This window comes from Hemiscyllium ocellatum, chromosome 17 (assembly GCF_020745735.1).
Source record: "Hemiscyllium ocellatum isolate sHemOce1 chromosome 17, sHemOce1.pat.X.cur, whole genome shotgun sequence".
NCBI lineage: Eukaryota > Metazoa > Chordata > Chondrichthyes > Orectolobiformes > Hemiscylliidae > Hemiscyllium > Hemiscyllium ocellatum.
In genome coordinates this window covers 48,429,017-48,573,195 of record NC_083417.1, presented here as the reverse complement: position 1 = coordinate 48,573,195, position 144,179 = coordinate 48,429,017, and the positions used below count along the sequence as shown (strand labels likewise).

At 38.4% G+C, this 144,179-nt stretch overlaps 1 protein-coding gene and 1 long non-coding RNA gene across 2 annotated transcripts; one reads left to right on the top strand and one right to left on the bottom strand.

The window, feature by feature from the left end:
- Positions 1-54,836: 54,836 nt before the first annotated feature.
- Positions 54,837-57,085, bottom strand: irx5a (iroquois homeobox 5a). The gene is made up of 3 exons (XM_060837728.1): positions 56,742-57,085; positions 55,996-56,401; positions 54,837-55,639 (listed from the first exon to the last, which is right to left on the bottom strand). The coding sequence occupies exons 1-3, from the start codon at positions 56,976-56,978 to the stop codon at positions 54,921-54,923; spliced, it is 1,362 nt and encodes a 453-aa protein (XP_060693711.1). The 5' UTR covers positions 56,979-57,085; the 3' UTR covers positions 54,837-54,920.
- An 8,150-nt stretch (positions 57,086-65,235) lies between these two features.
- On the top strand, positions 65,236-136,360 carry LOC132823732 (uncharacterized). The gene is made up of 3 exons (XR_009645580.1): positions 65,236-65,410; positions 67,867-67,922; positions 136,051-136,360. It is a non-coding gene; the product is annotated as an uncharacterized LOC132823732 (long non-coding RNA).
- The last annotated feature ends 7,819 nt before the right edge of the window (positions 136,361-144,179 follow it).

The following is a 144,179-nucleotide window of genomic DNA, read 5'->3' as shown; positions in this document are numbered from 1 at the left end:
ATCTGTATCCCTCTTCAGTGAGTTTCTGCAGCAAAAGGCAGGTACAGGATGAACGTATGGAAACTGTTATGCACAGTCATCTTTCAGTGACACTGCATGCTGTGTTTAATGCCAGAACACAAATCGTCTTTGAACTTGATCTCATCACATGCTGCTGAACCCTCTGCTTAATGGAAGCTTTGCCTTTATGACTCACAGAAAATAACTTTGCCATTTCCTTGCACCTTCACAATGATCTATGGGCTTCTCCAGTGATAGCTTTCCACATCTTTGTCCAAATTTATATACTCCAAAGTTGGATCAAAATACTGATCGCTAGTTGTTGCATTTGTATGTGATGTAAGGCAGTTTCCGGGTCATTCAGTTACATTATTTGAATCAGATAAAAAAAATCCTGAACAATTTGGTTGTTCCTGACAATGCAGTAAAAAAGGACAAAAACAACTCATACAATGCATCAACAGGCGACTCCTCCAGTGAAAACAATTTTAAGCGCAGTGTTTTAACCAATACACAGTAAAAGAACATGTGAGAGAAAAGATAATAAATCTTATGTTCTGTCACTAATTGATTTTTATCTTCTAGTTTGAAGTATAACCTGTTGATACATTACTAATTGAAAACACAATAAACTTTATTGAAAGCTGATATTTAAACAATGCATTCTGAAAGTCCTGCAGCAATTATACTGGATTCTATGACTGCCGGAAATGAGCAAATCCTCTCATTACGAACCAAGAAATTTTTTAAGTATCGACATAGATTTTTAATTATTTTCAGTGAAGTACACTGTAAATCACTGAATATAAAGTCAACTCATAACACTGAGTCTCAGAATAATGGATGACTATCCAGAACTGAAATAAATAAAAATTTGTTCATTCAAAGGTTTATGAATTGTTCAAATTCTGTATCCCAAAGATCACAGATACTGAGTCATTGAATATTTCGAGACAGATACTTCGATTTTTGGATCCTAAATGAATCAGGGTTTTGGCAGAAATGCAGGATCACAGAGTTACCGCAGAAGTTCAGCCGTGACTGTGCTAAATGGTGGAGCAGGTTCGAAGGGCTAAATAACCGATTCCTCATCCTTTTTCTTCTGTTCTTGCTGAATCAGTGTTCCATCAAGATCTCGCTGTCATAGAAAGTCAATGAAAAAAATCAATTAATAAAAATATTTTTTTTTCTTCCACAGGTTGTGGTTGGCACTGGCAAGACCAGCATTTGTTGTCCATCCCTAATTGCCCCTGAAATGAGTAATTTACTCACCCATTGTGAAAGGCAATTAATATCTAATCATGTTGCGGTGGGCCTGGAGTCACATATATGCCACATCAGATAAGAATGGCAGATTTCCTTCATTAAAGCACATGAGAGACACATTTTTTTATTATGAAAACGATTGTTCCATGATATTGTTACAGAGATCTTCCAATGTTTTTATTTCAGCAGCTGCTATGGGTGGGATTTGAGTCCACGCCCCTAGAGCATTAATTTGGGCTGAAAATGTGTTGCTGGAAAAGCGCAGCAGGTCAGGCAGCATCCAAGGAACAGGAGATTCGACATTTTGGGCATAAGCCCTTCTTCAGGAATCTGGGCCTCTGGATTACCCACACAGTGATATTTACCACTTTACCACCATCTCCCCATCTGGATACATCACCAATACAAGTGCAGTTTGAAAAATTACAACATTTCCACTCCCGATCTTAAGAACAAAATTTTAACCTTACCCTCACCAAAATATTTCAACCTCCCACCCCCATCCCTGTCCCCATCAACACACCAACCTTTAGCAGTTCTTTCTGTTCCACACTGGAATACCCAAAATGGGAATTTTGGCCCAGACCATTGCAACTACTCGCAAAGTTTTTTTTCTGACCTGAAAATACAATTCATTTCTCCCAGAAATTCCGGATCCCAGTTGAAGCAAAATGGGCAGTGCGGAGACATCAGGATAAATCCAATCAGCATGGTAAGTGGAGGACAAATCCCCTTTGTGCAGCAATGGCTGCTGAATTTGGGTATCCTTTTAAAGGAGTTAAATATTTGAATGAATGAGTGTAGATTAGTTTGTGGGTGAGAGAGTTAAGTGACTGTGGATAGTTGTGGGAGATTGTTGAATTGGGCAGGTGAGCTGGGGTAATTGGGTCTGATGGGGTTCAAGGTATAGTTGGGTGTTGTGGTCATTCTGGTCAGGAGCTAATCAATTTGGCGGGAGTAGATGGGTGTGTGGAACTTATTCAATTCGTGTTAGGAGTGGGGGTGTAATTGGGGAATTGGGAATAGATTGTGGGGAATCCACTGTAATGCTGAGTTGAGTTATCTCATTATTAGAACAGGTATTAATCTCTCCAACATCTCCAGGTTAGCTCTGTTTCACTAGCCTTGGTCCTTGCTCTGAACTTAATGTGGGAGATATTTGTGGAGGATCCTTGACAGCAGAGATTCAAGCCATTAGAAATTTAAACCTTCTGTGTAATTTTCTCCTTTATCAGGACTTCTGCAGGTTCCTGACACCCATTTCCCATTTTCCCTATTTCTGACAATCCAGAGGCCCAGATAAATTGAACCTTTGTCTTTCAAACCCCAAATAGTTTCATCTTTGGTCTCAGGTCATCTGTAAACCTTTAGCTCTCATACACCTGTTTTCAAACAGTTTTAATGGATAACCAAAACATTTGGTATAGTGTTGAATTATATAGACCAGGAAAGTCCTAAATTCAATTCAAAATCTGTCCAAAACTAACTAATCTCAACCTCCAGAAAGTTGCCCAAATTAGTCTCTGTATTCTTTGAAGTGGGAAGTGGGGTTAGGCGAGAGCTGGATGAATTTCAGCCATTTATTCTACTCCAGGTGACATTCAACGACTAGTATTTTAATATTGAGTAGACGTTTGAAGCTTAGATTGAATGTCCTTCAATGAAAGAAACCATCAAGATTCACAGGAATAATAGTCACTTGGACAAGGTGTAAACAGCAGTCTGTAGATGTATCAATGCATCAGCTCTGCAAGAAGACAAACTGAGAAAATTGTAAATAAGAATATCCAAAATTCTTATTCTAGAGTGCAATCAGACAATAGCTATTATTTTATGTCTAACATGTGTTTTAGCTTTTTGTTGAAGACCAGATAATCTGTGCATGTTACAGGAAGATTTTTAATTGTAAATTATAACAATTATCAAAATAACCATTCAGACAAGGGTTCTTTGAAATCATCTCATCAGTACAAACATAAGTAATTCCAACAGTACAAATTTAATTAAGTCATACAATTTTCATATAAGTCAACTATTTGGACATTGAGGTGCACCAATTACAATTCCCAGAATTCACTGCACCACTTTGCTCATGCAATTTTGTCACAGTAAGTGGAAAGTAGAATGTTTATTAAGTTTTATTCCCATTGCATGCATGCTTTTCCTTGAAAATGCAATCACTAATCAGTTCCAGTTGAACGTGAAACCTAGTTTTTTTTTTCTCTCTGCAGCCAAAATTTCAACCATGAGGCAGGATAAGTTAAAATGTATAAAGTGACAGACAACAGGCATCTCAGCTGGTGACAGCAACCTCCTGTGGAAAATTAACCAAAGGATCAGAGCAAGCAGTTGCCACCTAATCAAAGGGTCTTTGGGGAAGATTGTATCAAATTCTAACAAAAGCGTAGATAAGGTGGAAATACCCTTGAGCTACCTTTAGTGTTCCAGATGTTAAACAAGAGGAAAAGAGTTTGTAAAACTGATTCAGCTTAAAGGATCCTGGCAGACAGATGAGGGTTCAAATTTCTTTACATTTTTCAAAATTAATAGTAAAAGGGATTGCCAATCTGATTACGCAAATCTTCATTTAAGGTGACTGATATATAAGGATTCATTTGTCCTACAATAAAGTCAAGCTGCCAAATTTACATTATCTAACTACATGTGATACACATAGATAGCTTTTTTCTAATGTTGCAGAAAGTGAATTGGTCATGTCAAAAACAGGTTACATTTGTAAAAGTATTGAAATACAACTGCTGGACAGCAAAAAGGCAAGTGTATATCTCCTTTACAAAATAACACTGCCCTGAGCTGTCTTTTCTGGGCCAGCAAATACAGCCATTGCCAAATTAACATTAATTACAGTTTGTATCTGGTTCCATAAAATTATAGTTCTTCTTTGTTTAAAAAGAAGTAAGTCAAAGTAACTGGAAGAGTACACTGTTGATCAAGGCTATTCTTTGTCTACACGTGGCTATATTTAGCGGATCATAAACTTTTAAAAAATGAGAAATGTACTGCACCAGCATTGTTTGTCAGCAATTTGAGACACTGAATGGGGTCCATTTTTGTCTTTGCTGCTGATTTAGTCATCTGGCAGAAATCAATGCAATGAAGATCGGGTGGGTTCTAATAGCAGTGGGTGATCCACTCAAGCAGTGCAGGGAAAAATACACTTCCATGAGTTTCAAAGCAACAGAAAATATCTGAGGTCTAATCACAAAATGATCAAGATCAAGCGATCGGTAAGCAGTGAAAATATTGGGTACTCACTTGCATGCAGCTGTAGGATATTCCAGAGCTTGAATGTAGCCCTTCCTGTTGAACTCAATAGTCACTCTTCTACAATTAGTGTGATGTGGCTGTAATATATATCTGTGGGACTCCAACACCACTGCCATCAGGTCAGACACCATCCTGAATTGGATGTGTACAGTTTTGCTCAATGCTTACGTTCAGCGCCATCACCACAAAGACGGAGCCTTTTCAAGGTGAAGACTTAAGCTCAAATTCTGAGTCTTTTTAAAAATTCATTCATGGATGTGAACATGAATGGTAAGGCTAACACTTACTGCCCATGTCTAACAATCCTTAAGAAGGTGGTGCTGAGCTGCTGTCTTGAACTGTGACAGGTTACACAGTGAAGATACTCTGCGAGGAAGGGACTTCCAGAATTTTGATGCACTGGTGATGAATGAAAGGCACGAAAGCTTCAAGTCATGACTTTAGGAGCAGATCTGCTGCCCTTGCCCTTCTCTTGGCAGAATCTATAAGATTGGCTCTCTCTAGTCTCTCAGCAATTAGAGATGGGCATCAAACTTTGGCTTAGCCAGAGTCACCCAGATCACACAAACAACTTTGTTTTAACTTATACAAAGACAATTGCTTATTGCATATTTGGTGCAGGGGTGAACCTCACTACTTACTTCATAAACGTGTTGCAGCAGCATCTTTTTCTGTCTATCTCATTAATTATCTTTCAGTTCTGAATTGAATGCTGTTTCTCCAACGAAAATACAATGGAAAATCTCAGAGATAGAGTCTTGTGTGATATGCCAGGCTTTATAAATTAAATTGAAGAGCACTGGTGGCAATTTACAGATAATTATCCCTTCCAGCTGTATGTATTAATCTTCTTGGTATTTGCTACTGATCGCTGTAACAGCTAATCTCCTTATGCTTAAGGTGTCAGTTTTCTTTTGATGTTGTAAGACATGTTGACTCTTGTTTCGGTTGGACCCACATTCAAGGTAATACAATTATACTGTTGCATTTTTGAAAACTCCTTTCCCACAATTTATCATTTTTATTTCTGCCACATTCATTAATTAGGCTGGATTTTCCCAGCCCCTGAATGATGTGAACAATGGTGAAACAATTGGGAAAATATGGCAAGATCAGAAAAATGAGATTCTCAACAGTGAGAAAATAAAACCTAATTTTTCCCATATGGTTTGAACAATCAGATGAGAATCTTGCTATTGAGCAGTGAGAGGCCTATTTGCATGCATTTAGATCCTATTGGTTACTAAACTCACCTCAATTATATGCAATTTCCTATTCTCCCATGTAACAGGTAGAAATTAGACTACAACAATTCCTGATATGGAAAGCAGAGCAAAAACCTTATGACTCCTGCCCACTTCATGCTTCTCCAGGACTCCAGCTTGGATAGCAGCCCTTAACATCTCAGGGTACCGTACATGAGTAGCGACTGTTTGTATCTCCCAAGCATGAAGGATGGCATCAAACATGCACCAAATCATCATGGCATATCTCTGACCTATTTACAATACAATTTTGCAGTATAATATTGGACTTTGGAGTACACTGACACCTTGAACTGTAATGCTGCATCAGGTCAGTTTGCATGCAGGGACAGGCAACTACCTCATGGATCAGAGAGCCTGTCATTGGCTCTCTTGGCACTTACTCACTTTGTTACTTACTTGGGCACTCAAAGTATCTCTGTGTTGGGTTGTTTTGCCTTTTCACATTTTGCTGCATCATTTGTGGAATAACACCAGCAAGTCATCCCAAAGTCATGGCTTGAAAATATAGTACCTTTCCTTCATCACCACACAGTCAAAATCCTGAAAGTCCCTTCCGAACAGTGCTGCAACTGTACATTCACTACATGAGCCGCTGCATGACCTACTCACCAGACTTCTGCCTTACCTTGTTTTCGCGCAGACACAAAGTCAGGCAGCTTATCATGTTTGTTGGCAGGGATCAGTCAAGGGACCAGATATGTAGCTGAAAGGCACCGTGATGCATCAATGACATACATGGTGCATGTGCTAGCAGCTTACAAGACCATCAAACTGAATGAACTGCAAATAACAGTCCGTCTCTATGTCACTCAAGAATCCACTCACACATATGTCTCAGCATTTTGAACAGCATTCTTAGGGCTTTGAGAAAAGATCCCCAACCTAAATCTGATCTGCAGATGATGCAAAAAAAATACTTTCCAAGAAATAAATGAGAATGTAATCATGTGTTAGTTGTTTAATTAATCTTCCCATACTGTGAATTAATTAAGATGCAAGGTTATGCTGGAGACAACATGTAAATTTTAGTTACAACCTCCCCAATCCATGTTTATTGAGTTGGCATTTTATATAAACAGGATTTTTTTTCATCTTTTGTTTCTAACTTATACCTGTTGTCTTGTGCCAGTTTAAATACTGTGGTGTCTAGGAAATTAATGCTTTGCTTGTTTATGTTGTGACTTTAAGTTGCATGCAGTGGTAATGATTATTAAAGATGTTGTTGAATTATTCCAATTCTGAGAGCTCAAATATGCTACATATGTCCACACAGCTTCAAATGATAACAGTAGGACTACACCACCTTATAAAGGAGGTACTTTAAGAATAGAAAAGATGCCACTGAAAACCAAAATGTTGTTCCCAGGGTCAAGAAGTAGAACTTAAGAAAATCTCAAGAGGAGCCCTCACAAATGACTTCTGCTTCAGCACAGTTGTAGAAATGATATAACATATTTGATCCACTTCTATTTATCCTTTTTGTGCATGGGAGAAATGGGACAACACAAACGATATAGTTTCCTGCAAAGGGTCTTAAACCGTTTATCTTCTGTGAGGTCAAAATATTCAGATGGGAGTTATACCATCTTTATCTGAAAGTTGTTTGCATTGCTGTAAGAGATAATATAGCTTTCCCTAATTATTCAAATCAATTTTGGTGGGGCAGGTGACGGTGGTGTCCATTGGCCTAGCTCATACTAGCTAATGGTTGAATTCAGTTTTTACATTAGATTCCCTACAGTATGGAAACAGACCATTCGGCCCAACAAGTCCACACCAACCCTCCGAAAAGCAACCCACCCTGACCTATACCCCTACCCGCTATTTACCCCTGACTAATGCACGTAAAACTATGGGCAATTTAGCATGGCCAATTCACTTGACCTGCTCATGTTTGGATTGTGGGAGGAAACCAGAGCACCCAGAGGAAACTCATGCAGACACAGGGAGAATGTGCAAACTCCATGCAGACAGTCACCCAACGGTGGAATCGAACCTGGATCCCTGGCACTGTGAGACAGCAGTGCTAACCACTGAGCTACTGTACTGCCCTTATTTTCCTTTATTTATATTCTGAAGTAAAGCTCCAAAACCTTTGCTGCTTCTATAAATCAATAATCTGAACCAATGAATTCCTGTAATTCCTCTTGATCTCGTAGTCTTTGCACAAATTTTGAGCTTTTCATGCTGAGATCTGAAACCCAAATCCAAACCCAACATGGGACAGTGTGGTATGGTGGCAACATATTGCAGACTAATAGAAAAGTTGTGAATATAGTCAAAGTGGAGATGTACTTTATAACAAAGTAACACTGCAAGTACTTAGCAAACTTCTAATTCTATAAATAATTCCAATAACTTGTTTCAACTGCACAAACCTGTCATTTAACATCCTAACTCTAAAGAATTTGTGTTGTTCCGTTCAGAACCACAAGGTTTATTGAAGTTGTCACTGGTTATCTATTTTAATATCCACTGCTATCCTGTAAGTAGAGTACATAAGGCCAACTGATTAAAAAAAAAAGGTTGCCTCATTATTTTCATTGAATTCCAATTCTAATTTTGATTTTTAAAAAACTTTTTATGCAGACCATTCCTGCTAAGTTAGGAATGGACAACATGGGATGGACATTATCCCTTGAGACAAGGAAGTCATTCTGAGGTTTTAAAACACCCTCACATGTAAGTTATGGTGCATTTTATAGCTACTATTTTCTCTTTGGCATTCTCCTAAATATTTATTAGCCACATTCAACCTTGTCAGCCAAAGGGACTCGGCAAAGTTCATTTGCAATTATTTCCCAGGAAGGAAGACAAATGGCAGAAACAGGCAGTATTTCTAAAGATTGTGAATTGATTTTGGGAATTTAAGAAAAAAAAGATTGTTCTGTTCATTGTTCAGATACTGTCTTCTACTAGCCAAAGGGATCTTCACAAAGTCAATTATACTACTTACCCCTAACTCAAGTAACAGGTCCCACTTTAATATCATTAAGCTATTACAAGGGATTTCTAGGCATCTGTGTTTTAGGAAATGCACTGCTCATAATAAATCAGCAAATCAAGAAATGACATTATATTTTTATGATTGAAACTTCCAAGGTTGATACTAATGCTAGGAAAACAGACTATTTGAGGTAATAACAGAGACCTTGCTCAAACCAATAAGGAATGGTGAAACAAACAGAGTATGCTGGAGGAATTCACAAGTCTGGCAACACCTGTGGAGAGAAAACCTGAGTTAACATTTCTAGTCTGGGATGATATTTCTCGGGAACTGGAAAGCAGTATCAGAAAGTATCAATTTATTTTAATGCAAAACGGTATTTGGTTCACTTGATTGAAATTTTGCATGCAGTAACAGAGGGGTCTAATCAGGGTAATGTAGTTTACATGTATGTGGACATTCAAAAGCTGTTTGACTGAATACCACATGTTAGACCTCTCAGTAAAATTGAAACCCATCAGACCAAAGGAACAGTGACCTCATGGATACAAGATTAGTTGAGAGACAGAAAGCAAAGTGTAGTGATTCGCAATGGTTCTTCATTAGAAGGAACAGTACAATGATTATTGTTTCTGAATTCCAATATCCACAGTTATTCTGCTTTTTTTTTGTTTTGTACAGTGGCGTTCCATTGGGCTCCAAATTAACATAACTGCTTTTATCGATGTGCATTAATGACCTGGACTTGTATGTGTAGTGCATAATTGGAACAGTTTTAGATAATACAAAACTCAAAACAATAATGAAGATTGTAACATAGGTTTATGAAATGGGCAGAAGAAATATAATACAGACAAAAATGAATGCAATATTTCATTTTGATAGGAAGAATGAGGGTAGGTAATGTGAAACTGGTAGAACAATTTTAAAGGCAGTCCGGAAACAGACTTCAGATAAATCTACACAAATCTTTAAATATGGCAAGATCATATTATCAAGTTGTTAAAAAAGGCATCAGGGATCCTTGACTTTATGAACAGTAGCATAGTGTACAAAAGTAAGGAAGATACAACAAACCTTTACAAAATCATAGCTGAAAATGTATTGCTGGAAAAGCACAGCAGGTCAGGCAGCATCCAAGGAGCAGGAGAGTCGACGTTTCAGGCATGAGCCCTTCTTCAGGAATCATAATCATAGTCAGGGTTCAACTAAGATACTAGTTGTCGAGCCAGTTCTAAGCACCACAATTCAGGAAGGATTTCAAAACTTTGAGGAAGTTGAAGAAGAGATTTATTGGATGGTAACAGGGAACAAGACTTCCATTCTGTGGAGACACTGAAGAAGTTGGAATTGTTCTCCTTAGAATACAGAAGGTCCAAAAAAGATTTGCTAAACCTGATCAGAACTATGATAGAGTAACCAAAGAGTAAGATTTACAGGGAGAAAGATTAGTATCTAGACGGCATGTGTTTAACCCAACAGGCAAAAGACCTAGAGGAAATATGAGCAATTTGTTTTTACGTAATGAGTTATGATGACTTGGAATATTGATGGGGTGGTTGAAGCAGATTCAATACCAACATTTGGAGGAGCACTAGATAAACTCTTCAAGTGAAAGACATTATAGAACTATGAGACAAGGTCAGAGGAATGTAATTAGTTAAACAGCTCTACTAAAAAGCAGGCACAGATACAATGGATCAAATGGTCTTTATTTGTCCTGTAAGGGATATGATTCTGTTATTCTAGGACAATACATTACATATTAAAAAAATCTAATTTGTATATATAAATTTTGAGTACCCATTCCATCGTATTACAAACACAAGAGTTCCATTTACATATAAAGTCATACCATTTGCTTGTTTGAAAAAAAGTAAATGGTGTTCTCTCAAGATCAATCCTTAGATGCCAAGATAAATCATCGGTGCTATTTGATCTTCACAACCCTTCCTCTGTTTTAACTGTAATAATTAAAATATAAAAGAAAAAACCCTTGAAGGAAGTTTTCTACTTAGGGAGTCAAAATCTTTTTTCCATAATTTCAGCAAAAACAATTAATGCTACAAATTGGGAAATTTGGTTTGGTACTGAAATTATCAAAGGAATTATTTTACCCTGTGGGTGTCATTAGTTCGTTTTGTTAAAATTGTATTCCAGAGACATCTAGTGGCATATTTTGGGCACTGCACCAATTACAGCGTGTTACAGGTGCAGGTGAATTTTTCATATTCATTGCCATTGCCAGTCAAATGCTTACATCTTTATTAAGAAATTAGTGTTCACGCTGTTCACTCTATACCTTAGCAGTCCAAAAGATGCTGAATAAAAGTTTTGCTTTATTGACTATATATGTGCATTTACGATTAGAAAGAGTATAGATTACGCTTATTTTTTTTTCCCTGAACATATTAACTATTTAGAAATCATATGGATTTATTTGAAAAACATACTCACGCAGCTCTCTTCATGGATTCATTGAAATAATATATTATTGTGGTGCAGAAAGCAGAGAAAAGAACTGAGTTTCAAATGTGTCTAAAAATGCTGTTGCCCGTTGAATACATAAGATTAAATATGAGGGAACTTGATTGTTATTTACATGTAACATATAAATAAAGTTCAGTAAACATCTAATATTTACAAACAGAATTTTACTTGTATGCTATCTGTACTTTCATTTTCTAATTCACATATATATTGTAGAGTATTTCCCTTCAATTTGAAGCTGCAGCTGATCTTAAGATAGTCACCTTACAAAAAAAATGTTGTCATACTAAAATGTTTTGGGGCAGCCATGATCCTGTAATTATTTTCCAGCAGAATTATTATTCCACAGTAGTTTTGGGAGATAATTTTCATTGTCCAAACCGTTCTTTGTAACAGTTTGATATTTAACTAGCAACCAAGTACTAGTGGTAAATACTTCCTTCAAACAGATATATATTTTATTTTAGCTTCACTGAAATACCTCAATCTTATTCTTCTGTTCAGAACACCCTGTTCTTGTGTATTTAGGGTGTATAGGTTGCCACTGACATCTATTCTTCCTGCAACGGGAAAACAATGTCACCTTGGACATACAGTTCTCATGTAATGTCAGCCCTTATTACATCATTCTTGTTTAAATAATGAAATTGTTAAATAGACTTCAGACACAACTGTCACATTATGATTATTCTCATGACCTCCAGTCCTCCTATTTTCAAGAGCTTGACTCTATTTAAAAGGGCAAGATTAATACTCTGGAGCTAAGCCGCACTCATTCAGTCATCATATTTTATCGCCTGATATTCTGCAGATGCAGTTACCCCAACTATTGGCTCTAAACTGCGACAATTTTATGATCTACCCAAGACAGCAGTCACAATATTGCCAATTTGCAATAATCCCAAATTGGGGAAAATATAGATATGTATCTACCTTTAAGTGACGGTTTAGATCTGTGTTCACTGGTTGGTAGAATTCTTTCAAGTTAGTGAATAGCTGACATTCCTGTCAATTAGAAAAATTATCTATATTTTCCTCTTCACTGCGTTTAGCAGAAAAACAGACAAGTGGAAGACAGTCCCTCTACTTTATACAGACCTATCTTTGCTTTAGTTAGTGAACAAATTAAAATAAACACTTTAAAAACTGTTTTTGAAAGTATACTACATTCATTTTCATGACAGTCAAGCTGAAGACATGAGACTACATGACTATTAAGGTTTTAATGGTCAATCTTAAAAATCTCCATGGAAGTTTTGAATGTTAGAGGTTAGCAGATGAGATAGAAATTTGTGCTGGTGTTAGGGACCTTACATAAAATGTTTCATCAACTCAAGACCTCCTTGTGCCTTAGAACAAATTAAGTACTTGTGACATGTAATTACTATTGGAATGTAGAAAAATATCACAATCTTAACCAAGTGTAATGGAAGACAATGAATCTGCATCTAGCATATGTAATTTAATCCAAATAAATGGTATATTGTGCATGCAGCTGAACTAACAGCAATGATTATATGCCATGTTTTGCACAGAATTGAAGTCTGTTGACTAAAAGAAGAACCATGGCACATCACTACATGAGTCTCTGAAGCTGGATGAGCAGTGCTACTGCAGAGGTAAACAGAGCACTGGAATGAACAACCTAACAATACAAAATTTAGCAATTTAGTATGAACCTAAAAGAACCACAGTGACATTGTACAATATATGATTTAGGCCTCATCTAGAATACTTTGTTCAGTTTGGCCCCATCACACAGATAAGATTTAAAGGTGAGTCATTTGAATGATTCCCAGTTTAAACATCTCTAGTTATAACAATTGCTTTAGATAGCTGGGTCAATGTAAGTTAGAAGAGTGTAGACTTTTGGAAAAATTAATTGATTTGTTTAAAATATTAAATGGACAAGACTGTGGACTGACAATTGAACAAGATAGTTTAAGAAAAGTAAGTGGTCATATTTATTTTTATAAGCAATTGTTTAGGTTTGATATCAATAAATGTTTCATGACATAGAGGGCTGTTTACACTTGGAAGAAGTTCCTAGTTCAGAGGCAAGTATGGATTCAATGCAACAAAAACAAAAATAGCTGGACATGTTCATTTCTGTGGATGATAAGACTAACAGTACATGTTTCATGTCCAATTTGATCTCTGCAATTCCTGTGGACTGCCTTCTGGGTGGTGGGGCTGGCAGGGGGTGAGATGTCAAAGAGGGATTTCTACTGTGTTTGTTTTATTCTGAATTGCCACAATACTTTACTAATCTGGATATTTGCCTCTCCTTGGACAAATAAGACCACAGGTAGGAAGATGCACTTGGAATCACAAAGTCCATGAATCAAATATCTTATCTTGCAACATCTAAACTTTGTATCATTGTGTGCTAGGTTCAATGGCATAAAACATATCATGTATACTAAAATTGATATTATTGAGTAGCAACATTACCTCCTTCAACACTGTTCATCTATCACATATGTAAACAAGAATCTACCTTGTATTTAAATCATATTATTAAGGTCAAATTCAAGTTTGTCGGTTCTGTCTTTAGATATATTGGTATTCTGTCCCTTCAACAGAGATTTTCTATTAAAAAGGTAAATCAAAATCAATTTTTTTAATCAATCAAAAGGTCCTCTTACTCTCATCTCCACTGGAGATTAAATCATTTTAAAAATGCAACATCATTTTAATAGTTATATAGAAAAATGTTGTGTTCTTCAATTATTTCTTCCTATGTATTTTCTTATTTTGTTTCAAATTAAAATCAGTAACATTTTATTCTTGAAGATAGAAGTCCGGTTTTTCATCAAATGAAGCACAACTAAATTTACCCTATTTAGTCCCACATGAGATATGAAATAAAGTTATTTTTCCATTTCTCTTCCATGTAGAAAAAGGATGCAAATTGAAATAATACTGATTTTAAAACACTCAAAAACTCAAAAGTCTTCATTGCCTAAAATAGATTTTCTGAAATTTTAAATAGTCTTAAAGATATGCTCCAATTCATAGGGACCATGAAATTTTGCAAAGAGAGAAGTAATTTTTATCTGTGCATCATTGTATTATTTCAGGCTTTCAAACTGAATAAACTACAATTAGTGGTGTTCCAGTGCTATATACTTTACTGAATCATTGTAACCCATTATAATTAACAGTATCATTAAAATCTTTGAGTCACTACAATGTTGCGATTATAATTGCAACTTGTCTAATGTTTTTGTATGTTTCTGAATTCATGATCATTTTCTACAATTCCTCCAGGCAGATAGGACACTGAATATGATTTGGATTTTTGAGCTAAGAACAAAATTGGTTTGCTTGTGATGAAATAAGATTATTAAAAATAGATAAAATAGTGCAATGCAACTCCTTGAGTTTACAGGATTGTACTATACTGCTGAATAATTACAATAATTAGGTTAAGATAAAAAAAATGGTTTCCATAAACATAATCAAATGGGATTTGCTGCAGGTTGTAGATTTTACCTGAGATTCTTGATTTGATTACATTCTGATTTTGGGTTTATCTTGAAGGAGGTGAAGAGATGAAGTTGTTTCTCCACAGAGACAGTGTGGTAATCTCAATTGTTGGCCATACCCATACTCTCATATCAGTGAGTATCCAGTTCTGAAAATCCATTGTCGATATCAAATTTTCATAAAAATGATAGCTGGCACTTCAGACTCAATTAGTGGGAAAAAAAATAAGTTTTAACAAATCACAAATACAGTAAAGAAATCTGCAAATATTAGTGACAAAATATTTGAAAGAAAATATTCCTTTTTGAGGCGATTTGATTCATTGACTGTGTACTGATCCCACAAAGAGCATCCCATCAGACCCACCCCATCAACCTAACCCCACATTTCCTGTGGCTAATCCAGCTAATACAGGGCTATACAGCATGGCCAATCCACCTAATCTGCATATCTTTGGACTGTAGGAGGAAACCATAGTAACCAGGTGAAGCCTATGCAGACATGGGGAAAATGTAGACACTCCACACAGAAAATGACTCAAGGCTAGAATCAAATCCAAGTCCCAGGATTTCATAATCTAATTGAAACTTGCATTTTTAAATGATTTACTTGTAGGACATGACTGTTGCTGGCTGGCCAGCAGTTATTGCCCATCCCCAGCTGCCCTTGAATTGAATGGCTTGCTTGGCCGTTTCAGAGGTCAGTGATAATCAACCCATTGCCGTGGGTCTGGAGTCATTTGTAGGCCAGACCAAGTGAGGGTGGCAGACTTCCTTCCCTAAGAATAATAGCTAGCCAAGTGGGTTTTTCCAATAGTTGGCAATTGTTTCACATGGTTATCAGTAATTTCTTAATCCTAAATATTTTGTCGTATTGAATTCAAATTCCGCTGTATTCAAACCCATATCCCCATAACATTAGCTGACTTTCTGGATTAATTATGTAGCGATAATGCCACGAGGCCATCAATTGTTCAATTACATATTGTCCTACAATATTTATACTGGGGAGGCAGCCTAGTCAATATCCTCTTCCCCAGAATACTATGTACAAAACAACAAATGCTCACCTTTTCACTCTGCAGACACCAAGACTAAACAATTCGCCATACTCCAGGGAATATGTCAACACCCATCTGTTGGATTGCCAAGTAAAATTGATTCATACTGTGCCACTCGAGCATTAGCAAAGAAGTAATCTTCAGTGACGATATCATCAGGAATAAGATGCTCTAGATTAGATTAAGAAACATGTGAAAAATATTCCATGTTACCATGTACCTTCTAATCAAATGACTAAGCCTCAAAAATGACATCGCCACTCATTGCTCAGTATGTAGCAATCTTGCGATACTCAAATTGAGCAACTTTGGGTTCATGCCAAATGCAGCTGACATGGCAAAATTTAGGTCTTATATATTTCTTGCAATAAATATAAATTCCTTGCAACTAACTTCATACTGCCCAATGCAATATAGTGCTATTCAAGACCACATCGGTACTTTTTCTGGTTAAACCTGACTAACAATTGTCCTTAGTTACTGCTTTAGCCAATTACCTGTGAATCTGAAAGCATAGATAAGCAATTAATCCTTGGCTATGCTGTGGATATGGACATTTGCCTACAATTAGGTTTGAGTGGCTCAGGTTTTGCAACAGGAATGATGGATTAACAGGCAGTTTCACTGACACTACTCTTTTGAAACTGACAGCAACTTGGCAAGAACATCTATGTTCAAGAAATTCCAAAGTCAAAACAGGGATTCAATTTTTTTCCATGGGTTGTGATTTTGAAATCCCTCTGTCAAAAGATCATAATTGCAGAGGAATCATTAAACTGACAAAAAAAATTGTCCATTTACATCTGAATGTAATGATTTGGAGGTCCTGGTTTTGGATGGGATGGACAAAGTTAAAAATCACACAACACCAGGTTATAGTCCAACACTAGCTTTAGGGGTGCTGCTCCTTCATCAGGTGGTTGTCCACCTAATGAAGGAGCGATGCTGTCAAAGCTAGGCTTACCAAAGAAACCTGTTGGACTATAACCTGGTGTTATGTGATTTTTAACTTCATCTAAATGCAAAAAATGTTGAACAAGTTGCACATTCTTGAATGAGATGTAACTGAGTTTTTAACAGTGCACTGTTACTGAAAACTTTTCTTTGCACACTAATTTTAGATTTGTGGAATGTCAAAGTTTTCCATTATTTTCAAAACAATTCACGTTTAAATTATTTTAATTTTTTAAGTGCTATTTCAGGTCCAATCATGTGTATCCCATGATGATCCAATTTATATATCTAATCATTTATTTCACGCTGATACATTTTAATTGCAAGTGAGAAACTCACTGTGTGTTACAGCTTTGTTTGCTATCTGTGAGAATACTTCCCTTTGATTGGCTGCCTATCTTGCCTAGTGACAAGATTGTGGCTGAGCATTAGAGATGTTCTTTAATTGGCACAAGACAAAGAACAATATATCTTGGTGATCAGTTTTCTTCGAGATCAGTGGCAAGCACTGTCACCTTCCAATTAATCATGAAATCTGGGCCAATAAATGATCTCTTGATCAGTACATTTTTGTATCAAAAAATGACATGTTTGAGTCTTGAATGTAAATTTATTAACCTTCAGATTTTTTACTTTCATTTGGCACACATATTGTGGTTATGTTGTTCCCAATTGAATACTATATTCTCATAAATTGATTCCAACATTGATCTACGATGCAGCACCAGGAAGAAACAATGAAATAAAAGTTGTTCTTAGAGGACCAGCAATGGTCAAATTCAATCAACTGGGCTCTGTTTTATTTTTTAAGGGTTAAATTAAAATGTAAATAGCAAAGGAGAAATGGATTTTCGGAAGGATGCTAGAACTTTAAGAGAGGAAGTTATTTGTGTAGCATGCTTGTGGTGAGATCAGCTACTCCTACTTTAAACACCCCATGGGCTGCAGACAGCTACTAGTGTGACCTGCACAGTGTTCCTCACTGATACTTTTTAAGCATAATGTGCTGATAATTATACATGATGCTCTTTGCTCCAATAAATCAAGCAAGTCTTCCTTGTGCCACGAGAAATGGAGCTATGTGAACAGGTTTCTCCAGTTTAATGTTTAAATCAGATTGCCAAAAAAGTATTGTTAAATATATATATTTGCATGTTGCTGTTTAATTTATGATTACAATTCCTTTATCACTGGAATATTAAGGTTCTTAACACATAAGTTGAAAACTGAAACTAATTTGATGCATTGGATCGTCTCACTCTCTTATAGTGAACATCAATGTAAATATTGTGAACTGCTCAAATTATGCTTATGTTATTAAATAAAGACTAAGTATTAGAAAGACCACAATTGTACCCTTCTGTACATAACCTATTTCACCATATGTGAGGATAAGCATGTCAAAGGGGCATTTTCTAAGAGCTTTGGGGTGAATCCACACTGATCAGTGTTATCACTTTCATAAAGTCACGTACTTGAACCTTGAAGTAGTGGGGAATGGTTGTTTTTCATGTGGATCTGAACTTGGGTGCAATGCAAAACTTGAAGCTGACACACAAACTCATGAGAGAAAGTGAGCACTGCAGATGCTGGAGATCAGAGTCGAAGAGTGTGATGCTGGAAAAGCACAGCCAGTTGGGCAGCATCCGAGCAGCAGGATGCCTACCTTGAAGAAGTTCTTCTCCTCCCTTTACAAGACCTCCTGCTCCTCAGATGCTACCTGACTGGCTGTGCTTTTCCAGCACCACACACTTCAACTCTGATTTCCAGCATCGGCAGTGCTGGCTTTATCCCATATGATTATAATCTTACTGTGAGACCTCTTCCAAGGACTTGAAGAAGTTCTCCTTCTCCCTGTACAAGTCTATCTATCGCATTCTGAACTACCTTCCCCTCAGCACATACATCCCCCCTTTTATCTTTCAGCCCCCTTGGGCCACCCCATCATTCCTGATGAGGAGCTTATGCTCGAAACATCAATTCTCCTGCTCCTCGGATGCTACCTGACCATCTGTGCTTTTCCAGCATCACACTCTTTGAAACAAGCTCATGAACAGTGAAATGAATGATACTTCAAGAGGATGAACATAACTTGGTGATGTGACAGAGTAGATTTACTGCGATACATTTCAGTAAAAGGGAAAGCAATATAAGCTAAAGGATTGAATTCCAACGGGAGATCAGGGACAGAGTCACTTGAAGATATTTGTGCATAAACTATTGAAAGCGGTGGGGCAGGTTGAGGAAGTGGTGAAAGATGCATAAGGGTTCTTGGGTCTTATAACTAGAGTAAAAGAGCACAGTCATTCTATAAAACCCTCTATAAAACAAAGGCTTGGCCACAGCTGGGATATTCTGTATAATTCTGGGAAGCAAACTTCAGAACAATGTCAAAACTTTCGAGAAGGTGCAGAAAAGAATTACTCGAATTGTTTTGAGAATAAGTTCATTAATTACATGGATAGATTGTAGAAGCTGGGGTTGTTCCCTTCAGGGCAGGGTACAGACTCATTGATAGAGATGGGAGCCTCCTGTGTTCTAACTGCTCTGATATTCTATGATCCTTTGAAGAATGCCTTGCTTGGCAAATTTACTTTTATTGCTGTATGGGAAAATATTTGCTCAACATGAGACATTAGATTTGTGATTTCATTGCTTCACTTAGACACAAAGAAATTCTTAATCACTGCTAGTAATTTAAGCACATTTAATAATAAATAATGTAGCTTTAATAAAAAATTTATAAGTAAGTAAATCCCTAACCTAACAGCCTTTTTTAAAAATCTGATAGTTAATGGATCCTCATTAAAATCTAATATTCAAATGTTCCATATCTTGAATCTAAACTATTCCTCTTTTTGTGTGAACTGTTCTATTGGTAACTCAAGGGAGATGATTGAGATTCATTGCATTGCATTACATTACCAGTAGATTGACCGTACAGTGAACATATATTTGACAATAAAATTGAACGGAAAATGCATGCAGTATTCAGAATTTCAAATATTCTAAGAAAACATTTCAAATGGGGATGCATACTTATCAGAGTGTAAACAAAAAGATGGATAAAGGGTTGAATAGTGATTATGCTGTAGGAATACTAAGGTTCAACTCTGGAATAAAAGACCTTCAGTTAATTATTTTACTAACAATTATTTCCTTATTTCCCACTACAGCAGAGAACTTTGCGCTTTTATCTATTGTATAGACATAAAAAGGAACTTACATTCATATAGTAATTTTTCCATCCAAAGCACTTTGCAACCAATGAAATCTGGTATTGAAATCTAACAGGCTTTTGAGAACTAAGAAACAGGCTAGCCACTTTGTAACTAGCATGGTCACAAAACAGCAGTGAAATAAATAACCAGGTGAGGTGTTGTTTGAGAAATATAGAAACTTCTCATATGGCTAAGAAGTTATATGTCTTGGTCGATGCAGTATTGAATCATATTTATTACATATTAAACCTGTGAGTGGGTCAAAACATCCCATTCCAGAATATAATGAATAATCAGTTTTGAAATGCAGTCAATATGCAGTGGTTTAATGAACAATCCCATTAATCCATAGGCAATTCCCACCCATTGGGAATCAGGAAAGGAATGGGGGAGCATCATAGCCAGGGATACCACAAACTGAAAAGTGTAGAGATGAGAAGATCCTGCTGATAATCATTATAGTTTTCTTCTGCTGCCTCCGGCCTGTAAACCAGCCAGATTAACAGCCTGGCTGGCTGCCAGCTGGACAAGTGAGCAGAAGAAGGCTGCAGTTGGGAGTAAATGTAGGCAGTGCCTGGCAATCAGCGATGGGGATGGTGGGTGGGTGAAACCAAGCTCAACAACTGGGAGGATGGGACTGGTTGGGGAGTGGGGGGTTGCTGATCATGACAGCAAGGAGAAGCTGCATTCGGGAAAAGAGAAAATCAAAGACTTCTTTGATCAGCCAAGAGGAGTACTTCCTTAGCAGTGGCTCTAAACTGTCCTAACCTGTCAGAAATGGTGTCTATAACCTGCCTGTCAGGTTTCCTGAGCCCTGAGAAATCAGCATGTCAGCAATCACCACAAGTTAAATCAGGTTTCAAACTACTGTGAAAGCCAGACTTAAATATGATATAAAGGCGTTTCTCCAAGCAGTGACACATGCACACTACACAACACGCCATTAGTAAATGGCATGTTCATAATGATTTGGAGATGCACTCCCCAATTATTAATATTTAAGTCCTCTCCAAACTCTCTACCACATACTATGGGAATTTTAATATCAAAGCCATTTTAAACCTGTCTGATTTTACCTGTCACAATAGTCATTGATCAAATGATAGGTTTTTTTTTCTTTTAATATTACATATCACATAACGCTGGCAGTCAACCAGCAGTAGCTTAATTGATAATTCATATCAAAATAACTGATGATGTTCTGTTAGGTTCTGGACATTAAGTATAGCAATCTAAGCTTGTATTTGCCAGTAAGCTTGATTAATATAGGCAAGCAAACAAAGTACATTTTCAAGATCACTGGTAAAATGCAAACTTTTCATTAAAAACTTTGTTTCTTGATTATTTGTCTGGAGTTCCTTAAACCTGAGCCCCATATTTCCAATCTTTACCTTAGAATCAGATATTTTTAAAAACTTCTTTCCTGGTTGCCAATGCCAACTGAATGGCTTACCTGGTCATTTCAGAGGGCAGTTATGAGTCAACCCCATTACTATGGATCTGGAATCATTTTAAGGCAGGACTAAGGAAGGATGGTTGATATCATTCCCCATAGAGGATTAGTAAACCAGATGGGTTTTATGATAATGAATGATTATTTCATGGGCAGCATAAATGAAATTTGCTTTCAATTCCAGATTTTATTAAGTAAATTTAAGTTCCACCACTTAGCACTGTGGGATTTGAAGCTGTGTCTTCAGAGCTGGCTCTCTGCAAGAACAACTCAACTAGCTTCAATTGTTTACCTTTTCCTGCAGGCCTATGAACCTTTTTCTTCCTTCAGGTAATTTTCCACTTCTCTTCTGAAGGTCTGGATTGAACCTGTCTAGCAGTGAATTTCTGACCAGAACTCTGACCAGAATTTCTGACCCTGCATTGAAAAGGTCTTCACATCACCGTTACTTCTTTTGCTAATCATTATATCCCAGCATCCTCTAGTTCTCAATCTTTCCAGCAACTGGAATTGCTTTTCCCTCAATACTCCATCTAGACTTCTTGTCATTTTGAATACCTTTTTCAAATCTTCTGTTAATGTTCTCTTCTCCAAGGGGAACAATGCCAGTTTCTCAAATCTATCCTTGCAATTGAAACTCTTATCCCTGGAAATATTCTCATGTATCTTTTTTTGCACCCTCTGTAATGCCTTCACATGCAATCAAGGGCAAGTCAACACAGAGGATTTCCTTGCAGAAGCAACTTTGCAGGCTGCTGTCACCACCCCTTAGTTGCTATAAATTAGATTTTCTTATGAATGCTCATGCATTTAAAGCACTGAATCTGCTCTACATCTTCACTGTGACATGCTCAAATATGCCCCTCCTTATATTGCTAGTTACTGCATCTAAACTACCATAGATTACATTCCTTCATTATATTACCCAAAACAGCTCCAAAAATACTACCTGGGCCAAGCTGGACTGAAGTGAAATGAAATGTTAATATTCTAAAAGTGTTGTGTATGCAGCAAATAGGCTTCCTTTTGCTGTGTAACAGGCATTGATTAGTCCTTCTAAATTAAACATAATGATTACAATTCTGATTAATGTTTCAAAAAAACCTTCTGAAAATGTTGCCCCTTAAGTCTCTCTTAATTTTTTTCCCTCCTACCTTAAAGCTATGCCCACTAGTTTTGGACTTCCTTACCCTGGGGAAAAGACTTTGATTATTCACTCTATCCATGCCTGTCATGATTTTAAAAACTTCTAAAAGGTCACCCCTCACACACCTGCACTCTAGATAAAATAACCACAGCCTATTCAAATCTCCCTATACCTCAAACCCTCCAACCTGAGCAAACTTGTAAATCTTTTCTGAACCCTAAGTTTCACAACATAGAGTCACAGAATCATATAGATGTACAGGAAAAAAAGAGACCCTTTGGTCCAACCCATCCATGCCGACCAGATATCCCAACCCAATCTAGTTCCAACTGCCAGCACCCAGCCCATATCCTTCCAAACCCTTCCTATTCATATACTCATCCAAATGCCTCTTAAATGTTGCAATTTTACCAGCCTCCACCACTTCCTCTGGCAGCTCATTCCATACACGTACCAGTCTCTGTGTGAAAAAGTTGCCCCTTAGTTCTGTTTTATATCTTTTCCCTCTCACCCTAAACCTATGCCCTCTAGTTGTAGACTCCCTGACCTCAGGGAAAAGACTTTGTCTCTTTATCCTATCCATGCCCCTCATGATTTTGGAAACCTCAATATGGTCACCCCTCAGCCTTCATTGCTCCAGGGAAAACAGCCCCAGTCTGTTCAACCTCTCCCTATACCTCAAATCCTCCAACTCTGGCAATATCCTTGTACATCTTTTCTGAACCCTTTCAAGTTTCACAACATCTTTCCGATAGGAAAGAGACCAGAATTGCACACAATATTCCAACTGTGGCCTAACCAATGTCCTGTACAGCCGCAACATGACTTCCCAACTCCTGCACTCAATACTCTCACCAATAAAGGAAAGCATACCAAACGCCTTCTTCACTATCCTATCTACCTGCGACTCCACTTTCAAGGAGCTATGAACCTGCACTCCAAGGTCTCTTTGTTCAGTAATACTCCCTAAGACCTTACCATTAAGTGGATAAATCCTGCTAAGATTTGCTTTCCCAAAACGCAGCACCTCGCATTTATCTGAATTAAACTCCATCTACCACTTCTCAGCCCACTGGCCCATCTGGTCAAGATCCTGTTGTAATCTGAGGTAACCTTCTTCACTGTCCACTACACCTCCAATTTTGGTGTCATCTGCAAACTTACTAACTGTACCTTTTATGGACACATTCAAATCATTTATGTAAATGACAACAAGTAGAGGACCCAGCACCGATCTTTGTGGCACTCCACTGGTCACAGACCTCCAGTCAGAAAAACAACCATCCACCACTATCCTCTGTCTTCTACCTTTGAGCCAGTTCTGTATCCAAATGGCTAGTTCTCCCTGTATTCCGTGAGATCTAACCTTGCTAACCAGTCTCCTATGAGGAACCTTGTCAAACGCCTTACTGAAGTCCATATAGATCACATCTACCGCTCTACCCTCATCAAGCATTTTTGTTACTTCTTCAAAAAACTCAATCAAATTTGTGAGACATGATTTCCAACGCACAAAGCCATGTTGACTATCCCTAATCAGTCCTTGCCTTTCCAAATACATGTACATCCTGTCCCTCAGGATTCCTTCCAACAACTTGGTCTATAGTTCCCTGGCTTGTCATTACCACCCTTCTTAAAAAGTGACACCACGTTAGCCAACCTCCAGTCTTCTGGCACCTCACCCATGACTATCAACGATACAAATATCTCAGCAAGAGGCTCAGCAATCAATTCTCTAGCTTCCCACAGAGTTCAAGGGTACACCTGATCAGGTCCTAGGGATTTATCCACCTTTATGCATTTCAAAATATCCAGCAATTCCTCCTCTGTAATATGGACATTTTGCAAGGTGTCACCATCTATTTCCCTACATTCAATATCTTCCATATCCTTTTCCACAGTAAATATTGATCTTTCCTATAGCAGGGAGACCAGACTTGAATGCAATATTTCAATAGCAGCCTAACCAATGTGCTGTACAGCTGCAACATGGCATCCTAACTCTTATACTGAATGCACTGACCAATAAAGGCAAGTGTACCAAATGCCTTCTTCATTACCCTGTCTACCTGTGACTCCATCTTGAAGGGACTATGAACCTGCAGCTATAGGTTCATTGTTTGGAAACTCTCCCCAGGACCCTACCATTAAACGTATAAGTCCTGTCTTGATTTGCCTTTCCAAATGCAATACCTCTCAGTTATCAAAATTAAACTCCATCTGCCCCTTCTTGGCCCATCTGCCTATCTGATCAAGGTCACTTTGTACTCTGAGTTAACCTTCTTCTCTGTCCACTACACCTCCAATTTTGGTGTCACCTGCAAACCTACTAACCATACTTCCTATATTCACATCCAAATCATTTATCTAAATGACAAAAGCAGTGCACCCAGCACCAATCCTGCAGTACATTGCTGGGCATTGGCTTGCATTCTGAAAAGCAATCATCCACCACCACCCGCTGTCTCCTGCCTTTGAGCCAGTTTTGTATCCCAATGGCTAGTTCTCCCTGTATTCCAAGTGATCCACACTTGCTACATGCAGAACCTTGTTTAACGCCTTACTGAAATCCATATAGACAATGTCCATTGGTCTGCCTTCAATCTTATTTGTCACTTCTTCAAAAACCTCAATCAAGTTAGTGAGACACAATCTCCCATGCACAGAGCTATGTTTGCTGTGCCTAATCAGTCCTTGCCTTTGCAAATACGTGCAAATCTTGTTCTTCAGAATCCCCTGCAACAACTAACCCACCAGTGCTGTCAGGCTCACTGGTCTATAGTTTCCTGTTAACATGAGTTAACACTTGCTTGGTTCCAGGACTCTGAAGAAACCTCCATGCCCAGGCCCAGATATTTTGTTCAGGATCAGAAACCTGATGTTCATCCTAATTGGATGGAATCATTGACACATCTTTAAATTAGCTCTTGCCCTGATTTTCCTGGCGAGGAGACTTCTATTTCGAAGCACCTCAGAAAAATTCAGAAACTGCCACAGAATTTATTAATGCTAAAGCTAATGACAGAACGTAATTGTGCCAGATAAATGTGAGCATAGCCTGCCAGGAAGAGTGCAGGGGGATAGGGTGCCGCCAGGTGGGTGAGGGGTGAGGGTGTCAAATAGATGGATGGGTACATGGGATAGGTTAAGGGTACTGGTCGGGGAAGAATGGTGTTGGGTCCAGGGTGAGATTGTGTTGGTGGTAGGGGACATGGTGGGTCAGGGGTGTTGGGTCCAAAGGGATTGATGGAGAGCTGGGGCATTTGGAAGATGGATCTTAGGTCCAACAGAGTCAGGTCAGTGTCAGAATTGAAGATTGGGAATTGGGAATTATCAGGTCTCACAGAGTCAGGAAGTCGTAATCAGATGATAGGTCCCTTTAATAGTTACAGATGTTGTAGGTTTTAATCCCTTAACCTTTCATGGCTAACTACTAAATTAAGTGAATCAGAAGCTTCCAAATTCTTTGAATCTCCCTTCAACTTTGGGACATTTTTGGAAGGTTTGAGATGCTGGATAATTGCTCTCAGGGAATTCCCTGTGCAATTCCTGCAGAGTTACCTGAGTCAGAATTTCCAATTGTTCCCAATGGTAACTCCAGTCCAGACTGCTGTCCATGACTGTCTCTCTCTTGGAGTGTCTCTGCCATTGTCTATCCTCAGAGATCTGGGTGCCTAAACTGCAGCACCATTTGAGGCAGAATTAAGCATGCCTCAAAGCAAAGATATTTTTATTTGTGGGAGGAAGTGAGGACTGCGGATGCTGGAGATCACTGTCGAGAGTGTGGTACTGGAAAAGCACAGTAGGTCAGGCAGCGTCTGAGGAGCAGGAGAATTGGCGTTTTGGGCATAAGCCCTTCTTCAGAAATTTGTAAAAACTGAAAGAACTGCATCTACTGTAAATCAGAAACAAAACCAGAAATTGCTGGAAAAGCTCAGCAGGTCTGGCAGCACCTGTGAGGCAAAATCAGAATTAACATTTCGGGTGTGGTTACCCTTCCTTATTTGTCCCTGGGTCAGGCGATGCATATCCTGACAATCGTATGGATCCAACTTTCAACAGCAGTTTATACCCTTAGAGGCAGTTGATGTTGTGAAGGATCCTCTGAGAGCCACAGAATGACCATGAAAGAGGATCTGCTCTGGGAGCACAAGGGAACACTGGCAGTGTTCACCTGGCAGTCTCCACACACATCGGCAGAGTCACCCAACACTAGTAATACGGCTGCACAGACAGGAGCTGGTCTCTACTGACCACATTGTTAATATAATTGGGCACAACAGTACTACTCTGACTCCCATCACTGGTATTATCCAGTGGCAGCAGTGAAATATCAGGCTTCCATCCCTTATGTTCACCAGCCTTCCAACCTCTCAGTCTGTTGACAAAGGGTCGTAAAATTCAGTTCTATCTTGGTAAAGCACAGGAAAATTGTTTAAGTGGTTTTTCAGTTTTAATTCCTTTATTGTTGAAGTTCTCTGTTGCATAAAGCATGGCATTTATCATCTTGGTGCAGTTATGAAGAGGAATAAGGGGGTAAGCATATCTTTATTAATAGAACTCTCTGAATAAACTGAGTATCACAGATATGCTGCTGAAGGCAATATTGCGTTCATTCATTCATATGCAAATGTTACACTTTTCACATTCTTTGCAATAAAAGCACATTCATTTGAAATGCTTGTAGTATTGCTTATCCACTCATGGCTTAATCAACTACATTAGACAACCCCTCTACCATAACTTAAACTCAATTAAGGTTTTATACCAGGCTGCATCATTCTCATTTGGCCTCTAAAGGCTCTTTCATAAAATAAGACTATCCACTGGTGTCTGGTTTAACATGCTAATCTTAGAAAATACATTCATTTTTCTTTAGAATTCACTTTTTCAACATCTACATATTTTTCTATAGAAACTGGACAAAAGCATACGCGACGTAGCCAAGAGCTGCTCTACATCTGTGTCAGCCTCACTGATAACAGTCGTCTGCAGAAATGAACATCGTGCAGTTTCTTTTATGGATAGCTGATTCACAGCAGTTTTGGAGCTGGACAGCAGATTACGATTCTACCTTGAGCATGTCTCTTCACATAATGTTGCTTCAGTTTTCCAAAAACACCAAATGAAATCTGAAGCTAGCGAGCTGTTTCACCTGTGTTTTGCTGACAGTTACAAAATGTCAGTGCTGAAGGCTTACACAGGTAGGACAGAAATTCTAATTTCACACACTTATGACGCTGAAGGGAGACAACAGGTCGAGACATGGAGAGAGAAAGAGAGAAAAAAGGAGAGGCAGGCAATGGAGTGGGGGGACATGAGGTAGGAAAAGGGTTTCTAAGAAATACGTTTTGCCTTCGATTCTTCACAAAATGCCGTCTGCTGTGAATGATGGCTCTTTATTCTACCCACCTTACCTACCAAATTAAAATAAGAGAATAAAGAGCAGAAAGACAAACATATAAAAAGAGCATTTGCCAAAAAACATTATTCTCATCCATGTAGAGTCTTTCACATCATTGGGATACTGTGAAATACTTTGCAGCCAAGACCTCTTTCTGAAGTGTAGTCACTGTAGTAATGCAGAGAAACAGTTCACAAGCAGTAATGAGATAGAGGACTGGGTCATTTGCATTCAATATGCAAACTGTCATATGTTCCAAAGGTTTGACACAACATCATTCCTTTTCTTTGATTATTGCCTATGTCTTGATTGGAGTAATGCAAATAATTTCAATAATCAGTTCTAAAACAAAGCAATGCAGATGCTGGTAATTTAAAGCAAAAACAGAAAATGCTGCATCTGTGGAGTAAGAAACAAACATCAGGAGGATGGCTTGATGGAACGTTTTTCTTTCATATTCAGTATCATTGTGGGATAATAACAGAAGCATCACTTAATGAAAAATCTTAATATTCTTTACTATTTAACAAATTAATTTGTCTGCAATCCCACAAAAATAATAAATTTTTTTTGCTTAATTGTACGACCCAATATTGAATTCTCAATTGTTATTTGCTGGTGAGGTTGGAATCATTTTTTCAGTTGCAGAACATCAGTGTGTTTACCACTATTCATCTGTACCATCATAACTCAGAACATTGAATTGTGAATCAAATTATATGAGTTGAAAATGATCCAACAAAGATATTCTGTTCATGTCTTGCCTTTATGGCTAACTTTATAAACCTTCCATCAAGCCATCAACCTGACATTTGTTTCTCACTCCACAGATGCTGCGTAGCTTGCTGCATATTTTCAACATATTCTGCTTTTACTTTAGATTGCCAGTGTCTGCATTGTTTTCTTTTGGAACTGATTATTGAAATATTTAATTGCTCATTTGCATTACCTAATTGCTTTACACCAACCAAGAAATAGGCAATAATCAAATAAAAGAAATGATGTGTGATGAGCCTTTGGAAAGTATCACAGTTTGCATATTGAATGCAAATGACACAGTCATCAACGTTACTTTACACTTACTATTCTTTTATAGAGAGAAACTGTAAATGTAAATTGTGGGCAGCACGGTGGCTCAGTGGTTAGCACTGCTGCCTCACAGCACCAGGGAGCCAAGTTTGATTTCCGCCTCAGACAACTGTCTGTGTGAAATTTGCACATTATACCAGTGTCTGTGTAGGTTTCATTCAGGTGCTCCGGCTTACTCCCACAATCCAAAGATGTGCAGGTTGGGTGAATTGGTCATGCTAAATTGCCCATCGTGTTGGGTGGATTAGTCAAGGCTGAAAATGTGTTGCTGGAAAAGCGCAGCAGGTCAGGCAGCATCCAAGGAACAGGAGGATCAACGTTTCAGGCATGTGCCCTTCCTCATGCCTGAAACATTGATTCTCCTGCTCCTTGGATGCTGCCTGACCTGCTGCGCTTTTCCAGCAACACATGTTCAGCTCTGATCTCCAGCATCTGCAGTCCTCACTTTCTCCTGGATTAGTCAGGGGTAAATATAGGGTAAGGGAATGGTCTGGGTGGGTTACTCTTCAGAGGATCAGTGTGGACTTGTTTCCATACTGTAGGGAATCTAATCATTGTTGTATTTTGTATCTAGAGCTGATAATAACCTAATGAGCATTATTAAATATCTCAGATCAAGGAAACTTTGAAGCAAATGTGAGAACCTGCAGCATTATAGGGAAGAGTGAAGTGACTCAAAAAGTAACTAATCAATCAGAAGCATAGCAATTACAAAAGGGTATTGTTTGAGTAGGAGAAATGTGAATAGTACAGTTCTATAAGAATCAATCGGGGATGTATAGTTTTAATTATTTACATAACTAATCCAAAAGAGAGAAAATCCAAAAGAAAATTCATAAATGTTTTTGTGACCTAAAATAGTGTGTGATTATTAAAAATATGCTCCTGTTCAAATGGGCGAATGACTGACAGGGAATGGTTGGAATCCAAGTATATGTAAAATGATACATATAGATAAGAAAATATTAGTTTTATATTTCAAGATGAAGATAGAGAGGCCTTTGCTAATAGTACAGAGGACTATTTGAAAACAACAACAAAACAGAAAGTGTTGATAAACATGCCTCACAAACATTGAGACACGTCAAGTAAAGTCAAATCTAAAACCAGCAGGAATGGAATAATCTTTCTTTTGTTTGAAAGGTGAAGTTTTAATGCTCAATCTAGTTTCAGCTGAAAACACCTCCAACTGGGCACTGATAAATAAGAAATGAAATAATAATCTACTAATTCTTTCAAAAGGGAATCTGACTAATTTAGGAGCCAAGAATGGAAGAAACCTAACTTTAAAGGCAATTTTGTATTGGAATCCAGTTTCAGGTGAGCAAGTCTGTGCAGTACTCTTAAAGTTTCGCATTTCAAGATGGGGGCGACCCTTCATAAGCTAGGTTTTGGTGACAGCACACACAAGGTAAGTTTAAATTAATCCCTCCTTAGGCTAGCAACAGAAGCACTGACCCATATTTTCCAGAGCCTCCAATATTTTCAGAAGAAAGAAGCTTGAATTGTTTACACAATAAGGTGCTGCCAAAGGAAGCACTTTGAGTTGCAGTCTGCTAGACATATTCATATAAAGGAACCAGGAATCAGCACTCAATTGGAGAGTGAATTGGAGGATTGGCATTATCATGTAGCAGCCCTGTCAAAAAAAAACCACAGTCTGCATAAATGTTCCCTGGAATGTTGGAAACACAGATATAACACATGTTCTTTTTCTTTGAATTCATTTTGAGGATGTGGGTGTCATTGATACATAGGACATTTATTGTCCATCCAAACTGTCTTTAGAAAGTACTGCTGTAATGCTGAGAAATTAGAATCTAACAATATTGTTGGGTGGAGATTTCCAGGATTTTGGTCCTGGAACAATAAATAAAACAATAAAGAAACAATATTTCCACATCATAACAGAGTGTGATTTGTAAGACTGCTTGCAGATGATGGTCTTCCCATGCACATGTTTCTCTAGGAAGTCTGTCAATGAATCCTCATAACTTTGCATTCAGACATCTCACACACAGCACAACGATGGTGAAATAGGCTAGTGGATGAGGTACTAATCAAATTTATAGGTCTGTTCTAAATACTGTTGAGCTTCTGTTGTTGCAACTGCATCTACTCAAGCATGCAGAAAATGTGCCATTGTACACCAGACTTGTGCCTCATGTGTGGTAGAGAGGCTAGGAATGAGTTAACCTCCAGTGAGTCTCGAGCCTCAAACTTGTTCTAGTAGCCACAGCATTTACATGGATGATCTAGTTAAGTTCCTGATTAATGGCAATCCATATACATTAATGATGGGAACCAAGGCATCAGTAATGCCAATGAATGTCATGGCAAGATAGATGGTTTCTATCTCCCTACCTGACTGGAGATGCTTGTTATCGGGTACTGGGTGTCATGAAAATGTTACTGGCAATCAAACCTGGATTTTGTCCTGGGTCTTGCTGCATGTGGGCATATATAATAGCCAACTCATTCAGAATTAATACTACCCAGCCACTTTTAATGATCAACTTTGAGGTTCCTATTACCCACAGAAAACCATTAAGTGTCAACCAGGTCAACCTGAGACTGTTACACATAGAATAGAACAGATAAGAATGACAGGTTTCTTTCCTTAAAGAGCCTTGGTAATGATTGTGAAAACCAAATTCAACCTGATAGCTGTAGGGTCACATTTACTGATGAACATTACTTGATTTTCCAGGTTTTTAAACTGAATTCAAATTCTCAAACTGCAGTGGTTGATTTGAACGTATATTCTCCGAATTATATGTGCAGGCCTCCAGATCATGATTCCAATATGACAGCGATTAGACTATCATATTTCTACACGGTAAAAACATCTCACACAGACCATGAGAAGAGCTCATCTGGGAATAGCAATGGATGGGTCTTAGACTGCTTTCCAATGGACTAACAAGGCTGGTGTGCTGAAGGATACATTCTAACATTCTTTTTATTATGATTCAATGGGACTCTGGAGCAAGTCCATATTTTTCAAATGAGGAACAGATGGAACAGAGAGAAGTAAGTTGCTGTTAACTGTACCAGAATCAAATGATTTGATATGTTTTCTGCAAATAGCTCCGCTTTATTTCTATTCGTGCACATATATGTTAATTTAGGAGGGGGAACATAACAGTTCCTGCCTACTTTTCATTCTCTGCCAAGTATAATTTATGCATTGACTAAATGAGCTGCACAAAGCACATCTGCAAACATTTAAATTTGTTCAGAACTGACATTTGTTATCAGTTAAAGTAGCCCTAGCAGACTTATTAACAAAGTCTAAAATGCTTCACTATGAAAGAGGATGCAAAGCTTTATATGATTTCTAGATTTGTTTTAAAGCTTTGAGGAAAATTTGTGGCAATAATACAAAATACTGTCCTGATGCTCTTCAGTCATTTTCAATATATTCAGAACTGAATATTGCTGGAAAAGACAAATTTTTGAAGTTTTTTTGTCTTGCACTCATCAGGACAATTCACAAGAAATACCCATGTAAAGGAAAACAACATTTATATTGTATGAAAGGGCAGCTTGCATGGTTGGCAATTGGACTCTATTATTGTTGTCTTTGTCAGTTAAATTTTTGGTGGTAGCTATAATGCCTTCATGTTAGTTTAAAACATTTTTGTAGTGACTGTACTTGCCTTGGTCACTAGCACTGTGTAGCTATTATTGAATCATATGGTATTTTATTGACATAGCTCTTTGTTGTCAATGCTGAGTTGGTTTTAATTACCCATAATAATTTGGAAAAAATGGCTGAAGATTTGAAGGTCTGTAGCAAAGTAATTGTAAGGTTTTTTTTCCAGATTGTTGGTCAATTTCTGCTCACTTTTGGGGCTGTCTCAATGTTTTGCCTAACTGGTTGTGAATTATGTATGGTCCCAACATATGGACTCATGCCTCAGGCTAGTGATTTGTTATCAATCAGATGCCGATATTATCACTGCATGTAAATGTTCTAAGAAAACATTGTTGCAATCAAACAGGCATCATATTCATACATTAAATGCCAAAATTTGCAACATTTCTTATTGGATATCACACCAACATTCTTTCTGAAACCCAACAGCAATTAGGTTGTGTCTGTCAAATTTTAATGTGTATTTTTTTAATGTACAGCTTTTCCAAAAGGAACAGTAAGTCACTGGCAGAAAAGATGTAGAATGTTCAACATTCATTGAATCCAGATATCTGTTCACATCACAATCAGAAGATAGGTTGGAAGGTAAAGTACTTGAATAATATTTCCATTCAATGATTTTCTGTCTTCAAGTTTTCTACTTGCATGAATCAGCAACTTGTGTTCAAGTACTTAACTTAGAATAATTCCCTTTTGAATCTTTAAAAACAATTGTGAATACAAGTTTTCTTATGTGGTTTATTATCGCTTAATCATTCAAATGCTACATTTTATATGCAGTTTTTTTTGGTTAAAAAGGAAGAGAATTACCAATAGGACAAAAATAAAATGCACTGTAAATCAATTTCCCTGTTTGATATCTTGATTTTAAAAATCTTATGCAGTTATTTTTGTGACATGAAGCTTTATAATATGCTAATGAAAGCTACATTAGTAACTGAAGTAGCTGAAGCTCTTTCAACATTCATGTAAAAAATGTTAAGACATAATCATTTTGTTTCAGAGTTGACAAACTGCCTTGACTTCTGATTTATTTACTGCACCAATTAACACCATGTAGAACCATTGTCTGTTTTTTCAAGCCAGTCTCTTCCCACTTTATACACTGTCACTCCCTATTTTTAAACTTATTGACGACCATGAGTGTTGGCATCTGAGTTGGTGAGCTGCCTTAGGACTCCACATGAGAGAGATAGCATGAGAAAATAGAACTGGACAGAAATTATGCAGATGGAGTCAAAAGGAGGGAGAACAAAATAGAAAGCAAATTTCTGGGATAGAAAAATAATAACCAGAAATAGTAAGCATCATAGGTGGGAGATGCCAGAGATGGAGATAAAATAAATAGTGCATGAGGAGATACCAAACCAGGAGAAAAAAAATACATGTACAGTGATAATGGAGAACTAAAAATGGATGGTCAGGAGCATAAAAGTGATGAAGAAAAGGAGTCAGATAATCTGTAGCAAAGAAAAAATGGAGAACAAGATGATAAATATTTATGAATAATGAGAATAAATGTTATTTCAATAAGAAGCAGACTAGAAATAAAAACCTTTTTAGAAAACTTATATCATTTCATCATAGAATCAAACATCGATTTAACCTCAACACCTTATCAGTAGTTATACATCAGATATAATTGCCATATTGATTAGGAATATACAGGCTGCTGAATAATATATGTTTTGAAAATTTTTACATCCGAAAAGTATATTTCCAGGACACCTACCAGAGATGAGGGTGATGAATCATTATTCAAATGAAGGCATAAAATGTATTGAACATTTACATCAATTGTGTGTCATGCGAACATGATAAAGTAGCTTGCTCATTTTTTTCCAAAAATATTAACAAAGGAACATAAGAACTTAAGAAACAAAAGAAACATTAAGCTACTTGACACCTCAAGCCTGCTCACCATTCAATACAATTGTGGTTAATGTGATCATGGCCCCAAGTTAACTTCTTTGTTTGCTTCACATAACCCTTGACTCCAGCGTGGATCAAAGTTTTTCTAACTCAAATAATATAACTTAAATATAAGCAACACCCCAATCTCCATTGAAAGAAAGAATTCTAAAGAGATTCTTTTTTAAAAAATCCCTCATTGTCTCCTTCTTAAACAATAGGCACCTTATTTTGAAACTTTGCCCCTTAGATCAAGATTTCTATGCAATAAACATCCACTCTTGTCACGTACCTTCAGAATCTGTGTGATCGAATAAGATTGCCTTTCATCCTTCCAAAGTCCAATATGTACAAGTCCAACCTGCTCAACCTTCCTTCATAAGACAATATTGTAATCACAGGAATCAATCTAATTAATCTTTGTTGAACAACCTCCAAAGCAAGTTTGTCGAGGTATAAATAAGGAGATCAAAGCTGTGTAAGTAGTCCAGGTATGGTGTCACCAGCGTCTTGAACAGATGTAACAAGTCTTCCCCATATTTATATACAAATTGCATGGTAATAAAGATTAACATCCCATATGCCTTCCCAACTAATTGTTGTACCTGCATGCTAAATTTTTGTGATTCATGTCAGAGCTCATCCAGAGCAATCTTTACTAGTATTCTACCATCCTGAAGGCTCTGTCAGATTAAATAGTATTCTTCTGGAATTGTTACTTTTACATTTTCTCACATTATACTCTACTTGCTTTTTTTTATCCACTCACTTTATTCATCTATTTCCTCCTGCATATTATTTGTATCTTCTTCACAATTTGCTTTCCAACCCAATTTGGCACAACTGCAAATCTAGCTACAATAGATTGTCCCTTCATCCAAGTCCTTATTTTATAAATAGTTGAAGCCCCAGCACTAACTCCTGTGACAGGCCACTAGCTACAGTTTGCCAACTTGAAATTGATCTATTTATCCCAACTCTTTTTTGCCTGTTAGATAGCCAATCCTCCATCCATGCAAATATACTGTCCAACACAATGAGGTTACAGTGTTTACTAAGTTTTCATGTGGCACGTTTTGTAAATCCAAATGCATTTCATCTACTGGTACTTCTTTGTCTAAATTGCTTACTATATCCTCAAAGAAGAGGATTCCTGATGATGGGCTCCTGCCCGAAACATCGATTTTCCTGCTCCTCGAATGCTGCCTGACCTGCTGTGCTTTTCCAGCACCACTCTAATCTTGACTCTGATCTCCAGCATCTGCAATCCTCACTTTCGCCTATGTCCTCAAAGAACTCTAATAAATTTGTAAAATACAATTCACATTCTTTAAAGACCATTTTTGATGCTGTTTTATTGTGTTATGATTTTCCAAATATTCTGCATTTTCTTTCTTAATAATGAACTCCAGCATTTTCCCAATACCAAGCATTAAGCTATAATTTCCTGAATACTGTCTCTTCCTTTTCTTAAACAGGTACGCTACATTTTTGGTTTTCCAATCTACTGTGACCTTTCCAGATTTTAGTGAATTTTGGAAGATTACAAAAACAAGGCATCCATTATCTCTGCAATCACTTCCCAGAAGGCCCCAAGATACAGGTCATCTCATTCAGGGACCTCAGTACTCTTTAGTCTCACTTGTTTTCTTCATACTTTTTCTCTCATGATCATGTGATTGTTTTGAGTTCTTCCCTCCTTCCTATCCTTGATTTTCTATTATTCATTAGATGGTTTTAGTGTTTTCCGCTATGAAGACAAATACATAATATTTGTTCAAATTTCTTTGCCATTAAGTGCATATTAAGTCTCCAGGCTCATCTTTATGGCACTGATGTTTCCTATCACTTTTTTCTTCATATACTTTTAGACGGTCTCATTTTTGATTTTTGCATTTCTTGTTAGTTTATCCTCAATCTTATTTCATTTTTGTTTTAGTCATACTTCGCTCATTTTTAAAATAGTCACAACTTTCTAGCATATCACTAATCTTTTTTTTGTGCATTGTATACCTTTTCTGTAAGTTGATACCATCACTAACTTTTTAAGTTAGTGAGGGACAGTTCATTCTCCTTATAGTTTTTCCTCCTCAACAGAACATTACTTTGGGCGTCATGAAATATCTCCTTAAATGTCTGCCTCTGCTTATCTACCATTTTAACTTTTAATATATTCTCTGCTTACATTAAAATATTAATCCAATTTTATGGAAATATAAATAAAATACATCTGCAAACCATTCTGGGGTGAAAACTTTGCATCCATCAACAAACAGATAATCAGTATAGAAATAAATACAACTCAATAGCATAAAAGAATATTACATTTTGCGTCGTAGCAAATAGCTTCTTCAAGGTTGAATATTCTACTGCTTGATCAATATGAAGCTACTTACAAATCACATGCATTGATCACTGTAATCATCCACAGGAATGTAGGGCAGTCACTAAAACCATATGCACTTAGTCTTAATTGCCCACATTAAAGCAATTATGTCTGCAAACTATCGCTGTCTAACATTATACTTATTATTAATACCATCTCTTTACTTATATTGACATAAACTGTATTTACTGGAAATCAATCAAACCATGCTCTCTGCCACACATTCAAACTGCTGATGTTCTGAAATATTACCACAGTAATAGCAAAAATGTCTTCTTCCTCTGAATGTCAAAACATTTTTGGCAGTTGCAGTGATAACTCCGTTAACTGATAATGCATGAGCATTTTTATGAGCTTCTCTTATAACTCTTGCTTTCCATGATAATAGCACTACTAGAAACATATGACCTTTTAATGAACAGACTGTAAAATCATTTAAAATTTAGAGAACCATTTAGTAAATGAACTTGTCTGTATTCATTCTAAAAAGAATTATCCAAAACTTAGTAAGTGCTTCCTTTTGTCTATATGTGAGTGTGATTCCATACGGGACTAGACATGTCGAACGTGGCTGAAAGGTACCAGCAATGCCATGTTTTTGGTGTTCTGCATTCATTATAAACATCAGCCACTCTCTATGCGGCAAACCATGACTATCTTCTATACATTGTGACAAAATCTGCCTTAATCCCAATATCAGAGGAGTACCGCCCTATTGAATCAATGTATTTCTCACAGTTATCACCATTGTGATCTGTTAAATGGCTTTATTACATTACAAAAAAAAATGAATTAGAAGCAGGAGTTGGCCATTTGGCTCCTCAAACATTTTCAACCATTTAATAAGAGAATTGCTGATTTGATTGTGGCCTTGATTTCACATTCCTACTCCTGATAACATTTGACTGATAATTATTAAGAATCTACCTACCTCTGCCTTAAAAGTAATAAATGACCACCACTCTCTGGGGAAGAGAGTCTCACAACCCTGTGAAAGATTTTTAAAAGTTTCATTTCATTTTTAAACAAGGGATGACTGATTTTTGAACTGTGTCTCTGAGTTCTCCAATGAAGATTGTTTAGAATTCAATTAAAAATTATGGAGTTTACGCTTCAATTATGCAGAAATTTGATGAGATCACATCAGGAGTACTGTGTCCACTCATGGTTTCTTTACTTAAGAAATAATGTCAATGCATTGAAAGCAGTTCAGGGAGGATTTACTCAACTAATAAATGGACTGGGTGGGTTTTTGCATGAGAAAATGTTGCACATATTGGCTTGCATCCACTGGAGTTTAAAAGGGTAAGAAGTGACTTGAGTGAAAATTGTAAGATCCTGAGAGTCTTGACAATGTGGATATGGAAAAGATATTTATTTTGCATGAAGCTAGAATTAGGGGTCATGATTTTAACATAAGGGGTGACTCATTTAAGATAGGATTAGGAAAAACATTTCACGGAGGGCTGTGTGAACTCTGTTCCTCAACCGATAGTTGAAGCAGAATTTTTGAATTTTTTTCATGTTGAGACAGATAGTTGCTTGATAAGCATGGGGATAAAAGGTTATTGGAGGCAGGCAGAAATGTGGGATGATCAGATCAGTCAGGATCTTTTTGAATGACAGAGTATACTTGACTCCTAATTCATGTGCTCTTATGTTCAGCATCCACTCTGTCAAGTCCTCTCAGGATTTTAATGTCTCAAAAAGATCACCTCTGATTCTTCTAACTTCCAATGAATATAGGTCTAGCATGTCTAAGCTTTCTTTATATGATAACCATCATCTCATCCCAGGTATCAGATAAGTGGACCTTCTCTGAACTGGTTCATTAATATATTTTCCTAAATAAAGAGATCAAACTTTACATATACTCTAGATGTGGTCATAATAAAACTCTGTATAGCCATAGCAAAACATCTTTACTTTTATATTCCATTCCACTTGCAATAAACAACAATATTCAATCTACCTTCTTAATCATTATTGTAAATGTATATTAGCTTTACCTGATTCATGTACCAGGATATCCAGATCCCTCTGCACCTCCAAGTTCTGCAATTTCTCCATGTTTAAAGAATGTAATGTTGTTTAATTCTTCCTGCTAAAGGGCACACATTCTGATCTTCCTTTGCTTTTTTTTGCCCACTCACTAAAGATGTCAGTGACAGCAGTCCAAGCTAGACTGTGGTGTTGTTGGGCAATGGAGCACTTGCTCCTGAAAATACTTAGTTCTTAAGCACTTGCTCCTAAAAGTACAAAGCACTTAAGAACTTTTTTTTATTGCTGACAGTATTCCTGGCTGGCAATTTGACATATTTAAATGGTCCATGTAGCTAACAGTTTTGACAAATGCCACAGATCACAATGGTCAAATAGAAATATTGGATTAATGTTACTATTACTGGAGACTAGTTAGCTCTGATGGTTAGATAGCTCTTGTATGGTTTCAGAATGATGTCAATAGTGTGGGCTTGATTTCCAAGTGAGTGGTAGACTTTGGACCTACCTCCTTGCCTGCTTGATGTTTGAACTGCCTAACAAATAATCTCCCTCTCTTTATTAGAGATAGATAGTTAAGGTCCCTACGGACTGATTAAGCTAATTACCTGCATACCTACTACTTGTCTGTACCCATTCTGCTGGCAGTCACAGCAATGGACATTCAGATTTTTGCATTGAACCACAGTGGGAGCAGGTGGTAAAACAATCCCTTCCAAACTTCCTGGTCAGTAAAGTTCAGAGAGATAAACTAACAGTTCAGTACAAATAAATAGAATGGAGTTCGTTGTGCTTTGAAGGCAACACTCCAGGTGGCTACAGCAATGCTTGTTGGACAAACTGCACTAATACATGCTCATCAAATTTTTCATGCCATACAATTCATGCATCACAATTGAGTGTAGTTCTTCTTTACTTTAATGTGCTACTATTTATGCTAAGCTTCATGAGTCAGCGAAACACTTATAATTTCTGAAATCTAAAGAACAGTTGCTTTTGATAAATGACATAAGATGTATATGTGTCTTGTGAAAATAGTACGCGAATCCTTTACACCGAAAAGAAGCTCTCATACTTTTCCCTTTATTTAAACAATAAAAGCTGTTTTGTGATACTTGCAGTTATAGTTGCAGTGCAGCATAAGTGTGGATTTACTCAAAGTTCTTCCATTGCAATTAAGTACCTTCACAGTCATACTGAAGTTTCGCTAGCAAATCGAATTGATCTGGAAACCTTCCTCTCTGTTTCCAATACATGACAGTTTCAAACATGAACTGTACATCTCAGACTGCAGTGTAATTGAAAAGTTTCAGCATTTTCAGTTCAGCAGAAATAGGGGAAAGAATTAAACTAGAAAGAATCCAAAATAGTTATCATTTCCCCACTCCAAAGATTAATCACCCAATAGCAACATTTGAAAACAACTGAACTGCTTGGCGTATAAACATTATGGCATGATAGCATCACCATCAAGGGGACGTCTAATGGAGCTGATGTACTGATGGAGAGATTTTAGTGGATATATCTGATTCCTACAGATGAAATATAAATGCACTCATGGTGTGTTCTAGGTCACACACAAAATAAGCAGCTATCACAATGATAGGAACAGTAAAAGCAAAGCTCAAGTAGTTTGTTATTCATCTGATATACTGGAATACATTGTGTATGTGATTATCTGTAATGCAATGAATCAGTTATTTCCAACCACCTTCAGTCTTTTTTTTATCTATTTTTGCGAGCAGAAGTGTCATACCAGACTCAATGGTTGCTAGGTGCCATGAATTAATTAAATGATTGGGCTAGAAATTAAGTTATATCATCTAATCCAATACGAGGTGATCTTGGTATTTAGTTTATAGCCTTAAACAAACAAATTATCATAACTCCACATTATAGAATATGTGTAACATGTCTCCATTTCCAAAACTATGCTGCACAGTAAGTAACACGTTAAGTTCTAATTGCTATGAAATTGAAACGTACTTATTTAACTATTTTTGCCTTGCTGAAAATAAACAGCCGTGCTTGCAGGAAAAAATCAGTTTTTTACTTCTTGATCCATTTGACATGTCATCTGTTGTCACTTTAATCAATATTTAATTTATCACTGTTGTGCCTTTTTTATTTTAAAGCAAAGAGTTTTTGTGTCAGTTTGTCTTGCACCTTATCCTATTACTTCATTTAACCACTTCAGTAGTCAAAGAGGCTGGGGGCCGAAAACTGAGCAGATATCTCCCTGCAGCACCTTTCCTCACATTTCTCATTTAACCTCCTATCAAATCATCCTTTGTCTCACTAGTCCCCTCATGTTGCCTCTGTTACATCTAGAAATTTAACAGGTCAAATGGGTCAGAAAGAATATTAGAACTGTTGAACTGAGTTTTTAACATCTATGAATAGACCTATGCCATCATTTGTCATTACCTTAGATATCACATACTCTATTTAGACCAATTATACCAGACAAGCTTCCATTTAAAATAGAATATATTTATTTTTCTGACGTTACTTTCTACATATTTTTTCTTTTATTTTAAAAATGTCCTTTTTTCTTCGAATCTTGCACTTTTCCTTTTTGAATTCTTTGTCTATAACTTTATCCTCCAAATTTTGTCTATTTTCATTATTTTATACCATCTTATATTATATGCAGCACTTGCCTTTTGAATCATACTGATGCCATAATTCAGCTGGAGTCTCTTGGTAGTTATTGCTCATATGTAGTGGACATCACAGCATCTTGTGTTTTCTTTTGGCTTTAATTAGATTCTAATCTGACCTAACCAGCAAAATGAATGGGGACTTTAAAGTGATTTAAAGAGAAAGGCTCTGAGGAAAGTGGATTTGAACAGAAAATATTCAGATCAGCCACAAACATCTTCAATCAGTGGGAGGAAAGGGGTTATGACATATAGTGGAAAGGACTTGACAAGACAGAGCAGGGAAAAAAGTGCTGAAAAAAATCAGTGAGCAGCAAGGAAGTAGACAATGAATTCAGAAGTAGAAACAGTTGTGAGTTCTGGCTCTGGAGCTAAGAAGGGATGCAGGTGGTAAAATTACCCAGCGAGCTGGAGAAGTAGAGGTGAATTCAGAATTCAATAGAGAAGCCAAAAATTATAAAGGAAAAGGTAAAACTCAAGGGCATCTGGCATATGCCAATATATATGTGTTATAATGTATTTTATCAATACTTGATTAATCCAATACCAAACTGCCACTCAGATGCTGAAAGTCATGTTTCTGGCTATTCTCTATATACAACAGACACTACACCAGGAGAACAAATCACACTCCTATTTGATGAGCACTAGGGCAATAAATTCATTAATCATCATTTTATGCCTCATCAAACCTTTTCCAAGCTGCTCCATGGGAGTTATACAAATTAGCCAGTGAAAAGCCAGTAATTTTAGTTTAGCTAGGTAAGTGCTTTTTGATTGCCTTCTTGAACAATGCTTCCCTTGACAAGCTAATAAATCAGTTCTTTCTAAACCAGAAGCGCAGCAAGTGTGAACAATAAGTTCACATAGTTTTGCCACTGATTTCAGCCGAAATAAAGACATAAGTGAATGGTCTAAGATCAAAGACCCAAAGTTTATTGCAGAGTAAGGTTTTCTCCATCAAGGACAGCTAGTGAAGAGAAAGATTTTGTTTTATTATTAATGAACAGGGCAAAAAAGTCTGGTGACAAAAGGAACAACTGTATGTAGCTGAAATTGCAGCATTTGACCCCTGTGCTTTGTGGGCCACCATTCAGACTTATTGTCTTGCTATTTGTAAGGGTAGAAAACAGAAGCAATATTGCAACTGTTGTATTAGGTGCCCTGCTGTGGTCCTGAAATATCTCCATTCTCACGCAGTTGGACAGGTGAGGAGGGGTGGTTTCATACAGCTAGGAGATACTATTGTCAGTGTAACAAATTACCAGAGAAACTGGTAATAGAGATTGCATTTAATCTGCAGCCAATTGATTGCTTGACTGTCTCAGGTATTTGTGGTGTAGCACTTGATTTGTTGGGTGGTTTACGTTAACATGAACGAAACCTTGTGGGTGTGCTATCTTGTCTTTTTGAATTGCTGCCTTGACAGTTTCATCCTTTCTGTTAGGTTGTAAATCATCTCACTAATCAGCTTGCACCAAGCCAACATGCATACATTGGCACTCAGCCGGAGAATTTGTTTTGGAAGGCCTTTAGCAACAAAAACTGTGTTTATATCAATAACTGTCTGTTAATGGCTCATGCATATGGATGTAAACTACAGAGAAAAAAACAAGTCAATAAAGTGATATAGGCTTTTTGGTAATAATTGCGTTTGCAGTTCATGCTTGATTACACACTATGAGGTGAAGTGATTGCTTGAAGCTGTGATCAAACAGCAAAAAAGTGCAAACTGATGAAAATTAAAGCAGCATTTTAATTCGTCAGGTATCACCGATGCATCACCAAAGCAAAAACTGATCTCTCCATGGTCATGTGGGATTTTCTGTTATTTCAGTAATGTTTAGCAGATATCCTCCACAAACCACCACCTGTTCCACTGAAGGGCATGTCAATGCGTCTCTCAAATTCTCCTACACGTAAAAAAAAACTCTAGGCTTCCTTTCAACAAGTCTAGACCCAAGGTATTTTAAGTACAGTTTGTCTCTTTGCTTCTTCATTAACTTTCACTACACACATCACTGCATGCCTCTGAAAATAACTTGGCAAACTGGGAGCCATTTATCTCTTTTATCTTGGGACCTGATCCAATTAAATAAGTGCACATTTACATTTGCATCCATCAAGCTTAAGCAAAGAGCCTATGGTTTGGTTTCAGTGAATAAAAAGCCGAATTCTTTTAGGAAAGGGGATGTCTGCGCAAATTGTGCTATTTTACTAGTAAATGAAAATGGTGACTTTTACCTCCTAAACCTGTGAAATTATACCTTGAAGAACGTGTCATGAGAAGGTTAGACAGCTGCATAACCTGCTGTTGTGTGACTTTTAGCATAGTTATAAAATCACCAAAATTAAATGTGGTCCTTTATTTAAGCAATAGGCAGATCTGCTATCAAATCCTTTTCAGCACTGCAGAAGTGTGCAAGCATACACACTGTATATAAGATACACACAGATACATAACTTTTGGCTCTGCCATGGATTACTCTAGAGTTTGTCTTTGCAGCGTAAGTAAAACACATATATGCACAGGCAAGCACTAATTCCTCACTATAACTGTAGCCTACCCCCTGGGACAGTGAATGTTACTTATGGTTCCATTCCCTAACCAACTACGTGCAACAGACTTTCAACGATATCCCCTTTGCAATGTGACACATTTTATGAAGCTCCCTTAACAACTTTATAGAAGGAATCTAGCTTGTGTATTTATACTCTATGTATAATCATCAGGCACATTGGCTTGCTGATAGTTTATGAGACTCATACACTATTGTTGACACTATTTACAATGTTTGATTACTGCTCCCTTAAAAAGAATTGGCCCTTTTAGATTCATGTCCAGCTAAACTATCATTCCCCATGACCAATTAAAATGGAACTATTAAAATCAATGAGAGACAGATGAAGGAAATTACTAATAATTAATTGACACACAGGTGATCTATTTACTCTTGCCTTATCAAACTTAGTTCCTGGTTTCCTACATGTAATTTTCTTTCCTTCACTGTCTGCATCTTTCTTTATCATGGCCAACTCAGAGTGTTTTCATTTTTCTCTTCTCTCATTGATCGCAATTTGCCTCTCCATCATTCTATTCTCTGCCCTGATGAATTTGCACATCTATCCATCTCTAAGCTTGGCATTCTTCTTATGAAAGCTTTTGGTTTTCCTGTGATACTTTTGTGATTTTTGTTGCTTTTTCAAAAGCCACTCACTAATAAATGTTATCATATTTGTTGCTATTTCTTTAATGCTCTATCTCCCTCTTCTTTCTTTGTGAATTAAAATATTTAGATTATTTCATGTAAGATGCTCATCAATGGGGGGTTACATATATATCGTTCTGTTCAACAGAACATATAATCAATAGTAAAGTTTTTCATTGTAAATATTCCAAGATCGGAAACAAAAATAGAAATTACTGGAAAAACTCAGCAATTCTGGCAGCATCTTGGAGAGAAAGTAGAGTTAACATTTCGGGTCCAGTGACCCTTCTGAACCTTTTCAGAAGTATTCCAAGTTGTTGAATATAGTTTTGTAGCAAATTGTTATGATTTTTTTAAAGACTTCCATTATTACACAGTTGTTTTAATTGCATTAATTCAATGGACAGAGCAGCACCTGCAAATAAGTTAAAAGGACCAAAGTTTGAAGATCATCTGATTTGATTATTACCAACATTGGAGCAGTGGAATCAACTCTATTTGTCCTATATTCAACTCCAAGAGCAGGACCCAAGGTCAACTTCATCACAGAAATAAATGGGACTTTGATTGAGCTACCCCCTGATAAATATACTTAACATGACATGTTACATCTGTACTCTCTTATAACTTGAATATACATAAGACCTATAATATATTAAGGTGTTTCAAGGTACTTCATAGGAGTATTATTATACTATGTTTGACACAGAATGCAAGTTCAGAACATTTGTCATTGTATTGGTCAAGGAAGTAGGTCTAAGCAATGGCTGAAAAGAAGTGGGCAGAAAAGTGGGAGGTCTAAGGAGGGAGATCCAGTGGTGTGCTAGAGGCTAGAGGTGATAGGCCAGAGATCTGAGTGCTGTAAGGAATTTGCAGATATAGCAAATGAGTGAGGCAACGGATGCATTTGAAAACAAGGGTAAAAACTTTAAAGTTGAGTTTTTGACCAACTGGTAGCCCAGGTTATTCAACAAGCACTGGAGTGATGGGTGAATGAAATTCAGTGACAGGGAGGACATGGAAGCAAGTGCTATTTTTAAAATGTCCTTTAAATTCAAGTTGTAACATTTTTACATGATGAGAATTATTTAAGTTAAAATATAAATATGGTATTTTCTGTCCTATTTACTCTAGTCCCAGGTGAAGACTGTATGAAGTAGTTGCCTTTCAAATTGCATACTCTCAGCATCCTGTGCATTCATTTTTAAAGTTTAAAAAAAGTTAAAAAATATAAAGCGAACGTGTGAACTGATCACTTAATCGAGTGGTGACATTTCAAAGTTGGCTGATGAGGTTTTACCTTACCAAAGGAGGTGCCGCCTGGGTGAATGTGGTTGAGGTAATTTCACACCTACATCACATTAGGCCTCTGTACGAAACCGAAAGCAGTTCACTCTGACATAAAACCTACAATACAACCGATCTATAAATGCACATATCTCCCAAACAAGCCCTCCATAATCTATAATGTGGGATGCATTTACCGCTTTCAGTTGTGTGTTCCTGATATATCTATGAGCATTTACAATACTGTGTCGAGTTCTTTCCAGTGCGATCGACTGCGGTTAAATAGAGCGAGGAGCTTAACGTTAACTTGGGGGAGGGGGATATCGAGAGATCTTTTAATTTTTTTTTAACCACGCCATGTTCATTGCCAGGATCTGACTGGATCAGCATTCTAAGGACTGTTGCAGAGTGTTATCAAACAGCTGCAAGTATCACAAGCGCACGTTTTCCCCTAGAGACTTCAGTTAGAACTGGCGAAACAAGGGACAGGTCTATTTGTCTTAGTTACTTTTTCGTTGGTTTTCAAAACTCCTTCCTTAAGAAATGTGGACTGTTGCTTCACTAACCTTGTCCGTTATCTATAATATTTTCTACTTTGGAGAGGTTTTGTACACAGTTTTAAATCATATCGTGACAATCCACATCTAGGTCAGTTTACAATTTGATCATAAATATTTAAAGGCTTTTAATATTTAGAAGTGCAAAATCGTTAATAGGTAACAACTCGGCTGGACTATGCTATACTGTACAGGGTATAGAAATCTAGAGGACAATAAACCATCCGTCATTAGCAGGTTCATTTTCACTAAGGAGTATCATTAGGAAGTGATTTATGCTGAATATGCTCTAGCAGTTCTCAGCCCGAGTTTGTCTTTCTCCACTCGAGCCAGCGCCAAGCTAAAGAAACAGCTGGGCTGAATTTTTAGCGCCCATAATTAATTAAGAGCTTCATTCCCGGGATTTGATGATTAAATAAAGCAAGACCCTTATCCCCTCTGCGATTCCACTGAAAAGTATACTCCAGTCCAACTCTCCTGATCCCACGCCGGTGGCGCTTTATAATCCCTTTTTGTGAGTAAAATGCCACAAGATTGCTTATAGACGCGCACAATAGGTAAATTCAAAAACAGCCACTTGCTTTGCAATCGCTTCTGTTTTCTCTCGATTGCAGCATTTCTACCAATTGTTTTGTGACTCTAGAATGATAGGGGAGGGGGAAGCGGCTCGTAGGAATTAACATATTGCTGTTTTATTGGTGGTGGGAATAACCGGGTATGTTTCTGGTAATACTTGGTAAGCTGCCAGTCACAGATGTCCTTACTAATAATCTAACCAGGTCAAATAATAGGATTCCCTTTACACATTTTAACTGAATTTGACGTTGTTCTGAAGTGGCAGCCTGACTCTTGTCAGTGCCTCTAGTGGTTTGTTTGTGCAAGCCGGTATAGTAGAACTTGACTCGTACATCTGGATAATAACAATAATTAACAACGTATCACCTCGTTTGTCAATAGATTCCTATTACATAATGAATTGGCAGCCTGTTTTATTTCTTTTTAACCTGGAAACCCATTTACATTTCTTCTCCTTTTAGAGTATAGGCGAGAACAGAACGAGCAACAACAAAAAAAATCTACAAAGCCTGGATAAGGCAGAAGGAAATGATGAAAGACGCCAAGCCCAGATAAAATCAGCAACTTGGTATGTAATTTTGGAATATTTCTTCAACAGTAAAGCATAAAAGGAGCTTAGCAAATTCACTCCTGATCCCTTAGAGATTGAAGCTCCTGGAAGCTTGCATTCAGCATGATCTTCCAACAGCTCCAGCCCCACCATTTCAAACAGCGTGGATAATGAGGCAATAACATTTTTTAAAAATTTTACTAAATCCATGTACAGCACCAGGAGCAGAGCCTTCAGCCCATCGACTCCATTTCCCCCTGCAATGAGATCGTGGCTGATCTGTGCCTCAACACCATTTGTCTGTTTTCGCTGTGACAGTTTAAGCCGATAAAGTACCCTTGTGGTGAAGTTAAACCCCTCCAAAGTCGCTTTACTTGTATAGCAACCTACATAGATGCAATGTTATGCATGTGTGGTCGACACGCCTTAATACTCACCCATATAAACCATTAGAAGTTGTTGTGTAGCGCCATAATGAGCTCCACAGCGCTTATCTGTTTCCCCCTAATCCAACAGTCAAGACATGCGAGGTTAAAAATATCATTTTAGATTATTTTTTCAATATAACAGTAAGAGGATACGCACAACTAGTCACATAACGTTCACAGCTTAATGATTCCAGCCAAAAATATTCTTCTCCAACAAACTACTTACTATAAAAAAAGTCAAACTTTCGTGTTACTCTGTGACTTAAAACTTGACGCTTGAACAATGGATTCATTGCGGTCGCATTATACACAGCTATCAATTACGGAATTAACGTGAAAGTATTGCATTGTTGATTGGTTTTCATTTTAAAGAAGTAATGTACAATAAAAAAAATTGCAACCCTATTAATTCCCCATCAGGATTCTATTTGCAGTGCATATCATTTTCAATTGAACTGGAAAGACCAATACATAATGCACAGAAAATGAGTTTTTAAAATTAAAATCCATTGGTTTTCCAAGGAGCCTGGGGTCTCTGAGTTATGTGTACTTGCACGTGGCATTTTAAAGCAATTAGGAAAACAGTTGAAGAAGTTATTAACTCTCCGCTATGTAATTTGATTTACTTACGTTAGTGATGACCATCCATTCATTACCACACTAACAGGACTGTACTGACATACGCAGTGCAGAGGTTTGCAATTCATTAGCAGTCAGCACAATGTTCCCATCCGTGGCGCCAGCCAACACTTCAAACAAAGTTGGCATTTGTTTACAAAAAAGGTCTCGTTCGCCATCCCATTTTTTCCCCCTGCAAATGTGTTTTGTATGCTTTCTTAAAGTGGTCTCCCTGTTGGGTTCATGTCAAGGGTTGGGATCAGTGGAGTATTTTTTTCTCTCTCTCTCTGGTTACAGAAACGAGTTTCCTAAATATGCTCGCAGGACACAGACAGACTCACATTTTAGCCCAAGCAAACCATGGCCTTTGATCATCTCGATCAGCTCCAGATGGACTCGATTTGTAGATTTTTTTTAGGTTTTTCTCCAAATGATTATTTATGTAGTGTGCAAACGGCACCTTTTGCTCCCTGACGTAGCCCAAGAGTGTACAAGAGCTATCGGCTCTCACCTTGTCCGGATACAGAAGTTTATTTGGAGACGGCGGCGGTAGATTAAATAGGCAACTAAACGTTAACACTGTGCGGAGAGGGGCTGTATGGTCAAATAAGAAACAGCTTCACACAAAAAAAAATCTCTTGTACCAAGTTTGTATAACAACTTCAACTGCACTTTTTGTACTGGTTTGAAAAACGCAACAACAAAATTTTCACGTGCTGATTGGATTTCGTCTTTAAGTTTTAAGTCGGCTTATTTTTGCACGTTTAGTGCAAGACTACATGTAGAATAAGACCAAGCACTTTTACAACAGATTTTCGCTGTCATTTTCACATTGCGCTGATAATTAAGCAGCCCATCGTGTCCTGTAATTATTATGCACATTAACAGTAAATCACGAATCCCTTGACAATGAGTTGAACTGCTTCGAACATCAATTTTATTCTTTGAGGTAAAAAAAACTATAAGTATATGCAGCATCACGTAAGAGCGGATAGAATGTATTGGTGGAACTCAGTCATTCTGTTTCAAGAAGCTGGACAGTAAGACAGGGAAGTACAATTGAAGATCAAGAATTTTCCATTTTTAAGAAGATTGGTAAAGGATGTGGTAACCACTGGTGAAGGGTTCAGCTCATTTTTAAAAATACTACCATGAAAAGCATGTTGTTTTTAAACATGTAAGGTTGTGTTAAACAAAATAAATAGGTTAATATCTCCAAAAATGTGTTCCTTCGCCCACCCACCCCCCACTCCCTCCCCCCCCCCCTTCCCGATTGCAAATAAACTCCCTCTTTGTTTCATTAACAATGATGCTGGAATTATCCCGCTGAAGTTGAATGGAAAATGTCAGTGGCGCATTATTTTCGGCAATAGATGATTGGCCGAGGTGGGTACGGGAACCCAAGCTTTCAGTGCCATCCTTACTCTTGACAGTATTACCTGTCAGGCGCGAAGAAATGAACTGCAATAGTTGATGTTTCTTTCCTTTCTCTCTCTCTTTCTCTCTCTTTCTCTCTGCATGGCTGGGACTGAATGTGCTTGCTGTCCGCTTGCTGTTACTCCACAGATTTGTTTTTGACCATGCAAAGGGGAGGAATGTCAGGAATTCACGGCTGGTTAGAGGACACAGACTTTTCACCTCTTGCCAGTCAATGGGGCGAGTTAAGGACGTACTGCGGCGTGTGGAAACATCCTTAGGACAGAAGGGAATCATTTGGACGCGGAAATCGACGTCCCAGTTTAGTTCCAGAAGTTTTAGTAACATGTCGCTGTTCTGTTGTTCCTTTGGTCCCTTCCCGCTTTGTTCTTGTGTTAAGAGAGACATCCAGAGCTTTGTTTCTGTTTCCAGTCCACGTTGTATTAAAATACAAACACTGACAAACAGTGGCTTACTGGTACTCATCTTGCTCGCTTCTTGCATTGCAACTTTAAATGGAAATATAATGACATGCGCCTTCTTGTCCTTCCATACATTAACAAATGTGCCCCCCACCCCCCACACAAACAGGCTGCTTCTTTTTATCTGTACATCCATATATCTACATATATCAATGTGTTTCTAACAAATGTGTCCGTTCAACACTTTGCATGTTTCCTTAGACGCCAGGCTCATTCTTTTCCTTGCTTTCCATTACTCAGAGAAGATCCTCCAATTTTGTAGCAGTGAGCACAACTTAGCTTTTCAACTTTACCTTTTCGGTTGACTTCAGGTTAAATTGCCTGAAGATCCATCTCGCCGTTTGGTACAAGAAGCATCTTTACATAATTGCAACGAACCCCGGTATGGGTATCCATACTCCCAGAAGTATGCAAGGTGCTTCAAAGTCACAGTTGTTCCTGGCAATTCTCTCACATTCATTTGTGTAAAAAGAATTGAGTCTTTTGCTTTGGGGAGAAGGGGTGTGCAAACGATGATATTGCATTATTTACAGTACAGCCAAACTATGTTTTAAGAACTTTAAATAATGTTCATTGTAAAAAAAAAGACCGTCGCAAAAGTTGTTTAGTTTTGATCTTTCTTAAAGGGTACAGACAAAATACTGGTGAGTATTAGCCATACTTATAAAATAGGAACGGCAGGCGATGGGAGCTTATGTACAGGTGTACATGTGTGTATGTACATCTGAAGGCAGTTATGTGTGAAAATATGCATAGTGAACCTGTGAACACGCATGCCTGTTCATGACTATGTACTGTGCAAGGTCTTCTGAAAGCTGCCGTCAAACAATCCATATTCTGAAGTTAGAGTAAGAAGTTTGTTGAACTCAATAGCTGTTGTAACATTAATTATTTTCATTTCTAAATTAAGTAGAAAGGATCAGCAATAAAAGGATAGTGAAATTATGTGCAGTAAATATTAATACTTTCGGCTATCAGTCTTCTTTAATATGAAGGCCGCCTTGGGGCAAGATTAGTGTGTGTGATTATATAACAGCAAATTCCACGCTGGTCACCAACCCCTAAAGCCCATATAATTCAGTGAAAACCATAAGGTAACTGCAACTAGTATCTGATGCGCTTGGCACCGATATATTCCGATACTGTGCAGAACATTGGATATAGGATTTGTAAATCTGTGCTAATGCACTTGAGTAACTTATAAAAGATCATTTCTTTATGAAAAAAATATAAAAATCAGCTTAAGACTAATACCGTCTGTAAGTCACTAATCCTTTAAAATGAAGTAAAGATTAATTTAATTCCTAAAATAGACACCATATCCACACTACTAATTTGCATAGATTCTGCGAAATAAAGTAATTTGCCATTAATTCCTTGTTTGAAACTGATCACAACTTCAAGCTGCATGTTATTTTTGTATATATTTTTAAAAATTGAGGAAACCCAGGTGGGGAAAGAGGCGAGGGGAAACTAATAATTATGGTGCTGCCTGATGATATATTGCAATCACGCCAATGCAGCTAACACTTTAGCACCAGATAAAAATAGAAGTTCTGATTTGAATGTCCGAGTGACTCTGAATATTTTAGTATCGTTTCGAGGGGTATTTGTGCTCGCCCTCTGAGACACTTAGCGACAATTTACTGAAATACCAGAAAGGTGGAAATGAATCTAATCAAAGGCAACCCATTGTTTATCAGTCTTAGAGAACCCGAGTTTAATGAGCATTGGGAAATAAAGCCGCCTTTCTTAAATGTTTTCAAATGTACTTTCTATTTTACGTTTAATAAAGACTGAAGGGTTGCTTCAGGGGCGTCTAACTACAGTCATAACACCACAAAAGTACCTCATTTTGGAATAACATTCTGTCCAATGTAAGTGTTTTTTTTAAAGAAACATAGCGAGTGCTGAGAAGTACCTGAAATGTAGGTTCAGACTGAATCATAGAACGCTGGCAAGTAGCAGTCTAAATGTGTGGTGCATTATAATGAGAAGCAAACGGAAAGTTCAATCCCTATTCACTGAGACAACTTCTTTTAAAAGGCTTTTTTATTCAGTTATTAATTGTGAAAACATCCAAATTGTGATGTTTCATAATTGCAGTTGGTTGGAAAATTCGTTAAATATGTGAAACACGTGTACCGGCGTTCGATTGAGCCTGACAACCAAGTGTTTCCTGTATTCTCTGTGCTAAAAGACCATTGTAAATACAAATAGTATGAGTAATTTTACAGTAACAAAATATATACGTATCGAGTACAAAATTTACATCAATTCGTTTCCACAGCTAACTTTAAATTACCCGTAGATTAGGTCGAAATGTGGAGTTGTTCTACAATATTTAATGGGCTCGCTGATTAAATTCAATTGAGGGAAAGGGGGTTGACATCTTCAATTTAATTGCCTCTATAAATGAGCTCGTTTTTTCGTTTTCCTTTTTTCCTGTAGCGAAAGAATTGGAGGGCTCTGTCATTAATATTTAATTTCTCAATCTGTTGATCTTGTAATTAGGATAGTCGGTCTGAATCAGTTCCTCAAAAACATAAACAAGAAGCATCACGTTGCATTTGGAAAAAATCAGGCTGAGGTTTTATTTACAAACATTTCCGATTCCATTGTTTTGCGAAAAAAAAACAGCCGCATAAATTAGTAAAGGCTCTGTGTATAGTTCTTACAAAAATACAATTCATTTTTTTTAAAATCTCCTACGTACAGCAGACTCCATACACAGACGACAATATTCCACGAAAAAAATTAATTTCTGGTTTTCGTCCTATCACACTTTGAGGTATGGCGACATGTTCAGGGCATTGACTGGAGTGAAATGATTCGCATCAAATAAATGGGGGTCGTTTTACTTCCCTTTTGTAAAGTTTGGTGTTAAGTTGACACTCAGTAGTATGTGAATTGGAAGGGTAATGTTGCAAGGAGTGCTATTCCAATGTATTTTTTTTTAAAAAAAGATATTTTGGCACTTAGTTGAAAGTACGATGGGTTTCTATTCGGAACAAGTGTGACACCTACCTGCGAATATGGGAAAAGTTCAAGCCAACACTTAACTGAATGGGTTCCAGTATCGTAACATTGAAGGTGGAAGAAATATGAGCAGCGAAAAAAAAAGTCTAAGGAAAGCTTGCGGTCAATACCGGAGAATGAAGCGAATTTACATGGTAAACGAGCACAACTTGTGGGGGTGGGGTGAGAAGATCTCGGCGAGGTTATCTTGTATGGATGTCAGCATGCATTCAGTTCTCTGCCTCAGATATAGCACTGCTGTGTTTTTTTGCGATAGTAATGAGGACTAAATTTGGCATAAAATCGAACTCATTAGCAAAGTTCACCAGATGATTGCTTTGCATAAAACACGACACTGATTGGATGTAATTAGGTTAAAGGATGGCACTTTAGTTTTAGCCTTATTATTCTAGCCAGTTCCTGCACTCCCCGAACTGCACACGGAAAGTGCTACACTCTCTGGAATTAATTTTCTTTGAAAATAAAAGTTCTTCACTTTTTGACAACAAAACAAACCAAGCCAAACAGCAATGCCCGCCTGGATATGAAAAGCCGAAACTGTGTTTTAATTGATATTTACATTTTGCTCAGCAGCGGCCCTTGGATTTATTTTTTTCTCTCTCTAATTGAGTCTAATTTGTATATTGTTAAAACCTCTCCCTCCTAGACACACATTTAGAGAAAACAACTTTCGTCTTAAATTAAATTGCCAGCATCTTAACTAGGAAACATTTCAAAAACACAGATTTATATTAGATATGTTTATATATTATACGAAAGAACAACAATAATATCTGTACAGGACACTCGTTTCATAATTTACTTCAAAGAGGGTGTATTATCCTTTCTTAAATACAAAAAAAACGCTACATTAAATATACAGAATTAGTCTCAATACAAATTAATCCGTAGTTGGTTAAGACATTCATTTCAGATGTTACATTTTGAACAGTTTGCATCAACCGTTTTCAACATATGAGAAACTAAAAATCTGTGTCACTTTATACCATCTTCACGGAAAATACTTTGCCATGGCCAAATAATAAATAGTGTCCAGAAATTCGGCGAAGAACCAGTATTAAATATTGGACATACCTTTCTTCAAATCATAAGACGACGTGTCCTTGCAATGATCTATTTGTGCCGGGCTCTTTGTTTTAGCTTCCGGACAGAGTTTTGCTAGAGCCTCTGCTCTACTTAAGACAGTCTGGCTTAATCCATTGGAACTGAAGTGTGTTGTGCTGCTACCTCCATGGTGGCTGTGAAGGTGCCCGAAGCTACCATAGTTCGTGTAGCCCGTGTAGAAGGGCGAGGTGTAGTAGAGAGGCCGACCCAGCACGGCGCTGTTCGGGTAAGGACAAGGGGAACGGGATGGAGACGAGGCGCTGGCCGACACGGCGCAGCCCTGACCCGGGCACGCACTCTGCAATGGCTCGCTCTGTTCCTTGGACTTGTCCGAGGTAGCGATTTCCGCCAGAGACCAGAGTTTGGGCTTGGAGCTTGTAGCCGGGGGGGAATGGATGACTGAAGTCACATTGCAGTTCGCGGTGTTACTCGGAAGAGTGTGAGTTCGGTTTGTATGTGCATTTTCCAGCTCGGAGTCGTTGCTATCGTGTAAGAGCTCAGCTCCAGGAGGCACAACCAGGGAAGAAGTAGTGGCTTTGGGCGAGTGAATGGTTCCTCTTTCCTCTCCGTCTTTTAACTCCGAATCGCAAAGGATCTGCCCACTTTCTTTGCTGGGATCTTGTTCCTCAAATCTTTCACAGGCGATTTCTGCTATCTTCGTTTTCTGATTCCCTGTTTGATTCAGCGTAAAAAGAGAGAGAGAAAACAAATTCTGAGCGAAAACGGTTTTTAAAAAAGAAAATGGTTATGATATAATTAACTACATTACATTTGCTTCAAAGGAAGTCAAAATTATTTGCTATTTAATTTCTGGGTTCCGCTTAAATATTGTTGCTTCGAGGCAGTATCTAAAACATTTCAGTGTTGCATTTTTAAAAGGGTCTTGCAACTGCATGTGTGGTGACAATTATAATTCAAACGAAAATCAGTCTGTTATTTGCATTTGTGTGCGTTATAAATAATAAACTCAAATCAACCCCGCGTCCTTATTGGAAATGATTTCTCTAAAATATTTATTAATGTCTTACCTGACTCTGATTCCGACGAGTTGCCCTTCTCTAAAGATTTTGGTGGCTCGTCGTCGTCGTTTTTCTCCAGGTCGATGTTCTCTTCTTCCTCCTCGTCTTCGCTCCTGTTTCTCGGGGTCCAGGTCATCTTGTTCTCCTTCTTCAGCCTCCTCCTGGCGTTCGCGAACCAAGTGGAGACTTGAGTCAGAGTCATCTTGGTGATGATGGCCAACATGATCTTCTCGCCTTTGGTGGGGTAAGGGTTCTTCCTGTGCTCGCTGAGCCAGGCTTTCAGAGTGGCAGTGGCATCTCTGGTGGCATTTTTTCGGTAGGCTGGGTCACCATAGGGATAAGAGCCTAAAGGAGCAGCGTACGGGTGATATCCTATAGATCCAGCCATTCCCGTCGAGTGATCATAGGGAGAGCCCTAAGACACAACAAACTCGTCAAAATCGCATTTTGTACCAAACGCATCCGGCTGTAAATCCTGTTATCTGATATATATTTTTTTAAAAACAAAGGTAAAGCTGCGACCTTTTCAAGACTGCAATAAAATCAAGCATTTTTTTTTCAAAAAATAAAAAAAATCAATTTCGCCAAATTTATTCTGAACGGGAATCAAATTGCATTAAGTAACAAACTGTGGCGACTGAAAAGTTTGTCAAGACAGAGCTGAGATCTTTTTCGGAAATGCTCTGAAAGAGGCACCATTGTACTCCGCAATAGTTACGAATGCATTTTAATGGTGTCCAGAAAGCAGAACTTACCACGTAGGAAGTGAACGCAGCGGTCGGATCTGTGCCGTACTGGAGGTGACTGTTATAGCCTGGGGAAGGAGCTGTGAACGCTGTCGATCCGGCGTACGGACTGAACGCAGATCCCGAGGAAGATCTCCCAAGTTCATCCGTCCTGGGTCCCGATATTACGCTCGTGCTGTACGCTGGACACGAGTAAAGAGCTAAAGAAGCTGACGGCTGGTACAAGTAGCCCTGAGGATACGACATGGCTAAGATTATGGTTTTGTGTATGTGCCTGAATCAACCCCCGACTTCCACAGTTCTGATGTGAGTTTATGAGCTGGAGTCATGCACCGGCAGATTGCCTGGCTCTGCGCTCTCAGCAGCTGACTCTGCCAGTGTTTACTTGCAGAAGTTTTCCTTTCGATAGGGCTGCTTGGAAAAGGTCCTGCCAGCTGCAAGTTAGAAATTCAGGGTTTCTGACGCCTTCTACGCACTCGCAGCTCCTCCTATCAGGGTGTTGTCAATAGAAGAAAGGCAGCAGCCTGATGGGGTGCCACAACCAACCTAATGAGAGGCTGTTTTTTTCTCTCTCTCTCTCTTTCGACACAAGCCTCACTTCAAGGCTCAAGTGCGCCGGCCCCTGGATGGCAATCTTTTACCAGGCTCCAGCAACTTCACTTAAAGTTTGCTAATATTATACGTGACAGAAGCCTAGCGAATCATAGCACATATAATCAGGAACAAATGTTGATCTTACTGGAAATGTCTGCCAATCAAACACTGCCGCAGCACATTTTCTAACCTTCCATTCGATTCTCGACTTACTGCTTGCCAGTAATTTTAATTCTATCGTGTCCGATGTTACATGTTTGCAATGTTACAGGTGTGTTGCTATCGTGTATGCAAACGTAAGTCTTTTCCGAATCATTTACTGGGCCATGTCATATGGAGAGAATATATTACATTTCTGACTTCTTAATCTAGGATTCAGCTGAGTTCAAATATGCTAGCAACTCCACAGTAGTCTAGTCAATAGCGAAATCAGAGTGGGTTGCAGGGAACAGGCGAATGGTGTGGCATTAAGGCGAGTTGCGCTGTCACAGAGGCCGGTGCAAGACGTGATGGGCCAAATGGCCTCCTTCTGAGCTGTAACCATTCTGTGATTCTAGGTCAAGGATTCTCTTCCCACTCAGTGTCGGTGGCACTGGCTTCACCAACCCTAAATAGGGAAGAGGTGAGGGACGTAGGTCGTCTTCTCTCCCCTGCTGCACTGGAGTTGTGTGTGTGTGAAAATCTTGGATCAAACCAGGCTGGGCCTGGGCTATGAAATCACTTGCCATCACCCACTGTAATAATTGAGTACGTGACCGTTTAGGGGAGGTGTTGGAGGATGGTTGAGTCTCCTGAAGCCTTGCCCAACTTGGAGAAGGGGGCGAGGAGATACAAGAAAATAAAACGTTAACGATCGCCTGAACCCAAACATTATGTTTCCCTGAAGTCACTCAAGGCTATGAGTTATTTGTATATTTCTGAAATCTGTTCGGGTGATTTAATTCAATTCTGAATTTGTTTACTTTTGTGGACAGCAACTGTCAGTCAAGTCCATGACATCAACACAAAAAAAGGAGGATCAAAAATATCAGATATAATTACTGAAAACGTACAGAGAAATAATTTGCAGTTTGTACATTGATACTCTACTTGTTTACACACAAACACCTCTTTCTCCTTAAATACAAATCTTGATAATAAATGTAGTGCACAGTGGTTGTAGGGGAGGAGAAGCTAATTTTCACTATTGGCAACTAATTCACACGAGAGAGCAATACTCATTAGTAAGGAATGCCAGGAGATGATAAAGCACAATGTGCAGACTGTGCATGCATAAAATGTGTGGATAGAATTACTGTTGTAAAAATAGACACAAGTTCAAGTGTATAATAAAATAAAATCCCTGACATGCAGTTTTTGGACTATTAAAATAAAATCTATTCATCTTGGGTTACATAAGTGCTCTAGAGATTATAGAAAAATATTTCTGCCTATCATCTAATTATTTTATAAACTGAGAAATAGATTGAGTTATTGGTAATTAACAATGTTTAGATTGTGAAAAAAGTGATTTTCAGAAAACTGTCTCATTAGTGAAAACAAAACTTTCTTGGAGGTCCTTATGAAGACAAAGTTTGTCTGAGGATATTTCATTTTATAGTTGCTGACATTTTTGTTGATAAGAGTATGTCGGTTTGGTTTCATATAATTTATATGATAATCTGTAATAAAGTACAAAATATACAGATTATACAATATACAAATATGAAGGAGCATTAAAGTGCAATCCATCAACATGGGCTGATTTGCTGAATATCTGTGAATTTTGTTTGGAGCTTCTGGGTTGTACTCTGCATAACTCAATGTTTAGGTTTCCTGTATGCCCTTTGCACATGTCCACTACCATCAGTCTGATCTTCCAATTGTTTTCTGTGCTGTCACATTGGTTGTTATCTAAGAGGTTGCCAGCTGAAACTAGAGCCTCAATAAATTCTTTCTAACTGAATTTTTTTTAAAAATTCCTACCGTTAAGAGCTCATTCGCCGTTTCTTTGCATCACATACTTTTAATTACTTGTGCAAAATTCACAAACTATTCTAGGAAATAGTGTCTGTTATATGTGTTAAGTTTCTATTCTAGGAAAAAAATGTTTGCTTTATAAATCTGTATAATCCAAAGTAGACTCTACAATTATCATGCATGGATGAGAACAAAGTTGAGATTAGTCTTGATAACATTATTTTCTTTGAACCCAAAATATTATTTTATGGGTGTAGGTTTGCTCGCTGAGCTGTAGGTTTGATATCCAGATGTTTCATTACCTGGCTAGGTAACATAATCAGTGGTGACCTCCAAGTGAAGCAAAGCTGTTGTCTCCTGCTTTCAATTTATATCTTTCTCCTGGATGGGGTTCCTGGGGTTTGTGGTGATGTCATTTCCTGTTCATTTTCTGAGGAGTTGATAGATAGCACCTAGATCTACCCCTTAAATCTCAACCTGAGTTACAAACCTTCACAAACCTTGCAAAAAAATATTATTTTATACCTGTAAAGGAAAATAAACTCCTTTGTGTGAAGACACATGTGAAATAACATTGTGACTTACATGTTATAACTTCAACAATTAAAATTCAGAAGGTCAGAACATTGGGACCACCTGAGAAGATCTGAACATTATTCTAAAATTTAATGCATTCTATATTATTATTTAAAACTTCCTGCTCACACCCACCTAGATGGTGCTAAGATTTTGATTATGTTTCCTGTCAACATTAATAATTATAAATTGCAATGTCAACATCTTCCAATCAGTTTCACTATTTTGTGCTACTTGTCATAATAATAGTTGCAGTTTCTGGCCAATAGGTGGCTTGGTGAAACAAATTTCTGAAGTGTCGCAATGTGTAATGAACTTAAAATCATCAACTGACTACAGACAACATGTACAACAATTTGCACGTAAAATAAACTGCTAACTTAAAGCTGCAGTAGTATGCAGAAATGACTGATTACTTGTTCGAATCACTGAAACTGAAGGCTAAGGACATTGTACATTTAAGCATTGCTCTATAATCTGAGGAGCAATATTTTATCTTGAATACACATATCAGAAAGTATCAGTACAGTGACAATTCTGCAAGTGGAATGAAGCTATAGAGCTTCACAATGGCGATAGAATATAGAGAGGCTCGTGGAGCAGGTAGGTGTAGCAGACAGGTTTCAATACAAATGAATGTAAGGGAATGCGTTTCAGTAGGAACAATATTGACAGACAACATAAAACAGGGACACACATATAAAGGGGTGCAGGAGCAGAAGGACTTGGGTTTATATTTTCACAGATCACTGAAGGTGGCAGGACAAAGTAAAACAGCAATTAATAAGCATGCAATATCTTGGACTTTATTAATAGGGATATAGAGCACATGATGAAGGAAGTGATATTGAGCTTTTTTAAGAACTTTGTGAGGTCCCTGGTAAACTATTGTGTACAAGTTTGGATGCCACATTGTAGGAAGGATGTGAATGCATAGGAAAGAGTACGAAATCAATTTACAAGATTCCTTCTGGGGTAAGAAATTTTAGTTATGGGGATACATTGAAGAAATTAGGGGTGATTTCCTTGGAGAAAAGTAGACTAAGAGGACAGTTGATAGAGTTTCCCAAAATCATGAGTGGGCTGGACAGAGTGGATCAGGAAAAACATTTCCAACATGTCAAATGAACAAGAATGAGAAGTCATAGATCTAACGTGAGTTGCAAAAGAAACAAATGCAAGGTTAAAAAAAAAGCTTTTTTACAAGTGTGATTTGAGTCTAGAATGCACAGTCTGGAACTATGGTGGAGTCAGGATCAATTGAGGCATTTAAGAGGGTATTGGATGACTGTTAGGATAGAAATAGTGTGTCAGGATATAGGGAAAATGGAGCAGACTGACATGGGGTAAAATGCTTATCTGATGAACCAGTGAGGATGCAATGAGCTCAATGGCCTCCTTCTGCACTGTAACACTTCTATGATGCTGTGATTCATGCAGTCATCAGCAAGGATGATATGAGGCATGCTTTGCTATAAATGAAAATTATACCTTGAGAAGCCATAATAACCCAAGTTTTATGATGTTAAGTTTTATAGTTTCTAATGTAAGCCCCTGAAGTTTGTTATTGATTTGAGATTAGATTTCTTTTAACAAGAACTGTTTTCTCACAATCTTCTGTGTTTAAAACACAATATTCACAAGCTTATATAAAACTTAATGTTCCCAAGAGAAGGTTAGAGAGGGGCAAGTAAGTTTGCTCCAGACATTGATTTTCCACTTACAATCATACATGTTTACCTATTTTTTCAACAACATTGAACTTACACTGATCACCTTTTGTGTCAAATTTATATTCTGTTATCCAAATTATGCCTTTTTTCTACTTTACTGCACTATCCATCATTCTATATATTTCACTGCTTGAAAACAAGTAGGTAATTAACATAGATATATAAAATAAATAAACAGGAGTAGGCCATTTGGCCCTTCAGCTCTACTCTGATTTAATATGATTATGTCCGATTTTCCAGCTCAGTACCCATTTTCCACTTACACTTCATACTCTTTGATCTCTCTAGCCCTAAGAACTTTAGCTATCTTGAACAATTTTGAACAAAAGCAATGGGTTTGAATCCACCCTCAGGTGACTGTCTATGTGGAGTTTACACATTTTTCCCATGTCTGATTGGGATTCCTCTGGGTGCTCCAGTTTCCTCCCTCAGTCGATTGGCCATAGTAAATTGAGGGTTACGGGAACAGGGTGATGGGGCAGTGTATGGGTGGTTGGAACTGGGTGAAATGCCATTCAGAGAGTTGATGTGGACCTGTTGGGCCAAATGGCACACTTCTACACTATATGGATTATATAATTCTATGAACAACAGAAACCAAGTTTTCAGCAGTGTGTGAATTTCAGATGACAGTTGTTCCTGGTCAAACTATATTTTATTGGAAAATCTGAAAGCACTTTATTGCAGTTCTTCCTTCCAACTGTTGTAAAGTTGTGTAGCACATCTGTTGACTATACCCTGGAATACCAAATTAGCTGATGCATTTTGGTTTTGCTGGCTGTGGATTTTGATGATCATGATTGTTGTTTTATTTCCTCTTACTGTCTCAGCAAGATTTATGTTATTGTAGGCTTAAATGTAATTTGTGTCTCTGTATGTGGCTTGCTTAGTGCTTGGGATTCTTATTGTTGCAGAATGAGAGTTAGAAGAGGACATACTGGATCAAAACCTGGTTTAAGGTTTTATGTTACTAGTAGATTTGAAAACAGTCTGCTAACAGTTCCTATGACAGTAAGTCTGCTTTTTGTATTAAATGAGAAAAACAGGAAAAATGTCTTAGCATTCAAACTTGGTACTTCTATTCCAGTAGTTGGAACAGAAATCTCGGATGAGATTCAAGTCAGGATCTCTGCACATATAATAAGTCTAGAAATTGCTTTGTTGATGTTAATGAAAGGACATTTTTATAATTGACTAGTCCAGGTCTAAATTTATTTAAGTTATTATAGATTGGTTAACAACCCTTCTATCATCACAGCGGAATATCATAACCAATGCATTAAGGGCTAACACTATCAAAACATATTTTTGATTGTACTGTATATTAGCATAATTCTCTCATATGTATTTAGAATACATAAGCTAAGTGTTCATATCCATCTCATACACTAATATGAAAAACGAATTTGGGGTCAGGGCCTTTTGATTAGAATTTTATCAAGATTCTAATCACATCTAGAAAGAGTTAACTAATGTGGGAAAGTAGTACTTTGTTTATGGCATGTACTATCAAATATAAGTAAAATAAACCATACAAAGACCCTCACTCTTTTAATATGGTATGTCCAGCTTGATGTGATTTTGGAGCGAGAAACTTACATTGACAATTCCGGTCATGACCTTTCGTACGACCCGAAATGTTCATTCGGTTTCACTCTCTGCAGATGCTGTCAGACCTACTGAGTACAGTATTTACAACATTTTCTGTTTTTTGTTTTGAATGCAGATTTCTAACTTTAACGGTTTGCTGCGTTTGTGTTCTTCGCTTTCTGATGGAAATCCCGATACTTTGCTGATTGGAAGGGGAATCGATATTTTGAAAGGATTAATTCTGCATTGATTTCTAGGGCTCTCGGTCTTAGAGCGAATGGAGCGTCTTTCTTGTCTTTTTATCATATCTGGTATAAACATCAAGCAGCTTTGTGCTTACTTGAATTTTTATTGAAATAAAGATTACCACTAATTCATTTTCCCCCTGTTGCCATCAACCTCCAATTGTAACCGCAGAGCCATGTGAAGATTATGTTTCAAACATTAATATGTGTGGGAAATGTAACAGCTATCCGTCTCGACAGAGGTAAACGCCTTATTGAGGCTGCTCTGCTGCCCCAGTCTAGGTGTGAAAGCGTTGATCTTATAATAGAAGGGGTCGTTAGGGGGAGGGGTTGAAGTGTGGACTGATTCAACTGTACACATAGCGCAAAGTTTTATGGTATTTTATATATCACTCTTAAGTAATACCAATTACTTGGACCATTCGTAATCGATAGAGGAATGTCACTTTACGCTGTAGTATACACCAGCTGATTCGCTGTCTCTCGCACTTAAAGCTCAAAGTGTTTGTTTACTGGTGGATATAAGCGAATAAACGAACCAGGTATCCCCTCTCCAAAACTCATAAAAGGGTAGAAGCGAAAGCAGATTAAAACCATATGAACTAGGATAAATCCCTGCCGATCAACGGATGTAATCTCCTTTGATTCCACCAGATATATTTCCCAACACGAACATATCCCGGTTTATTTAATTCTCTTTGTCTGTTTAGAGCAGCTATCCTGCTCAAGCCCATATCTCAGCGGGCTATCTCGTAAATCGATAGTTTCTAAAGTCTTTGCCCTACAAAATTAATCAGCGAATTGAATGTCGTATTTGGCCCCTCAATATAATAACGTCTTTTTTACTGTACAATGCGTGCTTTGATAATATTATTCCATGTTAATGGTTGATTGAGATGTTTGTTCTTGCTTTCATCTGTTCATAATCCGTTTTTGTTACTTTCAATTACTTTTTTTCGCGTGGATTAAAGGCTTAATTCTACATCTTTCTGAAATCATCTTTGGTAAAGCTGTATTTACACAGGCGAATGACCAATACTATTACCGAGCAGAGAAATATGTCAAAATGTGGACGATACAAAAGTGTACATATGAAAATATATTTGACGTAGCGTTTTTATCGACAATGGACACTTGTTCTTGTCCATATCCTCGGTTTAATGAATTTCCCTTTAACTAAGAGTTTTTTTTAATGAAATCATGACGCACCTACTTTACTGGACTTTACAAAATGCAAGATGCAACTGTTTCAAAATTATTCACGATCAATCTCCAAATTCTGCGAAGAGGTATCCATTCTCCTGCACTTCGCAAAGCAAATATGATTTAGGTGCACTGGATCTTGGATATAGCAATTGCGCATCATGCCACCTTAAATAATGTTCGATGTCAGTATCTATTTTGTTATACGACCATGTTTTATATTTCCATGCCTTAAACGTCCTGTATCTGCATTATGCATACACCAAAGCGAAAGGAGCCGCTCTTACCACTGTGCAGGTGGCGTACTCTCGAAACACTTTAGGGAAACTTGAGTGACAGGCGTACCTGTGGAGCGCGATGCATTCTGGGAATTGTAGTTCTCTCACCACTGGAAAACATGTAAATCCCAAAGTGCAATGCGAAGCCCACGGGCCTGCAGTGGGCGGACGCAATGAGTGACCCGCTTCTTGATTGGTTTGTAGGCTCGCCTATTTGCATCGGCTTTCAGCCAGTCGCGGGGAGGAGGGCACCCTATTCCCCGCCCCAGCATTGACATCACATCCGTTTCGCCCGCAGCGGTTGTCAAGGCAGCGGGCTGGGCGACCGGAAGCACGGTACGGGCTGTGCACCGTCCTGTCACCCTTGGAGACGTGAGTGCTGACCTCGGCGGCGAAGGAGTGGGTTTTTAATCTGCTCTCCTTCGCCGCCGTGGGGCAAGATGAACTCTTCAGAACTAGTTAACGTCTTTGAAGCGGACATTCAGCACCGGACCAGAGAGGTGAGTCACATGATGCGTTTATATTCGGTCCCGGCGAATTTAAAACCTCCACTTCTAGTTATTAGCTTTTCTTTCCCCTGTGCATGTTTGCAACTAAACGTTTGTTCCATGTTGGAAAATGCATAGGCATACAGAGAAATCGAAACTGACGGCGTTATTTATCGCATTTTATTATTAACGATTTGCTTTTTTTTAAAACAAGAAAAGTTACATGCGTGAACGTTCTCACTGGGGCATTAGAAGTTTCATTCAGCTGGGTATGTTAGCTAACGTGAACATTCCTGGGCTTCTCTCATCGATAATGGGGAGCCAACAGTCATGTTCAGTCTCGGAAATAAGGTGCAATTTTCACTTGCCACACTGTGTTACCTTTAGAAAGAGTGCGGCACGCGAGGTGTTTGTCAGCGAATGCTCAGGACTCTCCGCTCCCTTCGCCAGCCCTGGGCTCCAGCGTCAGAAGAAACTTGCACCTCGATGTGAAATTCGTGACCCGAAATGGATCGCGTTTATGTTTCCAATCGTCAGTACTTAAAAAAAAACAAAAAGCTGATATCCACCAACCGAACGGAAGATGCGGTGTTAAGTTTTTAAATGCTGGAAAGCCTGGTTTGTGTAGCCCTCGTAAAACAAAGCGAAGATTAGAAGAACCCTGCTCGGCGACCAGCTTGGCTGACAGCGTATTTTCCGAATAAAATGAATTGTTTTCAGAAAATTTGTATACCAAAAGTAATTCTGCTTGATTGATTAATTGTTGGTTGTTGTTGTTTTTATATTGGAACATATTTATTGAACGGAATGACTGAACCATTTTAACCAAAGCGTCATATCGCTTTGATTCTTTTTGTTACATTGGTTTTGTCATGTAACAATTGAATACATCGTCAACAACAAACATACTAAGTTATGTAATTTCTATCTTGGCGAAGCAATAGTTATATGAAGTAATCTTCCAAATATGTGATAATCAAATGCCATTTTGATTTAAATGAGAATCAAATGACATTGTCTATTAATTATAAATATTACGATTTTGTCTTTGAACATAAAAACGGGTAGTAACATACCTGTACTCGCTTGTTAATTTATGGCAATCCTGAAACAAATGTTCGTTTTATCAGTATTCTGTAGGTGATTAACGTACATAGATTTTATTGAAAATATTTCATATGATTTTAGCATGGTTACCATACAGGTTCTTAGTAATTGTGGGTTTCAAACAGCAATAACAACATAAATAAAACTGAGTATAATCAACAGTCATATACCACATTTTATCTGTTTTGTGACACAGTTTTGATTATTGAGATGTTTAATTTATTTGCATTTGTATGTAAATATATGGAATTCCTAAATCAAATTGATGTTCTTTCTATATGTTCTCAGTTGCAATCTGTGTAATGAGTCATTAATTACTGTAGAAGTACGCACAGTTTCTTAGCAGGCTGGAAATGGCATTGTTATGCAAATTACGGATCCAGTGCAATATCTAGACAGTGTTCCCTTGTGTTGAAATTTCACTCATTTTGACAGCATCTTTCACTTTCAAGTTGACACAGGGAGAAGAAATTATTACAAATAACACAAAATGCATTAGATATTTGAGTCAATTTTGTATCGTTAATACTTATTTTAGAAAGCCATTATGAGAAGCAAATATCAATGTTACAACAATTGCTATTAAGAAATGTAAATTTCCATTGTGTTTTTTGTGAGTATGCTTTGTAAGTAGCTGTATATCAGTTATTATTCAAAAATCTCTCCAATAAGACACTTGGATGTATGGAAATGTTTATTGATTCCAACTATTCACAATTATTTGCACCTAATTGTGTAAATTACTGTTTAAATTTAGAACTCTGCACATCTTTGTTAAAGAATTCAATGATCAGGCATCTCTGGGTAACAGACATGGCAATTAACTCACCACAGGTAGTCGACATGATTTGGAGGAGCTTGTGTTGGACCGGAGTGTACAAAGTTAAAAATCTCACAACACCAGGTTATAGCTCAACAGGTTTATTTGGAAGCACTAGCTTTCAGAGCGCTCCTCCTTCATCGGGTGGTTGTGGAGCATATGCTGGTCTCAAAAATAGTTTACAGATCTGAACAATTTGATTAGAGAAAAAGGTTTAAATGGTAGTTATGCCTGTCTGTCACTTTGGCTTGCCACTGCTTGAGCTTCATCAGATCTCAGCTGGGAATGACAGTTTTGTATACAAAGATGAGAAGCTCTCTCTTAAAAATTGTTCACTAAAATAGTCTAATACCACACATATTCTGCTTTTGTCCACTAAAATGTTCTAGATAACATCCAGACTCCAACCAGAAATACTTAAATACAAAACATTTAACCTAGACTATGTTTAATAAAAATGAATGACTAGAATTGTTAAAATATTTTCACAAAAATGTGGTATAGACATGCTTGTTTGAATGATTACTTTTTATCTTTTTAGACTGAAAACATTTCTAAGATGTGCTTGCAAAAGTTGATTTTATCATAGAAGAGGAGGTAAGGCTGTTTGTCTACTTTTGCAAATTTACAAAAGAAAAAATACATCGTAAGTATTGCCAATGCAATGTATGTACTTTCCTTTAAAATGTAGGGGGTTATTATTTGTATCATGTATCATGTCTAATATTTATCATATCAATTTTGATTTCTTATTATTCTAATTCATTTGACATTTTATTTATATTCTATTTATTTTTTAGTTGGCTATTTTAGTTAGTTTATTCTAGGTTACTTCACATCTTATTCCTGCAGCTTTGAGATATTCTTATGCCAGAAGAGTAGTCTGAACAGTTTTACATTTATTTATTCTTCTGTGCATACAATTAAGTTGGGTAGGGTTTCACAGCTTATGAATAGCACTGCTTGATTACTCAATACTACAGAAACTTTGTACTTTAAGACATATTGGATAAATAAACAGTATTGTTTAAAGTTTCATATGCTTGCCTTTATTGGTCAGTGCACTGAGTATAGGAGTGGGAGGTCACTTTGCAGCTGCGTAAGACGGTGGTTAGGCCACTCTTAGAATACTGTATACAGTTCTGATCTCCCTGCTATTGAAACTGTGAAACTTGAAAGGGTTCAGAAAAGATTCACAAGGATGTTGCCACGGTTGGAGGATTTGAGCTATAGGCAGAGGCTGAATAGGCTGGGGATATGGGGTGACCTCATAAAGATTTATCAAATCATGAGCGGCATGGACAAGATAAATAGAGAAGGTCTTTTCTCTTGGGGCAAGAAGTCCAAAATTAGAAGTCATAGGTTTAAGGTGAGAGGGGAAAGATTTAAAAGAAACCTAAGGGGCAATTTTTTCATGCAGCGGTTAGTGCTTGTATGGAAGTAGTGCAGGCTGGTTCAGTTACAACATTTAAAAGCCATCTGAATAAGAAGGATTTAGAGGAATATGAGCCAAATGCTAGACGAATGGGACTAGATTTATTTCGGGCATCTGGTCATAATGGACGAGTTGGACTGAAGGGTCTGTTTACATTCTGTACACCTCTATGACTAAGTGTCAAGTTGTAGCCTTAAATGAATGCTGTCACAAAGTTATAGATGACTTTTATTGTTACCATTTTCAGTACATCTATTAAATCTGAATAATGGTGGCCAGAAGATCTAATGTAATAAAAGTCAGACTTCTATAAAAACCTTGCCAAGTACAATATGAAGAAGAAAGTACATTTTAAGCACAAATGTTTCTTTCCTGATATTAAATTGTAAGGTTTTTTTTAAAGGATCTCTTAAAATCTCAAAACAATAGTTTGTGTGTGTGTGTGTAAATATATATATTATATTTATAATAGATATAGCAGGCTGTAATGAAAGATTATCAGATTCTGACACTTCTTTCTTCGAAGAATGTACATTAGTATGTATAATTTACAACATATAATTACAAAGCTGAATGCTAGACTTGGTGTATTTTATAACTACATGAGGAAACTGAAGGTAGAAGTGCAGTGATACACTTCACGCAAGTGTACTTCTTTGACTTGCTTTAGAATCCATATGTGATTTGTTCTGTAGGATGCTCACCCTTTGCCATTTATAAGTGCATGCTTTTTCAAAAAGTCTGGATTATAATCATTGGTAAATTTGTGTATCTTGGTGAAAACATGTTTTGTTTAATTTACACTCCAATTTGTGTAATTTTACAGTTTTGGTGCTTATTTGGAATTCTCAAAGCAATTTAGTTAGTTTAACAATATTGGAAAAGTTAGAGATGAAAGAAAGGACATTGCATCATTATCCTGCACCTCTCATTTTAATCTGCTTATCATATTTATGTTAATTGTGTACTGAATAACACAACTGTTCTGGACCTCTATTCCCTTTATTTGACACAATAATCCAAATGTTTTCACTCTTTAAATTTCTCATTTTATTTTAATTCTTTTGTTCACTCATGGAGCAGCATTTATTGCCTGTCCCTAGTTGCCCTTGAGAAGGCAGCCTTCTTGAACTACAGCAGTTCATGTGCTGTAGATAAACCCACAAAGTTGTTAGGGAGGGAATTCAGGATTTTGAACCAACAACACTGAAGGCACTGTAATTTATTTCCAAATCAGAATGTTGAGTAGCTTAGAGGGGATCTTGCAGCTGGTAGTGGTTCCCATGCGTCTGCTGCCCTTGTCTTCCCAGGTGGTATGGGTCATGGGTTTCGAAGGTGCTGCTTGAGCATCTTTGGTGAATTTCTGCAGTGCACCTTGTTGATTGTACACACTGCTGCTACTGAATGTTGGTGGTGAAGGGAGTGAATGTGGTGCCAATCAAGTGGGCTGCTTTGTTCTGGATGATGCCAAGCTTCCTGTGTATTGATGGAGCTGTGTTCAATGAGACGAGTAGGGTGTATTCTATCACACTCGTCATTTGACCCTAATAGATGTTGGACAAGCTTTGGGAGTCAGGTTATTTAATGCAGTTGTCCCTGCCTCTGACATGCTATTTAAGCCATTGTATTCACATTGCTATTCCAGATCAACTTCTAGTCAATTGTAGCCCCAGAGTGTTGATAGCAGAGGATTCGGTGTCGATAACGCCATTGTGAATATCAAGGGATGTTGGTGAGATGGTCATTTTCTGGCATTTGTGTGGTGCAAGTGTTACTTCCCACTTTTCAGCCCAATCCTGGAGCTTGTTCAGACCTGACTGCCTTTGAACATGGACTGCTTTACTCATGGTGGAGTCTGGAATGGTGTTGACTATTATGCTGTTATCAGCGAATGTCCCCACTTCTGACCTTGTGATGGAGGGAAGATTGTTGGTGAAGCAGCTGAAAATACTTTGGGCTAAGAAATGCTCATAGATGTCCTGGAGCTGAGATGACTGACCATCAACAACCACCACCATCTTCCTACATGCCAGGTATAACTCCGACAAGTGGAGAGCTTTTTTTTCCGAATTCCCATGAACTCCAGTTTTACTAAGGAACTTTGATGTCACATGTGGCGTTGAAGTCAAGGGCAATCACTGTCACTTCACCTCAGGAAGTCAGCTGTTTTGTCCTAATTTGAACCAAGGTTGTAATGAAATCAGGAGCTGAGTGGCCCTGGTGGAGTGTCACTGAGCAGATTATTGCTGAGCAGGTGTTGCTTGATAGTACTGTTGACAACATTTTCCATCTCTTTACTGGTGTTCTGCTTTATGTGTACTGGACAAACCTGGGGAATTTTCCTTATCGTTGGGTAGAGGCTACTGTTGCAACTGTACTCTTAACAGCTTGGCTAGGGGCATGGCAAGGTCTGGAGCAAAAGTCTTCACTACTATTTCAAATGTTGTCAGGGCCCATAGATGTTACAACATCCAGTCCCTCCTATCATTGGCATCAGTGATGCTAGGGTCCTTTAGGGGGAGACTAAGACAGACCATAGAATGCCTACAGTACTAAAAGAGGTCAATTGGCCCATCAAGTCTGCTCCAGCCTTCCAATTAGCATCCCACTCTGTCTCTGTATTAGGTTATTTCCCCGAGGTGCGATGCAATTCGAACACACCAACTTCTGTAAACAGTTAAAGTTTTTCAAAGCCTGTACAAGCTAGGCGACTCCTTTGACACTCTTCGTAGACATGTGAAATTGATTCAAAGAAAATAATCCCCTTTTATACAGGGCAATTGGTAATGCTTACAGGTACTCTGGCCACTCCCCACCACCACCACCACCCCTACCTCCCAGGTACAGTGGTGGGATGAGGTCATCCTCGGAGATAATGTAAATGCCCTAATCCTGGGGAATCGTTATGGAAATGATTTCCTGACTCCATGATTCCCCAAGACAATGTGGGTGTGATATGTCCTAGCTTCAGTATCAGGGGGACAATCACGTAAACTAATTTGATTGGCTGTGGGATGGCTATGAAAGCATTTCTGAATGGAAGGGACTGAATGAGAGTTAAATTTGATAATAGCAGGAGAGTAGTAGTAAATGGCTGCCCAAATGAAGTAGAGTCATCCACATACATGCACATATGTCGTCCCCACTCACTTCCAGAATGTTCAGCTTCTGGAAAAAGACCATATAGTTTAACCCTTTAACATAACATTAATGTCCAGATAATGCAATTTAATCTTTTAACATTGCATCTGTAACCCCCATTTACCATGGACGCTATAGGGCAATTTAGCATATCCAAACTGCCTAACCATGGACTATGGAAGGAAACTTGAGCATCTGGTGGAAACACACACAGATGTGGGCAGAACGTGCAAACTCCACACAGACAGTCTCCCAAGCCTGGAATCAAACCTGGATAATGTGCTGGGTTCTTCTGGTTGTAGGCTATTCCAAATGCTTCGGTCTTGTTTTTTGTACTGGTGTGCTGAGCATCCCAACTGCTGAGGATGGAGATATTTGTGGAGCCACCTCCCATAGCGAGCCTTTTGTTAACCATCATTCATAACAGGATATTGTATGACTTCAGGGCTACGATTTGATCTGTTTATTTTCACTTATGTCCTGTTGTGCCAACATTTATACCATTTAATGTTTGTATTTTCAAATGGTCTTCCTGTTAACTGGCCCTTTTCTGTTGATTTATTATTTAAAGTTTGCTGATATTTCTTTCAATCATTCTTGCATTCCCGAACTTCTCAAACATCTACATAGCTTTTGAGACAGAATTGTATGGATCACATTAATGTGTTTTCAGGAGTTCAGTATCCTAAAATTCCTTGCTAACCTTTCTGTCGCCCTCTTGTCTATAATCTGGAGTGGGACAGAGGAAGCGTACAATGGTCTGCTTGCCCTCCTCTCAATTGAGAGCCTTAAGAGGGCAATGGTTGTCCAATTGACGGTTGCTCTTCATTTTGTGACTGCATTGAAAGGTTTCAGGGCACAAGCAAAGCCAACTTCTGATCTCTGTCATGAAGATTAGGGGGTGCGGTGGTGGCTTCACCTCCCTCCTCACTGGTCCTAACTTAGAATCTGGGGACTGTTTGTAAAGTCAGTCTTATCCACTGTTGCTGCTGGGACCGCAGAGCTGCCAGTCAATTCAGTAAGCCAGCTGTTCCCTGGATGCGAACCTCCGCAAAAGTGAAGGGCAGAGGTCTGTTTCCAGCTAGTTGATGTTCTGTGGAATGTTAAATAGCTGTGGGGCTGTTGCGATCAGCAGGGGTACATTTCCACTGACTCTTTGGGTAGCAGACAGGAAACCCCATTAAACGATGTGTGAGGTAATACATTTTTAGGAGGTCTAATATGGGAAGGATTTATGCAATGATTGGAAAGTCACTAGGGTATCCTGAGAAATGCAGGAACCTTGATGTTCAAGTTCATAGATCCCTGTAGATGTCAGCATATAAAGTTAGAAGAAGGCACATGGGATGTTTGTCTTCATTAGCTAATGCATAGAATTTAGGAGAAGTGAAGTCTTGTTGCAACTATAGAAAGCATTAGTTATATCTCAGAATAATGTGTGTACTTCTGTTGGAGGATGGTGATTGCATTGGAGTGAGTGCAGAGGAGATTATCAGGATGTTGCTTGAGATGGAAAATCTATATGAGGACAGAGTGCAAAGCTGGGTTTGTTTCCTCAGATGTAGAGGAGCCTTAGAGGGAATTCTGATTTGAAATATGCAAAATTATGAGAGACTGTGTTAGGGTAGACCATGGAAATCGTTTCCCTATGACAGATGTGTCTGAGACCAAAGGGCATGCATTTAAGGTGAGGAGTAAGTAGTTTAGAGTGAATCCGAGGAAAAGATTTTTTACTCGGAAGGTGGTAGAAAGGTGGAATGTACTGCCTGAGAGAGTGGTGGAGGCAGGTACTCTCACAACATTTAAGAAGCATCTGGGTGAGCACTTAAAATACCCAGGGCATAGTAGGCTAAGGACAGGGTGTAGGTAAATGGGATTAGTATAGTTTAGTGTTTGTAGATTAGCTTAAACATGGTAGGCTGAAGGGCCTGGTTCTGTGCTGTATGACTCGCTGAGTGAGTCACGGTGATAACCTAGTACTCGATCAGTGAATGACAAAGAGTTGACATAACTTTGATGGACTTATTGTGCTGTTTTTAGTTACATTGCACTTGCTTTTCACCTTGTGTTCACTCATTCCTATTCCTTGCATAATTTAAAATTTAGACAATTAAATGAGTGTGAGGAGCTATGCATGATGGAGTTTAATAATAAAGGTAAGACTTTGCACTTTGCATCTGACTAAAAACAAAAAGTATTTTCTTAATGATGAGCAATGGTATGCTGTGAAAGAGTAAAGGAATTTGAAAGTCCATGTACCCAAATTACTAACAAGCTCATGTATGGGTACAAATAAAATGTAATCAGCAAAGTTAAGGAAATGTTGGCCTTCATCTCTGGTGGATTGGAATACAAAAAATAGGGAATTTGTGGTTTAGTAATACAAAGCTTTGGCCAGACCCCAGCTGGGGAACTATGTTTAGATATGTGAATTAAACTACAGGAAAGATATGTTGACTTTAGAAAGAGTGCAGATTCGCTAAACTCACATCAGGGTTAAAGGGTGATCAGTGGAAAACTTTTAGAATTGGATCTTGTAGTATATGATATCATCTAATGCCATATGGGATTACTGTTGAGTACTTATTATGAACCGACCATTGTTTTGAATTTAAGGAAAAAGGCAAAATTTACAAATGAGAAAAGGCTCAGTGGACCATTGCAGGTAATTCCGGGCTCAACCAGCATTGCACACATTTCATCTTGAACGCTCCACATCTTGTTGCTATTACCTTCCTTATTATTCTGACTTGATGAAAAAACATTTCTAATATGTTGTATTTCTATTTAATTAAATCTAAATATGTGCTTTTTGGTCTTATCTGCATTTATTCTTTAAAAGTCAATTTATCTGTATTAATGCTATGTGTACCTTGATTAGGTTAATGAACAACTCACTATAAGTTTAAATGGAAATGGATTCTGCCAAATATTTCTTTGAAACTGGTTTTTAAACAGATGTATCTATTAACTTAAGTTGGATTTTCCTTCCTACAACAACACTCAAGTAATAAGGTGTACCTGGATTTACTCCATTGAATACACAGGGCAATTAATGGAATGCACAACTTAGAAAATGCTACTTCAGCTTGATGCATTTACGTGTAAGTATCATATTAATTTTTTAAAAATCACCTAACAATAACAGAAAGCTGTTAAAACTACTTATTTGATAGCAAGATGATTGAATTATACATGACAGAGATCATTGGTTGTATACTATTGGAAATCTGGGCATCAGTACCATGGTTCCTCAGCATTGCAAATGTTTTTGTTTGAATATATGCACCTTTTCTTGGATTTTGGAGCACGCAAATAGCATGAAAATGAATCTATTAAGTACATTTATTTGGACATTGTATACTCCAGTAATTGAACTAATCTTCAATGTGCTACTATTGTTAATATTAATCATGTCAATGACAATACCAGGTATTCATGACTTTTGTTATTAAGAGTATACATTGCCTTTCTGTAGGAGCTATAAAGATAGGAATATAATGAATCTGCTTCAACTTAAAAAAAAACTGTTCTTCTAATAGAGTTTAAAAACTGAATAATAGTTGAAACAGTTTCTCCCCTACTGTTGTTAGAACAGAATGGACACTGAAACTTTTGGCATTCACCTGTACCTGTGTTTTTGTTTTGCCACGGTTTACTTATCGTTTGTTTATCTATGCTATTTAACTATGTGGTCTGCCTGTATTGCTCACAAGACAAAGCTTTTCATTTTACCTCAGTACACGTGACAATAAATTCCATTCAATTCTTTCAATTCAAATTTTAAAATTTATTATGTACTGGTGTCCACCCATTAACTTATGAAGAATAATTAGACATCTCAATACTTCAGCAAATGTTTAAAAAAAGTTTGTGTTTCACAATATTTATACATGACTCTTAATAAACTCAGCTTCTAAAGAAAAATGAATGTGACAGAAACTTTTTTTCCCTGTTATTAAAATGCTAAACTGTCAACTCAGTAATTCAAATTGCCTTTGTATGCTTACGATTCATTGGCTTTAATGGATACAGTTGTTGTGTGATAGTTTGCTCTGCGTTTCTATTCCAAAAGTAATTTTTTAACTTGTTTCAATTGTTTTGAATTTTCTTTCACTGTACACATTGCAACACAAAAATTTTTGCAACTCTTTAAAAAGTCAATAACTAAAAATAAAGGCTCTTATCTATAAAGTTTTGTGCATTTCTGTGCTCTATGCCATTGTCATATTCTGTTGCTTTTTTAATATTCCATGTGTTTTTATTGTCAACCATTATATAAATTTAGAAACTCTGTATGACAAATTTAAGTTCTGCAAAACAGCATGCACTTCATGATGTGCACCAGGTTTGAAATATTACATGTAGTTGTGAAGTTTTGCACCTTTGCATTATTTTCACTCTTCTTAACTCCTCTCCTGAAAAAACCTTTCCCAGATGTAAGTGTCGAATTTAATATTACAGTATATTTGAATTGTCTAGAATGGTGGATGTCACTTGCATGAAAGAATTACTATTCGAGAAAAAGAAGTTCAAACTTATTTAGCACCTTACCCTGTTCAGAATTTTACAAAACATTCATTGGCTATCTGTTATTTTGGCAACATGGTCATTATTTTGTGTTTACAGCAAAAATGGGTCAGACACTGAAATTTTTGCCTCGAGAACCAAGTGCAGCTTAGATTAGTCAGATGAAAATTTGGTGACAAGGAATGTTGCAGCAGATAGGAGAAATTTATTTCTGCATTGACTGCTATTTTTGATGTACGGGTATTGGGTATCATTATAACTGGCATTAACATCCCTCATTTGATGAGTCCGAAAGCAAATGAACAATTTGTCTTCCTTAAGACTTGTCCAAACACTGAAAGGTGCAATAGACCTGAAATCTGTTGTGTATGTCTAAGCAAAATTACGATTAAAGTTAATGGATAGATCATGTCCTCAGGCCTTGTGTGGATGTTTACCTTGAAAAGCTTATCAAAATAACAGAAAAAAAAATTGTCGCGGAGAAAATTATTTACGCTGTTTTCTATAGTCAAAGGCATGTCAGCCTATTTATAACAAAACTAATAATGTGCAGTTATTTTAAATATTTTATGTTTACATGTAAACATTTAAAAGCTGTGAATATGTTTCATTGTATAGTGATAGAAATCATGTGTGATTGACTAAAGATAATATGTATATCATTATCAGTAATGTAACACAATAGCATGGGGCCAGAATTGCAAGAACCATCATCAATTATATTATAATACCTATTTAGATAGCTTATTTTAATTAGATCAAATTCCATGTACCTTAGTACAGCTTGGCAAGCTAAATTATCCAGGTAAGCATCAATATTATCTTTGGCACTATTTTTGTCTGCTCCAATCCAATTATGTTCCACTATTTAAATATAATTTTATTTTCAATTGTGCTTTCTTGTTACACTTTGTAACATATATGTACACATTTTAAGTAGTCAGTATATTACACCAAACATCTGTTACAAATTTCTTGTTTTTATGTGCAATAACCTCACCTGTGGGTCTGTCTGACATTTTTTGATGAATTCTTAAAGAAAATTATCCTTTTTCAACAGCTGAGTGAGTTTGGCCATTATTGCAAAAAAATAAGTTTATACATGGAAAGCCAGGTGCCAATTAATAATTAGCACATTGTATAAAAAGCACAGAACCCTTGCCTTTAGAATATTTTACAGGCTGAATACAAATTTCCTAATGATTTTTTTTAATTAAGTAAAGCACTTTTCTGACTGGATTGACTCATGAGATTATACTCCGGTTTTTATTGGCTTAAGTGAAAGAAAAGAAGCTATTGGAAAAGTGCCATTTTGATATGTTAACTGCTGGAAAACATTTAGACTTTTAGAGATGATCATTGATTTCAATGCAAAATTTATAAATACGTAGAATAGTCTAAAAGTGAGAGTAAAATGCAGCTGTTATAAAACTATTTCAGATATACTTATAGAATTCTCAAAGTGTGAGCTGCACAGAGAACCATAGAATAATGGAAACATTACAGCACAGAACAAGGCTATTCAGACCATATGCCTGCATCAGCTAAATTTAAAACAAACTTTCCCACTTTCCAGCATTTGGTCTTTTGTGTGTTATATTGCTTCTAGTGCAGATCCTGGTTCCATTTAAATGTTTTGTGAATTTCTGCCTCAGCCACTAAATTGGGCATCAATTTCCAGACACCCACCACCCTCTGGGTGAGAGAGTTTTTTCCTCATGACCCCTTTAATTCTTAACTAATCATTTTAAAGATGTGCTCCTTTCTATTAGGAAAACTGTTTTTCTGTCCACTTTCCAAGCCCCTCCTTATTTTGGTCATCTCAATTATGTCACCCTCTTGACCTCCTTCTGATTTTAAAGAAAATAACTGTAGCCCATCAAATCTGCCTTCATAGCTACAGTTTTCAAGCTCTGGCAACATTCTTCTAAAAATCTCTGTGCTCTCACTATTGACCAATTATGTCTTTAAAATGGTGACCTGAACAGTCCACTGCAGGTATAGCCTAACCAGTGTCTTGTATATATTCAGTGTTACACCCTGGTTTTTAAAAATTCTGTACCTTGCTCAATGAAGAAAAGCATACCATATGCCTTCTTTGCCACCTTATTCACCTGTCCTGTCACTTCCAAAGACCTATGGACATGTTCTGCAAGGTATCTCACTTCATCGACTCCTCTTTATTATGCTTCCATTCCATGCTATTATTCTCATGCTTTGTTTGCTGACCCAAATGCATAACCTCACACTTTTTTTCCAGATTGAATTCCATTTGTCATTTTTTGCACACACATCAAACCATTGACATCATCCTGCTGTTGACAGTCATCAAAGTCAACTGCATTAACAATTTTTGTGCTACCTGCAAAATTCTCAATCTCGTCTCACACACTTGAGTCTAACTCATTAACGTATATCTCAAACATCAAAGGACCCAACACTTTGTCCTGAGAAACACTACTGGAAACCATTTTCCATTTGCAAAAACACCCATCAATATTTACACTTTATCTCCTGTTATTGAACCAATTTTGGATCTGATTCTGGTTTAAATATTTCTAGGTTAAATATTTCTGAAAGCTATGTCAGCAACATCCACTGCTTTATCCTCATCAATCCTCCTAGTTACATGCCCAAACATTTTAATTTAGTTAGTAATAAATGAACATTCCTAAATTTAAAAACAATGCTGACTATCCTAATTAAGCTGTACCTCTCCAAATATCAATTTGTCCTTCCTTTCATTATTATAATCAATACTTTTCCCCCCCACCAGGCTCAGACTGATCAGCCTTTAATTATTTGACCTATCCTTCACAACCTTTCTGAGTAATGGTTCAATGTTTGCAAGCTTTCAGTCCTCTCTTACCTCCCTTGAATCTCATGAAAATTTTAATATGATCCTCAAAGCACTTACTTTTCCTTCTTTGGACTCCTTTAACAACTAATTCATAAGATTCATCTCAACCTGATGATTTATTCATCTTTAAGAAAGCTAGCATCTCTCTCAATATTATACTTATTTTGAATAACATTTCTTGCTCCTTCATACCTAAGAAGTCTGTATTATCCATTTCCTTTGTGAAGACTGAGATAAGGTAATGATTAGCATGTTTATCTCCTGACTTCCCGGAGCTTGCCCACCCCATCTGCAAAGAACAAGTCTGACATTTGTTGGAATGTGACCCACTTGCTTGGATGATTGCAGCTCTAACAACACTCAGATGCTTGACAATATCCAGAACAAAGCAGCCCGCATGACTGGTGCCACATTCACGCACATTCACTCCCTGCACCACTGATGCACTGTAGCAGCAGTATGTACCATCTACAAGAGGTACTGAAGCACCAATCTGTTGGAGCAATAATTTGCTATCCTGGTGTCTATCTGTGCCGTTGGCTAATTTGGTTTATTTGTTATTCTCCTTATATTTACATACATCCTTGGAGATTTTTGGAGAAGATTTGTAGCTCAGGTTGTGGATCAGATTGTAAATTTACTCACCAAGCTGGTAGATTTGTTCTCTGACATTTCATCACCATGCTCAGTAACATCATCAGTGAGCCTCCAGTGAAGCGTTGGTGTTCTGAAGCTTGCTATTTATCTGTCTTGGTTTGTTGTGGTGGGTAATTTCACTTTCGGTTCTGTTTCTGAGAGGTTGGTAAATAGGGTCCAAATCTGTACGTTTGTTAATGGAATTCTGGTTTGAATGCCAGGTCTCTAGGAATTCCTGTGTGTGCCTTTGTTTAGCCTGTCCCAGGATGGATGTGTTGTCCCAGCCAAATTAGTGCCCCTCTTTGTTCCTAGAGGCCTAGTATTCAAACCAGAACTCCATTAACAAACATACAGATTTGGACTCCATTTACCAACCTCCCAGAAACAGAACTGGAAATTATATCACCCACCACAACAAACCAAGACCGATAAATAGCCGGCGGGGCAGAACACCAACACTTCATCAGAGGCTCACTGACTATGTCACCTAGCATGATGACAAAACATCTGAGAACAAATCTACCAGCTCTGAACAAATTTTATAACTTGATATATCCCCTTTAATACTGCCAAATCCTGTGCTGTATGTATTGTAACTTCTGCTTCCTCAGTCTTGCAGAATGACTTGCTAAATTTCTGCCTACTCTTAATTTGTTTGTTGGTTTCCACCCCTCTGCCAATCTAGTTTAAACCCTCTGAACAGCATTAGGAAAACTCCCTGCAAGAATCTTTATTCTAGTCCTGGTTAGGTCCAGGTCCTAACTTCCCCAGAACTGATCTTAATATCTTAGAATTTTAATGTCCACTGTCTCACACTAGCTTTCCAACAAGTGTTCAGTCAGTCAGTTCTATTTCCATGTTCTCTGGCAGGTGGCACTGGAAGTAATCATGAGACCATTGCCTTAGATTTCCTGACTTGCAGTCAGTACCAACTGTATAGCTGTACTTCAACTGTTCCCTTTTTTAAAAAATTGATTAAAGTGAGCAGATTATTACATCTAGAGTTGCTTATTAAGCTGTTAAATATTTGTAGTATGTTTAGATACCCAATACATGCTATTTTAATTCTGTGATTAGAGCTGTTTGTTTTATGTATATTGGCACCAATTGCTCCCAAATCAGTTGTCGCACAGCCAATTAGAAAATAAGGATCCGTCTTCTAAGCATCTCCTCTGGACCAAAATAATTCAATTTTCTGCAGTAGTCATGTCTGCTTGGGATCTTTGGTTTCAGTGCCAATATTTCATCATGGTTCCTTACTCACTAGAAATGGGCAGCAACAATCCAATCTCAATTCATGCAAGAATGTCTCTCTTTTTCCTCAAATGCATCCTATGGGTTTGAGCCTACATTCTGTAAGAATCACAACAGCGTGCCTGTAGTTTTCATTAAGATACCAGCAGTCAATTTATACAGTCAATTTATAGATAGTGTGACCTAGGTGTGTGTGGAAATAACCTTATTTTAGTGGTTGCAATATTGACACTAACCTTTTGTAGCAACTATTTCATATCATTGCCTATTACATCTCCCTCCTTGAGACTTCCATGCTTGCTCAAATTGCTGTTTTCCTCCCAAAGAATGCCTCGACTGCTGGTACAGTCCTAGATGCTGTCCAGATTGCTCATTTTATCTCTGATGAAAGCTCGAAGATCTCCTCTTACCATTGGAAATGACTTTCTCAATGGCTGCAGCTTCTTAGAATGGAAAATTTCCAAACTTAATGTTCCAGATTTTGTGGTCAGTGAGCAATATGAAGGGGCTCATTGTTCACCTCGAAGAAAGCTGCTCACAAAGATTTAGTGATACTAAAGTTGTGTAAATTTCCCCTTTTCCAACATTAGTGTAAATGTAATGCCGATTCAATGAGACCTCAAAACATCCAGTAACATTGATTTCATTAAGCAAGGTAAGCAGCCAATAGAATTGAAGTATTCTTACAGGCAGCAAACCAGTAAATAAATGCATTCAAGTTTTCATTTTTAATTGAGAGTGAAATATAATTAGAAAGTACATGGAATTGAAATAGAACTTAAATGTCACATATTTAAAAAAAACACAAGTTTGTCATTCTACAATCATAAAATTAGTTTTCTAGGGCCCATGAGGCAGTTCCAAAGTAATTATTAGCTTAACATGTCAATAAAGGTTAAATTACCCCTCATTCAATAAGGTGCAGCATTCTTGAGGGTTTTTACATTATGTTGTGAGCGTCAAAGGACAAATTCTCATAAATTCAGTGATTTATACATAATTGCAGTTTGGGGGATCCTTATGAGAAGCATAGAATTGCAGACAGGAGGTTCTGGATTTCCATGTTTAACTGTGCATGTATGCAGTTGTCAGTTTCAGAGCAATAATGAAAATGCACTCTGACAGTTTAGCCATTGTTACAATAGCACATTGGGGCCATTGTATCCACTGAGCAAATGAGTGAACGCTATCATTATAAAAATTTTTTTTAGTCTGGTTTGAAAGAAAATATGAACAAGTTAGACACGATTAATGTTTTTATTTCCATTTCTTAGGTTGGTGGATTGGCAGTTTTATGTTCCTGAGATAGTATGATCAACAACTCATGGCAATTACACTACTTCAGTTTGCTGTGGCTTAACTTCTCCTTTCTCTGCACACACATATTAGCAGTATCTTTATTACAAATCAGCAATTATGCATCTTTTTGCAGTTATGATCTAAAATATGTTTACAATGATGAAGATTTTTACAGGAAAATGTTTTTTTTAACCTACTAGGAAATATGTAACACTATTGTTTATTGATTATATATTGGTTGTCTCCAATTCTTGGAAATATTAGGTTGGTGAAACTACAGCTTATTGTAGTTTGTTTGAGTTTTTGTTTTAATTCCGTGACTACAGTTTTACTTCAGAATTTCAAACAGTGAGGAAAACTGGGAGATTTGCAAGAAATAAAATCTCAATGGGGGAAAAAAAACTCTGCTGTGAAACCCCTTAATCCATGTCAGAGGAGACTGTGTGCACTATAGCATATCTATCCTAATATTCTGTACCGTGCTGTACACATAACCTTTAGTACTTTCGGTGGCTGGATAATAGTCAGCAGTCCAATACATTTGCCCCAAGGCAAAAGACAGAGGCTTTTTCATCATTTTCCTCCTTTGGGTATTGAAACTTGTGACTCGAGGTGAAAGACAGTCATCTGTGTTCTGTTCACAGTGCACTGGATTATTATACACTGCATAGATACATGCAACCATGTATAGAGTGCTATTTTGAATTCATATATTCATTATTATCAGATTAAATTGATGTGTCACACATGCAGTACAGACTTTTTTATTTTGTAAGGAATAATATGAAAATAGTTGCATTCATAGTACCCAAGTAAAATACTTGAGTAGAATTCTTACTTTTATAGAACCAATGCATAACAAAGGCATTAAGTTCCTGCAGGAGTTAATTTACAGTGAAATTGCTCATGTGCTTCATGTGAGGCATGCATAATTGATTAAGCAGGAAAAAGACCTGCTATGTACTATTGACAGGTAGTTGGCCTCACTTATACAACTAGCAAATGCAAAAACCATTTAAATTAAATATTTGTTTATATAACAGTGATGGTTTTTCTCCTTCTCATGGTTCTCACATTCAAAGCTGTGAGCTGTAGTTGCAGTGACTGCTAAGTGTTTAAATGATGACACCATTATGTGAAGTGATTTTGAAATGAGAGATTTCACTGGAAGATTGCATCTGCTCCTTTCCCTCCCTATATCACACTCCCTGGCTGCGTAGATTATGATTGATTTGTTTGTGACAGATTGCAGGAAACAGTCATTGATTTTTCAATATTTTACCAAAAAATTATTTACAGTTGTAACCATGGGGAGGTATTTCCATGGGCTGTCAGCCCTTGAAAGACTGGGATAATATTCCCTGCTCCCTGACAAGACAAATTACCTGTAATGAGTGCAATAGCTGAAGGGTATACTTTTATTTTAAAATATGTCAATAACCCCAGTGACTAAACGAATATTGATTCAGCATAATGAAGCCTGAGTAATGCGAAAATGAGCTCTTCAAGGAGCCTACTAAAGGGTTCCATTCAGCTCCTAGCAGGAGGTTTTCCATTCTTCACTGCTGGGTCACGAAAAGCTGCTGCTTATGAACAAATCATTAGAAAATTCAGTGCCCTACCTCAATGTGAAGACTGCAAATAGGCCTACTGGAAGTGATAGATAGCCAGGCTCTCCTATGTTTTTATTCCTACATTTATTTTATGCACATACAAAACAGATTTAATAATAATGGTAAGGACTGTTTGTTCTATGAGCTGTGCCAAGAGTTGTTCTGCGATCAATGCATACCTTTTAATCATTGACATTTTCAAAATTAAGTTTTTTTTTCTACTCCAAGTCATTTAGAAACGCTACTTGTCAGAAAAGAAGAGGTGAAGCACAGGAAAGGTGACATAAAATTTAAATATTTAGTTTACCTTTATTTTGAGAAGTACAAAAATGCTATATTGACTTTTAAGAACATGCATACTCTTTTTTATCTTGTTTAATGGCAATCCAACACCTTGGTAGTCACCGTTAACTGATCGTGTGCTAGCGTTCTACACCATATTTTTCTCAAACTTATTTCTCCAACTGCCATGGTGATGATTGACCTCATTCAGTGGATTATTCAAGTAGGCCTTTGGATGACCTGACCAAAAAAAAATAACTATTACACTGGCGCATGGTCATTTCTATGGGAACCTGGCACATTGTAGGATTTGGCAAAAGAAGGACTTATAGTAACTAGAAGTTTTACTTGTGCTCTATTGTATATTATTTCTATGATGATAAATATAGCTTAATAAGTTAAATATAATAGAACCATTGTAATTTTATTACCCCCTGCATGATAAAAGCAATCTTTAATTTAGAAATAGTATACACATTTAAAATATTCCTTGCATCATCTGAAACTCAGTTTTACTGCTTTTTTTCAGTACCGTGTTTCAATGGTACAGACAATAAGGAATTTAATGCTCACCAAGCCACCAGTATTGCTGGCTGCCCGCCATAGAGTCACCAGAATAATTCTCATACTTATTACTCTCTTCTCCTAATAGCTTTCATGTAATCGATGCAACAAAATGTGAGTAGTTGACACAACTTCCTACAAAGCATGGGCTATTTAGCCCATCAAGTCCACACTGAACCTGTTTAAAAAAAACATTCCACCCAGAGCCTTCCCACCCCCCCCCCCCCCAAAAATCTTGTCACTGTAACCCTGCATCTCCCATGACTAATCCATCTCACTTGTACATCCTTAGACTATCAGACGAAACCAGAGCACTCAGGGGACCCTCATGCAGACACTCTGAGAATGTGCACAGTCCATGTAGTCACCAGAGGGTGGAATTGAACCCAGGTCTCTGGTACTGACGTCTTGTTAATATCAGGAACAATATGATTTATTCTTTCGATGTTCAAAGGAACTTTCTACATACAATTTGATCACTGCATCTGCCTATGAAACAGTATTTATAAAAATTTACGCCTTGAAGAGCAATTGGTTTATGATACTTTGATGAGAACATCAATCTTATGCTTTTATCGTATCTGATTCCCTTCTATTTGTTTAAAAATTAGATGCCATTTTTCAGTGAGTGTCAACCTTTAAAATAGGTCAATCAGGGTAAACACTCTTTGTTCTACTGTTGCCCTCTTCACTCCTTAACTGCTTCTCCCATGAAGAGGCAGAGAATAGATTTGTCAACACCAGATGTATTCTAACTGGGTTATTGTCTCTAACTGCTCTGCTTGCACCATTGGTTTCCTGACATGTCTATTTCCAAATAGCATTGCCTTTCTACACCAATCATGAAGTGAACAATTAAAAATCATTCAGAACTGAATAACCTATCAATAACTGTCCTTCTCTCCCTTCTTTCTTATCTGCCTTCTTTTCTTCTATCCTTCCTGTCTACTTTCCACCCTGCTTCTCTCTCTTCTACTTTTCAGCTCTCTTGTGCTTTCTTGCTTCTTCTTCCCACCTCCCATCCAAGACTGAGCTAGGTTGCTTGGCACTGAAAGATGTGGACTTGTCTGCCTTATTAAAAGTTTTCCTATCTTATCACTTGCTGTGAGGAAACTCGATGCCAACAAATCTCACTATAAAAATCAGAGTGGATACCTGGCAACTTCAGCTAACTGCTTGCCCCTGTCAGCTGCCATCTTTGTCACCCAACAACAATGGCTTAGGGAACCAGTCACCACACTGCACACCCAAAGATGCTGTCATCCTACACACAGGTTCTCATGACCCTCATGATACCTCTTCAATTCCTTTTCAGGACGCTTCTGTACCTTAAAGTTGCACTTTAGGGTGCACCAGCAACTAACATTGCAATGCTGTTATGAGGACACTGGAGAGCAAGAATAGGCACACAGCTCTTGGATTGGACCAGACTGTAAGGATCTCAGGGATGTTCATACTGACTTTGTGCACAATCTTCTTGATCCTCACAGCATCCCTATTTGCCTTGTTGCCCTTTGTATCCTCATCCAGAGTTAGCAGATTCATTTCTGTCTTGCTTTGCTATTAACTACAGACACAAAGCCAGGATACTCTTGATGATTGTAACAGTCCTCAGGTAAGGCCAAGGAGTCTTCAGTCAGTGGGTCCTGGTACAGTCAGTAAAGGACAGTCTCTAATGCCAGTCCAGAACCTTGGGCATGTTGGTCTGCCATTTGAACAGTCAGGATCAGAATCCTTCCCTCAGTGAGGAGCCAAGTATCAGACAGCCTGTCTTTTTCTCTTTCTGCCCTGTTCCTGGAATGAGGTATTGAGTGAGATGAAAGTGGATGACCAGCTTTCACTGCTGATGCGGGAAAAAGTTCTGAATGTCAGTTTGCTCACTGAGCTGGAAGGTTCATTTCCAGACAATTTGTCATGCTACTAGGGAACATCTCTAGTGGGCCTCCGGTTGAAGCACTGTTGATAATTCCTGTTTTTATATGTTTGGGTTTCTTTGCATTGGTGACATCATTTCTTGTTCATTTTCTCAGGGGGTGGTAGATGGGGTCTAACTCGATGTGTTTGTTGATAGAATTCCAGTTGGAATGCCATGCTTCTAGGAATTCTCATGCGTGTCTCTTTGGCTTGTCCTAGGATGGATGTGTTGTCCCAATCGAAGTGGTGTCCTTCCTCATGTGTATAAGGATACTAGTGAGAGAGGGTCATGATGTTTTGTGGCTAGTTGATGTTTATGTATCCTAGTGGCTAGTTTTCTGCTTGTCCAATATGGTGTTTGTTACAGATCTTGCATGGTATTTTGTAAATAACATTAGTGTTGCTTGTTGTCTGTATAGGGTCTTTCAAGTTCACGAGCTGCTGTTTTAGTGTGTTGGTGGGTTTGTGAGCTACCGTGATGCCAAGGGTCTAAGTAGTCCTGCAGTCATTTCAGAGATGTCTTTGATGTCGTGGGGAGTGGCTATGGTTTCTGGACATGTTTTGTCTGCTTGTTTGGGTTTTTTTGTTGAGAAATCTGTGGACAGTGTTCTTCTCAAAACTTGCTGAGAGAAAAAGTGTTTGTGTCCCAAGTGAGATATGAGGCAACAGAAATACCATTCAGGTTTAGAAGGAATGAGAATTGGGAGCTGTGAAAGCTAACAAGGGAAGAAGTTGTATATAATAATGAGCTGTGGTTGATGCAATAGCAGAACGAAGTGAGTGTGTGGTAGCAGAAGAAGATGGTGTCACTTACCATGGTTGAGCAAAAAAAGTCATTAACCTTCCTTCTTCACTGGTAAGTTTTCCACCAAATGACTGAGACAACAATGGCATGGGTGGCAACTATGGACCAGGCTAGTGGGTTCTGATGGCATTACATTCTCTGCTGTTCTTGAAGTAAGAGGTTCTTCTTCTGCATCAGCCATCGACCCAGACCTCTGTCTGTCTGCAAAGCAGCAGTTTCTCTGTATCTTCCATGTCATGAACTGTGCAGGGCAAATTTGAGCAGTCTGTACTCGTCCAGGTGATAAACTACCTTGTAACTATTCCACTGGCTTGAGCGATGTTGATCTACTCTGGGACATCCCAGCCATTAAGAGTTCTTTTAAGTTTGGTGAGAAGGTAGAATCAGAGATTCCAGCCTTCTTTTCTAAATTCATACAGAATGGTGGATAGTTTAAGGGAGTGTCCACCAGCAGTGACGCTCACAGAGCAGTATAGGTACTTCCAACTTACATTCACATGTGTGAACACTTTGCATCATTATACTGTCTTTTAGAAGCCTTGTCTTAATTAGAACTGAGTCCAGCAACAATAACATCAGAGACTCCTAGCAAGATGGGGCAAGATTAGCTATAAAATCGGATAATGGGACCTCTGAATTGCTGCAGCTCTATACTTGAATGTGCCTTCACTACTGACACATTGACAACAGCATAAAATGCAAAATATACAAAGGTAACTGTGTGAACACATTAATCAGATTATGCTACTGGTATAAGAAAATTTGACAAAATGATTTGCCTTTTAATATATTTTACAATTTTTCCACTATGCAGAAAGTGAAATGTGAATTATTCAAAACCAAAACATTTACGGTATGCAACAAAAACTGAGCAGGGGTTGTAAATAACAGTATGTAATGTGTCGGAAACTAAAACAAAAGAAAAAAATAGTGCCCAATTATACAGTTCGCGAGAAGAGTTTAGCACCATGATCATAGCGTCATAGAGATGTACAGCATGGAATCGGACTCATTGGTCCAACTCATCCAAGCCGACCAGATATCCTAACCTAATCGAGTCCCATTTGCCAGCTCATATCCCCCTAAAACCTTCCTATTCATGTACCCATCCAGATGCCTTTTAAATGTTGTACCAGCCTCCACTACTTCCTCTGGCAGCTCATTCCAAACACGCACTACCCTTTGTGTGAAAAAGTTGCCCCTTAGGTCCCTTTTAAATGTTTTTCCCCTCTCACCTAAAACCAATGCTGTTTAGTTCTGGACTCCCGTGCTCCAGGGAACAAACTATGTCTATCTACCCTATCCATGCCCTCATAATTTTATAAACCTCTAATAGGTCATTCCTCAGCCTCCAATGCTTGGGGGGAAAACAACCTATTCAGATTCTCCTGGTAGCTCAAGCCCTCCAAGCCAAGCAATATTCTTATAAAACTTTGTTGAACCCTTTGAAATTTCGCAACATCCTTCTGATAGGAGGGAGATCAGAATTGCGCACAATATTCCAAAAGTGGCCTAACCAATATCCTGTATAGCTGCAACATGACGTTCCAACTCCTATAGTCTATGCTCTGACCCAGTAAAGGCAAGCATACCAAATGGCTTCTTCACCATCCTATCTATCTATGACTCCATTTTCAAGGTCTTTGTTCAGCAACACTCCCCAGGGCCTTACCATTAAGTGTATAAGTCCTGCCCTGATTTGCCTTTCCAAAATTCAGCACCTCACATTTGTCTAATTTTAAACTCCATGTGCCACTCCTTGGCCCATTAAATCATCTGATCAAGATCCTATTGTGCTCTGAGGTAACCTTCTTCGTTGTCCACTACACCACTAGTTTTTTTAGTGACACCACAAAGTTACTAAGTATACCTCCTCTATTCATATCCAAATCATTTAGGCAAATGACAAAAAGCAGTGGACCCAGTATTGACCCTTGTGGCACACCACTTCTCACAGGCCTCCAGTCTGAAAGGCCACCCTCTGTCTTCTACCATGTCAGCCAAATCTGTATCCAGATGGCTAGTTCTGCCTGTATTACATGTGATTTAAACCTTGCTATCCAGTCTGCCATGAGGAGTCTTGTCAAACACATTACTGAAGTCCACTTAGATCACGTCCATTACTCTGCCATCATCAATCTCTTTGTTACTTCTTCAAAAAACTCAATCAGCACAACAGTTGTAAATTTGTCTTCATGGAAGATTTCTCTCTCTAATATCAAATGAGTTATCTCACACAATTTTCTCTGCTTACATCACATGTGTGAACCACGTGTCTATGGCATGGTGCTAGCACTATTCTGTGCTCTCCAGTAACAGTTACTTGCCACTGTTGGGTCCTTTTTCGCACCATATCTAAGCACCAGCTTTCCACAAAATCTATCCTGAAAGTCTGTCACTGCATTCACAGTTGCAGTGTGGGAGGAATTGCCTTGGATATGGTCAGCAGAGGCTAATTGGGACACTGACTTGCTGATCTGAAGGTCCTGATGTATGGGGTGGTGGAGAGGAGTGCTGTCTGCTTTCCTTAAGACTGCCAGAGTAGTCAACAGCATTAGACCATGCCACTGTAGGAATTGCAAAACCTGTGTCCACACCTCCCCCCTTAACTCTCTCCAAGGCCCCAGAGGAGCCTTCCACATCCATCACAGTTTCACTTGCACTTACACAAGCCATTTACTGTATCCGTTGCTGCCAATGCTGTCTCCTCTACATTGTGTGGAGACAGGACGCCTACTCAGAGTGCTTCAGAGAACACTTCTGGGACACCCACATCAACCAACCCCACTGCTCCGTGGCCAAGCACTTCAACACCCCCTCCCACTCCGCTGAAGATATGCCGGTCCTGGGCCGCCTCCATCGCCACTCCTTTACCACCCGACGCCTGGAGTAAGAACGCCTCGTCTTCCACCTCCAGACTCTCCAACCCCATGACATCAATGTGGATTTCACCAGTTTCCTCATTTCCCCTGTCCCCACCTTTATCCTAGTTCTAACCTTCCAGCTCAGCACTGCCCTCAAGACCTGTCCCACCTGTACATCTTCCTTCCCACCTATCCACTCCACCCTCCCCTCTGACCTATTTATTACCTTTACCCCCATCTCCATCCACCTATTGTACTCTCAGCTTCCTTCCACCTAGATAAATGCCTCCCATTTATCATCCACAAGACTCCCAGCCTCCTTTCTGATGAAAGACTTTTGCCCAAAACTTCAATTTTCCTGCTTCTCGGATGCTGCCTGACTTGCTGTGCTTTTCCAGGACCACCCTCTTGAATCTAATGTCCAGCATCTGCAGCCCTCACGTTCGAGGACTAGCTGATGTTCCATCAGTGTCTGTGTTGTATCCACAGTCCTGAAGAACACCGAATAGATCAGGAAGAGGTTTAATGACTCTTTGCATTCCACAAAGAGCCACCACCTTCTCTCTCCCACCTTACGTTCACTCTGACTTTGCTATTGTACCTATCTTCCACCAAAGCTCATGGTATACCACTCTCTCAAATGCAGTTGGCATATTCCCTATTTCACTTTCAACACGCCCATCTTAGACTATTAACTTTGTGTCTGTGAGCTCTTTGTGCTTCATGCAAACTTATTTGGAACACCTTGCCATATTCTCCTCACCTACACTTGCACTAATAACTGTGTTTGCTACTTAATTTCATTCAGTTCCTTTCTTTGTTCCATTTCTATTATGTGAACATAATAGAACAGAGAGCAGCAAAATCGGTGGTGGGTACCCAATATCCAGATCCTCAACCCTATGAAAACAGAAGCCTTGCCTTAGTGGCAGAGAACTGTGACAACTTATGTGGTGATGCCATGACTTCTGTGATCAGGCAACCAAGTAAGAATCATTGTCAAGTGCTGCACTGGTCTCCCATTACAAGCAGTAGGCATTAATTCTTAACATGCTCTAACTGTTCCTATTTCGGAACTAATTCCCCCTTGTCTCCTGTAGGCACCAGCTACATCCTGTCTCTGCCATGAAGAGACCAGCCCCACAAGATATTGTCTGCTTCTCCACCTCTGACGAAGAAACCACAGAAGAAACCAAAGGAATCACTAGCAAGGCTCTCTTACACCCTCTACCTCAGATGATATTTTAGCTAGCTTAGAGTTGGTAGCAGGTTTTGAGAAGTACATGACTGGCACATCTCTACAGCTGGCTGAGGAGAAAGTGTCCCAAGTGGGTGGCATTCATAGGACTGCCAGAGACCAGACACCTGTTCAGTTGAGGCAGAAAAGGACTTTGTCATATTGGCCATTAATAATTTCATTTAAATACACAAGCACAGACAGGCACATTTGTCAGAAGTACACATTTGTCGGAGGAGTCCACCAACACTATCTCTATTATGCTGTGTGTGACATTTGGATTTCTGCCAGATTCCATGGCCAGTTTGATGGTTGCCTCAGAGACCCAATTCCAGCACACCGTGTGGACTGTATATTCGCATAGATCTGCACTCCATCACTCCAGCCACTGAAATGCCAGTGGTAAAGTGACAGGAATCCTTGATCTCACTTCCTCTCAAGGACATAGTGGTGCCAGTAGGCACCCAACCAGAAGAACTATAAATAAGCACTCCAGCAGCCTTCCCTCAGGAGGTTGTCTGCCTGGCATCTCCATCTCCACCCTGCCTGCAGACCCCTACTATGTCGGGGTTTAGGCTGAACCTGCATGTCAGCAGGACATTCTCACATTTAGCATGTCGGGGCCCCTGGGCCACAAGTGCTCTCGGGCTTGCCTGTGCGAAATCCAAGGCTAACAAGGTCAATTAAAGCTAGACTCTGGGACTGAACTTAGACATAATGGGAGTGAAAAAAGAATAAAAGACCCTATGAGGGCACATAGGTGGCATGGATTAAAGTTAATTGTAAATACATCAACATATACTTTGTAAGTATATGTTCATTTTCCAAAAGAATAAAAGACCCTATGAGGGCACATAGGTGGCATGGATTAAAGTTAATTGTAAATACATCAACATATACTTTGTAAGTATATGTTCATTTTCCAAAAGAATAAAAGACCCTATGAGGGCACATAGGTGGCATGGATTAAAGTTAATTGTAAATACATCAACATATACTTTGTAAGTATATGTTCATTTTCCAAAAGAATAAAAGACCCTATGAGGGCACATAGGTGGCATGGATTAAAGTTAATTGTAAATACATCAACATATACTTTGTAAGTATATGTTCATTTTCCAAAAGAATAAAAGACCCTATGAGGGCACATAGGTGGCATGGATTAAAGTTAATTGTAAATACATCAACATATACTTTGTAAGTATATGTTCATTTTCCATCATTACTTGAGTGAACAACTTTCATTTTTGCTGTAGCTATGAGAATGAAGGCAGAACAATTCGCCATCCTTTGTACAATGTGATGTTCTAACCCTGTCTAAACATTAGTTATCCTTTTAGCATGGAAGTTTTTTCATGATTAAATTAGTGATCATCAGAAGATACAAAGGCCTCCATCAGTTTGTCGCCTTAAATGTTTATTAATAAATAGACAAAGCATAAAAAAGTCAAAGTAATAAGATGCATTTGGGATTACACGGGGGATGCTGGCATCTGCAGCATCAAAAGATTTCCAGTCTGTTAAAGATGACTTCATGCAACTCCCTTCCAAAGAACAAAATTCGCAAAGACATCGTTTGCTGCTGTGCTGTTTCTTCTGAAGAATGTCCCCATTGTCTTCCTTGTTGCAATGCTGTGGCCCTCATGGATTCTTATTATCCATCAGAAACCCTACAGTAGTCTGGAGCAGACAATCCAAGGATTAAGCAGCATTCTCCATCTGAATTGCAGCAAAACTCCAAACTGCCTGAGAACTAATGTGGAGAAGACATCTTTTGACCAGTGTTAACCCCAGTGTAATGTAATCGTTACATTACAGGTAGGCTGGATGTCATGACATAGCATTCTGGTTGCAACCTTTAAACAGAGTATAATGCAACTGGTTGCAATGGACATGCAGTACTGACTGTTGCCCACTACCTAAACTGTAAGCATATGGATGCCTTGACCCTGATCAGCCCAAGCAGTCAAGTGACTGTGTTCAATTTCCTGACCGTATTTGGATGATGCTGTTGACTCACTCTGCAAGTACCTTCTGACTGAAGATGATCCTCCTTGACTAAGGACTCCTTTTGTTAGTCCCTGCCATGTGGTCATTTGGTTGAAGCACATTCAATGCATTTGTCATGTATTCAGCTGGCACAGTTGTAACATTGACATAGCATGGTGCCATAGACAACATCTGCATGCCCTTGACTGATCTTTGCTAGCGAATATGACAAGCAGTGTGACTTTGTGTCTGGTTTGAAAGGCAAGGCAATGCAGAAATACTGTTGGCCTGTAAGTTTTGTGTTTTACTGCCATATTCATAAGACGAAGGTAAGACAAATACAGATGCTTTGAGCATTCTAGAAGGTGCAAAATGAGTGCTAAGAAAATAAATGAAGCACACTGAACTGCACCCTGCTGCAGTTTGTGAGATGGATACCTGTCTTTGCTTATGAAGTAACCTTGCAGCAGCATTATGGTCCAGGTGCATTCAAAGTGCAGTACAGAAGTGGATAGCTAAACTTTAAGGGTATGGGAAATGAGCCATGATAATGTGATGAGGTTGATGCATGTCCAGTGTCAATCTCTGAACAAGAGATGTTGGGGATAGTTAGTCAAAGTGAAGTTCCAGATGAACAAAAAGTGATCAGGAGCCATCAAGAACTGCTCAGACTTCTATGTTGGGAATTGTTGCCATCTAGCTCTTCCCTGTCATGTAAGGAAAATAACAAACTGTATAGAAATAATGTAAGAATAGATAATAATTAGTTATAAATGCTTGCCGATAAGCCTCTTGCTGTTCACCAGCAAGATTCTCATCTCACCATTCAGATTTAGATGGAAAGTTGGTTTTTTTTTATTGTGGATCTCATCTCACCCAGTCTCATCATATTTTCCTGACTGATTCCTCACTGCCCATACTGTTCAGAAGCTAGGAGAATTCTGCCCCTAGTTCATGCTTCGTTGTGTTTGTATATAATTTTTAGTTTAGGAATTGAGGTTTTACTGGAGAAATTGGAGAGGAAGCCTAATTAAAAACTGGCAAACATCTGATGAAAATGCAAAATAAATAAGCAGACAGATTGTTGCATTTAAAAGCTCAGAGGGAGCTACAAAACAGCAGATAAACCGAAATGATGTATAACCTAGCTGAAAATGGGAATGCTTAAAAAAAGCATTGAAACAAAACTGACTTTCCCAATTTCTAAGGAAATGAAACCTCAACCTAAGTTTTGGAAAGACTAAACTTTGGGCAGACTAAAATTGATTGAAACCATATAAAAGTGTTGCATAGCTTTATAAGCTCAGTTAGTTGCATTTTGGATCTGATTTACAGCTCAGTAAGGGCCAAAATAAACAATGGTTAGTTAGACCTGTGCTATCAACTGAGCAAAATCAAGCAACTTCATTCACCATGTGAAATGCTGATGAGGCTAATGTTAGCTTGAATTTAATGAGGGAACAAAATTTGGAAGTTTTCTTATTTTAGAGCTGGTGCAAGAATATGCTGTAGTTGGCAGATGTTCTTAGAAATATTGGAAAGGTAACCAGAGCAAGGTCTGGAGGCATTCACAGTCAGAAGATGGTAATTGTAAGTTTTACTTCTGGGAAGAATGGAGTTGAAGTACTGTAGCATACTAGTGGATGCTCTCTACAGAAATAAATTATATTTAAGATTGATGTGTCTTATAAGAGATTTCTTAGGGGAAGTAAGAAGTCAACTTATTGCATAAAATATCTAATTATCGAGCATTGTTATGGCAATGATGCTTGTACAAACAAAACAATGATGTTTGCTTTTGTTTAGCGGTGAAATCTTGTGGTGTAATTTGATTGAAACATGGTGTTCAGATATCTCTTTAATTGTGAACAGTCCCTAACTGGATCAGAATACAACCAACTGAAGCATAGTGTGGCTGATAACTACTACATACTGTTCCACTCTGCTCATGTTTGTAACTCTGCATCAAATCAGAGGCCAGCAGCTCCTGCATGGAAAAGGCCATGGCAGATGTCTTCGGCAATCCTGGGTACTCTTCTGACAAAAGACTAAGATAAGTGATTTGTAGGTAGGGATTTTTTGGGTTGAAAGTTCCAGAGAAGAGGGGGTTAAGGGGAGTGGCACCTCTTGTGTCATGTCTTGGAATTAGTATGAAGTACACCTTTGAGAGACATTATTCACAGTATCACCATGTCATGGCATGTGACCTGATGGCATAAAAATCTCCAAATTCCAATTTAACTGATGCGCTTGAGCATAAGAAATAGGTTAAAAATTACACAGCACCACCACATTATAGTCCAACAGGTTGATTTGGAAGTGGTGGCTTTCAGAGCGATGTTCCTTCATGAAGGACCGGTGCTCTGAAAGCTAGTACTTACAAATAACTTTGTCCACCCCAGTCCAACACAAACACCTCCACATTGTAAGAAATAGGTGCAGCAGTAGATTATTTGGCTCCTCAAGGCTCCCCTGCCATTAATCAAGATCATGGCTGATCTAACCCAGGTGCCAATCTCACTTTCATGCCAGCCGAGTATAGCTATCAACTCCCTGAAATTTCAAAAATTTTCAGGAATCTAACCTCTACGATTCTCTGGGGTACAGAAATCCAGATATTCACTACACTTTAGGAGAAGAAATTCCTTCACATCTCAGTTTCAGTGTTCCCTTATTCTGCAACTTCCAAATGCCCTCACTAGTGGAAACACTCAACATCTACCCTGTTAAATCCCCTCAGAATTTTATGTTTCAATAAAGTTGCACCCCATTCTTATAAACTCTAATGAATAAACTCTCAATTGTTTAACATTCTTGATAATTCAACCTCTTCATCCCAGGAATTAGCCTCGTCCATCTCCTGTGAATTGCCTCCAGTGAGAGATCTCTGAAAATCTTGCTTGCCATTGGTAAAGAATCTACTGGTGAGTTTGTTAGAAAATGGACATAGGTATCAATTCTCCAGAGAGAGGCTAATTGATTTGGAAGTCACCTCTACATCAATTAGTCCTCTAGAATGATCCCAGCAAGAAAAAGGGCTTCATTATTGACATCTTCTTTGAAGGTGGATGTAAGCATGAAGACAGCACCAGATGAGCAACAATTATATGCTTTTTATGCAGCCAAATCTATCTACAGAGCCAACAAATAGCAACAAACCAACAAGGTCTGTAATAGATATGATTTGATGCAACTGTATTTTAAAAACAAGTTCAGTATTTCTTCAAAGTGTGTGTCATCAGAGGTCATTGGGTATGCATGTGCAGGCTAAGTCAGATTCCAGATAAAGCACAAGTGACCAGGAAGATGGTATAACACAACATTACTGGCAACAAAGAACATGTAAAAAAACAAACTCCAACACACCTGTCAAGTGTGCCAGTGGTAAGGCAAGTGAAAGTGACTAAGCTTTTTATATTACACAAAAACAGAAATTGCTGGAAAAACTCATTAGGACTGACAGCATTTGTGGAGAGTAAATAGAGTTTCTGATTCAAGTTCTGACAAACAGTCGCTGAACTCTTTTTTTTAATGTTGTTTTTCATAATATTTACCTCCAACACCATGTTGATGGTAGAAGGCTCAGAGTCTCACAGAGCATATGGTAGATTCAATCAAATCAGTGATTTTCAAGTGTGAAGTAACAATACAAGAATTTCTCATTGCCTTACTGCATTTTTGTGCAATGCCAGTGGAGAAGGAATTGCTATCCAACTTGAGTTCAGAATGCAAGTATGAATGGCCTTTCTCAGCAATCAATTATCTTAACTGTCCTGAGACAGCAGAGATTCTTTTTCAAGAACAGAAGACATTGGAAGAGATCCATGATCAGTGAGTGCGTAGATAGCAACCACAATTGAACACTGCACAAGTGAGAAATACAAATATTTGAATATTGCAAACTTTCTAGAATATGCAACCAGCAGAGACCATACAGAGTTTTTACTGATCATGGTGTAATATTGTAAAGGAACAGTAACCACCTCAGATCAATGTACAACATGCCAATTATGCAGAGGAGTTTGAGTGTTAGTATTGGGTCACAGTAACCAGTAGTAACACTGCTGAATGGTCAACCAGTAGCAACTGAGTGCAACATCTATGTCTCTGAACAGGGATCCGATCAAGATTAGAATGAGTTATCAAGACTCCAAAGCATTACATTGAAGTTTGATTGTTAATTTTGTAAACTCTGTTTCTACCTGTTCGACAGCAAATGCCTATGTAATAATTATACAATGTTCTTTTTGGGATATGTTTTGATTTTGGAAAAGATTCCTGTGTTATGTCTCCGTTAATATGCAGTATACTATTAAATGATACATTCCGTGAAACAATGAACATACCTACTGATATAAAAGTCTCAGAATCCATCTTATTTAAGCCCACTTGAAACATGACATACTGATGAAAACAAGCTATTTATAACAAAATAGTTTATTATCAGTGCAGACACAAGAATTTGTGACTGAATATGTCTATTTTGTAACACTGAGTGTGTTATCTGAATTTTAATGTCATAGAGGCATAGAGATGTACAGCATGGAAACAGACCCTTTGGTCCAACCTGTCCACACCGACCAGATATCCCAACCCAATCTAGTCCCACCTGCCAGCACCGGGTCCCTATCCCTCCAAACCCTTCCTATTCATATACCCATCCAAATGCCTTTTAAATGTTGCAATTTTACCAGCCTCCACCATATCCTCTGGTAGCTCATTCCATACACGTACCACCCTCTGTGTGAAAAAGTTGCCCCTTAGGTCTTTTTATATCTTTCCACTCTCACCCTAAACCTATGCCCTCCAGTTCTGGACTCCCCAACCCCAGGGAAAAGACTTTGCCTGTTTATCCTATCCATGCCCCTCATAATTTTGTAAACCTCTATAAGGCCACGCCTCAGCCTCTGAAGCTCCAGGGAAAACAGCCCCAGCCTGTTCAGCCTCTCCCTAAAGCTCAAATGCTCCAACCCTGGCAACATCCTTGTAAGTCTTTTCTGAACCCTTTCAAGTTTCACAACATCTTTCCTATAGGAAAGAGACCAGAATTGCACGCAATATTCCAACAGTGGCCTAACCAATGTCCTGTGCAACCACAACATGACCTCCCAACTCCTGTACTCAATACTCTGACCAATAAACAAAAGCATACCAAACGCCTCCTTCACTATCCTATCTACTTGTGACTCCACTTTCAAGGAGCTATGAACCTGCACTCCAAGGGCTCTTTGTTCAGCAACACTCCCCAGGACTTTACCATTAAGTGTATAAGTCCTGCTAGGATTTGCTTTCCCAAAATGCAGCACCTTGCATTTATCTGAATTAAACCCCATCTGCCACTTCTCAGCCCATTGGCCCATCTGGTCCAGATCCTGTTGTAATCTGAGGTCACCCTCTTCGCTGTCTACTACACCTCCAATTTTGGTGACATCTGCAAACTTACTAACTGTACCTCTTATGCTCGTATCGAAATCATTTACGTAAAATGACAAAAAGTAGAGGACCCAGCACCGATCCTTGTGGCACTCCACTGGTCACAGGCCTCCAGTCTGAAAAACAACCCTCCACCACCACCCTCTGTCTTCTACCTTTGAGCCAGTTCTGTATCCAATGTTAGGCACCTCTAGCAATGAACCACTGATCTAAAGAGGAAAGGCTAATTGTCACACCTAAAAGGCTGAAGGACCCATTTACCAAAAGTAGATCTAAAAAGATTCTCCACTGTGTGAGACTGGGAACTGGGAGCCATTCTGGTTAGCTGTCAGAGGACGAATGCATCATATGATGTATTTTTGTAACAAGCACATTATAATTACCCACTACCATCATTAAGTTTAAGATTTTAGCAATAGTAATAAATTATTACACATAAAATACTACACAATTGCAATTTTTTTAAAGACAACTATGACTGTCGTTCGGTGTTGCACTATATATTGGCTCCTTTGGGTAAGTGTTCATCTCGGCCAGTGCCAGATTTGATCCTTCATTTATTTGTCATAAAATATTTGCAAAAGTTCAAGCATCAGTGAGATGATTAGCATCGACACGTCCTGGGGAAAGATCACTATTCCCTAGCAGTTGTGTGAGGTCGTCAACAATTATCCACATGCTGCGATAACAAAACTGAAGTACTCTAGCTCAGAGACCCCTGTCAGGTCCTTAATGTCCTGTGTAAGATGTCTATGTTTATTTGCCTTCTCAATTCAAGCTTTTTCCAATGCATTCTCATCATCCTCGAACCAAATGGTTACATTCACAATGCGATTGGAATCATACAGATGTACAGCACAGAAACAGACCCTTTAGTCCAACTTGTCCATGCTGACCAGATATCCTAAATTAATCTAATCCTGTTTGCCAGCAATAGCCCATATCCTTCTAAACCTTTCCTATTCATATATCCATCCACATGCCTTTTAAATGCTGTAATTGTACCAGCTTTCACCACTTCCTGTGGTAGCTCAATCCATACACACACCACCTTCTGCATGAAAAGGTTGCCCGTTAGATCCTTTTTAAATCTTTCTCTCCTCACCATAAACCTATGCAGTCTAGTACTGGACTCCCCCAGTCCAGGGAATAGATCTATTTATCCTAAACATTCCCCCATGATTTTATAGACCTCTATATGGTCACCCCTTACCCTCTGACACTCCAGGGAAAACAGCCCCATCTCCCTGCAGCTCAAACCCTCCAACCCTGGCATCATTCTTGTAAATCTTTTCTGAACCCTTTCAAGTTTCACAACTTCCTTCTGATAGGAGGGAAACCAGAATTGCACACAATATTCCAAATGTGGCCTAACCAATCTCCTGTACAACCGCAACACGACCTCCCAATTCCTATACTCAATATTCTGACCAATAAAGGAAAGCATACCAAACACCTTCATGAGCCTATCTACCTGCTACTCCACTTTCAAGAAATTATGAACCTGCACTCCAAGATCTCTTTGTTCAGCAACACTCCCCAGGGCCTTACCATTAAGTGTATAAGTCATGCCCTGATTTGCCTTTCCAAAATGCAGCACCTCACATTTATCTAAATTAAGCTCCATCTGCCACTCCTTGACCCATTGGCCCATCTGTTCAAGTTGTAGTCTGAGGTAACCTTCTTCGCTGTCCACTACTCCTCCAATTTTGGTGTCATCTGCAAACTTACTAAGTATACCTTCAATGTTCACATCCAAATCGTTTATACAATTGACAAAAATCAGTGGATCCTGCATTGATCCTTGTCACACACCACTGATCACAGGCCTCCAGTCTGAAAAGCATCCCTCCACTACCACCCTCTGTCTTCTGCCTGTCAGCTAGTTCTGTATCCAAATGGCTAGTTTTCCCTGTATTCCATGTCATGTAACCTTGCTAACCAGTCTACCATGAGGAACCTTGTCAGACGCCTTTACTGAAGCCCATCAAGATCTTGTCTGGCACTCTGCCCTCGTCAATCTCTTCATTACTTCTTCAAAAAAATTCAATCAAGTTAGTGAGACATGATTTCCCATGCACAAGGCCATGTTGACTATCTGTAATCAGTCCTTACCTTTCCAAATACACACACATTCTGTCCCTCAGGATTCCCTTTACCACCAATGTCAGGTTCACCAGTCTACAGTTCCCTGGCTTTTCCTTACTATTTTATTAAATAGCGACAGCATGTTAACCAACCTCCAGTCTTCCAACACCTTACCTGTGACTATCGATAATATAAAATCTCAGCAAGGGGCCCAGCAATCACTTTTCTAGCTTCCCAAAGAGTTCTAGGATACAGCAGATGATGTCCTGGGGATTTATCTATCTTTCTGCATTTTAAGACATCCAGCACCACTTCCTCTCTAATAATGGACACTTCTCAAGCTGCCACAATCTATTTCCCCACATTCTCTATCTTCCATGTCCTTCTTCATAGTAAATACTGATGCAAAATATTCATTTGATATCTTCCCCATCTCCTGCAGTTTGACATAGGGTGCCTTGATGATCTTGAGGGGCCCTGTTTTGCCCCTAGTTACTCCATTGTCCTTAATGTATTTGTAAAATCCCTTTGGATTCTCTTTAATCCTATTTGCCAAAGCTATCTCATGTCTTCTCTTTGCCCTCCTGATTTCCCTCTTAAGTATAATCTTCTAAGGATTCACTCAGTCTCTGCTCTTTATACCTGACATGTGATTCGTGGTGTTTCTTGACCAAAATCTGAATTTCTCTAATCATCCAGCATTCCCTAGACCTATCAGCCTTGCCTTTCACCCTAACAGAAACATACTATCTCTGAACTCTCATTATCTAATTACCTAATTTTTGTCTATCCTTTCTTAAAAATGATAAGCACAGCTTCTAAAGCAATCAGTCTTTCTCATTCGGATCGATGAATGTATATTTGCCGACATAATTCTGTAGTTTTGACACTATCGTGTTGTGTCACTTAGTTCTTGAGTTTTTAATGAATTGACAGTAACATTTCAAATGAGGTCTCACATCTTTGACAGTTTCTATGTATGCATGTATGGTCTACCTCTTGTTAGGATAGTCCTCATGGGGTTTATTTTACATGACAATAACAACCTGTTGATTAATCTTGATGATTTGATGTTATATGAAGATTTAGTCCAATAATTTGAATATTTTTTAATATGGTATTTGATCTCAGATCCATGGCTGTTTAATTTCAATCAATCTGCCAATTCCCACTCTCTCCATGCTTTATAATTGTTCTGTAGCCTTGTCTTGGTTGATATTTTTATAGGATCAGTTTGACTTCCAAACTCAAACATTTCCATCATGGGGTTATGCTTCTCCTTAGTTAGGAAAGCCTCGATTTCTTGTAGGACCTTGAGTCTATGCAGACCATTCAGTGTATAAGTTTTCCTTTCCAAAAAATTGGAATTAGACTTCTGTTACCGAGCCTTTGGAAGACTCTAGCTGCTCCCATTTTTGAATTATTGCAGCCGGGTTCTCATCCCCAATCTCTGTGCTTAGCATTTCAAAGGCATGTGGAGGGAGATGTAGAATTTGGTTGTATTATGGTTTACTTGATTGAGCTTACAAAGTGTGTTTTGCAATGTTTCAGTAAGAATCAAGTGATAGTACAACCTAGGGATGGTATGCGCACAGAATGTTTTGATTTTCTGCATCGGTCTCAGTGCAGCGGCTTCCAGGTTGGATTCCCAATTTTTGAACTTTACTTCCCAGTATTACTAAGTTGAATGATTGTTGGTCACTTTAAGAGAGAAGTGCCTTTTCTGAGCTAAGATATTGTGATAGTGCATGTATCTGTGACTAACTGACAGGTGCAGAGAATGTTGAGAATTGATAACATACTCGAAACGTCGAATTCTCTATTCCTGAGATGCTGCCTGGCCTGCTGTGCTTTGACCAGCAACACATTTGCAGCTGTGATCTCCAGCATCTGCAGACCTCATTTTTTACTCGGTAACATATAACAGTCAGCTTGGGATTGTGTTTTGATGTGAAAGCAACCGGATTTGAAAAGACCAATTGAATTTGAATTTCATTATATTGACAACATTGGCCTAATGAGAGGATACGAGTTTGGTGGTTTAAAATCTTTGAAAATTAGTCAGAGCTAACTGCCCATTGGATAAGAGAGCATATGTCATGTGAAAGGGCCCTTAAAGAAATCTCTCAAAAGGCACTACCTATTAAAGGTACCAAGAAATTTTATGCAAAAACACTCACAGTAAAAAAGAAAAATCATAGAAGATGATCCCAGGGAAAAGAGCACAATCAGAAAGACGGAAGGAAGCAGCAGATTCAGAAGACCAGAAGGAAGGCAGCATAAGAGACTGTTTGTTTGGACTTTGAGAGATTAAGTTAATTTAATGTTTATTAATTGTGTTATTGGAACAGCATTTTAATATAGTTGGTACCAGTGACTAGTTAAGAAAAGGGGTTTGGGTTTGTTAATAGTTTTCGTTTAGTGTTCACTGTTAGAGTTAAGAAAATAAATTGTTATTTTTTCTTTAAACAGTGAAAATCAGGGGTTTTCTTTCACTAACTCACATTTTTAACAGGTTACGAGGCAAAGCGAATTTACCTGGGTGTTTTTAGTTTTAGTTTTAATGAGCAGAGAGGTTCGACCTCAGTGTCTTTTATGTAGAATCCCCACTGTGTGGAAACAGGTATTTGGACTAACAAGTTCACACCATGCAAAGACCATCCCACCCAGGCCCTATCCCTGAAACCCTGCATTTCCCATGGCTAATGCACCTAATCTACACATCCCTGAACACGATGGATAATTTGTCATGGCCAATCCACCTAACTTGTAACATTTAGAGTTTGGGAGGAAACCAGAACACCCGGAGGAAACCATCTGACAGGGGGAGAATGTGCAAACTCCACACAGATGCCTGTCCGTGGGTTAATCAGGGTATCCAGGTATTTCTCCATTTCTCTTGGGGGAATATATTCAATCGTAATTCCCTTAAGTATCCAGTTCTTTTCATTGGTATATAAGAAGGTCTTCCCTTAATAAATAAAATGGAAGCCTTTGGTTTTGGAGATGTCGATTATGAAACTAGTATTATCACAGTATGTCTGACCAAACTTGAGTTTTCTGTCCATCATCCCAGCATGCAAATTACTCAGGAGGGCAGTATTGTCCGTTAAGTCCAAAGCAGAGTGGTTTATCCTTTTGCAGTTAATTGTCGTGGCCACTCCTGACTTTGCTTCCTTGAGGGTGCACATCATTGGATCCAGTATGATGTTAAAAAGTATTGGTGGCAGGGAGTGCCCCTGCTTGACTCCCCTTCCAGTTTTGATCAAGTTGGTTTTTATTCAGTTGTATCTCGGTATAGAAATCTCCACCGAGATGTACGACTTTTTTGTAGATAGACTTCTTGTAGTGTTTTAATGAGTAGTTTGTGACTAACAGAATTGAAAACCTTCTCAAAATCAATAAATATAACTGCAAGATCCCTCCTGTTTTGCTTAGCACCTTTCATAATGTTCTCCAAGATAGTGATATTTTCATTGCAACCTGGGTTGCTGCCAGAAAGCCCTTCTGTGCCTTGCTTAATGTCTTAGTCAAGATCTTAAATACATGAAGTAACATGGGACTAATGGTGATGGGCTTCCAGTTATCAATGTTATTCAAGCGTTCTTCATGTTCTGTTTTTGGAATGAGGGCAATTCAATCCTTTTTTAAGGGAGTCCGGAATTAAGTCTGTTTTCAGACATAGGGGAAAGTGTCTCTGATGACGAGTCATGTTGACTTGATGTTAGCTTGCTGTGTCTCCATGGGTGCTGTCTGACCCACTGTGATCTCCAGTATTTGTCGTCAGTACAGATTCCAGCATCTATAATAATTTGTTTCTACATTGGGAAAAGAGTCTTGATAGACATGTGGCATCTCCATTGTGGATATCCTGGATATCTTTCAATTTCTGAAACTGTGTTGCTGGAAAGGCACAGCAGGTCAGGCAGCTCATGCCCGAAACGTCGATTCTCCTACTCCTTGGATGCTGCCTGACCTGCTGCACCTTTCCAGCAACACATTTTCAGCTCTGATCTTCAGCATCTGCAGTCCTCACTTTCTCCTATCTTTCAATTTCATCCTAGTTCTGCTGTGGTCTTGGGGTCTATTCCTGTGTTAACTACTTCTTCCTGTATCGATCACGTCAATTAACTGTTGGTTCTTAGCCTGGAATATTTTGCAAATTTGTTCAGATTTACCTTTGTTGTTTGGCATTGATAATTTTGCATGGAAAATTTGTTCCAGCTCTTCTTTTGACAGGGGAAATTGGGTTATAGCTGGCGCATCCATGATTTAAATGGCCAGCTGGTGTCTATTGTCTCAGTAATGTAATTGAGTCTCTAAAACGTGATGTTTTGGCTGCCCATTGTTTCTTTGCACTGATGTTTTTTGTACCTCTCTCTTCCCTGCATCTCCCTATGTTTCCTACTTAGGGCTTGGAGCCCTTCTTCAAGGGTTTATCTGCATTGGCAAGAAAGTCAGTGATGTTTTCCATGAGGCCTGATCCTAATGCGCTAATGTAATAATTCTTCAGTTTGAGTTAGTTGGTCATCAGTGTTCATATGTTTGGGATTATTGGTCAGGGGTTGAATAATCATCTTGGTTTGCCAGGTGACCTCCATTTGGAAATCATCTTGCGGAACATCCTCAGGAATATTGTCCTCTGAAATATCAGTCACTGGGAGCTGAGCTACCACTTGGGTATTGCTCATTGTTCTATGTTCATCTGAAGTCTTTTTAGTAGTCAGGACAGTGCTTTTTTTAAATTGATGAATGAGCAACCTGTGAACCACAGCTGTAGCTGCTGGAGAATATTTTTCTTCTTCTGTCCACTTATGACTTTTCCTCTGTGGCTTTGAGATGGCAGTAGTGATTCCAGGTGTCTTTCGTTTCTTCACTCTGCATGCCTATGTCTCTCATGTTAATGGAGGCTAATTTTTAAATGTAAATTTAAGCTCACAATTGCTACATGCGTAGGGTCCAAGTTTGGCCAGCCTTCCGCCACTGCATTTTGCTATAATATGATATTCCCTACCTTTCCAGGCTCCTACAACTTCTAGTTTGACATTTCTTTATCTGATGTTTCTTAGCCAAGTGGATATGGAAATAAATCACTATTGAGAATAGTGAATTATAGAACATGCAAAATAGCCCGTCCATGGGATAGCAGATCACACCTTAATTCACAGTAGCTCTGTCACATGTCAGATCCATAATGATTGGTTCTACATACACCGTCTTTCTTCACCAGCAGTAATATCAACTTCGTTGTTGAGGATTTCTATTCCCTTCTTTCTATAACTTGCGTAATAGAAAATTTGTGTCTTAATAATGATATTAATTTCCATTGCAAGGGTAGGCCTAACAGTTTCTTCAATAATAAGCTCATCTATTGGTTCTCCTGGTCCTCTTGACCCAATTGTTGGAATCAGGTCTCTCTAGGGAAAGTATACTGGTCTCTTGGGGCTCCCTTCCATCTCCTCTTCGTAAGGAGATGGACCGTTTGCCAGTGCTAACAATTAAACTGACTTATGTGTTACACCGGCTGCCACTAACACACCTGCGAGGAGATTGCTTACCCAGAACGGATTCCAACTGAACTGACACAATTAATCCCTCCATCTTTTTCTATCTTCTTGTCAAGTGAATGCTCTACAATGCTAAGTGCACTCATCTGTATGGATCTACATTTCACGATTTTTGAGTGGTTTAGCCAACCATTAGGAGCGCTGTTGCTCTTTATGGTGAGGCTCCCAGGGAGGCACGACCCTCATTGTGGTAGGCAAAATCACATCAAAACTGCCAGAGAGATCATCAACTTGGAGAACTATGATAGGATATCTGTCCACAAGAGTTATTGTTATTCCCATCAGGAGTTATAATTAGTATCTGTAGAATCTCTCATTAACACCTTATCCACGTTTAGCTCTTATGTCAAGAGAGCTAAACCAAGCATTGGCACTTTAGGTAAAAAAACTCTGCTGAAGGCAAAGTCCACATTATGATGGCAGTTCAACTCTCAGCAGACCACCCTGGCTGATGTCCAATCTCTTGATCAGAGACTGATCACTTTTAATGATGGGATTTCTGTACCCTTACAAATGCACCTCTGCCCACTGCACTCCCCCCACCAACTCCAATCTACACCACTTCAACTCCGATGTGACAAACAGTCCCTAGGGTAGTGGCTTCTGACAGTACCACATAATAGCATGCCTAATGCTGCTGGATTAATTTCAGTGGCATTTGGCTAAGGCCTTTTAAGTGGATTTTATTTGGCTACATAAGAGCCTCAATTAATGACAGGATGGGAAGTTTGAATATGGAAGGTTTGCTTTTAGGACTTAACTTTGATGGCAATGAGTAGGTGGCAAGTTTGGTACACCACTTATCCACTTAACTTGGTGCCCTTCCCACCTTCGGGAAAATCTTTTCAATGAGAGCCCTGATTTTCCCTTATATATTGTTGTAACTCTTTCCTCTTGGGGTATGGACTGCTACAATATGGTTTTCCCAACTTCACTTTTTTTTTGTTTTAGAAAATGTAGTCTTTCATGAATAGAAGGTTTGCATCTAGGGCCGGGTCTAGTAATGGACCAATACATTTTTTAATTGCCCACCAGAGAATACTGACCACATTCTCCAAATGGATTTAATGAATTTTAATCTTAGATACTTCATTTTGTATAAAATAAGATAGATATTTATAAGTTTTGCCAAATGGGATTGTAGACAAATACCATTCATAGTTCTTTAATTTTCAGAGTGCTAAGTGAGGGTTTAGTAATCATTTATTAAAAAGCCTCAGTCCTCTAAGCTGTGCATTTAAGGTACAGAATTTTAATTTGGTTATTTGCATTCTATTTATGTTATGACAGAATAGTCGTACTTTTTAAAAATGAAACAGCATTTGTGATTGTTGCAAAATTGCTAAATAAAAAAGTACTCCTGAACTGAAGTGCATAATAATGTTCCTGTTGCCACTGCAATGGAATAGTGCTGCGTGAACTAACTGTTAACAGCAATGTTTCTGATGGAAGCCCTGAAAGGTCTGAAGGTCCATGTTACATATATATTGAAGCCAACAGTGACACTTCGTATCAATGCAGGACAGGTGATAACTGTCCCTACATGAATCAGGTGTTGTCATATTCATGGCTCCCTGTGGCTTCCTCCCACTCCCAAACTAGGTGTCATCCTTTGCTCAGTGGTAACATTTCCACCACAAAGAGAGAAATTCATGGCTTTGATTCCAATTCCAGACTGAGCACATAATAGTGTTTCTTCAATGTACCATCAGTGGATTGCTGCTAGATGAGACTTTAAACAGAGGTCTTATCTGCTGTGTCAGGTGGACATTCAAGATCCATGGCTTTTCGGAGAAGAGCAAGGGAGTTCATTTGATGATGTGGCCAACATTTATCCCTCCACTGGCATCGTGAAACAAATAATAGACTTATTTAATAGTTGTTTGTGAGATAACACTTAGTAACAGATTTGTTGCTTTCTGTGTTTGCATTGTAACAATTATTGTACTTCATCTGTAGTTCATGGGCCACAAAATGCCTGGAGGGATGGTAGGAAATGTGCTTGTCAGTGTGCCTCCTTGCCTGCTTTTTTGACTGGCCAAAATAAGTTACTTTGTCTTTAAATATTCAGTTATGATTTTTTTTAGAGCATTAGTGCTCAGAATGGTTCTAGCTACAGAAAATCCAGCTGTCAGCACTTTTTCAAGTGTCCCCTCTTTATTAACTTCTATTCTATTGCCAAAATTCACTTATAGAGGGACACCAAGGCTGATGACTTTTGATGGGTTGGCATCAAATGGCCAAATAATTTCAGGCTGAAAAATAAAGGTTTGGGTTGGTACTATATAAGTCATAGGCTGCTGACCAACAGACATTCTGACTCCTCTGATTACTGTACAACTTGTCCATAATGTGTTTCCGAGTTAGAACTTGAGTTTAAAATATGGTTCAAGTTAAATTACTGTTTTAGCTATACATGATTCAGTAAATGGTGCTGTACACTTCCTGCATTATATTACAGTGATATAATTTATGTTGCTCTTTCTAGAGTTTGATCACATATATTCCACACAACAAATGATAAAGTACAAAATTATACTATAAGTAGTTATTTGTACATCCTAATTGGCATTGCTGATTATTCTGCACAAATCATCATTGTAATTTTGTGTGTTCACATTTCTTTTTAAACAGCCATTTGAATGGTTAAAAGTAAATGAATATTTGGGGAATATACTTAGATTGCTGTTGGTTTTGAATTTCAAAGATGTCAAAGAATTTCCTGTGTCTGATAACTGAAAAAATATCTGTGATTAATTTATTTTAAAAACTACAAGGAGAATGCTTTGTTTTGTTTTGTCATTTAACTGCGCTATTAAAACTATAATACAGGTCCATGTTTTCCGATAGGAAATTGACGGGGATGGCTTTGGGTGGTTAATGACACAAAACATACAGTTCTAATTGCATACAGTCAACCTTTATAAATCAAAACTCTGATATTATTAATTGTGATACAGTTTATTAAGAGCAGTGTTGGTGAATTTTTGTTAGTATAGTTAATATAGTTGTTAACTGTAACATCAAATTTGATAAACCATGTGGAATGGGAAAGAGGTAATCAATGGATGCCAAGTTCATCAGCGCATACCAAATTCCCCATTTTGATATTTTTGTAGCACATTGGGTAGATGGTCGAAATGCAACCAGGGGGAAAAAAGGAAGATCGATGCCTCATAGATTAATGCAGAAAAATACAGCAGATGCTGACAATCTGAAATAAATGCTAGAGGTACTTAACCCTAACAGCGTTTCTGAAGAAGAAGACAATTAATGTTTCAGTTTGATGATCTTTCTATATGACGTTTTACTCCAACAAAGCTTAATTCCATAGGTGATAATGCAGACACCGCAGTGATGGATTCAGAGAATTTGCAGTGCAGTTCCGAACAGCATGTCGGATAACTTCTGATGAGAAATTTGTGCTGCAATGAACTTGAATCACTTTATGCTATCCTTCCAGCCTTAAGCTCCCATTCCTTTAGCACTGAAAACTGGTTTGATGCCATTAGTTATGTGCCAGCCATGGCTGAGTTGTTAGCTTTCTCATTTCAGAATCAGAAAGCCATTTGGATGAAGTCTGTCTACAAGATATGAGCATAAAGATCAAAGTTGATACTCGACTGAAGTACTACGGAATGATTAGCACTATCAGTGATTTAAGATTTTACTGTCACATGTACTCAAATACAGAAGTACAGTGAAAAGTGTATAATGTCGCCACACATGGCACCATCTTAGGTACTAAGGTACCTTGGATTTAAAAAATCCTGGCTTAAATACTAAGAGAAATAAGAGTTAAAAGTTAAGCATTCCTTCATAGAATAATAGAAACATAAAGAAATAGATAATAGTTAACATTAAAGTCTTTTGATGTTTAACCTATGAATTTGAAGGAATAAGTTAAAAGTTTGAGGTACTGTCTATTGGCTGAGATGCTAACTGAGAAGTCTGTTTGCCCTTCAAATAGAGGTAAAAAGAAAATTCTATGGTACTATTTTGAATAAGGCAAGGAAGTTAACTCTAGCATCCTTGGCGTTAATCATTCCTCGATGAACATTAGATTGTCTGGTCATTGATGTAATGCAATTTGTAGTACTTTGCTCTGTTCAGTTTTGTTCTCAGAGTTCCTACATTACAACAGTTGGGGGAAGTGGTGGCATAATGGTACTGTCAGTGACTTTTTGTAATCCAAAGACCTAGGTTAGTGTTCCAGGAACATAGGGTCAACCTCCAGCAGTCCCACCTTAGTAGAATTTAAATTGAATTAATAAATCTTAACAGTGGTGCAAATTATGAATAAAAACTATCTGGTTGACTAATGTCCTTCATTCAATGAAGGAAATTTGATGGTTTGACCTACATGTGACTTGAGCCACACTACAATTTGGTCAAGTCTGAATTGGGCCCTGAAATGGCCTAGCAAGCAATTTAATTTGAGTGCAATGCGTATTAATAACAAATGACTGGCTTTGCCAATCACACACCAATCCCATGAAAGAATAAAGCAAAAATACATTTTACCTTCAAAAGTACTAAATTAGCTGTAAAGCAGTTTGAGACTTCCAGTGGCAATTATCTGTGCTATTTAAATGCAACTCTGCCTTTCTTCGAGCACAAAACATATTGACAGTTTTCCAAATTATTGCAAAGTTCCTGTGTTCACTATGTAATAGATACCAGTTTACAAATTAAAATATTTAAAGGAATACTGTTTGCTTCACCTAAAGGCTGAATGTTCCTTAGATGTGCTTCATTTCAATGCTCAACTCATCGACCGCCAGTTCCGACGTGCCACAGCAAGGAACCGTAATGACCTCCTCAGGAAACAAGACACGTGCTGCAACTGACAGGGTACCCTTCATTGTTCAGTACTTCCCAGGAGCTGAAACATTACACCATGTTCTTCGTGACCTGCAACACATTATCAATGAGGATGAGCACCTCACTAAGACCTTCTCCACACCTCCACTACTTGCCTTTAAACAACCGCCAAACCTCAAACAGATCATTGTTCGTAGCAAACTGCCCAGCTCTCAGGACAACTCCATACAACCCTGACACGATGGATGCTGCAAGACGTGTCAGATTGTGCACATAGATACCACTATTACGCGTGGGAGCACCTCCCACCTTGTACATGGCAGGTACTTATGTGACTCAGCCAACGTTATCTATCTTATATGTTGCAGGCAAGGATGCCCGGAGGCATGGTACATTGGGGAAACCGAGCAAAGGCTACGACAACGGATGAATGGGCACCGCACAACAATCAACAGACAGGAAGGTTCCCTCCCAGTTGGGGAACATTTCAGTGGTCCAGGACATTCAGCCTCGGACCTTCGGGTGATCATCCTCCAAGGTGGACTTCGGGATAGGCAGCAGAGCAAAGTGGCCGAGCAGAGGCTGATAGCTAAGTTCGGTACTCATAGGGAGGGCCTCAACCTGGACCTTGGGTTCATGTCACATTACAGGTGATCACCATTGCACTACACACACACACACACACACACACAGATATTCCTACACACACACCCTCACATACACATGAACACAGGTACACACAGACACACACATTCCCATACTCTCACATGCACCCCCTCACAGACTTAAGACACTCTGCACCCACTACACACACACACACACTTTCTCACAATCACAACCCCCACCCCACACACACACACACACACACACACACACACACTCACAAAGACCCACATGCACACATATATTTTGTGTGGTGAATTTGTACTTTCAGAGTTACATTGCACTTTGCTCAAAAACTGCATACATTCATGTAGAACTCTGAGCTCAAAAAACTGCATGAATTTATGTAAAACTCTGTTATCTCACTTTTTAGCTTAGAATCAATCTAAACATCAGGTCATAGAGAACACGGGGGGCTAACACCTTCAACATATTGTCCAGCTATCACCATTGTTCACAGCTAACCTGAGAATGCAACTTTTTTAAAAAAAGGGTTTTGTGATTCACACATGAAAGAAGTGAAACTATCACTGTATTCTAACAGATGAAAGGCTTAACAGACAATCAATTTTTCAATGTATAATTTCAGTTACATCACACTGCAAATTTTTGCTATAAATTCTCTGTTACGTTCGAGCCCTCCACAATCACCTGATGATGGAGCGTCGCTCTGAAAGCTCGTGTGCTTCCAATTAAACCTGTTGGACTATAACCTAGTGTTGTGATTTTTAACTTTGTATACCCCAGTCCAACACCAGCATCTCCAAATCAAGCCTGCATTCAGTCACCTTCCTAGGTTAGAGAAAGACACCTTTCTCACTAGGTGCAGAGAAGGGGAAAAAAAGGCTGTTTTCCCACTCCTGATTGCAATGCAGTGTTCCATGCAGGAAAATATGAATGTGTGGCTATCAGGGCAGGATTGAGTTTGGTTTTCCTATGTTTGATAAATGTTTGGCAATACAGATAAGGAATTTGAGGACTGACGTGCAGGAACTGCTGATGTTTGCAGCTGCGTTCCAATGTATATTGCTACCTTCAGTTAAAGACATCAGAAAGGTTTGTTCTTGATTGGAGGGGAGATTGCTGGCTGCTCCACATAATTTCTGTGTTAATAACAGAAAGAACATGTGACAAAATAATGAAGAACTCTTCAAAACATGCAAAACATGAAATGTTTACATGAAATAGGACGGTACGGTGGCTCAAGGGTGGTAGGGTTGTTCAGTGGTTAGCACTGCTGCCTTACAGCACCAGGGACCAGGGTTCCATTCCCACCTTGGGCAATTGTCTATTTGAAGTTTGCACGTCCTCCCCGTGTCTGCATGGGTTTCCTCCAGGTGCTCCCGTTTACTCCCACAATCCAACGATGTGTAGGTCAGGTGAATTGGCCATGCTAAGTTGCCCATAGTGTTAGGTTCATTAGGCAGGGATAAATGTAGGGGAATGGGTTAGGTGGGTTACTCCAGAGGGTCAGTGTGGACTTGCTGGGGCAAACGACCTGTTTCCATATGATAGGGAATTGAATCTAAAGAAATGCTTATTTCAAAATATGGAAAATCTCAAGTAAAATATACTGAAGTACCAACGTCTATTTCCTGCATGACCTCTGACTTATTGTTTATGTTGTACATTTAGTGTGGAATATAGGAGTGAATGTTAAAAGCTGCTGCAATTATTGAGTTAGCTTGATTCTAAGAATGCAGTACTTTAGAAATCCTGAGGGAGACATTATGATGCAACAACTACTTAACAGATTGCCACGTGAAATACACAGAGGTCTCATTGTGATGTCATGCTCATTTAGTGCTGTACAGTCAAATCATAGTGGAATAAAGTCACATGACCCAATATAGTAATTTTAATTGATGTCCCATTAATTCCAATAGCTGGTGTATGGCAACAAATCAATCATGCAAATTAGTATTTGTTCTGGATGCTGACAAAAGAAAATGTAAATGCTTACAATAGTTTGGATTATTTCATATTTTGCTCAATACCTCACAATGTGATTTTAATATTGCCTTATTTACCATATCTCTTGAATAAGCACATTAATTAAAAATTATAATAGTGCAGATTTTGTACAATTATTTCTGTTATATTAATATGATTGCACTTTAGACAAGAAGAAAGTACTGAAATTGAACTGAATTCAGAACTGTTTTGAAAGCAGCAGAATTATGAGCATTGTCCATTACTTAGCAGAACAGTGTAATCTAATGAAGAAACAAGAAAATATTGAATTAAAGTGAATTGTTGCAATGCTGACATTTTACTTATTAAGTTAAAGCTTATGTGATTTGGTTAAGTGAAACTTTTACAATTATATATTCATGCCATTAACTAAATGAAATTTAAAACCAGTATGTTGAGGTCATGCTACAGAGGGCAGTGAGATATTTTTGCTTCCATAAATGAGGCAGACTCAATCACTTATGACTATCAACAGTTCAAATAAATTATGACCTGTCTCAAGAGTGGAAATAAAAATCATAATTCACTGACCTTTGCTGCATATTCTATTTATAACGCTCATAATTAAATGTTTTTTTCATTAATTTAAGTTTGATTTCATTTTAATGAGGAGTAATACAAGCACAATGGTGCTTCTGTTTTCACACCAGCCAGTAAGTTATGTGATCTGCCTCTCTTCTCTTTCAGGAGGTGATTGACCCTCACTATTCCACGAGCCAGTTTTTGTATAATATGAATTTTTAGCTCCATGATTTGTTTGTGAGACAAAAAGTTGTCTGTATATCTTCAAATACTGATCACTCAGGGAAGATTCATTTGCAAACAGTGGAGAAAATAGTGTGGTACCATTGTCAAAAGCCATATAATGTGGCAGGAAAGTAATTCCACACATCCTCAGTCATTATATGTGATCTCTGGTTTTAAACAAAATGCTGTTTGATGATACCAATTTTGTTGAATTAGAATTTAAATTTGGTTTAAGTGTTATGTTTCATCCGCTTTTTGTTTACTGAATTTTTTTTGGCTTGTTCCATGCTTTCTGACCATTTTTTCTAGCAAATCCTTTTATGAATGTATGCTGCAGTGATGTAAGTTAATTATTTCTTTCTTTGTTTAGAATGTTTTTTACTTGCTCCAAGCACATCTTTCACGTGGCGCCTTGAAATCAGCAATTTTCATCTGCTATATTTTTCAGAAACCACTGGACTAAAAAGACACGTTTTTGACTTCGACATATTTTGAAAGATTTTATTTAGAACTGTTCATCCATGAGTAATTGAGTGAGTAATATATGTGAAAAAGAAAATCAAGTGTAATGGATTATGATACTTTCAGCTCCAGAATCAATCGGCTAAGGAAAAGTGTTAATAGATGAGGGAAATACACTTCAAAAGTTAGTGGTTAGGTCTTTTGGAATTAGAATTTTAATACAAAAGGTACAAAGTTGGATGGATTCAACTGCGTTTGGAAGATGTGAAAAAAATCTGTTGTCTGAGGTTTGATATGAATAAATGATTAGTACATTTGTTAGTCTTGAAAATTTCTGTCAAAGATTGCTCCTTTATCAAAAAGATACCACTATGATTTAAGTGTTTAGAGATTGGAACAAGTATTGATTTTTGTTTGCAAATGGGACCCTTTGTTCGTTCTTTTAAAGAAAATGACATGTTAGGACTGGGGAATAGGTGCTTCATATTTCAAGCACATATTTCAGCATCTCCAATTCAGGATTTGGGTATAGAAGAAAGCTGTAGCCAATCAAAATACTTCATTCCAAACATCAGATTTGCAATTTTTATTTCACAGGTTTGATGTTTTTCTATTTCCCAAATTCAGTCCTTGGGCTTGTTAGAGAAAAATCATTAATTAACATTTAATTAGAGCAGTTTTGTTCTGCAGGCCAACAGGAACTTAATTTGTATCAAAGGGATTTACAATCAATCCATTCTATGCATCCAAGGAAAATGAAGACAGTAAGAGCTTTTTTTCTGGACTTGGGTAGTGGCAGAGGACGGGAGAATTGCAAATAATACACCCCGGTTCAAAAAGATTGTAAGGATAAGCCCAGCAATTACAGACCGGTCATTTTAACTTAAGTCATAGAAATTTCTAGGATTAGTTATTTGGGACTGAATTAATAGTTATATGAACACATTTGGGTTATTTTGGAAGGTCCAGCTTGGGTTTCTTAAGGAAATATCCTATTTAGCTAACTTGCTGGAGTTCTTTGAAGAATAAGCTGAGAGGTTGATGAGAGTAATGGTGTTGATGTGATGTTTATGGCATTCAAAAGGCTTTGAATACCATGACACATATACTGGTGAGATAAGTTAAAGTTTATTGAATAATAGACTGCTGCAAAGTGAATGCGAATTTGGTTGTGACAGGAAACAGGGAGTATTGGTTCATGGACACTTTCCAGGTTGAATGAAGGTTTGTACTGGAGTTCCCCAGGGATTGGGTATGAGGACTTATGCTTTTCTTGATTTTTATATTAACCTAAATCTTGGAGTGCAGGAGGCAATTTCAAAGTTTGTGGATGATGCAGCATTTTAAACTATGAGAACAACAATGCAGAATTTCTATGTGACATTGACAAGTTACTGGAGTGGAATGCACAAGTGGCTGAAGAGAGGTATGAGGTGATACATATTGTTAGAAAAAATTTGGAGAGACAGTATAAAATGAAGGGTACTACTTTAAAGGTGTACAGTAGCAAAGAGACCTAGATAAAAATACATGTGCATAAGTGATTAAAGCTAGCAGAAGAGGTGGACAGAACTGTTAATGAGGCATGCAGAGCCCTAGGCTTTATTAATGGGGTTGTAGTGTACAAGAACAGGGACGTTATGGTACATAACACACTAGTTCGACCTCAGCTGGAGTGTACAGTTCTGGACCATGTGAACACATTGCCGATAATGTAGATGTTGTTTATGATAAAGTTCTAAGAATGAGCAACTTCAGTTATGAAGATAAATTGGAGAAAATGATATAGTTTTCCTTGGAGAAGAGAAGATTAAGATTTTATCAACGTTTGTAAAATCATGAGCAGTCTGTACAAAATAGAGAGAGAAACTATTCCTCCTTGTAAAAAGATCAAATTGAGTGAGCACATCTTTGAGCTGATGCCATGAGACCTCATGTGTTCCAGTGTCAATACTGGAGCTTCCTGACCTGCTAGTGAAATAGTGGAATGATGATGTTTGGGCCTTCTAAGTCTTCTGTAAATCTGTACACATCTCAGTAAGAAAATTCTTGTTGAAGCATTTAACAAAACTATAATCACTAATTTAGAAGAAAACCTTGTCCGTTTACTGGACAATAAGGGTTGATACTTAAAAACGACCAGTCGAAGAATGGTGTGACACACAAAGTAAGCATATATCAGTCTGTCTTTCACTTTGCTCCCGTGATGTTTGGCACAGTCTCTTGGTTTCTTGAACTTAATCTCTTGACTCATTATATCTTTTGATATTTTAGTTTAAGCAATTGAATTTTTAATATTTTTTGCAGCTTTAAGATTTTAACTTTGGTTTCACAACCTATCTCAATTGCTATAGATTCTAATTCATTTGAAGTTGCTAGAGTAAATAATCTGCCACCATCTGTGTGATCTGAGAATTGATTTCCTGATTGTGGGAAAGCATGCAAGGTGCTTAGGAGCTGTTTGTGAATTCACAGCCAACACCAGCATTTCATTTCTACCTGTTATTTCAGTTCTTAAGCAGAGTTAACTCTGTTTCACTCTCCACAGATGCTATCTGACCTGCTGAGTTTCTTTATCATCTGTGTTTCAATTCCATCCAACTATCTGCAATAACCAATCATCCTTGACTCAAAAGATTACCATTAGATATTTCAAATAACTTAAGTTAGACTTGCCATCTTTTGAGGAGAAATCATTACTACAACATACCTCTGGAATCTTCTTAAGTTCTATATTATACTAGATTTCATTTCCATCTTCTAAATTGGCATATGTAGAAAAACTATTGATGTTGAAACTTGTGATTGAGTTCTAGTAGATATGATAAATTGCTGAAACTGTATATGGTTACAACATCTTAATCTTTTTATTTGCAAATTTGTATGAAATAAGTAAAGGCTTGCATTTATTTTATTTCCATGATCTCAGGTAGGACATCTCGAGGCAATTTACATTTTAATGAAATAAATACTTTATGAAGTAGAGTATTTGTTGAAATGAAATACAGGAAGCATGACAGTCAATTTGTGAGCAATAAACGTCCACAAGTGAATGGTTTACTGATGTTGATCGAGGATTTAACTGATCTTCTGTGTGTGGGGTGTGTTGGTTTCCCTTCTGCTCTTCACAATAGTGCCATGGGATATTTTATGTCTGCCTTAAAACAATTATATGACCTCAGTTTAATGTTTCATCCACAAAGTGGTTCACTGACAATGTAGCATGTTTTTAGTTTTCCATATTTTGAGCTCAGTTCTCTGGAGAAGTACTTGAATTCATAATCTCGTGTCTCTAAGGAATGTGTCCTTCTCACTATACTTCCAAATATGTATACTTTTGTATTAAATTTCTTCAATAAAATACTGCTACCTTTTATTTCAGTCTGCTATGATGTTCCTGTTCCATACTTCGTATTCTTTTTGGTCCATCAGCCCGTGGTTTTACAGACTATTCACAATCAATCTGGACCTGGAACATGGGGAAGCATCAGAGTCCAATGGGGGTTTGGAGCTCCACGAGGCTCTACTGTGCTTGATTGGGGTTGGAGAGTGAGACCTGAGGCAGGAGTGATGGAGCTGTGATTTTTGTCTGTACCCCTGCAATTAGGTGAACTCTATTCATTTTTAATAATTTTATGAAAACACACAATGGAAGAAAAAAAATTGTTTCGTAAATGTGCAGCTTGTGAAAATTAAGAGTTTTTGATTAATGTTGTGTATGATTTTATATAATACACTTTGTGTTCTGGTTGATTTTGTTACTCTACTTTGTGTTTGAGTTCATAAACTCACTTCTGTTTTGCACAGAATATTAATTCTACTTTTCTTTAAGGTGTTAACTTTTCATTCATTTCTTTATCTGCAAGTCTGCTCTACACATGCTTAACTTTGTGGGAAGATAAGGATTGGCCCAAATTTTATGGTCAGCTGTGCAGTAACTGACCAAAAGAAAGCTGCCAGCAAAGATTTAAATTTACTGCCAATTTCAATTTTGTGCCAAGTCTAGAGATTGCCAGCAATAGTAACATTAAACAGGGTTAGCATTCTAATCATATTGAATAATTCTCTGTCGGCAGAAACTAGGAAGTAAATTGTACTTAATTTTTCATTTTTAGATTAAAATTTGAAAATGAAAGATTGAAGCAAAGAGAATTAGCACGGGAAACTAATCTTTTAATTTTAAAAAAAATTGAAATTGTCTTTATTGTAATTTCTTTTTAATTCAGTTTTTTCAGAGACAGTGAGGCTGTAGATTTGTAATTATGAAGTTAATACCTTTTACTAACCCGGTTACACCTCATTCAAGAAGGTGTAACATTTTCAAGCATTTTACAGCAAGAATAATTTGTGGGCATCACAGTGGCACAGTGGTTAGCACTGCTGCCTCACACCAGAGACCCAGGTTCAATTCCTGCCTCAGGCAACTGTCTGTGTGGAGTTTGCACATTCTCCCAGTGTCTGCGTGGGTTTCCTCTGGATGCCTCGGTTTCCTCCCACAGTGCAAAAATGTGCAGGGTAGGTTTAGGTCAATTGGCCATGCTAAATTGCCCGTAGTGTTAGGTGAAGGGGTCAATGTAGGTGAATGGGTCTGGGGTGGTTGCTCTTCGGAGGGTCAGTGTGGACTTGATGGGCTGAAGGGCCTGTTTCCACACTGTAAGTAATCTAAATCTAATTAATCTAACCTAATTGCATAAAAGTGCAGATTTTTGTCATTTTAGTACTTGCCACTTTATTACAATCTTAGGGGACTTTATCAGAGCATGCCATTGGGGAGTACAGAATCACATTTGGCAACTTCTGGATTCCAATGGTCAAATGCGCATGCACACGCTGTGGAAATGTCTGTTAGTTTGTGGAATAATGAGATAAAATGCTAATAGTTTTGCCATCATTCCATCAGCAAAATCTGCACCATTATTCCAATGTGTAGCACGCTTGACTTACCTTCTTTGTTAGAGCTCAAGAGTATAATGAGGAAATCTGAATTGTACTTTTTAAAAAAAATATACAGGTTGATTTAGTAGGTATAAGTAGTTCTGGGATAATGTCCATTTCAGCAGCGCAATTTGGCTACAATGTCGCTGAAGAATTAGGGTTGGTATTTTTGAGAATGCTTACCTCTCATTGGCAATAGCGCAATTGCAGCGAGGATCAGTTCACGTGCTTTGTTCTGTGCGTGTGCTGATGTCCAAGCTGAAGTCTCCATGCCATTCTGCACATATGTGAGGTCAGTGCCAGTCTTTGTGCCATTTTGCACATGCACCAATGTGAGAGATACTGGATAGAGGGAAGCTTTCTTACTTTTTTAAAATGTACTATGTTAAATTTAGTTTTGTTTATTAATAAATATGATTTCAACCTTCATTCAGGCTATTCTGTACTTTCTGTTAGACTTTTGAGTGATGTTTGAGTGATTGTGAGTGATATATTTTGCTGGTCTGCCCCAATCCCACTTTTCCCATAGGCCCCATTATTTCCCATTAAGCGATTTTCTATTAAGCAAGGTTTCGCTGGAATGCAACTATGGTGTTAGGGGAAAACTACCTGTATCAGACTATCATAATAGATCCATGAAATTTGATTTGGTACTTGGATTTGTCTGTCTAACATTCTCATTTCAATTTTCTTAAGAAGTTTTCAATCAAATTCTTTCCATTAATTTCTTTTAGCACTATTTCCTCAGCCTTTGCATGTATACTGTTTGAATATCTTTCAAGCTGTCTCATCATCAGGTGCTGGAGATACTAAGCAGGTCTGGCAGCACCTATGTAGAGAAGCAAAATTAATGTCTGGCATCCAGTGACCCTTTAAAGTTTCTCCAGCACTTTCTGTTTTGTATTTCAGATTTTCAGCATTCGCAGTTGTTTGTTTTTATATTATTTGCAGTTGGGTTAAGCAATGTATAACGTTATTTTCATAAACAGAAGATTAATATCGACAACAGAAATTGAGAATTCAGTCAGACCAAATTATGACCATATTATGAGTAAATAACAGAATATTTGTGTACAAATCTGTTTATAAGTTGTTATTCAGAGCATTTATGTTTTAGTACATTTGAAAATCAAGTCAAAGGCTGCCCATATTTAAGTTCAACATTTGAATCCTAGGGTATTTAGGTCATAACAAGCAAGGTTTAACAAATAACAATTAAGTCTTACTTGTCTTTGGCATGATCTTTCTGATAAATTGACTATTCATGACGTATTCCTGGTTCCACATTGGGCAAATCAGAGACAGAAACATTGTTTTTTAATACTGACAGACTACCTCTAATACTTGTAAGTATAACAAACATCTTCTCTTTTTAGTTCTTTAGGTGGTTTTGGGCAGGACTGTTATCCAGTGTGAGATGGTCAATCGTTCTTAGTTCTCTATAAGAGATTATAAAACCTCTGATGGAACTGTGTCCAAGGTTTCCTACTGATATTGCATTCTCTGACTACAGTAAAAGGATCCAAAAATGTGTCAAAGAATATTGATCAGATAGGTGTAAATGTTAAACTATTATTTGTAACGATGAATAATCTATATCTCTTACGCATAATTTTGCCTAAAAGACCGTGCATTTGGATCAATTTTGACCTCTAGTTTTGTAATTATTTTATTTTTCCATTCTCCGATCTCCAAAACTTTGCACCTGTTTGCCCCAGTCTCCAGCTCTGAGGTTGATCAGTTTTCCCAGCTTCTGATAGCATCGTTATTTAATTGACCTTTTAAGATCACAGATAGTTTATGCCAACAGCAACCGAACAACCTGAAAATAGGTAACCTACATACTGCTAACCTGAAAAATCAGCACTATAATACACAGAGCAGAATGATTCAACCACAGTGCTTTTGGCCACATCCAGTCATGAAAGTTGATAAACAGTTAAGCAGGTAAATACGACATCATTAACACCTCTGCACATATTGATGATGGTACCCAGTGCATGAGTATAAAAGAGTAGATTGACTAAATGATCTTTCTAAAACTTATCCTGGCATTGCCATCAGCACTGATACCAGTCTTCAACAAAATGAAATACCCAATGTGGCATCAAACACCAGTTGAGTGTGCTGCAGATAAAAAAAAATAGATTTAGGATCTGACAACATTCTGGCTGAAGACCTGTTCTCTATAACTGACTGTGGGATCACATGGGTTGTCAATCACTTGTTGCTCATGCTTTGACATGCAAGTAGTCCTGTTTGGTAATTGACACTTTGTTTTAGGTATGCCTGGTGCTGCTCCTGGCAAGCCCACTTGCAGTTTCCACTGAATCAGTGTTGATCTCCTGGCATGGTGGTAATGGTCTTGGGCAGTATGCTGGACCATTAAATTCAGTAGGGAATGGGGCCAAGACTGAATATTGAATTTCGGGAATTTCAAAATATTTGAATGGTGTTGATTTTCAAAAGCACTGAGGCAAAGTTTGATTTTGGCCTAGTTCAACCAAATTGCCTATAGTTTGATCACTCGCAAATTTTCAATAGCAGTAAGCATCCTTTATCTAAGAAATTAAATATCCATTAATATCACAGGAAATATGTTTATTTGGTTTACACCCACACGTGTATGCATGTCTAATGCAATGTAATTTACTCATTTCATTGTTTTTCCAATTAAATTACTTCCTTCATATTTGTCCTGTGAAATATAGTTAAATGGCATACAATTGTATAAGTTTGCAATGGGTTTAATGTTTTGGCTTTTTTGACTTGAATAGTTGATGTAATTAGACTTCATGGTATCATGATCAGATTTATTTGTAATTGCTTGCTGTTCATGTATCAAAACATCTGTGTTCAAAAAAGTAGTGTAGTTTAATGTATGTCATTGAAGGCAAGGTTCGCTGAGAACATGAAGGGGAAATTGATGTAGTTTTAGTGGCACTTGTCGACATATATTTATAGACATATTAAGGAAATCATCGAATAACTGCAAGAGTCATTTACAAGTTGGCTAATGCAAATGATTTCAACTAAGAGAGGGGAAAAAAAAACAAGTAACAGACCCCCACCATCCACCTCCCCCTAACAAAAAAGTGGAATTATGAAGTATTCTTACAAATTGTGTTGAGTTTAAACATATTTACGTAAGTAAGTATAGTTTTAACAGGCAATTCTGACAAATCAGTTGTGGAGCAGTGTTGCGTGTAATTACTTTACCAAGAGTTTGCTTTTCATGGCCTAGCATTAGGTGACTTAGCTTCTATTTCCTTGTCTTTCAGCAGTGCTACAAGAATTCACAGACATGAGAATCTATGCTATTTCTCAATATTTTGGAAAGAGCCAGTTGAGAAAACATGAGCAAATTCACTCAAGGAAAGATTTGTCAGATTCCTGATTAGTTTTAAACCTGACCAGCCATGAAAAGGAGTGTTAGAATTGTAAAGAACAATATTTTATATTGACATACAAAGCCAGATTAAAATAGTTTTTTGACCTGGGGAAAATGTTGATTTTTAAGTATTTCCAACAAATATGATTTTGTATTTTTTTCTAAAGTATTAATAGGGAGGTGAACAGTTGGATAGATCTAATAGGTTGAATCAGCAGTGTAGAAAATCTAATTATAGATGTTTATTCTGAGTTAAAATAGTCATTGTAAATTTTTTTCTTGTCTGGAAAAAGTTTGAACTATGTGTTTCTCATCCTTCATAGCAGAGAATTCCTAAAGGACAGTATGTCAAAACCTTCTGATCTGTACTTGCAATGATTGTATACTGTCAACCAATCAGCCAGCTGTGATTTCTTCACCCAAGAAAGTCATGTTTGGATAAATGTGTAGGTCCAGTAATTATTCTATTGAGCACATTTGCATTTGAAACCTTTCAAATGTTAATGAGAAAAGTAATATGGACTCTACTAACTAGATCATTTAAAGCATGTGAAGGAAGTGTTATCAGGAAGAAAGTCATCTAATTATTTATCCAATTATGGTACCTTTTTATTAGTTACAGACAGATCATTTCTATTTAAAGGATTGTGACATTTTTTAGTTAAATTAACTCTGTCCTTACCATAACACCTTCCTTTCTAATTAATTTTATGGTGAAAAGAGGTTGTTTGTTGAAAATAGAAGATTAGAATTATAATAGTATTGCAGGGTATTACTTGATATTTCAATGGAAGGAACAAGTTTCAAAATCATTACATTCAAATATAAAAATAACCTCCACACTATACTGTATGTTTTGCAATTGTTGATGTTTTAGAGATGATAATTTTATTGATTTCCATCAAGAAATGTATAGGTAGCTTTTTTTTTGCTGTGTTTTATAGTATTGTGGATAGACAACAAAAGCAACACTGAAAATTGTACAGTTAATCTAAAAGAAACCCTTACTATGGGTCACAAACACAAAATGCTGGAAAAACTCAAATTTGTCAGCATCTGTGGAGAGACAAGCAGAGTTAATTTCTCAAGTTCAGTATGACTTCTTAAGAGCTGTCCACTGTGAAAGTGACTTTTGGCAAACACTTTATTTAACACTGGAAGGGAGATAGAAAGCAATGAAAGTAAACAAGCTGAAATGTTCAAATAAAAATCATCTCTAAGAGAAGAGCAGAACTTTTTCTATGTTGGCATACCTGGAAGAGAAGCAGTAGTGAATTAAAAATTCAAATAAAAATAAAACACTGTGAATTCTGAAAATCTAAAACAAATACAGGGAACACTGAAGAAACTCAGCAGGTCTGGCAACAGGGCTGTGGAAAGAGAAACAGAGTTAAATATTTTGAGTCCAGTATGACCTTTAGAACATTCCTTTGTTTGAAGATTTGCCCTGGAGGTGATGGAAAGAGACAAGTGGCAACTTGACTTACAGAGACCTGGAGGTCCTGGTGCATGGGATGGTGCAGACGATGGCCATTCTCTCCTCTCAGTACTGTTATTGGAGACTATGCTGTTAGGACCTCCCAGTCTGATCCAAGCTTGCCTTCCATGCCAGTCCATTTCTATGGTCCAGTGAAAAGTTCAGCAATGCTGCAAGAAGGTCAATGTCATAATAAAGGAGAAAGTGAGAACTGCAGAGGCTGGAGATCAGAGCTGAAAATGTGTTGCTGAAATTCCTGAAGAAGGGCTCATGCCCGAAACATCGATTCTCCTGCTCCTTGGTTGCTGCTTGACCTGCTGCGCTTTTCCAGCAACACATTTTCAGCTCTGTCATAATAAATGCCACCATCTTCACACTGCCACCTCACACACAATTTATCTCTACCTGTATTGTTCCATTGTCAAGTGGATGATTCTGCAAGACCTCTCCACTTCTGACGAAAAAATCAGATGCTTCAGTAGGTTTTTTTTTCTAGATTAGAGTCAGGAGCCCATGCTGATGAGCACAGGACTGCCACGTCTCCAGAGCTGGTCGAGGTGAAATGCTCCAGGTTGCTGGCACTCAGGGGCATCTGCTCAGCTCCAGGCATGAATGGACCCCCATGGTATCAGCAAACAACAACTTCATGCAAGTGGGCAAGCAGACGTTGGAGTAGGCAGGTTTGTCAGAGGCACTGAGCAACCTGCCTTAATGGTTGGAGGGCTTCACCAGCACTGGTTTGACAGTACTTCCTCTGGCATACAAACATCCAGTTGTCGTCTTTACAGGTTGGCAGCTGCCATGGAGTACTTGGTGTCTGCTGGATCTATGCTCAGATATGCACTCCATAATTTTAACCGTTTGTGCTTAGCACCAATAGCAAGGAGACAAGGAGATGATGGACCTTGACCTCTCTCCAAATCCCCCTTAAGCAGACTGAAAAATACGAATTAATAGGCACCCAACTGGAGAAGGAACAATGTACAGACCCCCTGAGAAGCTTCCTGTCAGGATACTCAGGAGGTAGCCAGCTTTTTTCTCCAGTCTGCCTGATATCCTCACCCCTGTGGGATATAAGTTGAGGTGGGTGATCCTGCATCTGACAGGACACCCTAAGTACGTCTGAGCCCTCTAGACACAAACACCCCTGCAGTTGCCTGACCAAAACGCCAGGTCAGCCGGCTCCAATTTGGGGCAGAATTCCTTCACATCAGTTGTACAGCCTCAGACTATACTTGGATTCATTGAGAGGAATAATGAATAGAAGACCTCCGGAGGGCAGAAAAGTGGCATGGATGATGTTACATTGTAAATGCATGATCTCAGCTATTAAGATGTGTTCACTTTTCAATATAAGGCTGTGTAAATGTCAGTTTTGTTTCCAATGACACAAATGAATGTGCAGAACCTAGTCATCCTTGGCGAGTAGCTCTTACATTATGTGTGGGCTGTGGACCTTGGAAGGTGATTGCTACTTTTGCTGCTGGGGTGAATCTTTCCAGGTCATAACCGGCTGCCTGTGCCGCACACCTTTAGTAGGACTGATTTGTGCTGTTGAGACATGCGCAAGAATGTTTGAGGCCAGGATTTTTGATTTTGAGACCAGGTCAGTGTGTAAGGTTACACAGAGTATTTTGTGGTCTTGTGTCTTTTGCCTGGACCATGTTGGGGGGGGTCTGTTTAATGCTATTACTCTTTGAGAATCCTTCCATGACACAAAAGCAAGGTCCCCTCACAAAGTGAATACTCTGCTTACTGTGGGTATTGTGGTAGCTGTTTTAGTATCCTTTGTGCCCTTGCTGTTTGAATGAGGATGGAGGGATACTGCAGACACTATTTACAGAAACCTAGCCTCTTAGTCAAAGTGACCCTTCCACATTACACTTTTCTCTCCCAGAGTGCATTGACTCTTTCCCCCCCCCACCACAACTCCTCTGTCTTCTCAATTATTATTCTGCCTGTATCCCACAAATATTCCAGACCAGTATCTCATTGTGCAGGTAATAGTATTGGCTTAAAACACAAGATTAAGCATGGTTTCATGGTGGGGAAAAAAACTTTGATAATGGGAATACAGAGCATTCTGCTGTAGTGCACATTTTGTCAGCTTGAATTGACTATAACATGATTGACTAACTGTGGACGTTGTTTGGATAACGTGAACTTTCTACTGAACAGATATATCAAATTTCTATTCGCAAGCTTCTACAGTGCAATTTTCTATTGCGGTTTTCTATAGCACGAGGTCATAGAGGAACACAGCTGACACATTATAGTAGAACGACCTGTACAGAGTGGAAGATATTGAAGGATAAAAGAACCTTTGAAGACTTTGAAGATGAGCTATGAAGTAATAATACCCTGGCGAGGGCAGAATTAGAATACTTCAAGAAAGAAAAAGCCAAGTATTTAGTGAGGCCAGTCAGACACAAGTCCATAGGGATGGCAGTGAATTCTTTGTCATTACTTCAACTACTTAATAATGTTGACACCTCAAACTGAGGCCAGGAATGGGAGAGCTGGAAGTGGCAAATGTAGCACTGCAGAATGGATTCAGATTTGGATCCAAAGGAGTCGTGCCATCGAGTCAGCACATTTTTCTGTGCATTAGGTGTAGGAACTGATGATGTAAGCCAAAGCTTGGAAGAAAGTACAACGGTGTATGATGCATTACTTAAAGCATTTGATGAGGCCACCCCCACCCCCACACAATTTACTTATAGAATGGGCAAGGCATAATCTGTGTTTTCAGCATTTACATGTAGGCCAATAGTCTAGATTGGTGACTGCATTCATTATATCATTTGGGTGGTCCTGCTTCACCTCTGAACCATTTGGGTCTCCTCTGTACAAAATCATTTCCAAAGAGCAATACTTCGAATCCTGGCAGGGAAACAGGAAACTACTTGTTATATGGATTTTAAAGAAAGGAAACATGGCCAGAGAGTCGGGACTTGTTAAGGCTATTACAGAACATATGCTCTTGGAAATGACAATACTCAAACAGTAAAAAAGAAGACAGGAACCATCAGTGAATCGCGAACACCAATTGTGTAAAGGATTACAGTATTCCTTGCACAAAATGTTTATCCCTACTGAGCCAGTCTTACTCAACCCATAAAAACTTTTGAACAAGGCCAATAACAGACCTGCATTCACAAACAATCAGAAGCAAAGCCTCACAAGACCGTGAGAAAGTAAAAAAAACAAGTGAGAAAATTTTCACAGCAAAAATCAACAGAGGTTGTCCAATTCTAGGCAGGAAGTGAGACTGAGTAAATTTCACAGAATATGGGGAGCCATACGTACAATAAATCAGATAATGTACAGAGTGGAACAACATTTCCAGGCATGGTGAAACACCATCATCCTCATGTTGAACTCAAACAAGCCAGATTGGGATGTCTAGTCAGAGTTCCAGATCATGCTGACTTATTTTTGGACTTCAGTGGCTAGAAGATGCTGCAAATGGTGATCACAATGAAATGGGTAATAGTGATGTTAATGATTACAAAGACTACGTAAATCAGTAAAAGTAAGCTACTGGAATACTGTAGACCAGTTGAGAAGAACCTGGGAAGATAGTAAAAAGTCACTATAGGGCTGCTCTCATAATTAGAGAGAGATGACTGGTGGTGATTTTTTAACCAGAGGGTCACCAGGCCTCGGGTGAGGGGAGAGGTTGAAAAGGAAAGTCCATTATGGTAACTTCAATTCGTGCAAGAATTGAACTCTCACTGTTTGCATCATTGTGCAGCCATCCAGCTTCCTGAGCTAACTAACGCTTAAAGTATTGTTGCTATTGTCCTACTGGACCATTGTGTTATTTTCTACAAGATTTGTGTAAATCATGATGTAGCAGATCATATGATTCCCAACATCAGTAAACAAGAACAGTCTAGAATGAGCATGTGATGAAGGTGGTCTTAGACACTGCACTGGAGAGCTGTATTTGATGACATACCATGTATAGATGTAAATAAAGAGTGTGACAGGACACAAATAGTTGAAGAGACTTACTTTGTGACAAGGAACCAGCTATCTCATGGTCAGTCTATGTGCAAGCACCCAAAGCGCAAAGTCCAGAAAATATCCAACCTGCATGTTGCAAAAAACAGAAAAGCTCAGCAGGTCATAGAGTCCAAGAGATATACAGCATGGAAACTAAATTAGGTTAGGATATCTGGTTGGCATGGACGAGTTGGACCGAAGGGTCTGTTTCATATATTCATCTAGATGTTTTAAATGCTGCAATTGTACCAGCCTCCACCAATTTCCATACAGGCACTACCCTGTACCTGAAAAGGTTGCCCCTTACGTCCCTTTTATTTCTTTCCCCTCTCGCTCTGAACCTATGCCCTTTAGTTCTGGATTCCCCCACCCCAGGAAAAAGGCTTTGTGTATTTATCCTATCCATGCCCCTCATGATTTCATTATCCTCTTTACGGTCATTACTCAGCATCCAATGCACCAGGGAAAACAGCCCCAGTCCATTCAGCCTCTCCCTATAGCTCAAACCCTCCAACCCTGGGAACATCCTTGTAAATCTTTTCTGAACCCTTTCAAGTTCCACAACATCCTTCCGATAGGAAGGAGATCAGAATTGCACGTAATATTCCAAAAGTGGCTTAACCAATGTCCTGCGTAGCTGTAACCTGACCTCCCAAATTCTATACTCAATGCTCTGAACAATTAAAGAAAGCATACCAAATGCTTTCTTCACTCTCCAATCTACCTGCAACTTACTTTCAAGGAACTATGAACCTACTTTCCAAGGTCTCTTTGTTCAGCAACACTCCCTAGGACCTTACCATTAAAACTGGTAGCATCTGTCAAGAGAAATCAGAGTTAACATTTCGGATTCGGTGATTCTTCCTCAGAACTGCACGTTGCAATTTTAGTTTAAAGCGCAAGATAAAACAACCATAAAGAGTGAAGCATACGCTGGACCTTGAGGTTAAAATTGTGGTTGAATACAATTCCTCTCCTAATGGCTCATGTTAGAGACAAAAAAAAATTGCAGAATCCAAAGTAGACAGGCAGGAGGTTGGAAGAACACAGCAAGCCAGGTTGCATCAGAATGTAGCGAAGTCGAAGTTTTGGGTGTACCCCTTCTTCAGGACTGTAACAAGCCCTGAAGAAGGGTTACACCCGAAGCGTGACTTCTGTAAGTCCTGATCCTGCCTGTCTTGCTGTGTTCTTCCAGCCTCCTGCCTGTCTACTTTGGATTCCAGCATCTGCAATTTATTTTTGTCTCTAAGAAATTTATTCCACTGCGAAGTTTCTTCAAATGATGCCCACTTTGAAGAAGTTCTCTGCCAGTCCTGAAGCAGGTTTACACCCGAAACATTGACTTCACTACCTCCTAATGCTGCCTGGCTTACTGCGTTCTTTCAGCTTCTTGTCTAATGGCTCATGGCAGATCATGAATGCTTAGTTTTGAGCTGCTAAGTAAGTTCTAGCACTATGCTATTTATCAAGGTGTTAATGTCACAGCACTTGATGAAGTGTGCCTTTAATGTGATGAAGGGACTTTGCCATAGTTGTGATATCTCATGCATTCGTACTAATCACCACAGACTCCATTTAGCATACTGATATGTTGCAATGCTTTATAGGGTACAAACTGATATAGTGGCTATTTGAATATTGAGTGCATGTTGTAATTTAGTACGATTAATGTTAAGAATTGTTCTTTTTAAAGTATTTATCAAAATTGTGTTGAAAGGTAGCATTTCAAAACTGTACAGCAGGCTGGCCTTCACAGGTGTTTATTATGATTAAACCAAACACCTGGTTTGCCCCTTACTGATTTCAAATTTATACAAGTTGATTATTATTTCACTCCTAAGATCTGTGCAACTGGTTGATTTTTTTCCTGATAACTCAAATGGAACTACTTATGTTGTAATATTTTCACAATTACATTTTTATTTGGATCTTATTGACATTTAATTTGGAAATAATTTTATTTTTAATTCTTTTGTGTGGTAATCAGAACAAGGAAAGTTGCAAATATGCAAATTAATTTTTGGTCGTGCTTTTCTGAAACGTCCTTTCTCTACTTTTGTTTCTACTTCAAAACAAATGTACTTAAATACAAGAGAGTGCAATATAGTAACGGTTGATTTGAAACTGTTTTATCCAGCATAAATTAGTAGGGTCCTGAAGGCCAAAATGACGACAGGTTTCTCGTACACAGTTTAATTAATTGAAAATGGTCATATTGCAGTAAATTGTTATTAAAAGCTCGAATCAGTGTTGCCAGTACTCGACCATAATTGGTACTCTGGGGAATTAAATATTTAGCATTAGTAATGTAGCAGCACTAAGACACAAATTTCTATTTCAGTAATGAAAGGGATTTACTGTAAATGCAAATGGCTGTAATGACAGCTGTGACAAGGGAAACAGTCTAGGCTATTTCAATAAAAGATTTCATTGGATAGCAAGCTTTACCACATTATTTGTTGGTAAGAGATCTGCATGTTTAATTCCCAAATGTAATGCATTACCAAAAGTACTGAGATTTCTAATTGCAAATAGGATGAACAGTTGGCCAAATGTCTTGCCTTAAGTGGCCGAAACATGAAGCTCTCACCAACTAACATGACATCAGTTCATGCTGTTGTCAGTAAAAACATAGACGTCAAAAAGATCTTGTTTGTTTTAAGTTTAATTACATTTTGAGCATAAGTGCTTCCACTGGTACAACATGAAAAGTCGGATATTGGGCTCTAATGAGCTGTAGTGGTGGATGGCTGAACACCCTGAGGGATTCCTTCACTAAATTAACTATGGATCAGTATTTGGTTTGGACACAATATGTCTTTTAGATGCAGTTAAAGCACAATTACAGAACTATCTCAGTTTTCTGTTTTCCATCCAACCAAACTGAATTGAGTTGTTTTATCTAAAAATATCACCATACTTAACTGTTTGATATGAACAACAGAGCTTCTGGGGCATCATTCGCCACAAAGCTTGAACTAAACAGAGAAATCCAACTGATATAAAATATAGTATTACAAATATATTCTCTTCGTGTGTGGTAACATTTGAACAGGTTTCTCTAAGTTATTCAAATCATTTTAATTCAATTTTAATTTATAAAAGCAACCATTACAAAATCGAAACAGACATTGAACTTGAACATATTTATACAGTAATGAGAAATCAACTAGAAGACATGATATATTTTTGAGGAGTTTCACTTCAAATAAGATTTAATCAAATGCTTTGATATCAAATTTGCAAATATTCTATTTTGAGTAGTGAAAACATGGCAAATTAAGCTAGAACATGGTGATATATTTTAGAAATGTATAAATAAATTGAGCAATATTCTCATTATGGTTTGCATGGGTTTAATCTTGATTGCAAAATTTGGTATATCATTTTATTTCATGAAAATCTGCCCCTTTTGGTCTACTGTGACAAATATTGGGACATAATCTGGATTCCAAGTGTGTAATAATACAGATATTAAATAAACCACAGATTTATCATCTTTTCATATTGTTTGATCTAAAGTGAATTTCTTGTGCAGATTTTGGGAGAAAATACATGACTTTAATATTGGTTTGAAAAATACCTTAGGTAAGCTGATTTCCCCCAAGGTAATTTTATAGATAGTTATAATTATATTCTTATGAGATATCTGAAAACTGCATGAATAGTGAATTTTTTTTAGAAAAATTCCAATCTAAGAAACTGTCACAAAGTGCTTTCAGTTGTCATGGCAGCATATATTTTCTCAAATTACCAATGCTGTTTGTTTTGCTTTTATCAGTCATCAACCCATCAGCTGGTCCATTCATAATGATTTCTGGCAGCTCATCAGGGGAATTCAGAATCATTGAATACAGTTCTATCAGTCTTCACACCTCATTGTGTGAAACTGTTTACCATGTCAGCCTTCTCTGTAAATTGTACACAGTTCAGTGAGAGGATAAATGCATGGAAATGAAACCATATAACCTTGTAGCAGTCAGCTGAGATTGAAAGTTTGTGTTGACTGATAATTCACAGGCTTTTACTTAAGTTGGTCACAAAGCAGCATCAAAATATTTGGCTTTGAAGTCTTGTATATGTTAGTTAATTAGACAACGTTTCATTTGACCTAACATTTGTCAGGTTTTTTTTTTGAAGGCGATTCCCCATAATTGGGGCGTATGGTTCAGCTTTCTGACATCAGCCTAATCTTTCACTCTCATTTATGCTAACTTCTTCTAAAGCATTGTCACATTCAGTACATCAGACTTTTTACAATGTCTGCATTGAATTATAACACTGTTGCCCTTTGATACTCTGCTGACTATAAATGAAATCACAATTACAAATGTAAGGCCATGTAATGTGGTGGCACTTAATTAAAAAATTGTATAAGATTACAAACATTAGTTTGAGGCACTGTACTGTTGTGTATTTCTTGACAGAAAATGCTTTTTTTCACATTTTTCTTTGCATTTCTGTCAATTTTTTTTCTGAGGATACGAAATCATACTTTTCAAGGGGTCATGATTCATTTTTAGGACACGGCAGTATATGTCAGTGAACTATTTAGAGTCACAGAAATGTACAGCACGGAAACAGACCCTTCACCCCAACTCATCCATGCTGACCCAATCTAGTCCCACCTGCCAGCACTGGGCCCATATCCCTCCAAACCCTTCCTATTCATATACCCATCCAGATGCCTTTTAAGTGTTGCAATTGTACTAGCCTCCACCATTTCCACTGGCAGCTCATTTGTTGCCTGTTAGGTCTCTTTTTTTACCTTTCCCCTGTCACCTTAAATCTATGCCCTCCTAGTTCTAGACTTCCCCTTCCCCTATTCTATCCATGGCCCTCATGACTTTATAAACCTCTGTAGGATCACCTCTCAGCCTCTGATGCTCCAGGGAAAACAGCCCCAGTCTATTCAACCTGTCCCTATTTTTCAAATCCTCCAACCCTGGCAACATCCTTGTAAATCGTTTCTAACTCTGTCAAGTTTCACAATATCCTTCCAATAGGAAGGAGACCAGAATTGCACAAAATATTCCAACAGTGGCCTAACAAATGTCCTGTACAGCTGCAACACGACCTCAAAACTTCTGTACTCAATACTCTGGCCAATAAAGGAAAGCATACCAAATGTCGTCTTCACTATCCTATCTACCTGCAACTCTGCTTTCAAGGAACTATGAACCTGCACTCCAAGAACTTTTTGTTCAGCAACATTCCCTAGGACATTCCCAATAAGTATATAAGTCCTGCTAAGATTTGCTTTCCCAAAATGCAGCACCTCACATTTATCTAAATTAAATTCTATCTGCCACTCCTCAGCCCATTGGCCCATCTGATCAAGATCCCATTGTAATGTGAGGTAACTTTCTTTGCTGTCCACTACGCCTCCAATTTTGGTGTCATCTGCAACCTTACTAACTGTACCTCTTATGCACACATCCAAATCATTTATATAAATGATGAAAAATAGTGGACCCAGCATCGATCCTTGTGACACTCCACTGGTCACAGACCTCCAATCTGAAAAACAACTCTCTGTCTTCTGCCTTTGAGCCAGTTCTGTATCCAAATGGCTAGTTCCCCCAATATTCCATGAGGCATAACCTTGCTAACCAGTCTCCCGTGGGAACCTTGTTGAACACCTTACTGCTTTCTGAAGTCCATATAGACCACTTCTACCACTCTGCCCTTATCAATACTCTTTGTTACTTCTTCAAAAAACTCAATCAAGTTTGTGAGACATGATTTCCCATGCAAGAAGCCATGTTGGCTATCCCTAATCAGTCCTTGCCTTTCCAAATACATGTGCATCCTGCCCCGCTGATTCCCTCCAACAACTTGCCCACAACTGACGTCAGGCTAACTGGCCTGTAGTTTTCTGGCTTGTCCTTACCACCTTTCTGAAATAGTGGCACCACGTTAACCAACCTCCAATCTTCCGGCACTTCACTTGCGACTATCGATGACTCAAATATCTCAGCAAGGGGACCAGCAATCACTTCCCTAACTTTCCATCAGAATTCTCGGGTACATCTGATCAAGTCCTGGCAATTTATCTACTTTTATGTATTTCAAGACATCCAGCACTTCCTCCCTGTAATGTGGACATTTTTTTAGGATGTCACCATCTATATCCCTACATTCTAGAACTTCCATGACCTTTTCCACAGTAAATACTGAAGTAAAATACTCAAAATGGTCAAAAGTTGAAACCTTAGATAAGTTTTTCCTTTCCACCTCTGGGCCAATGAATCCAGCTGCAGCATAACTTGGGTTCACTTGTGTGCTGAGATCAGTGGAACCTTCTGGTCTATACAGGGTATGACTTAGTAATACAAAAGCAGTATCTTTCTTCACTTAACCTGTGACGGAGTTGTTATTTTTAACAATTGATAATTAAAATATTGTTGAATGATGTTTTTATTGCTTTTTAAAACTGATACTTATGATATGATAAACTGAATGCACTTTAATAAAAATAATACATAATGGATTGGTTGTTCATTGTAATCAGGTAAACTAGCACATTGTGAGAAGATGCAGTTATTCTGGATGTATGGTTGTTCACTGAGCTGCAAGGTTCATTTTCAGATGTTTTGTCACCATACTAGGTAACATCAAGATTGAGCCTCCAGTGAAGCACTGGTGTGAGTGACCCACTTTCTGTTTGTGTTTAGGTTTTCTTGGGTTGGTTTGCTGTAATGATGTCATTTCCTGTTTTTTTTTTCAGATGCAGTTATTCTTAAGCAAACCTTGGAATGGTAAATTTCTGTTCCTCTCCTGAACTTCCAAAACCCAACATCTACTGCCCTTACAGAGAAGTAGAAAATGTTGAAGGCAGGTTGACCTTTTTGTGCTCGTGACCATTTTAAAAGTGATATTATCAATTGACTGGGAATATTTGCTCAGCTACGAAGGGTCTGTTTCCGTGCTTTACATCTCTGACTCTACTGATTTTCACAAATTATACAGGTCAATGGAGAAAGGAACTGTCACAAACTGATGTCGTAAAAGCTGAATCTTTGATTTTTTTTGTAGCATTGGAGGTGATTCTGAGTTATGGAAACTGAAGTTTTGGCTCTGAGATTTGACTGCATTAGTTATCACAGCTATGTGAGACAGTTAAATGGAACTTTGGATCTTCCACGTTCGTATACAATTTTTGTATGTTCAAACCCCAAGAATATCATCTCCCTCTATTCTCCCAATCATAATATTGATAAATGAAAAAATAAATCACTCTTCCCCACCAAAAAGACCCCTACTCCAGTTTTGCTAATCCAAAATGTTGGTGATCATAACTCGCACAGATGGCTGATATCCTTGATGCGATTGTTCACAACAACAAAAAACAAAGAAGCAAAGGCAAGATTCTAAGCTCAGTCTCCTACAGACTGTCCTAGAAATGTGAGCGAAACAATTAAAATATGTGATATTCCCTTAAAATATGGGAATAAGTGGCAATTCTGATATTTTAAACATTTTAATCTGCTTCATGCTTTTCAAAAGTATAACAATTCAGAATATCAAAAGGAGGGACTAAAGTTGGTGATTGGATGAAATATAGACATACATAGTTTTTAAGAAAATAACCTCTTTTTGTTCAAATTCTGTCAATCAGCATAAAGTAGCCAGCAGAAAAATCAAGCAATCAACCCTTTCAATGTATTTGTAATTACTAGTCACCAGTAAGTACCAAAAACTGACCAAATTGTTCAAGTAAGTTATTCACATTACTTTCAAGCACTGTTTTCCTTCCTGAGTATTTTCTGAAAACTATTGCTATTGCGATACTACCCTCTGTGCTGCCCGTCTGTTCAGAAGGAGTAAGTAAAAGTGTTCACATGCTGCTTAGAGTCAAGTCTTTTTCTTTACCCAATGTGCAAGAAAGATGACTGCAAGAAGAGGATGGAATTTTTTTGGAACTCTTAAAGATGTTTGACTATTTGAGAGATTATTTTATGTATATGTGTCATGTTCAAGAGGCAAAAATGGCACAGCTGGGGAAGACGGGTGGTAGGGGGATGTGAATCAACTCTAACAAAAAGAACTGGTTTAATTACAAACGAAGGTTATGTATTTAGTGAAAGAAGAGTAAAAATAATCCTGGTAAAGTCAATTACTTCACCACCACAATAAGATCAGAATGCTTTTGACTTAACGTTAAACCAGTCTTGCTTGAGAAATCCTAGTACAATGGAATACACTGAGATTAATGAGAGTGTGGATTCCTATTGCAACACAATTAAGTTAGAAATTAAACTGAAAGTTGCATTCTGTAAAAGGAAACAGTCAACAAGTGGGACTAACAGATTATATTCTTGAGCTCAAACGGTATCTCTTGCCACTGTGTGTATGGCAGGAACTTGCAAATCAACCAGAAGATACTTTTGTTCCAAGAATTAAGGGGGAAGCCAAATGGCAAATAAGTTGACATGGAACAAATTTAGCAATGAGACCTTGGCCATAGAAATGACAGGGTTTTAAGCTAAAAAACTGCTCCTTACTTGGAGGTAAATCCACTGAATTTAGCAAACAACCTGGCCACCACAGCCAAGTTTGCCATCTCAGAATCAGAGCTTTAGCTATTATCATTATACCTACAAATCCTCTAAATGTTTCCACTTGCAATCAAAATGTTATGCCTTTGGGAATGTTGGTCACAAACAGATGGCATCAGGAGTAGATGGAACAGTAATGCTTCAGGTCTCAGTCAAGCACCAGATCTGGGTCACAAGAGATCTCGAGCTCATTCAGGAGCCTGCAAGTTCTCAAATATGATTATGGAAACAGTTGATTCTATCAAACAAGATCAGAAGTTATATTCCATCAGAGAGTAAGAAAAATAACACATGCAAGAAGAGAGCAATAGGGCTAAAGATATACTTCCAGAGCCAACAGTAAAAATGGAAGTCAATGATATAGTTGCAATAGTGTTTAATATCCCAGAAGCAAAGTTTACCTAATCCTCCTTGTCCGCAGGGATGGGGCACACACTTCCTGCCAATAACAAAAATTATAGGTATAGCTCTTATGTACTGCATAATCGGACCGGACAAATCAATGAGAGAAAAAGAACCTGAGGCTAACCTCACAAGTATGCAAGTCTGTGGATAATGAGGATAAATCTCGAAATAACATTCCTTTAGGCAAAACTGTTTTGAAACTGACTAGTTGTTCTAATAATAATATATTTGGACAAATTGCGTTAGAGTGAAATATGATGATACATTCAACTCTTGCTATTGTCCCTCTCCAAATTAAATATGAGAGCCATTGAATGAATGCTAGTATTCTTAGAGCTGGCTCCATGAGCATCCAGGGCAAAAATACTCTGCCATTCAGTAGCATCATGGCTGACCTGATTACTTCACATTCCTGGCTGCCCACAATAATCTTGCACACCCTCACTTCACAAGAATCTATTTACCTCTGCTTTAAAAATATTCAGAGACTGCTGCTGTTTCCTTTTGAAGAAGAGTTGTAAAGATTCACAACCATCTTCGAAAACAAATTCTCCTCATCACCGTTGTAAATACGTGATCCTTTAGTTTTAAACAGTGACATCTGATTCTCGAATTTCCACAATGGAAAACCTTCTTTTCACATGCATTCTGTCAATACCTCTCAGGATCTGATATATTTTAATCAAGTCACCTACTCTTCTGAACTTCAGATGTGTTCCTAAACTGTACAACCTTTTTTCATAGGACAACCTGCCCATTTTAGGCATTAGCCTAATACATCTTCTCTGGTTTTCACCCAATACATTTCCATCCAATAGCGTGATTGATACAGTACATCAGTACAGTGGTCTCATGGACTCACCAATGTCCTTTTTGATTGAAGGATAACTTTTGTATTCCATTCTTTTTTTTAAAACTGATAACATTCTTAGGTTTATTAATTCTTTCCTGTACTACATATTAATCTTCTGTGATTCATATACTCAGAATATATACTGAAATATATTCATATATTTCAGCGTTCTGCAACCTCTCACCACTTAGAAATTGTTTCTTTTCACATTCAGTCATGTAGACACATTCAATCAACATGGGTGATGTCGTCAGGAGCTCTAGAATTAGCAGAATGGGAATCTAGGGGGAGGTGATCACAGCGACATTATAATACTGAGGCTGAAAGCCAATGGCAGAGGACTGCTCACTGTCATTTTCTTCTTGAGCACTAAGACATTGATGGTTGTGATTGCACTGTCAGTAGGTGAGCTGATGTGTGAGTGAGGGTTCTGCATCTACAACTGGTCACAGTATTCACAGGGAATGAATGCTGATGTTGCACAACTGAGATGTTGATGGTTGAGGTATACAGGGTGTGTACTCCTTGGCTATTATGTAACATTAACACTCACTGTATGTTGCATCTCCTTGGCACTCCACGGTGGGGGAACTGCCTGAGATTGGCTGTGTTCTGAGAGTCTCTGTTGGAAAGCCAGAGCCAAAATCAGAGACAGCCATTGCCATGTACATACATTGCTAACCATACCCACATGATGCCATTGGCAGTTGGTGTATGCACCCCATCATATTGCATCCTTAATGACAAATGAGTGATGCTGCAGGGCATAATGAATGACCTAGGCCCAACACAAAGACACAGACAGCCATATGAACAACAAAAACAAACATTTTTATCATAAATTCAAACCATGTACACAAATGTCAGTTGTGGGCTCCACATGCTATCACAAGACCTTTTGTCTCTTCTCTCTCTACACCTGACTGAGCTCCCCTGTTGTGTATCTGATGAAGAGCGCCAGTTGTGTAGTACAGCATGTTGTCCCTGAAGATTTGATGGGTGATCTCCGGGGTGTTTTTGGCTGGCTAGGCTAAGGTGAGAAAAGGTTACCTTCCTGGTCTAAACTTCCAGGGATTGAGGAAGGGGACAGGCAAGTTGGAAGGACTAGATACATTTACAATCTCCTGAATGCACCCTGCTGAAACACCTGTGTGTGGCCCCTTTGGCTTTGGTGAGGACCGATTCCTGGGCTGATGGGTTATAGGTATGTACAACACTCCAGCAGACTCTGAGAGTGTTGACCCTGTCTCTGCATTGTCACTGCCAACCTGTCAATGGTGGCAGTTAAATTGGCTGCATTGTTCCAGCTTCTCAGTACTGACGGTCATTGTGTTCTGAATGTCTTTCTGCCTATCATGTGCAACTTTGAACATTCAAGGTTTTGTACATATGAAAATCAGATTTGAAAAAAAAGGTCAGACAGCTTCTGAGAAGCAAGAGAATCGACATTTCGGGCATAAGCCCTTCATCAGGAATATGGTGGGGGAATAAGGGGCTGAGAGATAAATAGGAAGATGGTGTTGGTGGGGAAGATAACTGGGAAGGCAATATGTGGATGCGGGTGGGGAGTGATGGTGATAGTTGAAGGGAGGTTAGAGAAAATAGGTGGGAACGAAGAGGGACAGGTAGAATAGTTCAAGGGAAGTGTGCCAAGTTGGAGTGTTAGATCTGGGATGCTGAGAAAATCTGAACATCTCTATGAAGTCCTTCACCACTGACACCAGAATCTGTGGGCTAAGAAGGCGCCTGATCTGCAGACCTCCTTCGAGTGCCACAGGCCTAGGCATTTCTCCTTTACCCATCTGCATAATTATGGGTGTGAGGTCCTCCATTTTCATGCATCCCATACTCCCATCTCCTATTGAGCCAACTGATGACTTGCTGCTGGTGGGAGTCCAGTGGGCAACCTGGCCTGAACTATCTTTCCTTTGTAGTCCAGAGGAGATGGTTGCCTCTCGGCTGATGTGCCTGGCTTACCGGTTGCAGCTGTAAGACACAAATAGCAGAGGTGTTGTAGATGATATTAGAGGTAGTGCCTGATTCAGCACCCTGCCTGGTGAATGTTGTAACTTCAGCGTTCAAATGGTATTCACTCAGTTGCCAGGACATAGATGTGTCTCCATCCGCCTGGGAACCTGTCGTGGTTCAGCCAGAATGAGTATTCTCTCCTTGTGAGTGGTAAGGCCTCTGACATCCGGAACTCTGGTGCGCACTCAATCATTACTTCATCTTCATTCTGCCCAGTGGTGGGATGTCTTCTAAATGTAATGACAAAAGGGACCTAATGGTTTAGACACAGATAGATGGCATGGCTTTTAGTACTGATGCATGCAGGAAACTGTGCAAGGTATTCTGAGAGAATGAGGAGGCATTGTGGAGGGGATGTAGGGTGAGTGTTGTGGGAGGATCGGGATAAGGGTAGCAAGTAAGGGTAGATGTTGCCTGCAACAGAGCAGGTGTCCAGAACAGAAGCCTTGCTGTGAGAGGTGAATGCAGTATCAGAGCTGGAGTGAGTGTGAGGTGGCAGAAAGCAGGAAAGGTACTTACGCTAGCAGCATGGAGAAGGTGTTTGATCTTTTTTCAATACTGCTGCCCAGTCCTCTAAATCCTGGACAGGGCCATGATCCAGATAGAAATCTCTGACCAGACAGCCACCTCCATCTACTTTCTAGGAGAGATGGTTCCACTGTGCACCCACCCCATCATGCAGGACGTCCATATCCCTGTCAGAGTAGCCAGTTGCCAATTTGCACGTGGTAGTCATCACCATCCAGGGCAGATGCTTGCACTCCTCCAGATGCACTGCAGGCTGTTAAAGATGATGCAGCTACAAGGGATGTTGGTCTTTTAATGTGATACTCACCATTGGGTTGATCATGACACCGAAAGTGGCAAATTTGCTAAGATATGGAGAGAACAAATCATCTATTCTCACCCTCCAACACACTCATTGCAACTTGCCCTCAGTCAAAAAAAAAGACTTTCTACCCAGAAAGACAAAATGGTGATGAAACTCAGTGGTGACCTTACAAAGGTATATAAAATCATAGGGTCTTTTGATATAAAATCAACGTCTTTTCCCTGTGGTGGGAGAGTCAAAAACTAGAGGCATAGGTTTAAAGTGAGAGGGGAAAGATTTAAAAGGGACAAGAGGCAACATTTTCACTCAGAGGGTGGTGTGTCTATAGAATGAGCTGCTGGAGGAAGTGATGGAGGTTGGTGCAATTGCAACTTTTAAAAAATATCTGGATGAGTATGAGTAGGTAGGGATGAGAGGAATATGGGCCAAATGCTGGCAAAAGGGATAGATTAATTTAGGATAGCTAGTCAGTATGGACAAGTTGGACCGAAGGGTCTGTTTCTGTGCTGTACGTCTCTATGACTCTAAGCCTGGTAGCATCTGTTGAGAGAGAAACAGAGTTATTGTTATGAATCCAATATGACTTTTTTTAGAATCAATATGGCATGTGACAGAAAATGGAGGACTAGATGTTGACAGACTAGCAAAGCTATCAAGATATGGGTCATAGGCAACAGTGTGAAAAGTGAATTTTAAGTCAGACAGATGTACCCTCGAACTAGGAAGCTAGGGAGGTGACTCTTGGGTCCCTTGCTGAGACAGTGGTGAAGATGATTGTTGAAAGCAAAGTGGTGGATGGTTGTCTTAATGGACTTCAGGGAGGAGAAAATGAGTGCGACAGATGTTGGAGATCAGAGTCGAGAGTGTGGTGCTGGACAAACACTGTAGGTCAGGCAGTATCTGAGGATCAGGAGAATCGATGTTTCAGGCATAAGCCGTTCATCAGGAATGAGGGTTGTGATCCAGGGGGCTGAGATAAATGGGAGGAGGGTGGGCCTGGGGGGTGGAGGGGGGGGTGTGAAGGTAGCTGAGAATGCGATAGATAGATGAAGGTGGGGGAGAAGGTTGGCGAGGAGGTGGAGGGATAGATGGGAAAGAGAGTGATGCTGAGTTGGAGGCTTGGGATTGGGATAAGGTGGGGGATGGGGAAACGAGGAAACTGGTGAAATCCACATTAATCCCTTGTGGTTGCAAGGTCCCAAGGCGGAAGATGAGGCATTTTCTTCCAGGTGTCGGGTGGTTAGGGTTTGGTGATGGAGGAGACCCAGGACCTGCATCCTTGGCGGAGTGGGAGGGAAAGTTGAAGTGTTCAACCACCGGACAGTGAGGTTGGTTGGTGCAGGTGTCCTGGAGACATTCTGTAAAACGATCCACAAGTTGGCATCCTGTCTCTCCGATATAGAGGAGACCACATCGCGTGGGATGGATACAGTGGATGACATTCGTGGAAGGACAGGTGAATTTCTGTCGGAAGTTGCAGGATCCTTAGGGGCCTTGGATGGAGGTTAGAGAGATGTTTGGGTGCAAGGTTTGCACTTCTTGCCTTGTGAAAACCTGCTTTTATCTACCTATTGCATTCTCAACTATCTTCCGCCCCCAGCTTCCCCCTCCCCGCAAATTTATCTTTCAGCCCCCTGGCCCACAAGCCTCATTCCTGATTAAGTGTTTATGCGCGAAATGTCAATTCTCCTTCTTCTCGGATGCTGCCTGACCTTAATGGATTTCAGTAAGGCATTCGACAAGGTTAGACTGGTTAACAAGGTTAGATCACATGGAATACTGGAAGAACTAGCCATTTGGATACAAAGATCTGAAGGTAGGAGACAAGCTGGTGTTGGTGATGGCAGCTTTTCAAACTGAAGGCGTGTGACCAGGTGTGCCGCAGGGATTGGTGCTGGATTCATTGCTTCTTGTCATTTTTATAAATGATATGGATATGAATATAGGAGGTATGGTTAGTAAATTTGCAGATTATATCAAAATTAGACAGCAATGAAGGTTACCTCATGATCAGCTGGGCCGATGAGTGGCAGATGGAGTTTAATCTAGATAAATGTGAGGTGCTATATTTTGGTAGGTAACTCAAACAGTTAAATGATGCCTAGTTGGGAAGATAGAAATATTAAAAGTGTAGCAACAATATCTTAGTGGCAGAAACTCATCATGAAAATATCTAAAAT

Excerpts from the sequence above, each read along its gene's own strand:
- irx5a (XM_060837728.1), bottom strand. The coding sequence starts at position 56,978 with ATGTCGTATCCTCAGGGCTACTTGTACCAGCCGTCAGCTTCTTTAGCT. Across the intron at positions 56,402-56,741 it reads CTGCGTTCACTTCCTACGTG|GGCTCTCCCTATGATCACTC; the intron begins GTAAGTTCTGCT and ends GTTGTGTCTTAG. Across the intron at positions 55,640-55,995 it reads CTCGTCGGAATCAGAGTCAG|GGAATCAGAAAACGAAGATA; the intron begins GTAAGACATTAA and ends TGAATCAAACAG.